Source organism: Triplophysa dalaica, chromosome 10 (genome assembly GCF_015846415.1).
Source record: "Triplophysa dalaica isolate WHDGS20190420 chromosome 10, ASM1584641v1, whole genome shotgun sequence".
NCBI lineage: Eukaryota > Metazoa > Chordata > Actinopteri > Cypriniformes > Nemacheilidae > Triplophysa > Triplophysa dalaica.
The window spans coordinates 6,254,824-6,399,002 of NC_079551.1; the positions used below are offsets into that span (position 1 = coordinate 6,254,824).

The 144,179-nt window shown below is 38.3% G+C and overlaps 6 protein-coding genes across 7 annotated transcripts in view; all 6 read right to left on the reverse strand.

The window, feature by feature from the left end:
- Nucleotides 1-7,982, reverse strand: part of nab1a (NGFI-A binding protein 1a (EGR1 binding protein 1)) — an 8,892-nt gene extending 910 nt beyond the window's left edge. Inside the window, exons 1-7 of the mRNA XM_056758972.1 lie at nucleotides 6,487-7,982; nucleotides 4,487-5,271; nucleotides 4,244-4,377; nucleotides 3,903-3,954; nucleotides 2,438-2,557; nucleotides 940-1,099; nucleotides 708-848 (exon numbers count right to left, since the gene is read on the reverse strand). Of these exons, the coding sequence (XP_056614950.1) occupies nucleotides 708-848; nucleotides 940-1,099; nucleotides 2,438-2,557; nucleotides 3,903-3,954; nucleotides 4,244-4,377; nucleotides 4,487-5,271; nucleotides 6,487-6,793 (1,699 nt within the window). The 5' untranslated portion in view covers nucleotides 6,794-7,982. The remainder of the gene's footprint in view (nucleotides 1-707; nucleotides 849-939; nucleotides 1,100-2,437; nucleotides 2,558-3,902; nucleotides 3,955-4,243; nucleotides 4,378-4,486; nucleotides 5,272-6,486) is intronic.
- Nucleotides 7,983-13,038: 5,056 nt separating this feature from the next.
- mfsd6a (major facilitator superfamily domain containing 6a) lies at nucleotides 13,039-20,374 on the reverse strand. Its single transcript, XM_056759882.1, has 8 exons — nucleotides 20,153-20,374; nucleotides 18,471-19,456; nucleotides 17,295-17,905; nucleotides 16,245-16,342; nucleotides 14,993-15,154; nucleotides 14,704-14,802; nucleotides 13,798-14,081; nucleotides 13,039-13,428 (listed from the first exon to the last, which is right to left on the reverse strand). Exons 2-8 carry the CDS (start codon nucleotides 19,431-19,433, stop codon nucleotides 13,324-13,326), a joined length of 2,322 nt encoding a protein of 773 aa, XP_056615860.1. The 5' UTR covers nucleotides 19,434-19,456; nucleotides 20,153-20,374; the 3' UTR covers nucleotides 13,039-13,323.
- Nucleotides 20,375-20,856: 482 nt separating this feature from the next.
- LOC130430052 (inositol polyphosphate 1-phosphatase-like) lies at nucleotides 20,857-24,090 on the reverse strand. Of its 2 annotated transcripts, none has more exons than XM_056758961.1 (5): nucleotides 23,751-24,090; nucleotides 23,578-23,633; nucleotides 23,253-23,447; nucleotides 22,373-22,547; nucleotides 20,857-22,232 (listed from the first exon to the last, which is right to left on the reverse strand). In XM_056758961.1, exons 1-5 carry the CDS (start codon nucleotides 23,825-23,827, stop codon nucleotides 21,716-21,718), a joined length of 1,020 nt encoding a protein of 339 aa, XP_056614939.1. In that variant the 5' UTR covers nucleotides 23,828-24,090; the 3' UTR covers nucleotides 20,857-21,715. The 2 variants fall into 2 exon arrangements, with proteins under 2 accessions (XP_056614939.1, XP_056614938.1); XM_056758960.1 differs by having other exon boundaries at nucleotides 20,859-22,232; nucleotides 23,573-23,633.
- Nucleotides 24,091-25,110: 1,020 nt separating this feature from the next.
- On the reverse strand, nucleotides 25,111-31,032 carry LOC130430547 (leucine-rich repeat-containing protein 15). Its single transcript, XM_056759681.1, has 4 exons — nucleotides 30,939-31,032; nucleotides 30,749-30,784; nucleotides 28,272-28,375; nucleotides 25,111-26,293 (listed from the first exon to the last, which is right to left on the reverse strand). Exon 4 carries the CDS (start codon nucleotides 26,269-26,271, stop codon nucleotides 25,222-25,224), a length of 1,050 nt encoding a protein of 349 aa, XP_056615659.1. The 5' UTR covers nucleotides 26,272-26,293; nucleotides 28,272-28,375; nucleotides 30,749-30,784; nucleotides 30,939-31,032; the 3' UTR covers nucleotides 25,111-25,221.
- A 10,333-nt stretch (nucleotides 31,033-41,365) lies between these two features.
- On the reverse strand, nucleotides 41,366-66,143 carry ahr1b (aryl hydrocarbon receptor 1b). Its single transcript, XM_056759314.1, has 11 exons — nucleotides 65,479-66,143; nucleotides 64,081-64,268; nucleotides 52,638-52,747; nucleotides 48,558-48,647; nucleotides 48,190-48,316; nucleotides 47,930-48,060; nucleotides 46,831-47,033; nucleotides 46,480-46,589; nucleotides 46,009-46,150; nucleotides 44,406-45,888; nucleotides 41,366-43,148 (listed from the first exon to the last, which is right to left on the reverse strand). The coding sequence occupies exons 1-11, from the start codon at nucleotides 65,517-65,519 to the stop codon at nucleotides 42,987-42,989; spliced, it is 2,787 nt and encodes a 928-aa protein (XP_056615292.1). The 5' UTR covers nucleotides 65,520-66,143; the 3' UTR covers nucleotides 41,366-42,986.
- A 1,703-nt stretch (nucleotides 66,144-67,846) lies between these two features.
- On the reverse strand, nucleotides 67,847-113,659 carry ahr2 (aryl hydrocarbon receptor 2). The gene is made up of 11 exons (XM_056757992.1): nucleotides 113,057-113,659; nucleotides 106,379-106,566; nucleotides 80,253-80,347; nucleotides 78,684-78,773; nucleotides 75,457-75,562; nucleotides 75,030-75,169; nucleotides 74,657-74,859; nucleotides 74,169-74,278; nucleotides 73,892-74,033; nucleotides 71,980-73,801; nucleotides 67,847-71,243 (listed from the first exon to the last, which is right to left on the reverse strand). Exons 1-11 carry the CDS (start codon nucleotides 113,113-113,115, stop codon nucleotides 71,136-71,138), a joined length of 3,063 nt encoding a protein of 1,020 aa, XP_056613970.1. The 5' UTR covers nucleotides 113,116-113,659; the 3' UTR covers nucleotides 67,847-71,135.
- Nucleotides 113,660-144,179: the final 30,520 nt, after the last annotated feature.

The window sequence follows — 144,179 nt, forward strand, 5'->3', positions numbered from 1 at the left end:
TTTTAGATTTGGACCAATTTTCAGAATTTTGAGAATACGTTGTCTGTGAATACCTCTCTTCATGCAAAAAAAAGTTTGTGCTAGAAATAATTCCTAAATCCAGAATGTTTTAATTTACTTCATGTGTATTATATCAAATGTTAACATAAGTGAACATCGAAAGTTATTCTGAAATACTTTTAAATGTGTTGGAATTTGCAACATTCAATGCATTTCCAGTAAGCAAACTGTTACTGTAAACGTTTAAATTAAATAGGGGGTACTTTTTAGTGTCACCAGGAATTTGGATGCTTTAACGTATATTTCAGCTATTTAAATCAGTGGCGTTCAAAAGACGATCAGTAAATTACACCGACTGACATCAGGTTCTGCCCACAGTGTGGTGAAAGAAAAAACCCAGTACGTCAAAAAGACAAATAAAATCCTCACATACTAATGCAGTGTGTACAGACAGGTAGGAGTTTCAGAGAGAAAACCCTACAGTACCTTCACAGATAACATTTGCATGACACGTTGCATACATTACACAAAAGTTCTCAGATTTCTAGCCGATATGTGAGTTGCTCTCACGCATGGAGGACGATTCTCAGATAAACATGCTTAGGACGTGCATATCCAAAGGTCCAAAAAGTACATGACGACATTAAGGTCTTGTTGTTTAAGGCCGTCATATCAGAAGAGTGGTTTTTGGGTTGTTGAGCACTAACCTGTGGTCGCTGTTTTTCTCTCGTCTGAGGTCTGTTGGTTGTGTCTTTCCTCCGTGATCTGTTTGTGATGCCGCTTCAGCTCATTGGCCAACTGCCTGCCCAGCGGAACGTCAGTCAAACGGAGGTTTAAGGGTCTTTCGCCTGCATTTAAACACGTTGTATTAACACATTGGACATATGCTAGAGTCATAGAAGGCGACTGCGGATGGAAAGAAAGGTAGAGAAAACATACCAGAGACTTGCGAGAGTCCATTGTTGCAGTGTTGAGGTGTGGGAGTGAGGTATTTCAGAGCCGCCGTCGGAATCCGCCAGTCCAAAGATTTCAGTCTCTCCTGGATGGCGGCGTCCCGCAATAGCTCCACCTGCTTGGCCAACAGAGAATCAAGCTGAACCTGCAAACAGTTACGCTGAATGTGAATTGAACGTATAAAAAGGTTGAAACAAATAATTTTAAAGAATATTGAAACAAAGTTGGACTGGTGTGTCTGTAGGATGTCTACTAAAGATCTGGAGATCTAAAAACATCTGCTGTGTGAAAACTTCTGTTATACATCTTCTAGATGAGTAATATGTTCTGTCAGACATCTGACAGTAGTCGTCTCAGAGACATTTTATAAAATTAGCAAAGAATATAAAAAATACATCTTGCAGATGTGAATGCAGACATCAAATAGACACTGTCAGATGCCATATAGAAGTAAGTAAAATCTAGTCTGTGAGATGTTTCTGATTCAGAATGTATTTAAAGCTGTGCTTTTTAAGACGTTTATTTGATGTTTTTACTCCGATGTTTTCAGAACTTTACACGACATCTTACAGACGTACCTGTGCTTATCTGGGAATATACTACAAAAACAAAATTAACAAAAAATATTGAACAAAACATCTTTTTTAAAGGATGATTCGCCGGAAATACGTGTTTTCCTTTGTCTTTGGTGTGTCATAAATTGCGCATGCATGTATTAGACACGTAAAATTGCAAAAATGTAAGTGTCGGAACAAAAGATGTATATTATCTATTAGCGAATGTTCGTACAGACCTGCCTGAAACGCCTCGTGTAACCACACCCCGGCGAATCTACGTCAGTTCGTAACACGATTTGACTAAGACCGCCCAAATCTAAACGCAAGTAGGGTGGACGGTCTTGTTAAACTCATTGTTCCGTCGCCGGTGCAGCCTGATGTTCCGAATATGGTAAGAGGTGTTAAATTTCCGTGCAGTATTTGACCAATCACTACGCATTTGTGAACTGGCCAATCATAGCACACCTCGCTTTTCAGAACGATGATATTTGTAAAGAGAGGCGGAGCAAAGAGGAGATACAAACATGCAAGGTATGTAAAAAATACAGCGTTTTTTAACCTTAAATCGTGTATACACATTGTATTACATCTAAACCAAACAATAATATTCATTTTAGCAGCGTCAAATGACCCCTTTAAACAATGCAAATACTTTGAAGCAAGAATTGTAAATATTCAAACAAACAACACCTTGTCTAATTTTTTTAATGATAATGGGTTCTAATTCGTTCTATTGTCTCTTGTCGCATCGTGCCGCGCCACATACGGTTTAGACACGTTTTTTTTTTTACAAAAACAACATTCAATATTCAAACCCCTTTAAAAAAAAACAACTCCTCAAACACCCTTATTTTCAAAGAAACGTGTTCACAACCTTAATCACACAGACTTTTAATTTACAATAGACCTAGAGTTAAACTACGTACCTGCAGACTGTGTCGGATCGATTCCTCCCCTTTAGATTTGGCCATCGCGAGCTGCTCTCTCACCGTCTCCTGTCGCGTGTGAAGAACATGCAGGGCCTCCTGCAGATCGTAGATGCCATCCTAACAGAAAGAAATGAGATCACGGAAAACCTGATTAACGTGAAAAACTGAAGCTGAAATGACAGAGTTTAATATCTCTATGATGGCTTCATTTCTTTGCATCTCTGGTGCGACGTGACATTTGCATCATTTGGGAAAGCTGTTGGTACAAAGTGATTCATCGCTGTAGGGCCCTGAGTGGCTGTGGAGGTAAATCAGAGCTGGATTGAAGCTCATATCGCTGCTAGGGAGATGAATTATCTAAATAATAAAGGGATGCCAAGACAGACAAATCGGAGATGAGATCTCTTTAATATTTCAAATATTTCTCCTAGACACCAATGAGATTAAATGGAGAGCGAATAGAAACCTTTGCTTATGTCTCCGGTGTTTAAGACATTTCTCATGAGAAAAAGAGAAATCTCACAGATTAGAGTTTGGGAAGACATCTCAACAATGTCTCGGATTTGTCAAGTCCGCATTCAAAGTTAATATTAATGAAGATCTCAATATGAACTCAAACATTTATTTTCAAATGAACCCAAACCAGATTAAATACCTTACATTCATTTTACACCTCCATGTTTAAAAAAATGTCTTATTTATCTATTTAATTTCTCTCAAGCAAATTTAGGAGAAAATGTCCACAAAGTGTCAACAATTCCTTGTCACGGTAGCAGTTTTCAGTCGTTTTCAGTGTTTTTTCTGTTGTCACTGTAGCAGATCAGACTTCGTCACCTCTAAACGAATTGCCACCTTGTGTTCGCCCATTAACAGCCTCCAGATTTTCCTCTGAGGTCACTACTTGTGTGTGTGTGCGTGTGTGTGTCCACGTATGACGTTAGACGCAGGCAGAGACAGCCACAGCGACGCGTGGGTAATTCTGCACACACCCACGGGGTGATTAAAAAAATTATGTTCGAGTCCACCGTGTACTTCTCCTCCTGTGCGCTTGTGTGTTTTCTTTATCCTTTTATAGAAAAGCTTTTAAATGCTCAAATTTCAACACGCAGAGCCGCGATTCAACTTGAGACTTCAATATGTTGACTCACAGCTCCATAGAGATAGGAGAATCATTTACTTTAACATGTTCACCTTGAGGCACAGAGCTCTGCTCATGGGAGAAGCCGCGTGAAAGCAACATTTCTGAATGAATCATGACGTTAATTACACCCCTGAGATTATTAACAGGGCGACACATTCTCATTTAGACGCGACGGAAAAGGGCAATAAACATCACAACAAGACCGGGAAAGTAATAAAGAGCTCCAGAGAAACCACCCGGAGCTCAAAATGATTGGAAAGATGAGGTGTGGCCGTCGCACCGGAGGAGATTATAAATGTGAACTGAATTTAAAGAACTTACTTCGGATTTGATTCTCTTGGAAGACGGTTCCTCTTCTTCGCCACAGTTAGACCTAAAAGACAGATGGATGGTTATGTGTCATTTGCGTTGTGTCAAATGCGTTTCATTTAAGTAAAACAAATATATTGAATTCAAATGTTTTTATTAATTCTAGTCCATTACTAATCATTATTAGGGTTAACATAATAGTTATAATTAAAACATTTAGTTGGTAGTTTATTGATTTCTTACAGTCATAGAATTTAATTATTTAATATTATAACAAAATCTAATAAATCTTTAGATTAAACGTCCCAGTTATTTTTTTGTAAAAAAAGTAAAAAACAAAGTTTCTGTCTTACCTGTTGCTCCTGCGGGTGTATTTGTAGGTGACCTCGCGTGAAATCTGCCTAGCTAGTGAGAAAAGTTCGTCCCTTCGGGTCAGGAGGGACAGATCCTTCATGCATAGCTGAGCAGACGCCTCGTTTACAGTAAGCTAGACATAAAAGCAAGTAGACAATTAAAAATGAATATAAGGTAAACGTCATTCCACGTGAAATGTCAACTACAGGAACATGTCAAATCTTTGTGCTTTCATGACAAACCTCGTGCATCGTAAGCTGTCGCCCGTCCCTTCTCTTAGAATCGAAGCGCCCGTAGATGGCGCTGTACTTCCGAATCTCCGCTCCCTTCTGGGGGTCATCTTCGCTCATCTCACAAATGTGGCCTATCATCTTGCTTAGCTTCTTGTTGGCCCGGACTTGCTCTCTGATCTCACTGGGGTCATTTTTGGGCAACGTTTGGGCTAGTCTCTCCACGCACTCTGTCACGCACTGGACGGCGGCTGCATCGAGGATATCAAGAGCGTCGTGAGGAGAACACGGTGAACACGCTCCGGACGGAGATAGGCTGTGTTCACTCTCGCTCCCCCAGAAACGACTCTCGCTTGCACCTTGTAGCGGAGAGCACCCTGGAGTACCGTCCCTGCTGATGTCAAGTCTTCCTGGACTTGGGCTTGTGGATAACAACGCTCTCGGTACCGTCAGCTGGTTCTGCTGGCCGTTGCTCTGCACCCCAGGTGAGCTTTCGGGGAGTTTATAAACCGGTATACTGCAAACGGGAAGGGATGTTAAGGGTTGGTTGAAGAGGGAAGGGTTGGTCACCCAGTCACGTAGAGCTTTTTGGAGTCGTCGGACGTGGAGGGGTTTGGTCGCCATACCGACGAGGGCCATGATCTCGAGGAATTCGTCCTCGCCGGCCTCACAGAGTTGCTGGACATCGTCGCCGCCCTGCTGGATGAACGCTTCGTAGTAGCACAGCAGGTTGGCCTTCTGAAGGATCCGGTACAGTTGTAGCTCACCCAAAGAACGTGGCAACAGTACCGACATGGCTACACAAATGCAAAAAAAACAACGTGATAGTAAGAACAAAATAACGTAAAAGCATTACTTCCAAAATGTCTTTTCACCCAAATAGGGGCGGTTTGTTATTTTTGTTATCGAATGAGCAAACGGAAAGTCTCACACCAGACCACCCCACATGTTTGCCACGGAGCAACAATTCAATGTGTTTGCATAGAATTGACAAAAATAAGCACTTAGGAACCTCTCAGCGAGACAAAAGTGGCATGGGAAGGGAAAACCTTCAAGACTCCGACCGTGTTTACTTGACTTAAATCAACATTCGACTTAATGTCTGACAACTAACAACATTTTAAATATTATCTATAACATTAAGAAAACCACTGTTTTAAGTCCTTTAGATGGAAATATCTGTTACATAAAAATATGCAGAATTTTACAAGGACAATGGCATGACCGGGTTCAATCTAAAAACTGGGTCTGGTGTATAAAAGTTTTCCAAGCACATATCCAGAAATATACAAATTAAATTGTTGTGCATACAGTACACTACTGACTGTGAGTTTCCACACTTTAAGGAAGCAATCTTAAGTTTATAAATGAGGATTCACATAGGCCTATGAAAGATGTACACAACCGAGTCTCAATCGTTTACATTTGGTCTTCAACAAAATATCTTCAATGTCTGGTTAAACATTGCCTTGGATGTCAACACCCTACCATCAAACTGCAACTTCTGATAGATCAACCTATTGAATGAAATATCTCCTTACATGTATGAACAGGTACCAACCTGCACACTTACCTGATCTAGCACTTGCATGCACCTGGCAGTTTCTGCTAGACCATTGCTTGCACACAATGCGTATTTAGAACCTAAACTCTAACAGCTTTAACTTGAACTATTGTCTACCGTCCCCTAAATACTGTTGTACAAATTTCCATTAGTAAAATAAATTCATTTAACCATCTCATGTTTACGGTTAAAACCATTACTAAATTCCTCTATGCACTGTTTAGTTTGGGTCTTATTCCAGAAGGACTCATTGATGGTTCCTCTCCACCACATACAGTAACATCCCACCAAAAGAACCCAAGATCACCAACAGAGGCACATGAGACCAATGCTTTCCAAAATACCATTGCAATCCCCAATCATTAGCAAACCCATTTAAAGTTCTCTTTTTATTGTTTTTCAGCGAGGTTTACATGCAATGTTTAAATTACAGCTCCGCGTTACGTACCTCTCTTCCGCAGCTGGTGCGCGCGACTGCTCCCGGTGCTCGCTGTTGTGTCCGGGCTGCGCTCAGCCTCTCGCGCTGGAGAGAAAGTCCGTCGAACGTTCATCGTTGCAGTCTCTCTCTCTCTCTCTCTCTCGTCTGATGGGATATTCCGATGTAAGCTGCATTGCTCTCTGAATCCCACGCACCGGTTTGACGCAAATCCTCGCGTGGGCGCATTGAGCGTGGGACGGAATACCGAGTGCGCGAGAGCGCGCGCGCGCGGGCGGTGATGCTGCTCGGGGAGACCTGAACCGATACGCACATCCATGACATATTGAGAAATATTAATTGGTTGTTCGCTGCCTTTTTATAAACAAACCGCACAACCTTCGTTTTTTTTTCACTGAAAATGTTTATTCGCTCTCCAAACGCTTCGACTAACTTTCTTCAGGGGTAACAAAAGGTGTTTTGTGGCTAACTGTGCCAAGCTCCACAAAACGTTTAGTGGCGTTTTTTATTTCGGTATGCATGCATGAAATACAGCGAAAAAGTCACGTGCAAGTATGCCTTTCAAGTCTTTTTAGATAGTGTTGACTATGCATTGCATCACAATGACACTACGTCAATGCCTCAGGCTTTCACTCACGCACCCACCCTCACTAGGTGACAAAATCCCCCCAAAGCCCACTCAAGACACTGCATCAGACTGACATCCACGTTGGACAGCAAAATCATTTTCGAGCATCATCTCTCATCCTTTCAGCACTCGCAATGCAAAAAAGGTTCTTGCCTTTCAGTAAAATCTTAAAACCCCCAAACTAACAATCTATTTGTAGCCTTTAGATAGCACTAAAAATGTGCATAGCACCACTGTAAGAAAACCTTCAAAACGAAGTGTAATCAAAACTGGATGTTTAGATAAGAGGGCCACATCAACAACCTCCCATCTGTCTCACTTTTTGAGCTATTTTGGGTAGGAGGCTGGGCATAGCCGTACAGCTCCTGGGAGGATGTGCGTGGTGGGTGCCGTCATTTTCTCTTTCATGTTGCTCTCTCCCTCAAAACAAAAGCATTTTCAAGTTAGTTTCCGTTTTGTGCGATGAAAACGATGAGGGGTGGCAGCGAATCTTCGAGTTTCATAAGGGATCCTCGAATGCCAAGGGGATCATTGTCAGTGTTGGGCTGTCAATCACATATGCATACAGTATACATACAGTATGCATGTACGTACCTGTAACTATGCAAACAGTCATGCTTGGATAACATGGATAATAGGTTTTGCACAAACTTGGAGCCCATGCCAGCTGGAATGCTTCTCTATTTATATGTTCGCCGCACCGTGTTTGAGCTTGTTCCTTTGACCTCTATCATAAATAAGAACTGAGAATTGAGACAAAGATACACACAAGTAAGAGTCCTTTAATTTGCTGAGACTATGCAAGTCTTCTTACTCAAACATGCCCACAAACACTTGGTCACCCACGTATACACACACTCACATATTTGGAGGAATTTGTGACGTGCAAACACATCTTGTTTGTGTGTGTGTGTGTAGGGGCCCCTGCTCAGAGTGGGTGTTGCCATCACAGGGTAGGGCTGTTGACAGGGTATGCGTGGGCTTGCGGTCTTTAATGGTTAAGCTGACAGTTACTCAGAAAATCCTCTTTCTTCCTTCATTAGCATTAAACTTTACACTCACATACCACATTTGGTTATTAAAAATGAGCTTGAACACTTAAGGCAGATCTGGTTATAATACTTTGGTAAACATGTCAAGTGAGGTTTATACGTTTCTACAAAAAACCTTAATATAGCAAAAAAGTATTTCTTAACTATTTAACTTTTAAACTATTCACATGAAAGTGGGGAAAGTGAGAAGAGTGCACACTGTAAAAATATCCCGTGAAAAACAAAAATGTACAAGCAGCTGGGGTGCCATGAATGTAACGTAAAATAACAGTATTTCCTGTAAAATTACACTTTTACCATTTTTTTTTAGTAAATTTGCCATAATTTTAATGTAATTTGAGCCATAGTTTTAACTGTAATTTGACGTTATTTGACCGCATTTCAAAAGAAGACTGTAGAAAAAGTTTTTAAAACGTTATCCATCATGACGCAGAGGCACCAGCAATTTACAGTAAAATAAAAAAATAACCGTAAAATACATGGCTTACCTGTTTTCTTGTAAATAATTTTTTTTCTGTGATTTGACGGTTTTGACTGCATTGAATAATTACGTGGAAAATCTGTAAAAAAAGTATATTCCAGTTTTTGGACGTTTACATAATATTATACGTGACCATTCTCGAAAGCATTTACAGTAAAATTATGTAAAATTATGTTTTTCTACAGAGTGGTGAACAGGATTATATAGGTGTTTGCTAGGAAATTGCAAAGATTACATCTCTAAGTCTCCATAAATATGACTCAGGCTTTTCCTTTTCGGCGTTTCTGATCTATAGTCCCAGTCAAAAGTGATGTCCAACTTCAGAATTTGACATCCTCGATGCATTAAAAAATATATACATAACAAAATAAGAAACTGTTATATTAGTAATGAAATAAACATTTACAGTAAAATAGCAAAATTTCGCTTATATCTGTAAACAAACTTTACAATTTACAACCAAAATGGTCTTTGATTTGTACTGTGTGTTGACCTGGCATGGCCTTCTACAAAGATGAATTGAACATCAATTTCTACAGAACAAAACAAAGCACACAAACATAAATGCACCCTGACTGACGTGTCTACGATTACCACAGCGATGTTTAGCCGTGCGTATCCTTAACACCGTATCTTTATTTGGCAGGATTAGGTTGCATGATTTAGGATTTTGGATGCCACAAAATAACCCGAGGTGTGAAATGGATTACTGGTTGTGGCTTTAACTACAGATTAGGTGACAGGAATTAACACACATACGCCCCGCCGCGCGCTCGTGATTATTAGCCCCCTATGTCTGACAAAATGCGAGACCACCTCCAGTGACCTTCACTGCCCGCTAACAACCAATCGGGGGAGAGCGTGTGGGCGAGAGACAGACAGAGAGAGAGCGCTCATACTTTACCCTTCGAACTGTCAAAGCCACAACAATGCCCGCCCACTGCTGTGTGTATTGCCCGACTGTTCTCATCTTCTCCATTATTAGGGGTGTTAACAGTACTTTTGCTATCGCTCATATTTACAGGTTTTGAAACTTGGATCTCGACCCCTGGCCTTAGTGCAACATAAACCCTGTGGGATGGACGAGCATAATTGTACTTCTATTAGGATTTTTTTTTTATTAAAATGATGACAAAAGTAGACAAATATACAGAGATCATGAAATACAAAAGACTTGGTGACCCTATAACTACCAAAACAAGAGCCATGTAAATTTATTAAAAATACGCACCTGATAGGGCTTTCTTCAAGTAGCTTTTGTACATTTACATAAAATGTTTAAAGTACTTACCCATAAAACACCTCTAATATTCGTCCAGAACAAAGTACCGTAACATTTTTATGTACAGTGAAGAATATGTTATTTCACAACCAATTTTTCACACAATATTTTTACAACAACAATGCTTGTTTTTTTTGCTTATTTTTAGAAAATGATCACTTATAAGTATCGGTTTAAATATATCCAAGTTTTAATCTTGACATGAAAGCTTTTGTGCGTGCCAGACAATGTGACATTTCCTCATGAATAAATCTGCGAAGCAACAATGGAAAATCTGAGATCACCAAGACAAAGGACTCATTACCCAACAGCTCCATGATTGAAGATAATAAACTCAATCGCGTCTTTGAAATGCGGTAAACATTCGTGTGCGATAATTATCATTAGGACTCTTTGATGTTTGGCCCTTCAGAAACGAGGCCCATGAGAAATGGCTCCACCCACATTCCCGCCCACCGCACGGTAAACTCCCGGGCCGATTAATCAGGGCGAAATATCAGAAAAATAAACAGCACGCTTGACGTGATTCACTACAGGACCATAGAGATGAACTGAAAGATTATTTTGCGCAGGAAGCATCTCCGCAGAGACTCAACGTCAGCCCACAACAGCTGTGAAGTATTAAAAACATCTAATCCAGACAGCTACCAATTTCAAAAGAACATCATGTTAAAAAAAGGCTTGATCTCCACTGACTGAAATGTTCCTCAACAATTATTCAAACAATATCTCAAGTCAATACGGCAGCAGATCTGTGCGGTTATAATGCATCGCTGAGGATGACTCGCATTTAGTGTTTACAATAAATTCTTATGAACAACAAAGTCACATTTTTATACGTCCTTGTGTTTGTACAGTAATCAGTGCATGTTTAGACAGACGTATGATGTTTCACTTGGAATATCACTTATCTTTTAGTTGAGGTAAAGAAGAGAACAACAGAACACAAAAGAAGATATTTTGAGAAATGTCTTAGTGGTTTTGTGTTCATGCAAAGGAAGTCTATGTTGTTTGATCTACCTCCTTCTTCAAATTATCTTCTTTCGTGTTCTGCAGAAGAAACAAAGTCGTTCAGCTTTGAAACAACATGAATGATGAAAGATTTTCATTTTTGGCTGAGCTACCACTTTAAATGTGTTTCCACATATTGCTGCCGTTGAGAAATATCCAACTTCACCCCCTACATTTCCTCTGTCTTGTCGAAACCTGCTTTTGTTTCTGAAGGATCCCCGTCCTTTGGCTGGATCTCTGGTTTAGGAATTACAAAATGGGCGTTAACTGCCCACACGCGGCCTGTCGTGTGGGTTTCACGGTCAAAGACGAAGAATTTTTCACACAGAACGTCACACTTTTCTTTGGATCACTAAAGTATGCATTTAGAAATCCTATTGAAGAAAAGATAACCCAACAAACCTTAAAAAGTCCTGCTTCTGTTTTTATCCCAGAGGCAGAACACAAATATTTTGAAAAAAGCTAATCAAACAACATTGGCCCTCATTGACTACCATATAGGCACAAAACCACTGATGCATTTCTCAAAATATCTTCTTTTCCATTCAGATGAATACATGATGTAGACTTTATTCTTGGATGAACTCCAAGAATTTACTGTTTACCACAACGCACAACACAGATAACAACCCAATGCTCCCCAAAACAAACTTTCACTGTGATCTTATTTGTTTGTGTTGTGGTTAGGGTTTATTTGTTTCGTTTTCTAATGCTAACATAGTCAAAGCAATACTTTCAACAAGAGCTTTCGTCTTTATGACAAAACTAAACTAAACAAATCACAAACCACAACACAAACCAAAACATATGATCACTTTTGCTTATAAGCAAGTTTTGATTTGAATTGTTATATAGTTGTGATATATTCAGTTGCTTTGTATTGAATTCAACAAAGCATTGTTGCGGGGCATTTTGCGTTTGTGACAGCTAGTCTCACCGGAGATGAAATCTGTGCTGCGAGTGGGTGTGTGCTGTAAATAAGGTGTTTGATTCCAAATGAAGAAATTAATTCCGGGAATGAGGAAATTGGTTTCTACCAGAGCTAATATAAGTCCCAATTCACAATCTAGTCAAATATTACCAAGAAGTCGCCCGTGTACCAGCTACGCATTTTGGTCTGGTTTCCATAGGAACGAGAGATGTCTGACCTCTTATGTTGACTGAATATCAACCAGGTCAGGTGGATCAAATGACGAATTAGAGTTGATTTAAGATGGTGGATGATATGCTCTTTGAAGCAAATAAATATAATAAAATAAAGGAGTCTCTTACATTCGTATATTAAATTGTGCTGCTTGTTAGGAAAAGATGTGCTGTAAGCATTCAAACTCACAATTTATACCTAAAATCTCATACATACATCTAAAAAGAATGTAAAAAGAGGGTCATGTCTAGGGACTTGAATATAATAGAGATATATAAGGGGGTAGGGGGCGGGGTTTCTTTTGAGCCAAGCAACAACCTAGCAACGAGCTAAAAGGGCAAAACACCTTGGGAACTCCATTGCAGCGCCTGTAGCAGTGCTAGTTGTTTTTAGTTAATTAAAAAATGTTTATATTTTTTATAATATTTCTTATTAGGTGAGACGTTAATAATTGTAAATGTATTATAAATATTTTTATACCAATTATTATTTATATTTAATACTTATTTATTATTAAATCGGAAATCATTAATAGTAAATGTGTCACAAATATCTTATATGAATTATTTATTTTATTACTTATTTACAAACCGGATTTATGGTTTATTTATCATTATTAAATGTAAAGTAAATAACAGTAAATATTTTTCTATTTCCCTATTTATATTCAATATTTGTTGTTTGTTATTTTTATTAATTTATTATTCATTCAAATAATTATTAATTTATCATGTACAATTTTTTTACTTTGGTTTATCACTAGAACTATATACAGGAGACCAATTTAAATAAACAATAAATGTAGTTTATTGTTTTTTGATAAATGTACATATTTACACAATCATTACAATTCTAAATTGTATACAGACAGGCTGGCCAGACACTGCTTCCCTCTACAGGCCGAAGAAGGTACACACACACACACACACACGCACACACACACACATACACACGCGCACACACACACAGGTTTAAACCGACAGGCTTTATTCAAAGCTTGTGCAACACTTCCGTATTAAATAAGTTAAAATTGAATACATAGTCCACTTGCACCACAAAAGATAGTCGTTGGCTTATTTATGTCCATGTAGTTTCATTAAAAAGTAAAACTAAAATACAAAAAGTTATTAAACTTCGGTATAAAGTTCAGTTTGTGAGTTAATGATGGTGGTTTTAAGTCGGTTTACTGTAATACAGGCTTACGTGTGCCCTGTTGTGAATTCCAGTGGCCTCTAGGGACCTGGGCTCTTCCTATGTTGGGGGTCCACTGAGATTTCTGTCCTGCTGGGTGGTGCCGTCAAAGACTGTAGGTAATTGGTCCTCTCTAGGGGATTCTGGAGAGAGCTCATCTGATTCCTGTAAGTCGACAGACATTGAGTTCAGTTAAATTCTTACAACTAATTCAACAAATCCAAAGTTTAATCATGAAGAACTTTCATAAGATTTAATGATCCATATTTTCTTTTCCTTGTATAAATTCTTGAACTGTTGCTTTAAGATAAGTTTTGGTGCCTTGTTTTAAAATATATCATACAAATAATCAAACTATTTGTTTTAATATTTATTCTATTCATCAAGCCAAGTATGTTCTCTTACCTTTCTGCAATAGAATGCATAAAAAAAGTAAAAACAAACACTCAAAATGCAATCATACAAAAACATTGATGTCCATATTCATATAATGAATCATCAACCCCCAGCCACCACATTTTTGCTACTGGCTACCTGAAGGGGATGGACCTCAACAGGTGGGTATATCGTTGCCATGACGACCTTCTCTCTGAGCTGGTAAAAGACGAGCGCAACGGTAACCCATGGCGACCCGGAGGGGACCCAGGCAGGCTTGCACAGGTCCTCCTGCTCCTCCTGGTGGCGCACTTTCCGGGCAGGAAGTCTGGGCTCGGGTCGAGGGGGCGTTGCCGCGTCTGCTGTGTTCTGAACCAGGTCAATGGTCGCTATGGGAACCGGGCTGGAGGGAACTGGAATGTTCTCCGCTAGCATCTTGTGCTCTAGATGAAGAAAGACAATAAACTTATAAATAGATAAAATACAACCCAATAGGAGAGATTTTAAAGGTTTAAAGTCTACAATTATTACTAAATGTATTAAATTGTGCTATTATTGCATTCCATTTAAAATAATTCAAAGTGATCTTGAAATATTTTGCACAGTCCTAAATATTTTTAATAGACTTTGGCGGCATCTACTGGAGAGGTTGCAAATTGTAACCAATTGTTCGATCCACCTCTCCCTTTCGAAGCACTACGGTGGCTGACACAGGACAAAACATGTCGTCAGGTTTTCGCTTTTTTTGCTGAAAGAGATAACGTATTTACGAAACAAGCTCTATAATGAAACATGTTGAATTCCATGCAAGGGGACCCGCAGTGTGTGTAGATAGAAATAGCTCATTCTAAGATAATAAAAACATAACGATTCATTGTGTAAAATCTTTATACACCTCTGAAGACATAGTTATGTATATTTTATTGCATTTCTGTCAATAGATCCTCACCAAAAAGTTACACATTGGACCGTTGAGTATTTTTTGTCTTAAAATACTTCCGTTTTAGTCTTTATGACTCTGTTTGGATAAGACCGTATAAAGATTGACATGATTTCAATGCTTACCCTTCCTCTCATCCGGATCGGTGATGCAGATTATAAAAGAAAAGATGAGTAAAACGACAAGAGAGGTCATTCCTATTCCACGGAATGTCTCGGCAACACCTGAAAAGCAAGACAACCCCTGTTAAAACATATCAACATTCGCATTCAATGCCATATATTTACATTATTGGCAGATGTTTTTTTTCTGAAGTGGTATATATATTATCAGTCTGTGTGTTGCCATGTGAATCAAAGTGTCAACTTTAGGCTATAGGATCATCAGTAAGCAAAGCAATTGTCATTTTCATACCGAAGTAGTTGACAAAAATGCCTCCGACCATGGCTCCGCAGCCTCTGCCCAGCCCGAGGTGAAGCCCCTGGAGAATGCCCTGAGCAGACGTACGTTGTGACGGAGGTACGGCAGCGCTCAAGTACGAGATACATGCCGCCCAGACAGAGGCGTGTGTCAAACCTGCACAGGTGCACAGACACAACAAATTTTTTGAGAAAAAAAAACATATTAAATTCCAAAAAACATTTCAACAAATACATTAAGGCAAGATATTTTGAAGAATGTGTGCATCCAAACAATATTGCCCCCCATTGACTTCCCTTGTATGGACACAAAAAACACTCCACAAACAAGACTCATACAGGTTTTGAACCACACGTAGGTGAACAAAACAAAATGACCCACACAGACTGTCAATTTCAGCCTTAACGAATAGAAATACATTTCATTATCTTCATGCACGTGTGGCATCACATGGACAAACAGACCACTTCTTAAAACTATACAAGTAAATATACAACAAGTGTACCGTGCAAACTATGACAAGCTCTTCCACTGCAGACAGCTTTGCTTAGTATAATGAAAGGGGTTTACTCAGAGCGTGATACAGGGTTTTGGTCGCATTGTCTGCAAGAATTTCTTTAACAGAACTGGCGTGAGCAGCGACGTGTTTTCAAACAGATAAAAGCAGACAAGTCTGTGTTGAATGTAGACTGACTTGATGGAGGACTTCATTCCTCTGTACACAAACACACCCAAAGGAACATCAACGATCAGCTTATTGTACTGTCGTGTCTACTTTGTATTTGCATGAAGTTTGCTCACAGTATCAGGACAGTGCGATGACATTATTGTTGTTTTTGAAGAATTTGATTTTGAATAAAAATTTGAGGTTTTAATTAATAGACTATTCCTAGACTTCTTTGTAAACAAAAGGAGACACGTAAGATTACTCTTGGCACAATAACTTAAGAAAATCCATTTGCTCTATATTAAATCTCATTGTAAGACATTTACACATGCTCCAGAAGTAATGCATCTGCGACCACGTTTTTATATTTGACTGTGTTATCACAGGAAAGGGTGGTTGAACTGAGTTCCTGTTCTATAATGAACTCTGTGGCCTCTCTTCCCAACAGCCCCCTTCTACCCGTCCTCTTCTATCTTAGCCAATCAGAGAACAGAGAATATTTGCCATTGTATTTTTAACATAAGTATACTTGTAAAAGTAATTTCCTTAGGATTTCCAAACTTGATGCCTGTCCGTTACCTTGTAGTATTTCCATGGGTAGCACAGTCCAGGCGTTCTTCAGGTACGAGATGAATAGGTAACGTGCCGTGTTACATGCCAGTCCAATGTACAGAACCCTGACAGGGAAATAAAAGAGATTTTAATTTTTTTTTACATTTTTTTCATACAAAAAAAATTCTTCAGACGGCTCTTTTTAAAGGTCCAGCTTAAAAAATTTAGTTGCATCTAGCGGTGAGCATGCAAAATGCACCCAACCGCTCATTCCACTGCTGACATTTGAAGCACGACGGCGGCTGACAAAGGACTGAAATGTCATAAAAAAATCTTCATTGCTGAAGGAGATAACGTATCGATGAAACGTGCTCTGTAGAACAGTTTGTCCCTTTAGGGCTACTGTAGAAACAACATGGCGAATTCCATGTAAGGGGACCCGCGTTGTATGCAGATAACATCTTTGCATTTACATTTATGTAAATCATGTTTTTATAGTTAGGAATGAAAAACCCAACAGGAAATTTTTATTGCCTCTTGCGGGAACCTGTCACTAATTCACCAAGCCTAATCTAAGTTCATTCAACTTTCAGTGAGAACTTTTACCGGGTTTATGAATAACTTGAAATGAAAGAGACTGTTATGCTCTCTGTAAACTGAGACACAGTGAGTGGACAGTATAGCTGCTGCAATGCATTCTGGACTTGCACCACCACTGAGAGAAAAAGTCTTTGTGCTATTGAACTGGACTAAACAATTTACGGATCCGTGTGCAGACCTTCAGAGCAAAATTTCCGTATTCTATTTCAAGATTACTGACATGTCAAAGTATTACAAGTCAACTAAAATGGAATAAAACTGCAACTAGTGAAGCTACGATTACTACTAGTCGACACCCTTTTTTTGCAAGCCAATTACTTTGTTATTCATTCCCCTTCAGACTTACAACTTGGTAGACAGGTTACTTTCAAACACGGCAACATAACACACTGCATGAAATGTAATTTTCATGATCTAATGTTACTTACTCTTTAAGCAATCTGAAGTGTAATGTGATCGGAGCGATAGCAATCTCACCTGATGTGTCCCACCAGTTCTATAAATTTGTGGCTGGTGAAATAGGCGGCGAGCTCCGACATGTGACTTAGAGCAGAACAAACACCAAACAACGTTGTTGTCCCGGTCAAGTCCTCCAAATGCCAGTAAAGGAAGGTAAAAACAAAGCCATATCCAAAGCCCATGAACCAAGCTACGAACAACACGGTACTGTACCGTACCCCACACAACAACTGCATCAAGTCCCAAAAGTGGAACTCCTCGACATGACCGTTCGTCTGAATCTCTGAGTTTTCCGCTCTGCTGGATGGAGAACCTCCAGGTTGGGCATCTTGTTGGCCACCAACTTCTCGTCCATCATTATTTGCTTTAATTTGATGCTGAACATCAAACTTGAATTGGGTGGCGACAATAAGAGTCAATCCCATTAAAACTCCAAACACTATAAAGGCGATACTGTAGTTCTTGTAATTGCGCATGAAGCATCCCTTTCCATCCTCGATGAAAAGCTCTGTATTGGTGTGGTCGATCCAGATGCCAACGCAAAGCATGGCGATAGCCCAGCCGAGAGATCCCCACATTCGCTGGAGGCCGTAGCGGTCACGGTGCGAACCGAGATATTGAAGAGTCACCTAGAAAAAGAAAAATCAACAAGTGTTATTTTTTTATAAAATTCAATTTTGTGTTTAAATACTATGAAAAAATGATCCAATCCAAATGAGGCTTGTCAAACAAAGATACTGGTCACATTGCTATGTGGTCCACCAACATTGATGAGAACAAAAAAATAAAACATCACAACCGTTGCAATAGTTAAACAAAGGAACAATCAAACGTTAATCAAACGTAAAAAAAACGTTGCCTATACGTCTGTGTGGTTTTTCTAATAAGCTTTAACACAAACTATGTACAATTACTTAAAACTCTCCAAATTTCACCTTCCAGACAGAATCTCAGTTTGAAACCGTTCCAGTTCTCTACGCCGTAAGTTTGTCGTAACTGATTGCATCACACAGTTGGCCGAGTGTTATTTAATGGAGAGGGGACTAACTTGCATATTACGGTGTTGTAATATGTCATTTTGATAATCAAAGATGAGTTTTTTATGGCTACAAAGCGATTTAAAAAACACCATATAGGTCAATACAAACAACAAGGTTAACAATGTACTTCGTTTTCCGAAGCTGAGTACCGTACCGTGTCTACAATTGTAATTGCAGGAGCACTGAAAAACTCGCCAACGATGATGACCAGCAGAATGAGCAGGAAAATCCCATGAACCTGGTCCGCATTATATTCCGCGTTGTAATTTGGCTTTGAAGTGGTGGTTGTGAGACTTGTAGTGCTTGCAATCGTTGTGTTTGTACGGTTGGGGGCTAACGTTGAGATGGACGTCGTTTCTGTGGGTGGTACAGTGGAGGTGTGTTTGGATTGTGTTGTGTCAGTTGGCACATTGGGTGCCAAGGTGTAACTCATGTTAGATTCCCGCTTAAACCTGTCTTTGGAGCTATAGGCTGCAAACAGATCTGAGGAAAGTAAAGAGTAGCGTCCAATAGGATTCCTTCGTCGTCTCATGCGATTGGTTGTCGGGATGGAACTAGTGTTAAGATAGAATGACTCATTGGATGCGGTAGGGTGCATGGTGGGTACCATAGCCGTGGTCATCTGAAGGTTCTCTTCTTTACAGCTGATGTCTGCCGGCTGCACAATGCCTATTCCAGTATTAAAAATGAGCCAGCAAAACACAGAGAACAATAACACTACTTTGCCTTTTTTGAAACGATCCGCCACGACTCCCCAAAAGGGGGCGCTACAGAATTCTATAAAATATCGGATGCCAACTAGGAGACCACTTTGGGTAGGGTTCATTCCCAGCTGCTTGTAGTAAAGAGCAAGGAGGGGGTGAAGGGAACCGTAGGCAGAGTAGAAAAAAAAATAAAACACTTTCGAGACCAGAAGGTGAGGGTTGACCCGGAGAAACAAACGTTCGCAGCAGCCCATGTCATGTTGAGGGGCTGTTTCGTCTGGGACATTGGCCTCTGAAGATGGGGTGGGCTGTTCTGCCTGAATCTCGAGCGACAGGCGGTCGAAGCGCTCGAGATTTCGACTCTTCAGCTCCTCTTCATCATCTGTTAAAATGGCTACACGGTCGTCCGCCATCGTTGTTGGGGTGGTTGATATTTCTGAGAGATACAAGCATACAAAAGCTAGTTCAGTAAAACATATATTAAAAACTTGTTCACATCAAGGATGTTATTACAGTCGTTGGTGTGGACACTATATAGTTATCAGTCCATTTCATTTTTTTAAAAATTGTATGTAATTTTGAGTTATTTCTTTTATGTTTATTTTCAAAGAATACATCAAACACAGAAAATAAGACATGCACAAAAGCTTTTGTCAAAACATATATAATATTTATATACTATAATATAAAATATTATATTGATAACTTTGCCAATTTAGCGATTAAAAACTGTTGTGGCACAAATTATGGTAAATGATAAAAAAAATATACGTATTGCACACATCAACAATAGTTTTTGAGGGGGAAATTCATAGTACTGTTGCCTGAAGTTTCTTCATGACGTCAGCTATACATGCGTGTCCCACTCTCACGGAAGTATCTGCTCTTTCTTTATAATGCGGCTTTTTTATTGACCCCAACTGATGTCCTTTGTTCACTTTAGTCTTTTTTTATATTTTATACATTTCGGTTTGTCGTGAAAACCACAACAACTCAAACATCAGAGATTGTTCAACTCAAAAACTGTATTATACAACTAAGTAATAGAGAAAGTCTGTCAAACCCACATCATGTGCTTTTCTCTATGAATTACACACATACGTCTAGCCGTATAGGTTCACTAAGCGCTTACCTGTCTCTGAGTTGGTGTATTATTTGTTTATCCCGGAAGAGGTAAGTTTCGATTAAAAGCTAGATTTTCTCCTTCCATTTCCAGCGATCTGCCCTTGTGAGACGCTTCTCGGGTTTGTGTTCATGTTTTCCCGTCAGTCTAAATAAATGAGTCCTCACTTGTTTTATGTTTCTAAAGACATGTTTACTGCTTCCGGCGACGATCCGGCGTTCACCTGCACAAAAGCGGATGTTGGACTTATGAATATTAATTAGAAGCGATGACGTTACTCGCTCGTGGTCTGTCAAAGGCGGGGCTTATGAATAATACATAAGTGTTGGCGACGTTGCAACGGTGTCCTTATTTAGTCAAAAAACTAATTTCAGTAGAAGAAATACCCCAAAATACATTATGAATACTCAAATAAAAATACAATACAGTATTATAAATTATAACATGGATTATACAAACAGTATTACGAAGAACATATTTTATTAGGCGTTGAGGAATTTAAATGTTAAAATCAACAGCATTCATTGCTTAAATGGCCGATTGATCTTCTCATATAATAAATATAATATGGAAATGATGTTTATTCGTAAAAACCATGAAGATGCATCTTCACAAAGATACTAAGACTTGACAAAAATTAAGCAGATATAAACGAACAAAAGGCTAGAAATAAATCTATGATCAAATCTTTTCTGCTTTCTATTATGTGTTTATTGGGCGTATCAGTTGTTTTATTCAAACAAAAGCAACCCGTTCCTCAGCTTCTCAGAGTATGAAAGTTTCACTTTGAGCCATACAAAAGGGTTTGTGCATCTTCCTGGAAAGGGTATTTTATCAAAATCCTGGCGTTAGAATTTGCAATTTAGAGCAAAATCTCCAGTCTAACTCATTGCCTTCTTAAGTGAGCCTTCTGTCTGTAACATCTGCTCAACATATCGCTTTGAAATGTAAATCAAACTGTAAGTGATGCTGTGTGACAGGCCGCAGTTTATTCACACCTGTCTAAATAAAGAACCAGATACTTTAATGCATGTCAATGTGCTTTAATGGCAGTATATATTGAAATAATGTGACCATAAAGCATTTGTTCATTCCTGAGGGAACGTGCTGACTGGGATAAAAGCAATACACTTTCACACCTAGAATTGTTTCCATAACAATGAATAAGAACACATTAGAGCACTAGAAAGTGCTGGCATGCAGCTGATGGATTTTCAAACCTGTAAGATAAAATGTTGAATTTAAACAAATCAACATGTTTTGCCAATAAAAACATCAATACACATTTTCTAATTCTCCTTTTGCCATTACGTTTCCCTTGTGTCAGTTTTGCATAATGTAACCCTGATGTACTTCATAACATGTACTTCGAATAGCAGCAAATAATGTGAAGCAATTCAAATTAATTTTTCTAAGATTAAGGCTTGCTATGTGGTTGCTAGGGTGATCTGGGTAGTTGCTAGGGCAAGGCATGTGTTCTAAGTGATGATAACCGACCTGGCAAACAATACTCAATAAATAAAAAGTGAACAATAAAATTTAAAGTTGAACTGCACATTCAATATTGCACATTTATAAGTTAATCGTTGACAGCAGAGAAAGAACCCTTTCCAGGTCAGATTTAGATCTGTATGCCACAAGTCCACCTTTGTTCGCCCATTTCTCTGGTCCTGAAACACCTTCCACAGGAGTGTTGTACACCAACTCCACCCATTCCTTCATTGTCCCAGCACGCTTAGATTTTAGGCACTCTCTCAGATTGGCTATACCACCCCCTAGTGACAGCAGGATGGCGTGCGGTGCACAACAGTCCCACCTGTAAGTGGCGTCCTGGCTGAACACGTACACATCAGAAAGGCCCAATATCACACACAGGCACTTGTAACCAGCCCCTGCTGCGAAACTGACTCGTCCCTCGCAACCCTGTTGAAGGAGAGTCCGGACGCGCTCAGAATCGCTCGTGCTCAAAACGGCAGAGAAGCCGGACTCCCGTGACGGAGCAGCCACTTTCTGCTTCCCTCCTGCTGGGGTCACAGAACTGAGGTTGATGGAGCCTGACGAAATGCCCCAGAAATACTGACCCGTCCATCTGGAAGTAATACAAAAACAAAATGAATTTAGTGAAATATAAACTTCTCAGACTCTTAATAAAGGCGCAGCTGTGTTTTGACGCTAAAATGTGATATTGTGGCATAAAAATACAATGTCTCCAAAAAGAAAAAAACTGACCTGTTAGTCATTGGATCCAGAGTGACAAAGGGTTGATTCATAACGCCCATGACAGGAAGTCCAGTCTGTAAGTCATACACACCAATCAGCACCGTCACACATTGCAATCCGTGACTGTACAATCCGCCAACAGGAAGTGCATCACTGATGCCTTTGATGTACTGGTATGTTGAATCTGAAATGTACAACAGAGAAGAAACAACAAACCCTAATAGATGTGGAAAATTACAATAATGGATCTAAACTACATGACAAGCTAAAGAAATAAAATTAGTTCAGAGAATTATATATGTCAACCAAAATTAAATATTTAAAGGGGTCATATGACACGGATAATACAAATGTTATCGTTTTTCCCAAATGTAATGCAATGTGTATACACAATTTAAGCTTCAAAACCACTGTATTTACCAAATACCTTGCATGTTTGTATCTCCTTTTTCTTAAGCTACTAAGCTCATCGCTCCGAAAAGCCATAACAATGCTATGATTGGCCAGTTAACCAGTGAGTAGCGATTGGTCGAATACTGCAACCGTGTGATGGAAATGTAACGCTTCCTACCATATTTGGAACATCAGGTTCCAGCGCAATTGTACTGACAGGTACCCCCACCTTACTTGCATATGTATTTGGGCGGTCTAAGTCAAATCATACCACGAACTGACGTAGATTTGTGGGGGTGTGGTTACACGAGGCGTTTCAGGCAGCATCCGCATCCGCTTTTAGATAGAATGCATCTTATGTTGCGACACTTTAATATTTGCAATCTTACGTGTCTAATACATACATGCGCAACTTAAAACACACAGAAAAACACATATTCGCGCCTTATCACCCCTTTAAAACACTGATATTATAGAGCACCGAAATTAGACTTACCAATGGGATCCACCCAAAGCCCAAGGCCCTGTATAGGGATGTCTAAGGGGTCGGTTTGCAGGTCTGTGATGGGCACGTCCTGATGCGCAGCTACGGCCAGAACTTCTGCTACCCGCATGTTGCCACCCAAAACTTTACTGAGCAGCCTGGCTGTGTCCTCAACATCTTCGAACATCCTCACCTGTATCTTCTCACCTGAGATGGACAGTGAGAACAAGAAAGATATTTAGAAATACATTTTATGCGTGCATATCCATGTTATTTGAATAATACTGATGTGATTTTTGGTTGTGAAACAGAAAGCCCGTGGAAGGTTTTACCTAACTCGTTCTTAAACTCGTTGGTTTCTTCCCCGTAAATATGATCTTTAAGGTCCGAGAACTGCAAAGGAGGAATGACAGATCAAGGGGTGTTCTTTGCAGTCATGCTCCTATGCATCTATAAATGACTAAAGTACTTTGTATCTTCTTTTATTTTGGCAAATAGTAAGATCTCCACCTGCTTCCCAATGTCATGTTTGATGACCTCCTGTACCAGCACATCTGCCAGGGTCTTAAAGTCCGCCACAAAGGCATTGTTCCTCTCCACGTCTTGCTTCTTTTGGATCAGCTGGCTGAAGAGGGTCTCCTCCTGTCGACAGGCTCGAGCGATGTTCGCTGCCTTCTCGGAGACCCGAACCAGCGCCAGCAGCAGATCCGACATACTCATCATATTATATTAAAACAAATATGCATTAAATAACAAAATTAATAAATGATCTCTGTCGGCCAAGTTGACTGAAGGCAAGCATGTACCTCCTTCAGTTCTTTCATCATTTCTGTGCGACAGATTGAGTGAATGCGCCGCCGTCGGCTGCTGATGACGTCCAAGAACGACGTGCCTTTGTCACGTGACAGGACAGTTTCGTATTTTTATTTACATTACATTTGTGTTTAAAGAATGTTGTTTTTCTCTTCAGCCTGTGCATATGTTTTCGTATGCGTTTATTTACTTATCTTGTGCATTGTATAGTCAATAAGTGTCGCATTTGTACACTTGTAATTGAAGGTGAAGAAACGAATCACACATGCTGTTTGTAATTTCACAAATTTTTCAAATTAAAAGAAAAAATATATATATATATATTTACAAGTTATTGATAGATAAAACATAGATAAAACATAGCAAATACATTTGTTATAACTAGACAATTTTATAACGATGTTAGTAAGGAATTATACAACAATATATATCAACGAGCTTACATAATAAATAACAAATTATTAATTGTTGTAAGTTAAGAGTCCGTTGTGAGAATACGTAAACTACAGTAATATGAGATGTAACTGTACAATATATTAGGCAACTTTTTCCAGGTATTTTTAATCATAGAAAATCTGCATACTGCTGCTGCCCCCTATTGGACTGTCATGTACCTGCACTAGCAACCACCATTATTGCATTGCAACAGCCTTTGAAAATGTACTGATAATATTATATCAACTGAAGATGATCAGTAAAATCTCAGAGTTTCTTACATAAAGAAAAAATAAACACAGTAGAAAAATCACAGAAAGTGTAATGGATGTGAGCACCGTTGAATCCCTACTGGAATTATCACACAGCATACAATAATTTTGTAATGGTTTTAAAGACAGCTAATGGCTCATAATGATGCTTTTAATAGAAACCATTAGAATTTGTTGTGTTTTTTTACCCAGCAATTGGTAAGGCATGCAAACTTAATTTTAGCTTGGAAAGTTTTGATTAAAAATAGTGTAACTGATTATTAGTACAGTTCAATAAATATATAAAATATAAATAAACAAGAAAATAAATAAAAACAAATGTGTGTGATTTCTGCCAGTTATGTTTCATATTTTCTTTCGACATTTGAACAGCTCATAACCAAACTTTAAGAAGTGCTGATGAACGTCTTCACACCACTGTATGTTTTCCAAATAACGATTATATTAGTTCATAAATGCGATCAGTCCTGCGACGTGCATGACATATCGCTGACCTCAGTCCAATGTTTTTCTTCAACCTTCTTTTTCTTCTTTTTCTCTGCCATCACGAGGGCGCCCACGACGGTAATAAACACAATGAGGGTGATAACAAGTACAGTCACCATCTCGGCAACACAGAGCTCTGTGTCGAACCCCATGGAGTATCCGTGTATCTCATCCAAATCGGAGCAGCTGAGGTCTTCATAGTCATCTAAAAACAACCTCTTGACACTACAAAGCTTTCGAAACACTCTCTGCAAATCACAATCACACTTCCACGGGTTTCCTCGAAGAATGATGTGTGTGCTGTACGTATTTAGACTCAAGAAGGTCTTGAACTGAATGGACGAGAGATTGTTGTTGGTCAGGTCCAGAAAGGCGAGACTGGTCAGCGGTGAAAGAGCCCCATCGTCCAAAGAGTGAATCTGGTTATGTTGTAAATTCAGCACCTCGAGATTGGGCAGCATCGAGAAGATCCCATTTGTGAGAACCGAGATGTTATTCCAGTCCAGACATATCTGGCGTAGGGTACTCGTGGATCCGAAAGCTCTCATCTTGATGGTCTTGATGCCGTTGTGGCTCAGGTTGAGTTTCTGTAATGAGCCCAAATGGACGAAACGATTGCTGTCCAACACCGTCAACTTGTTTTCTGCCAACGACAGCTCACGGAGAGACCCGAGACCCAACGAAAAGCCTTCGCTCAAGGAGGAGATTAGGTTTCTGCTCAGGTCCAGTTTCAGCAGATCTTCCAGAAGGAAGAAGGCCCCATTGGCCAGTACCCGAATCACATTGTCGTTTAGAAAAAGTATGCGAAGTCTTCGCGCGGTCTGGAAAAAACGGGGCGTGATGTCACTCAGGTGGTTGTGGGACAGGTCCAGGTGTTCAGTAGAGGGTGGAAGGGAGGCGGGCAGGTGCTTGAAACTCCTGCCGGTACAGTTGGCGGTTTTGAGTTCCACATTACAGTCGCAGCTGATGTTGTGGACTGTCGACTGGATTTCTAGAACAAAGGGAAGAACCAACAGCAGATGCATTCTGGAGCTTCAGTGGAGAATGCTGTAAAAGAGAAATCAGATATTTCTTTAAAAAATGTTCATGTATTTTTGAATCACAGTTTAAAAAAAATTGAAAGACTGCAAATTTACAAGCCAAACAGAGAGAACATGTAATTTTACCGGGAAAAATTTGCTAATTTGCTGTTTCTTTCTGGCGCTCCCAGCTTTCAGAAAATTTCAGTTTTTAATGGGAGTTTTTTTATATTTTATTTTTTAAATATTGTTAAGAGCTGTAAAATTACAAAAACGACAACACATTTTCAAGAAAATGAGGGGAAACTATTTATTATATACTTTCATGGTATATTTCTGTCGCTCCAGATAAGACATATGACGTCATCTTCAATATTATATGGGATACAACAAAAATAACTTTTTTTTGTTTTCAAAAAATGTTTAATTTGTTTTTGTTATGTAAAAACGTAATTAATTCAACTATGATGTATAAGTTAATAAATATAAAATATTGATATTATTACGCACTACTGGTAAGTGTCACAGAAACCAAATGTGACCCTGGACGACAAAACCAGTCTTAAAGGTCAATTTTTCGAAATTTGGATTTTTACATCAACTGAAAGCTGAAGAAATAAGCTTCCTTTTGATATTTGGTTTGTAAGGATAGGACACTATCTGGCGGAACAACAATTGTTTACAAAGATGGAATCTGAGGGTGCAAAAAAGCAAAATATTGAGAAAGTAACCTTTGAAGTTTAATCTGAGGCATTGTAGCAGGCCACACACTCACAAAGTTTATACGGTAGGAATTTATTAAATATCTTCATGGAACACGATCTTTACTTAATATCCTAATGATTTTTGGAAAAAGAATAATCGGTCATTTTTACCCCAACAATGTATTTTTGGCGATAACTAAAAATGTTCCTGTGCTACTTAAGACTGGTTCTGTTGTCCAGAGTCACATATTTTGTCTCTATTAGTATTATCCATAATGTGGTGGGTTAGATCATTATCATACCAAGCTGTATATCCTTGAAGGGTTTATCTGCACATTCACTGTTTTGTACAAAAAAAAAATTTTGATCTTTTAAGTACTTGAGTAATGCCCTGCAAAGGTTTTACACATATAGACTGTTTCAGCAGCAACAACTTTAACAAATGTTAACCTTCGCTAGCCCCTCACAAAGAATCAATAACTGTTGAGTAGTCTTAATTAAAATTAATTCATTTAATAAACAACAAAACAGTAATACAAATAAAGAAAAAATATTTTAAAATATTATCAAATACAGACCGGAAGTTAACTTCGGGCCAGCATGTCCCTAAACAACTTTTAAGATTATATAGATATCAGTCAAGGATTGCTTTAAAGGTACAGTCGAAAATTGTGTTGTCATTTACTCACCCGCTTGACATTTTAAACCTACATGACTTTCTTCTTTTCTTTTCTGGACAACCAAAAATAAAACTTTAAATCAAATAAACAACAGCAGTACCCATTGAATTGCATTGGTTTTGTGTCCGTACCATTGTTTCTCAAAATTTCCTTTTGTTTGTGTTCTGCAGAAAGTCATACAAGTACAAAAGGGCAATAGGATGAGTAAACAACGACAGAAGTATCATTTTTGGTCGAACTATTACTTTAACACATGTGTGAATTAGCAACAAAACCCGAAACTTTTCCACAATTTTTTTTTATTTAAAAATGTATAGTTGCATAAAGTGTGGACCTTACATCAACCTTTCAGGTTAAAAAGAATACCAGGGAAAGAATATTGTATTGGGAAATCAGTATTTAAATATTTGTGCACTTGTAAATATATATTTTAAGTAAATGTATGTACAGACACATTTACCCATTAAGCAGCAGAAAGACCTGTTTTCATAGAAAATTTTGCAGAAACATTTAGCAAGGTCATACAGTTTATCCAGTCCCAGTTGACACTTTTTAAGAATGTACTGAAAAGACATATTCTCATTTGTTTAAAACCAGAGAGTAAAGTAAACTTGACCCTTACCTGTGTTAGTGTGAGCAGGTCTGCTGTGTTTCTGTCATTTGCAGAGCATGCACAGGTGCCGAATGTGTCTCTGTGTTGACATGGGAGGGTGTTTGTGTATGCAGCTGTTGGCAGAGAGGACAAAAGATAAAGAGGAAAGTGATAAATATTTCACGGCCTTAGCAAAGACCTTGCAGACAGTATGGATGGGTTGGTGCTGCTTCAGAACTGGAGATTATAATAATGAACTTTAAATTACATAATATTCAAAGAGCCTTGAAAATAATAGTGACTTTTGCCTTTCTGACATAATACAGGACATATTGAAAATTCTCCATTGAACTTACATTATAAAAACAAATCTGAGAACTCCATCTCAGCTGCATACATTACTGCGGTCTATACATGAAGAGCAAAGGTTAAAACCAGCTTATTTCTTCACGACTGGGATATTGCAGGAGGGATAAACCGTGAAGATCATGTTGGTCTTTCTTACTCTACTCATCTTCAGATAGAAAGGGGCAAAAACAGAGTGAGATTAGGTCTAAAGCTCTCCAAATCATCAATTTGACCTGCTTTATTTCAGACCTCTCAGACTAGAAACATACAAATGTTTTACTATGTTTTTAATAGACTGTTTTCAAAAATAGACATTATTCAATTACGATTTGCAACAGTAAGGCATAACAAACATTCCCCTTTTTATCTTTTACTTAAAGGGGTCTTCCGATTGTATGGTTCGTTGGAGATCAAAATGTACACAGTATTAAAGTGTTTTTTTATAATGGTTTGTGGGTCTTTAATCTTTATTATTGAGTGAAATCGATTCGAAACTTCAGGCAGTCTTGTCTTGATGAATTGACCTCATTTGCCTTTCCCATTTCATAAGCTGGTAAATACATACACCAGGTGGGCCGTCTGTCTAATAACCGAAGTCCCTCAGATCATATAACTGTGTAGCTATCAGCTACAGGAGGCTTGAATTTCATTAAGGAGCTCTGATATAAACTTTAGCTCTGACCTACATTGAACTTCAGCTATTCCTGGAAATTGTCATTGGTTCTTTTAACAGTAAGATACATAATTTTGTCTATAAAGGTAATCATTTATTTATTTATTCACAAATTTTAAATAAATACACTTTCATTTATTTAGTTAGTTGTGTATTGGTAGTTGACAGACTTAGATGCAAATTTGTCCAATGGTGTAACAATGAAGATACATTTCTCTGTTGCCGTTTTATGTGATAAATATCAATATTAATAATACAAAACAATTTCATATTAACAATTTGTTTTCAAAATTGTCACACCATAGGTCACAATCATGTACAATTTATTTGTCAAACACCCTTATAGATTTTTATTTAAATACTCAAAACTAATTGAAGTGACAGTCTATTGAATATAATGATAACACTTTAAAATAAGGTTGATTTTATGCATTTTTTGCTAAAAGATTAAAACCTTTAGACTATCAGAAAGAAAGAAAGAAAGTAAGAAAGAAGACAAAAGAAAAAGGAATGAAAGAAAGAAAGAAAGACAGCAGGAAAGAAAGAAAGAAAGAAAGAAAGCAGGAAAGAAAGAAAAAAGGACGGAAAGAAAGCAAGAAGGAAGGAAAGCATGAAAGAAGGAAAAAAGAAAGAGTTGAAGAAAGAAGGAAAGAAAGAAGGAAATAAAAAAGGAAGAAAGAACGAATGGAAGAAAGAAAGAAAAAAGAAAGAAGACACAAGAAAAAGGTAAGAAAGAAAGGAAAAAGGAAAGAAAGAAAGCAGGAAAAAAAAGAAAGAAAGAAAGGAAGAAAGGAAGAAAGAAGGAAAAAAGAAAGAAAGAATGGAAAAAAGAAAGTAAGAAAAAAGACACAAGAAAAAGGAAAGATAGAAAGAAAGAAAAAAGGAAAGAATGAAAGCAGAAAGAAGGAAAAAAGAAAGAATTGAAGAAAGAAGGAAAGAAAGAAGGAAAAAAATAGAAAGAAAGAAATAATGGAAGAAAGAAAGAAAAAAGAAAGAAACACAAGAAAAGGGAAAGAAAGAAAAAAAGGAAAGAAAGAAAGCAGGAAAGAAAGAAAAAAAGAAAGAAAGCAAGAAGGAAAGAAAGAAAGCAAGAAAGAAGGAAAGAAGGAAAAAAGAAAGAAAGGAAGAAAGGAAGAAAGGAAGAAAGAAGGAAGAAAAGAAAGAAAGAAAGAAGGAAAAAAGAAAGAAAGGAAGAAAGAAGGAAGGAAGGGAAGAAAGAAGGAAGAAAAGAAAGAAAGAAAGAATGGAAAAAAGAAAGTAAGAAAGAAGACACAAGAAAAGGAATGAAAGAAAGAAAAAAGGAATGAAAGAAAGCAGGAAAGAAAGAAAGAAAAAAGGAAAGAAAGAAAGAAAGAAAGAAAGAATGGAAAAAAGAAAGTAAGAAAGAAAGAAAGAAAGCAGGAAAGAAAGAAAAAAAGAAAAAAAGAAAGAAGGAAATAAAGAAAGAAAGACAGACAGAATGGAAGAAGGAAAGAAAAGTACTTACACTTGTTGTAGTGCAGAATCTTTCGTCAGTAGCCTCCTGTAAAAGTTTCTATATTAAGCTACAATTGAATCAGGTGTATATGCAATGCTTGTAATGCTGGCATGAGTGATTTGGTATGTTGGATTATGACACGCAACATATGAGTGAAACATGATGTGTATGATGCGTGAAAGACGTGCAAATCCCTGACCTGAATTCACAGTATCACATCATCCAGCGCGTCATTCAGTTCATCCTGCTGACCTGTTGCCCCAGAGCAGGTCTTCTTTAACGTACACTATGACACTATGGGTCCCTCTGGGTAATTTTGGAAGTGTTGTTGGTTGGCGCACAATGTGCAGTTCATATTCTGACCAGCAGAGGGAGACAATGCTCAACATTTCAAAAGCGCATCACTGCAATGCAAAGCCAGTTAAAGTTCAGACAGTGTAGCATAAAAATTCTCCGAAACATTTGATTATCATATATATGTATCTATTTAGAAAGAAGTAAGGTGTGAACTCTTTTGGTTTAAATAATTAAAACTAAATAATAACTAAATTTAATCAAACATTAATCTGAAACATGAAAGTCATGACATAAAGTGTTTGATATAATGAACAACTCTTTCTCTATCACACACACCTTCCCTCTATACTGCTTCCTCAAGTTCCCCCTTTCATGAACACATCTGGGTTTTTATTCACACCCCACAGAAGTCCATCGAGCTCAGAGTAAATGAGTGACAGACTGTGAGTTAGAAATGTATAACTATAAGAAAATAGGATATTTAACATAGTTCAGGAAACCTGTTTGATGTCACAAAATTTGTGGCAGGGAAATGATATGCATCAGCTTTGCAAGAAAAAACCTAAAAACAAAAGATGGAAATGTATAAACAACAGATTAACATAATGGGCAAGAAAGGTCACGGAAAAGACCAAATGAATCACGAGCAAATGTTTATATTTCCTCCTCTCCCTCGCATCTGCCTTCATCGCAGTGACATCACGAAGCGATGAGTCTAACTCAGCCCATCTGTTTGGTTGGAGGCTAAAACAGAAACTACGGTATTTTCTGTCTGTGTTTACTTCACAGGATAGAGCTTGTTTTTCTGGCCTCTGCACTATTTCAGTGATTCATTTGTTTAGATCGGCAGCTCATATTGAGATGTCACAGTACGTCATGATGTTGTCATTCGTTTTCATCAGGAACTCAACATTTCTGTGGTTTAAGATGTCCTGAAATGGCCCCAGCAAACAATGCTTCTGTGTGTGAGAACTGAGGGCCATCGGTAGTTCCACCTGACTGCCATATAAACACACTGCCTACAAGTGAAAAAGAGAGATGGATTATTAGGAAAAAAACACAATGATGTATCTATACTTTTCTCTGTACTTTCTGTATTCTTAAAGGCATGAAATGCCCGTGCAAAAAATAAAAATAAATACTTTTGTAAAAAATAAATAAAATTAAAGTAATATAATAAATAAATATATAGACATAAACAAACTAACAATATATAAATAAAATCATAAAACATTTATAAATATAATTAAAGATATATATATACTGAAAAATAGTATATATATATTTTTATAAAATAAAATCTTCAGTTTGGTTAAATGTTTTAAACAGAGCTGTGAATAAGCATTTGATACTTTCCACGTATGTCATATTAATTGAAAAATGAAAGGCAGAATTTTTTTTAAATGCAGTTGTTTTTATCATTTTACCAAAAGCCTTTGACACTGAATTTATCACTGAAAATGATACGTTTGTCGTCTTTACTGAAAATTTCTAAGCAAATTATTTTAATTTTGGTGCTTTCCCTTTATTGCTGGTGTATTGTTTGTCTTCTATATAAACTTGGCTCTATGCTGAGAAGTTACGATAAAGATCACATTTCTCCTAGTCAACACAAAAGTAAGCTCAGAGAACAAAGGAAAAGAGACATTAATCATGACTTTCATAGGAATTAAACTCTTATGTGCAGGGAATTTGTCGGGGGGCTGATACACGGGCCTCTATTCGTGCTTATGGGAACTGCTGGATCGATTAAAGAGATTCCGTACCAAAAGTGTTTTTTTAGAAAGTTTCCCCATGAGAATCCAGCCCAGATGACTAAGAGAGAAATCGAGCTCATTTTAAATAAATAGACCCTGGTTAGTTCAGCGCAGGGTGTGGCTGTAACAAAACACAGAAATGTCAGGATGAATGAGTCTCGACAAAAGTATTTGAACAAATAACATAGATATGCTGAAAAGACATGATTTGTAAGGAAACCTGTACTACTTTCTTTCTTCTGCAGAACATACAAGCAGATAATAAGCAAACAACATTGGACCCCATTGAATTACATTGTGTGGACACAAAACCACTGAGACATTTCTCAAAATATCTCATTTTGTGTTGCACAGTACGAAAGTCATATAGAGGTTTTAAACCACATGAGATTAAATAAATGATGACAGAATTTTCTTTTTTGGGTTGACTATCCCTATACCTTTAATTGATACTTTGCAGATATTGATTTTAAATGTGTGTTTCAATATTCATGTGTGTTCAATATGTTATTATCCATACAAATGCAAACTACTTCTGCATCACAGTATAATCTTAGTGTTATTTTTGGCTTCTCATGGCAGCCTGTCAATGTCATGCATGTCATTGGATGACATTGTATGCTATTGTGTGACACATGGGCTGAAAATCACACACATGATTATTATATGTTTTGACATATTTGTCAGAAAATCATGAAGGCCGCTTTATAACAAGCACAAAGATATCGGTCAACAACAGAAAGACAGAAATTAACAATAGGCCTAAATATATTTTTTAATAGATGTTATTTTCAATATTTATTTTATTTGATTTTGTATGTAAGGGATAATTTACAGCCTGTGCATCCTCCCACTTATTACACGGCTACTTGCCACATGAGAAAAAAATCTGAATTATTTTATCAGCTCATTTTTACCGAATGCAGACATTCCATAAGGAAACGCTGTTTACTGTTTTACTTACTAATTTTAAGGTAAGAAACGACGTTAAGTCAATTTGGTTTAATTATTTGTAAACACAATGTCAAATATGTTATTTAAAGACATGTTTATATATATGTTATTTGCGTAATATCAAAATGTACCTGTCAAAATGATTTGCAGCATCCGGTAACTGATTGTTATTCGCTTTGAGCGTTTTTTATGTACGAATCTGCGAATGTTGTGACTGGCCAATCAGAATCAAGCATTCCAATGAGCCGTGTAATAATTTGTTCGATTTGTAAAGTTATTAAGGTAAAGTTAAGTTAGGTGAAAGGAGTAGGTCACCTCAAAATTTGTCCCCATTGACTTTCCATAATAGGAATAAAAGAAACTATGGAAAGTCAATGGGGACCAATTTTGAAGTGAACTACTCCTTTAAGTAATATAAAGTTAAATGACTCATTAATCTATATGATTTTGAAAGGTGTAAATAATCACTGTAAATATTATCTTGTAAAGAGGTGTATCTTTATAGAGGGCTATTCTTGCTCATGTAAAGGGCACAAGGGCACCCATCCACACGCACAGAGGAGTCCCCGGGACACAGCTGACGAATGCGTGCAGTCGAGTGTTAACATCCAGAAGCTCTATCAAAATATTATGAGTGAGTTCTTCGCATATCTTCCCTTGTCTGTTGCCTTCCGGCACTCGAGGAATAATGACTCTTCACTCGTCTGGTGAGTCTAGGTCACTCCATTAAGAAAGTAAACACAGAGTAAATAAAATCATGTCAATAATTTTCCACCTGTTTGTTTTGTATGCAGCTGTGTGTATCAGTTAAGAAACTCAAATAAGAGAAAATCATGTTTTACTTTTCCTGAACAAGTGTAGGTTGAATTCATTGATAGGGCGTTTCCAGGTGGTTGCCAGGGTGTTGCTAAGCTGTTTGTAAGGTGTTCTGAATAGTTGCTAGGGCATTACTACACAACAGGAAATGCATTCAGAACATTCTCTCAACGTTATCAAAAACATTCTTGCAGTAACCTCATAAAAATTGTGTCAATGTTATATTTGTCATCGCTATCGTTCTGAATCTTTTTAAACATTGGTTTAAAAATGCTATTAAATGCTATGCTATTGTCTGTGACATGTTTTTTTTTTTTTTACGTATTTTGTTAACTGGTCATTAGGAGCCCATCCAGAAGGTTAATAACTTGGGGGGGTCTTCGAATCCTTCACTTTTAGCAAACACCACTAAAAAGGACATAGCCTTAACAGCATCATTGTTATATATTTTTTGACATTTTGTGCGTGGCACACTCATTACAGCTAAACTGAAGGAACAATCCCATTAAATGCAATTAGGAATCTGCAGTGAAGTCAAAACGGATACCACCGAATTGAAATGGCAAAGCAAGTCCGGTTGGATCAGACAGAGGAACCACACAAGGTCTGAGTTTATCTTAAAAAACGAACATATAAGATCAAGTTTTCTTCCATTTTTTTTCAACGGTTCCAAAAATGGTGATCAGATTAAAACAAATGAATACTGTACGTACACTCCCTTCTCACATCGATCTGGAACCATCCCTTTCTTCCTAAAAGCAAACCTAATCTTCTAGATGAATTGGAGTGAAACTGCTTTCAGGTCAGTGGGAGTGGCATGTCCTCTGGGCCGTAGGGGGATTAATATTTGATATGAGTTTCCACCGTGTCCTGTGAAACGTGGCGGACCGTGATTCTGACGGGAACCGTTGTGGCACGGGGACGAGCTGGAAGCCAATGGTCACCTGATGTACGTCAAAACATCATCTCAGGAGTGCTTAGAAGTCAATGTATACCCAAAGCATGACCTTTAAACGTACAGTAGGGAGAGACTAGGTTAACTGTTAAAGCATGCTCGATTAACTGTAAGCGTCAAGACTGTAGAAATTGATAACGTAATAACCCCAAAAACAAATTTTGCACTTCATTTTAATAATGATTGATTTTGGTCACAAATGAGAACGTTAAAATATGAGATTTTGTTTTTTAAATTCGTATACCTCCAAACATGGTAGAGGCAAATTATGAGCAGAATGTCCTGGCACGCCCTTGAGATCTGCCCTGTGCGCACACACTATGCTGTCATGCCCCATGCTGTGAAAGTGAGGCCCTAATGTACAATACTAGACAAGCCTTCAACGAGAGAGAAAGAGAGAGAGACGGAGAGAGAGAGAGAGAGAGAGAGAGAAAGATTTACACACACTTGCTTTACACTTTTCACGCACCTAAAATTCTCATATTGATCTTCCACCTTCATTCTCCAAACACCACACATCTCTCTCTCTCTGTCCCCAGGCATCAGTTTTTTCCAGGCTTGGTTTGATTTGCACGTCAAAGCATGGAGACTTCCATTGATCGCAGGTTATTTTCAGCTTCTGGACTCTTCTGGTTGGCACAGACGTGTAGATCTATGTGCGTGTTTGTTTGTGCTGAGCTCCTGCTAAGAAGATGACTTATTCGTTGACAAATTCTAACCGGCAGGTTGTTACAAACTCAAAAACATTAGCATTAAAAATTTCAATAATGGTTGTTAATTGAATCTCATGCAAACGTGTGTAACCTCTGCTTAAGCACATGCAGGAACCTTAAACAGACAGTTCCCCCAACAAGAAAAATTCTGACATCCTTTATTCTCTCTCACGTCAATTCAAACCTGTATGACTTTCAATCTTTTGCAAAACACATAAGAAGTTATTTTAAAGAACGCTGCAATGCCTTTGCCTCGCATTGTATGGACACCAAACCATCTAAACATTTCTCAAAATATCTTCTGCTGTGTCTGTTCGTTGAGTCATATACAGGTTTTGATCAAATCAATTTTAGGTGAACTTTCCCTTTAAATTCAGTCAGGGTTGATGTAATTTGTTTTCTGCGCCAGTTTCCTGCTTCACGCCATCTCGAGATACACAATAAAGTCCCTCTGGAGACTTGGGGAAGTGGGGTTGCACATACTGTAGTTAACAGACCACTTGTTATAAGGTTCAAATCTGCAACCTTTTGCTCGACTCAAGCCTGAAAACAAAATGATACCAACCAAACTTCTTTCTGCTTACAGTGTAAGTGTTTACAAACATTAGGTCACTGTCTGCTGCAGTAAACGATGACTTAATCTTTAGCAACAGTTGTGTCTAGTATCTCCTCTGGGTTTCTTAATGGAGAATGGTTTACCTGTGAGACCTTCACACGAGAACAAACATCCACAACACGTCCGTTCCAGAATAACATTCCGTGATGTTTGTTTGGATAGACTGAAGGTCTAATTCATTATGACCTATGATAGCCTATATATAACTCACAAAGAAAGGACTCTTAAGAAAACCTGATTTGTGATGTAGGCTACTGATATCGGTATCAAGAAGGGTTTTCCAAAGAGAATCGAAGTCGATCGTCAATTCTTTTCAGAACGAAACTAAATCTCTGCCTGGGAAACTGGTTTGTGGTGTGCGCATTTATGGGGCAACAAAACTATAAATAGCTGTGTAAGATCGTTAACACGTTGTGAAGTGATGCCAGGCCTGGGAAAGCAAAAGCTCAGTAGAAACATCACTTTCCATCCCTGTAAATGAACCGCAGGGCGACATTAAACAGTGGCAATCTCTCCTGCTTCTCTCGGTTTTGGGGTGTGCAGGGAGGCTACGTGACAGACAGCCTTGCGTGAGAGTCCAGCGGACAGTAACCAGGAGCCCGCGGGTTCCCGGAGAGGAGATGACTGAACTGATCCACACTTCCAAACATGAGCGGACACCTCAGTCTGGGGTCATAGAGAGAGAGAGAGAGAGAGAGAGAGAGAAAGAGAGAGGGGAGAGAGAGAGAGAGAGAGAGAGAATACAGCACCATGTTGCAGTTTAATTCCATTTATTTGTTAACATTTTACAAAACATTGATATAAAATATGGACAGAAGGAAGGAAAAAACACAAAGATGTACGAAAAGTTTAGTCTAAAACCTTAAGACAAACCAAAAATCATTTAGGGAAGCTTTGGGTTTTGTCTTAACTCATTTTTTTTCATCTATGATGGTGCAGACATAAACATTTACAAATTTAAATGTACACTCTTACTTTGGAGAAACAGAACAGGTAAATACTTTATCCAATTAAATCAGTATTTTTCAATCGTGGTCAAAAAAGATGACTTAAAATAATTAAAATAACCCCAAAAAATTAAAAACGCAATATTTTTTTGTTTGTTATTTTCTATAATGAATAAATGACTTTGTACCTACCATATTCATACATAGTGATGCTTTTTACGGCACATAGAGGTGTTTACACATACTATAGTATTATCATCGTATATATAAAAGAAAACACTATAAAATGACTAAAATTCCATTGTGTTCTAGTTTTGGAAGTGTTTAAGCAAAGATCAAAGACTTTTCCAAAATATGATTTTAATCACAACAATCTCTTAAAATCTCTTCACGAGCACATGAGAAAGCTGTTTGTTGCATCTGAAAATAGTCTGAATGTTTTATGAGACAGAAGGCCGTTTGTCTGATATTTATTAGAAAAAAATGATGACTGGAAAAATCCTGAATTTAATTAGGTTTACATGCTGGTTTTATTTGGTCCAAGCTGCTCATAGATATGAAACTTGTTTGCATTTCACAGAAGAACGAATGTGAGTACATTATAAAATTGCATATGTAAGGAATAATTGACGACGGGGCGTTTGATTATCGAAAGTTAATGCACACCCCGAGGTGGAAATTGTGGTTACAACATCACAAGTAATGGTTCAGGTGTTTTATTTCAAGAGATTTGTTATGTTTGCCGCGCTTATAATGCTACTGTCAGGGTTCTGCCTCATCTTGTCGAATGTTTCTAAGTCTTGTGGCAGAACCAGGACGGGATCCCATGTTTCATGTAGGGAGAGGTTTTTGGGTCTTGTAGAATGCCATACACTCTCTCTAAGTCTCTTCGGTGTTTCATGCCCTTTCGTCTTGTTATTGCTTGTTAATTTGTTCATGACCCGCACCTATCCCCTCTTGATTTTTATCCAATATATTGACCTTGTGTCTCTTGTCTTGGGCTGGTCCATTGTTTGTGTCATCCTCGGTGAGTTCCTGTGTCTTGTAGAGTCTAGTTAATTGTAGTTTAATGTCAAGTGTGAGTGTAATCTAGTCTAGTCTAGTCTAATTAGTCCTTGTTCCTGTTTCCATGTTCTGTTATGTTACCCCCTCGTGGGTGTTTGTTTTGTATTTATAGTTTATTAAAGTCCGCTGTCTGCACCTGGGTCCTCTTTCTGTGTCCTCGCCACCTTCGTTCCTCACAGCTACTGTGAGTGGGGGACTATTTTCTCATCCGAAACTGCCGGTTGTTAAAAGCCCCTCTCTTTTTACCTCTTCAGCAGACAAAATTTTTGTTTTAAGCCAATCGTTGAACACATTTACTGCCCAAGTCGTTGTATTTTGTTTTTTTTCTCATGTTTTTTACCTTCAATCTTGGCTAGTTGTTCTTCAGTGACCGTGTTATGACGTTTGCTAATACTGGCTGCCTTTGATTTTCGCTTTCTTTTTTTTCATCTTCTGGACTGTCAAGTACAGCTTTCGCCCAATTGATGAAATTTTCTCACTTTCCATAAATATTAAAAGTTATTTCTCAAAATTTTAATCGTCTTCAATGTTGTTTGTGGTAGACTGTACAGTAGGCTTTAAAGCAGTTATAACGATTAAACTGCAGTGACATCGAACCGTAATTCGATCGACAGATCTGGAACTTCATAGGTGTGCGTTTGACTGAAAAATAATGCACACCTGTAGAACCTAGGGCTGTAGTCAAGTCCACTGTTGTCGAGTCCAAGACCAGGACTAGTCGAGACCGAGTCAATACCGGAAAAGAGGTTTGAGTCCAAGTCCAGAGAGGGTTGAGGCCAAGTCAAGACCGAGTCCAATTGAGACAGTCAAGACAGAGAGAGAAAAAAATCATGACAAGACCACATACTTAACTCTTGATCATTTATGTGATGCAAGAGAAAGCATATCTTCTATTATAAGATAACCATTTTCATTATTCTTTGCTATGATCAAAAAGCAGATAAAATAATGTCATTTTATTTAGTTTACGTAGAGCACTTAAGTCACAAAGCCGAAGTGTCAATCTTATCTTTAAGCACTACTTTCTAAACTTATAAAAATACTCAAACCGCAAAGCTTACTCTAAAACATGGCATTAACTTACCTCTGGGATGCCTTTGCAGGTGTCTTATGAAACTGGATGTTGTCCCACAGGTTTCGGGGAAAGTTTTGTTGCAAAACGTTTCCTTCTAAGCACACTTTCGATAAATTATTTTATGGTTTGTAAAACCAAATTGTATTTTGCCGCTGCTCGCTGACATCGTGGCCTGATAGTTGATTGATGTTCTCTAGTTTGCGTGGCCGACGAATCGTTCAGTTGAACCGATTCTTTAAGTGAACCGGTCGAACAAATTCAGCTGAATCGTTTGAGTCCGGACTCGACTCGAGTACTACAGCACTCAGCCAATCAGAATAAAGCTTTCCACAGCCCGTGGTATAAAGTAAAATATTACTGTCTTTAAAAAAAAAAGCGGATTCCACTTTGAAAATCAGTGATTCAGTCAGTGAGCACATTACTAATATATGACATTAGTGAAATGTCTGGATGCTCTGCCGTCTTGATGAATATTGAAAGAGATTTCGCCCACATAGACAGACGTGAGTGAACTCTTGACTCTGATTGGTTGTCTTGTGCACATAATGTATAGTAAAAGCTTACACATCTGCAGTGCATGCTGGGAGAAATTTTGTGTTTGTTTGGAAATTTCAGTTAACTTCAACAACATTTTCTGCTCATACTGCACGTACAGTATGTAAAGCCGTATGTTATCCCAGGACACTATCTCATGTTGGGTATATTCTCACCTGTCTGGCTCTGTCTACAGGGATCTTTCTCTCTCTCCATCTCTGTTTGGTCTGCCTCTGTTGCTATGGGGTAACCGAGGAGAGATGTAGTGTTCCTCTCGTGTGACTGATCACATCACAAGTGGGCAAAAACAACAAAGAGACACAGGAAGAGTATGAGGGATGAGAGAGTTGTTGTATTATTTAGATTCTCTAGCCTGCGCAACATGGCCCACATGAAAACAAATACAGAATATATATATATAATACAGAATATATTCATGAAAAAAATGTGGTTGTTGCCTGTCTGTGAATGGTTGCCAGGGTGCTGCTATGCAGTTGCTAAAGCGCTTACTGGTTAACTCCTCAAAATAACAATCCACCAATTATATATACAAAAATATTCAGTTAACCAGATTTGATCATTAAAAATGTTATAAAATTATTTTTTTTGTTTTATTACCCATCGTCTGGTCTCAGGTGGAGATCTAGGCCAGCCGTTAATGTTTGTTTGCCCTCTGTAGGATGTTTTTTACACTATGGCAGGTGTTAAAAGGAGCCATTCGGCCGGTCCACTGCTCAATCAATACTGTGGTGAAAAAAGTGCAAAGAAGGGATGTTTGGATGCAGGTTAGTCGCGTTTGAGTGAGACAAATGCATTCACACCAAAATGAGAAAGGTCTCAACAGGAAATACATCAGCAAAGGAATAAAAAAGCATCGCTTGTTGTGATTGCACAAATTCTTTAATGAAAGGATCAAATTGTACATTTCAATGAGGACAGAACGGCCCTCTCCACTACTTTCAGTGTATGTTAGAATATTGAAATAAATCCAAATGTGATTTGCTTTAAAAAAACAACATACATACAGGACACAAAACCCCCGAAATACTCCAAACACCCCTCTTGTCTCCAGTGCCAGACATAAAGTAAAACCTGGTTAGGTCACAGTGCTCTTTAAAATAGTGCTCACCACAATATGAAATAAACAGCTTTCACTATTTACAAACTGGTACGTAAACATTTTTTTTAAGTAAATGTAAATATGGTAATATAGTTTTGTCATGTACGTGTTAAAGACATTTTCAAGAGACAGTTTCCAGAGTTACAACGTGTGCGGTTGTTACAGTACATTTTATAGAAATGTCTATAAATACAGTATATTTATGAAAAACAAAAAACAGAGGCAGATTTTGAAATTAATATCTCTGTGACCTCACAATACTATAACAAAGAACAATATTATTAAGAAAACACCTTGCAGCAACCCGATGAAATGTTTTTTTATCTTTTTTCAACTGCTTCACAATTCACTCAACACATTCAGAACAAAACCTGCTTTTCAACTAGGTTTTGAAATGCATTGCTGGTACGTTGGGTAAAAACCTTCAGGTAAATCATTCAGGTATGAATCTTACCATTTTTACACATTGTGATTTTTACTCGCATTGAGACAAATTAACGGGCCAAATAAATATACTCTTAAAATCAACGACAAATTGGTTAAATTGAATGAATTACTTTGACCTGAAACTGGGTTGGTTTGGGAATCACACATAATCGTTTAGTTTAATGAGCCAACCTCATAAAATGTAATAGATCGAATAGCTCGACCGGTACTGTGTAGCGCAAGCAAGGTCATGGGTTTGAATACTGGTGAGAACATACAGTCTGTTTAGGATTAAAGCAAAAGTAATATTTTCTGCTCTGTTATATTCTTATCATTTTTCCTTAAATCGTCATTTATGATGTCAAATAAACATAACTCTCGTTTCATGAATAAATATACACATCGGTTTTATTTACTGCGGTTCGGAACAATCCGTTTCATAAGTGTTATATACTGCACACGCTCATGACGTGAAGTACAGACAATGAGTCTCATTCATCAAACAAGAGCAGAACAATTTAAGTTTTTCTTATACTGTTTTGTTCTTACAAAAATTCTTGCAATGCATGTTTTGCGTTGGTTTCACAAACGCTTTACACACAAAAATAGTTCTTCTTATGGTTTTTTGAATAAGTCGATAAATGGTGATCAACATTACGCACATGCGCACAAACATACACTTCTTAAAGAATGACCATCTTGAATCATGTTTAACTGCATTTGTCAACCCGAGACACTTTGCTACTCTTACAAAGCATCAGTAATCTATAACATTAATAAAATAATCCAAACATAGCCATCGAGTGCTGTCCCATTATCTTGGGTGAGTTTTATCTGGTTTGATATTTCAGTGATGGATCTGGCTTATTGAACATAAATATGATTGAAGAAATAAAACTAAAATGATTGTATCTGTACTTTTCTTTTTTGTCGCACAGGTTTATCGTGATGGACAGCATCTGTTCGGACGGATCATAGGTAGGAACCAGCGGTCTGAGGGTCCGGTGTAGGTGGGAGGGGCTCAGAAAGTGAGCACGGACCGGTGTCGGATGTGGCCGTTGCGTTGCCGTTGGGAATCAGACAGCTTTCTGTGTATGCTACACCAGTGGAGTTGAGTATGAAGCTGGTCTCCACCTGGAAACAGAACAAAACAAACAAACATTATATAGTTGTAGGGAAAATAAATGAAAATTTTACACAATCACACGTAGAAATGGAAAAATTATTGTCATCTTGTTAAAAAAACACAGGATTTCTTCCACTTGATTATAGAACAGAAAAATAATCAGAAATGTTTCATATTTAGTTTGAATGTGGCCTGTTTTTTGTACCGAATTATAAAGCATGTACATGGCTAGTCATATCACATCCTATAGTTCCAATTTGAAAGTATATGTGTGCACTAATGTTCGAGTACATGAGGTAATGTGGAGGCTGAATTGTAGGTCATGGCTGCTCATGCCTGGATGGGCAGCAAATCTCTATTCATCATTCAGCTGTGAGCAATGACCCTGAAAACACACACACACTCAATGCCAAGAATGTTGTGCTTGACATAAAGGACAAATTCTCTGCATTGTCAATCCGATGCTCATTTACTTCTCTTTTACATTCTCAAGATGTATGCTAGGGTATTCTGGATCAAGTTTAATAATTAGGGGTTTATTTAAATGAGCAATACTTGTCCTTGCGAGGACCCAACAATATACAACAAATACGATCTCAACCAAATCTGACACCAGCATGGTGCCCTACATGTGGGAAGGGAGGACCGTCCAGATAAACGAGTGCAGACAGGGTCCCATGGTCTCTGACTATTGCATGAGCGGTCCCTTTGTGGGGGCTTCAATCCCTCTCTCTTTCAGATCCCCAGGCATCCATGTAACAATGGAATAAATGCTGTAGTGGCTGCAGTCGCAATATAGAAAATGGCGAAAAAAGCCCACCTGCTGCTCTTGGCTTGACCTGGAAGCTTACAGGAAGATTACGATCTTAACTGCAGTCACCATAATAATGACAGGCAAAGCAAACATCAACCTGTGTCGGCCCCACGGCGAGCACCGGGGGCCTGGCAAGACTGTAGGGTCTGTCACTGTGCATTATGCAATCTCTGCACATTAGTGGTGAGCTGTTAGGTTGGTCTCTTATTCAGAGTGCAATTAGATCAGAGTGAACATTTAGGCCAAGGGAAAAGAAAGAGAGAGAAATATGGTGGCAGTTGGGTGAGGCTTATCATCGGGTCTGGAATACCCAATTACTTAGAATGATGTCCATCAGTGTACCAAATGTCACAATTTTCTTTTAACCATACAGTTACCATGAAGGTATTTAACCTTGTATGTTGTTCCTTGAATTAATGAATAGATGAACAGAGAGATAGGATAGTCTTACCTTACTGTGAGTGGTCCCATGAGTCAGAATAGGTCCGTAATTTGTCAAAGAAGGAACGTTTTGAGGTGCGGTTAATCCCAGAATATGCTCCAGCGAGGAGTTCTGTTTGGTAAAGGAGGTGTAATATGTATTTGGGATCTTTGGCTGCTGCTCTTTATTACAATCCCTCTGATAGGCCGAAGAAGACTCCATGACTCCCTGAAACTGCCCGATGTCTCCATCTGAATTGCTGTTTAGGATAAACTCCACCCCTGATCCATTGGCCATATCGTAGGCCATATGATTTCCCATTGCGTTGTTTATATGTTGGGTCTGGCCATTGGGAAAACTAGGTCTGTTTGTGCTAAGGTCCACTTGGTCTGTGTAGTTGTATCTGTGACATTGGGGGTCACCGTAGATCCTGTTTGTGGACGCATGTCCACCCTCAACAGTCTTCTGTTTATAGTGAAATAGGTTTTGTCCTGTTATTTTGCAGTCAAGTGTAGACAACTTGTTTAAATTGGTTTGTGTGTTTTCAGGGACCCAGTGACCGTTGTGGACACCCAACAAGGCGTTTTCCTGGGTAAGAAAGGCCGTAGGTGTTTCAGTTTCAGAGACCAGAGGCATCGGAGCAGGGATCCAGTTGTCGGTTTTGTGATAAACAGACTGTCCATTGAGGTGTTTTTGCATCTGCTGTGAGAGCTGAACTATGGGTGCTGAAAGTTTCGGTGGCCAGAAAGGTGTGTACGGAGCGGACATGGAGGGAGTAACTTCAGGAGCCGACATAGAAGGAGAACACGGCTTGGAGGGTTTAGGAAAATCAACTGCAGGGGCAGGTATTGAAACATCACTGCCACCACCTGCCCTGTTATCAATACGATTCTCCAGTGAATCGTGGACGTAAGAAAGGATTTCATTGTTGGTGAGAATATCATCAAGTGATGGGATGTAATCCGGTTCCATGTCCACTTGGATCATCCTCTCATCCAGAAGTAGTAACTCTAGATCCTCTGCGTTGAGTCCGAGGTTTTCCAAGGCGTTAAACAGCTCTGTGTTGGAGCAGCTCTCTTCATTCTCCAGGGACAGAGAGTCTAACGTGGCCAGAAGAGGATCAAAACTTGAGGGCTCTTGTTTGGAGCAGTCGACTACACCATTCTGTGTTGAACTCCAAATATCATTTCCTGCAGAAGAAGTGCTAGGGTTTCCCTGCACGCTGAGGAGGCTACTGTGGAAAGACATTCCGGTCTCCATTCCAGGGTGGCAAACGTAAACAGACTCGTCTTGTCTCATCATGGCTCCGAGCAGAGAGCTGGGATCCACGTCATCCTTCGAACTTCTGTGCCCCTTGCTCTTTTTGGTTTTGCTACTCTTTCCTTTACCCTGAAGGGTGTCAGGGAAGCCTGGCATGGGGTAGCTGGTTTGGTACAGCAGAGCCTCTCCAGTGGCAAAGGTAAAGGGAAGATGCATGGATCGCTTTCTTAGATGCTCGCCACCCTCTTCTTCCCTGAAAAAAGAAGAGCCGAAAGAAGTTTAAATACAGTATTGTCAATTATGCTAATCATTTAAATATGTTGTCTGTTCTTGCTAGCACACAAATATTACAAAACAGTCTTAATGTACTCACACAAGAGGTCTCTGAGTGGCAATGATGTAGTCAGGTTTGCCGTTCTTGTAGACCAGTCTAGCGTTAGCTTGTACCCATTTCCAACGGTTGTCCTTTGTTAGCAATCTGAAGATAGTCAGACCACTTTCCCCAGTTTTGATCACTTTGATAACACAATTGCACAGTTTATTTTACTGTTAACGGTGCAAAACATTTATCAGTTATACTTGACCTCAGAGCCCAAAATGAACACTCGGCAATGCTAAATGAGTACAAATTTGCTTTGTGGAGTATATAAAAGTGAGATATTGTTGTAGCTTATTATGATCTGCAACATGAGGTAATATGTTTTATCTTCCAAAGTAAAAAAAAATGCTTTGAGCTAATCTCGTTTGGTGACACTAGAGTTTATTTCAGAAACAAAATTATTTGACAACCATGTCATCAAGCATCAGCAAACAAAGTTAAACATTGATTTCAAAATTTCCTTACTTCTGACATGGTTCTCGGCACAGTAGAGCATATCGGCAGCATGGATAAACTGGTACCCAGTACCACGAACCCTCAACTCCGCCTCTGTGTAGCCAAGAACGATTTTACCCCTGAAACACAGTCAAACCAACATCTTTGATTTTATGGGAAATATATATATTGTTTTAGGTATTTTCATTCAGAAACCTTTTGTAAAATATGTTTAAATGTAGCACACTAGTTACGACCTGCATCTGAAATTCCCTTTGAAGGTTCAATGGAATTATTTTAGGCTATTAGCCAAGTATATCTAAATCAACAGTTTCTATTAGCCATTGCTGGATTAAACATTGGATTTGATGGCTTCATTACTTTGCATCACAGGCCAATGGGGTGAAGTCCAGCTTGTGTTTGGTTCTGAAGATCATATTTTTGGTTCTGATCTCCATTATGGAGGGAGTCTGTAGGGGCGTTGCTATGGCGAACAAGGCGAGCTGGGGGGGCATCTGTCCTCCGTCATCCATGTGTCTGTTTTGTCCATGTAGAAATTTCAGACGTCCTTGGAGATTTAGAGCCTTTAAACACAAACACTGGAAATCACCCCAAAAAATCTATTCAACAAATGAACATACAAATCTGTTGTGATGATAAGTATAGAAATGGTCTTAAAAGTTTTTTTTGTATAAATTAAAATAGTTAATTAATAAAAAAGAAATGTTTCAAAAAATAGTTTAACTGATTTATGAACTACAGGTTGAGTTGTGTTTTTGTTGCATGTTCTGGGCAAGCTACATCACCTGACTAATTGTAAAGAAGCAAAACCAGGATTATATTATCTAGATTTTCTAGAACATTAAGGTACAATTGGAGTTTTAACAAACAATAATATAAGCTATAAGGTATAAACCTTTCAAATCAAAACTACTTTAAACACAGTCTGTTAAGCAAGACCACTTTTAAGTGGTGTGTGGTTTATGTAATCTAAGGCTCGACTTCCTTGTTGTCTTCATTCCAAGTTAACCTAAACCCGCTTAGCTCTTCTGATTTAGCATGTTCCCTTGGTATTTTCTGTCTCGCCCTATTTCTCCAAGGACAGATTAAACCCGTTTCCCCATGACCCTGCCGCTCCTTTGAGAGGGATTACAAGAAATGTACTGAATCTTCTGATCCCGCTGTGAACAGTGTAAGAACGGTATGAAACCGTTAGCCATGCTAACCTCAATGCTAAAATCAACTATAACTTTTGTAGCTTTACATTGTTGATAATCTGGCCAGATATCTTTTCTATATTTTCGACTCATTTTAAACTACACAAATGTTTGACCAATCATTATCTGTCTAGGAAATGACCCCCCAATACAACCTAGTAAGTAGATTCATGGCTATTACTTAACTCAAACCCTTTGGCTATTGCAATGTATTGCTGTTTTGTGTTGTTTATAAAGATCTCAGGTGATGTTTCAAAACCTACCAGGAATCCTGAGGAGTTGTCTAGAAGGCAACGGAATCGACACACAAAGATTCTCTCGAGGAAAGAAGAGTTTTCAGGGGGAAGTTCTTCAGGGGTGCATATCAGAGACATACTTGGGGCAGGTTCTCCATCTTTAAGAAACCGTTACCGAATACAACAAAAATACATATTATAGTACCATAGGATGCATCCTAAAAACCTTTTCAATTCCTTCAAACTTCTAAAGTTGTTTTATATAATTTCCATACTGCTTGACTGACCTTGCAAGCTGTCCTCGGTCTGGGTGTTGACCGGCGGAGGGTTCAGGGCCCAGTGAAGGTTACGTCTGAAGGACTGCTGGTCCTCAGTATGGATGAGTTCAATAACATTCTGATGCATCACATCAGTCTGTTGCATTGGTGGAAATTAGATATGTGCCAGTATTCAATCATACAATATATTATAGAATATAAACTTTGGAAGTAACTTTTTCATCAAAGTATACTATAATAAACCTGTTTGTGCACCAATTAATTTGTACTAAGAAAACAGGGTCAATATTGTAGCTCATGGTGACTTTGAGATATCCTTCAAAGATACAGGCTGCAAATCAACAGTATATGTTATATTAAAGTTGGAGATGAGTTACCTGGTGAAAGCCTAAATAATCCTGGATGGTGTGAGAACAGTAGAATATGATTCCTTCAGAGGTGACCACCAACACAAAGCCATTAAGAGCCTATCAAACAAACAAATAAGTGGAGCGAACAGATACAGAATGTTGTTTATCATTAACAGACAGTTTGTGTACTTTAAAATCCCATGAAATGTTTGGCAAATGGGGTTTCTCTTATCTTCTTCATGTACAGTTGTGTTCAAAATTATTCAACCCCCACTGAAATTGATTGTTTTGGTCGGTTTGACATTGATTATGATCATTCAGTCATCCTGCTTACAATTAAATCAAAGAGGCAAGTGTAGGTCAGACAAATATAACATAACATTTATAATGAAATAACCACAAATGTCTTTTCTGAGCTCACATCATTATCAGTTTTATTCAACCCCCAAGTGACATTCAATCTTAGTACTTAGTACAACATCCTTTTACAGTTATAACAGCTTTTAAACGTGAAGCATAGCTTGACACAAGTGTCTTGCAGCGATCTACGGGTATCTTCGCCCATTCATCATGGGCAAAAGCCTCCAGTTCAGTCACATTCTTAGGCTTGCGCACTGCAACTGCTTTCTTTGAGTCCCACCAGAGGTTCTCAATCGGATTTAAGTCTGGTTACTGCGATGGCCACTTCAAAATGTTCCAGCCTTTAATCTGCAACCATGCTCTAGTGGACTTGGAGGTATACTTGGGATCATTGTCCTGTTGAAAGGTCCAACGTCTTCCAAGCCTCAGGTTTGTGACGGACTGCATCACATTGTCATCCAATATCTCCTGGTACTGAAGAGAATTCATGGTACCTTGCACACGCTGAAGCTTCCCAGTACCTGCAGAAGCAAAATAGCCCCAAAGCATGATTGACCCCCCGCCATGCTTCACAGTAGGCAAGGTGTTCTTGCCTTGTTCTTCCTCCTCCAAACATAGCGTTGATCCATGGGCCCAAACAGTTCTAATTTTGTTTCATCAGTCCACAGAACACTATCCCAAAACTTCTGTGGTTTGTCCACATGACTTTTGGCATACTGCAGTCGACTCTTCTTATTCTTTGGGGACAGCAAGGGGGTGCGCCTGGGAGTTCTGGCATGGAGGCCTTCATTACGCAGGGTGCGCCGTATTGTCTGAGCAGAAACTTCAGTACCCACATCTGACAAATCTTTTCTCAGTTCCTCAGCAGTCACACGGGGACTTTTCTCCACTCTACGCTTCAGGTAGCGCACAGCAGTCGAAGTCAGCATCTTCTTTCTGCCACGACCAGGTAGCGTTTCAACAGTGCCCTTTGCCTTGAATTTGCGAATGATGCTTTCTATGGTGTCTCTTGGTATGTTTAACATCTTTGCAATCTTCTTATAGCCATTGCCCTTCCTGTGAAGAGTAATCACCTGTTCTCTTGTCTTCCTGGACCATTCTCTTGACCTCACCATGTTTGTAACCACATCAGTAAATGTCTAGAAGGAGCTGAGTATCACAGTCATTTTAAAGCTGCCTAATTGGTGCTTATTAGGCTTTATTGCTGCTCCCTGATATCCACAGGTGTTTTCCATACCTGATTGAAAACACTTCATTGAACCTCTGTTCTTCAGAGTGGTAGTCTTTAAGGGGTTGAATAATTATGTCAATGAAGAATTCACAAAAGAAACATTTACTACTGTATTACAAAACTAATTGATGTCATTTTAGTTGCATATGGTTCTTTAAGAAGTCCTTGTAGGATTTCATTCTGAATACAATTTCAAATGTACACTAAATTCCCTAAAACCATTTACAGCATTGGGGGTTGAATAATTTTGAACACAACTGTACTTCTTATGGAAACAGGAAGTAAGGGCGGGTCATATTAAAAGGCAATTTTTAAAGGGCCAATGGGATTTGTTTCACAGCAAGTCTGTGTCATGCCATTTGGAGAAGATATGTCTGCATTTTGGAGATCAGAAATGTTGATGCTTGTGCAAAATCATGGAGGCCAACATATGAGGAAACATGAGGATATTTAAAAAAATAAAAGATCACAAAAATACGCTTTTAGAATATCACGATTTGATTAAATGAATAGTAATTTATTTCCTAAAAAAGCATTTTAACAATGAACAGATTCTTTGATAAAAGCAATTAATAATTTAATAGCGAACAATTGTTTAAATCCTTGCAATCATTTTTTTGAAGAAATGTCTTTACGATGTTCAGCCCTGTAAAATTTCTGAAGGCCAAAATACATCTAAGGTATAAAAACATGATTCAAAATGCATGAATTTAATCTTGTAAACATCACATCATATTCAGTGCTTTACAGAATGTTTAAGACCCTTTAACAATACATAAATGTATTTAAGTATTACACAAAAGTAAGGCATTGCTCTATAGAATTAAGATATTAAGAGGTTAATAGTGTCAATTTCATGATGTGCATAAACATTTTGCGTGTGTGCAAACCTGTGTTGTGTGTGGTTCTATGTGAGGGGATTTTACAACCCATCACCATCTGCTGGTCTGTGAGCTGTGATTACAGTAATCTCGCGCATGCACGCACACACACACACACATACGCAAAACTTTTTGCATTTTTAGATCTTCAAAATTACCATTCTGTACAATTTATAAGCTTTTGTGCCCGTGAGTCCCTAAATTTTGGTCCCCACAGTGAAACGGGTCCCCATAAGTCTGTGTGCATTCAGCTTTAGGTCCCGACTAACATAAAAATATCAAAGTAGATATCAGTTTCTAAGTCCTTTAAAAAAACAAAATATAGAAATGTAGAATACTACACCCGGCCTTTAATATATCAAGTGCTTTAATGAACTGCTTGGTAAAAAACTCAAATTAAATATTCGTCCCCATCTAAACTTATACAGCCGTCTATAGGAATACATTTACATTTGCTCGCCTTGACATCCTGACTGTATGCAAACAGAGACGTGCATACACTCACACATACGCACACAAGTGGTCTAAACACACTCAGAAAACATAGTCAAGCGGCAGCGCTCAATATAAATATTTCGCCTTGTTTGTCGGCAGAACATCCCGCGCGGTGCTCTCAAGGGCCAGGGGAGTGCAGTCAGAAAACATTAATGTCAAATATGTACCACTGCATATTTCACACTCCAACACACACAGAGATGGAGAGAGAGAGAGAGAGAGAGAGGGAGAGAGGGAGAGAGAGAGAGAGAGAGAGAGAGAGGGAGAGAGAGAGAGAGAGAGAGAGAGAGAGAGAGAGAGATGCGATAGATAGATAGATAGATAGATAGATAGATAGATAGATAGATAGATAGATAGATAGATAGATAGATAGATAGAAAGGTAGGTAGGTAGGTAGGTAGATAATAGATAGATAGATAGATAGATAGATAGATAGATAGATAGATAGATAGATAGATAGATAGATAGATAGATAGATAGATAGATAGATAGATAGATAGATAGATAGATAGATAGATAGAAAGAAAGGTAGGTAGGTAGGTAGGTAGGTAGGTAGATAGATAGATAGAAAGGTAGGTAGGTAGGTAGGTAGGTAGATAATAGATAGATAGATAGATAGATAGATAGATAGATAGATAGATAGATAGATAGATAGATAGATAGATAGATAGATAGATAGATAGATAGATAGAAAGGTAGGTAGGTAGGTAGGTAGGTAGGTAGATAGATAGATAGATAGATAGATAGATAGATAGATAGATAGATAGATAGATAGAAAGGTAGGTAGGTAGGTAGGTAGGTAGGTAGGTAGATAGATAGATAGATAGATAGATAGATAGATACATAGAAAGGTAGGTAGGTAGGTAGGTATATAGATAGTCAGTGGACAGGATTGACGGTGCAAAACTTTTCACATAAAACAGGACAAAATATACTTTTCACCTCTTGTTTTATCCTTCTTTTATAATAGATGAGATTTCTATCTGTGCATTATTCATGTCTAAGTGTCTGAAACGAGAACAAGGGTGGTCAGAAATAGCCTCTCCTTTCCTCCATCATCACCTCTACGTTTCTATCTTTACCCTCCCTTCTTGCTACGAAAGGTTTTGGCACCAGAATGGTGTAGTTTTCATTACTGACCTGTAGTAGGAGCTCTCCCTCGGGCAGCCATGCTTCTTTTTTGGCCTTGTTGTTGTCGTGGTTACTGTTGTTGGCCGATTCATCTTTGCCGTTGTGGTTTTTCAGTGCAACTGTTGAAAAAACAGAAAGAAAGAGTAGAGTTTTTGTACAGTAGTTTGCTGTAGTTTTGCAGCAGATTTGCCAGTAACTTACTATAGATTTCATCCTCTCTCCTATTAGGACTGTTTTTATTTGAGTTCAACTGTAATCAAAATTCAAACACTTTGACACTACTGTTTCTTTCATTTTTTTGATAGATTCTCCATGTAAAATGTGAAAACATCTATTTTTATACAAAATTACAGAAAAAGATTCAAATTTAGAATAAAAACAGGGGGGCATGTAATTTTACTGGGAAAACAAGATATTTTACAGTTTATGTCTGGCGCCCCTGCTGCGGCCAGCTGCCAGAAAAATTTCAATTTCTTACTACTGTCCAAAACTATAAAACAACAGAACAAGACAACGAATTTACAACAATTTTTTCTTGTAGTATACATTTACATTTAGGCATTTGGCAGACGCTTTTATCCAAATACATTTGCTTTACCCTATACATTTTACATAGGGATCGAACCTACAACCTAGCGTTGTTAACGCAATGCTCTTACCACTGAGCTACAGTAAAGCTTCTACAGGAAACATTTAAAAGAAAAGTGACCTTATATATGTAGTCTTGTTTCATGAAAGAAAATAAAAGAACTATGTAAGTTTGTGTTTCCAAATGGTTTTTTATTAAAACTACAGTACGTTGCTGGCAAGTTTTAGAGTATACAGTAACACTATTTTAACAAAGGTTTTGTAAGTGCGTACTATAGGTCATACATGTATAGTAATATTCAAATTTTGACTTAAGTGTCTTGATAGCTATGAGAACATTTTGAGACATTGGTAAGGTTTGTTTTGGATCCTGGGAAGAGACACAAATGTAGTTATTTGGTTAATCTGAACAATAGATTTGTGTACTTTCCTGTTTACATCATTAATAATTTTTTTAACAATATTTTTTTTAATTCTCATATTTTTATAAATATATTTATATATTTTTTGAAGAGTTGCAAAGAAACTTAGCATTAAATATGGTTCTCTCATTTTAAATATATACAGTTTGTGCTGCTTTTGTCTTTCGACAGTAATGGATTTGGTCTGTGTGTCCCTGCCGAACAAGACAAGCTCTTTTGAGCTTTAGACTGACCTACAAACAGCAGGGGAGATGGAGAGAGACAAACCAGGACAACAGCGAGACAGAAAATGAGAGAGAGAGAGAGAGATAGAGACAGGAAAAAGGACCAACATTTCACTTGTGTGAACATGCGCGAAAAAAGCATAGGGGCACGGTGACAGAAAGGTCACTTCTCTTATAACTTCCTTCCTATATAAGCAAATATAACGTAAATTGGTACCATTATGCAGCGTATATATCAAAACTGTCAGTCGCTCGGGACTGTCGACTGCTTCATCGTTCAAAGTATATCAATCATATCCCTGCACGTTAACCAACCGAAAACCTGCTCAAGCGAATATGTCTAGATTTAGCACAGCTGTCTTACATTTACGCTCATTTGACGATTAAACGTTAAGATGTTCCCCCCTGCAACCTCTGACATTTTTATTGTCTCAGGGCGTCACCCATAGTGACCCTTGACCCTTATGACCAGTGGTGCCATGATGCGATGAAGTTAACGTTATTCTCAACGACAGTTTAAATGCATGAACACTAAGTAAAATGAGAACAATTTGCGTCGGTTTTTAGGAAAGTGTAGGTCCAATCAACTTTTATCATTAACAAAATATAAATAAATGTAGTTGATATTTCACATGTAAAGTAGAAAACTCATTACAACTTTAAATTATTGTTGTGACAAGAAAATAAATAAAAACTGCTTTATCTTTTATCATCTTCAGTTTCTAGACTGTAAAAAAAACTGTAATGAAAGAGTTCAATCTCTTCTGTGTTCTTATTGTCTGTTTATTCATTATTCAGTCCAAGTCATGCATTTCACTTTTCACATGTTTGTTTTGTAATGAAAGAAACAAATATGTGACGAGTATATTTTGTCTACAAAAAGGATTAGAAACATTTCATTCAACTGACCCTAAACTTTTAAATACTAGTGTACCTTCACATTTCTGTATTTGCTCTTTTCAGCTAATAGCACTTATCCGTCTTTCAGTGGAGTACATCAGAAGCTCATTCAGCTGGTAATGGTGATTTAAGTTCACTCTCAGAATGGAGGATTAGGTTTTGTTATGACTGTAAAGAGAATGTGAATAGTGAGAGTCGGTGTGAATGTTGACAACAGGGAGCTTTAAGAATGTTTCGGCGGTCCTGACAATCCTTCTTATACGCTTCAAAGACCGACGGGATGTTTAAGGCCCTTTTCCCATGATCTTTAGCTTTAGTCCCACAGCGCTGGAGAGAAAAAGTAAGAAGGGCTACGGACGAGCTGAGAGACCCACACGCAAGTTCACACGGATATAAATGTGCCCTAATTTATTAAATATAACGGGGAACAAATTAGAGAAGAAATTCAAAGCACTATTTATTTAAAAATACAATTATAACAAAGGTGGAAAATATTAACATATATATATATATATGTATCATTCATATTTTGTATTTGTATACATTTTATATGTTATTAGTAGTTATATGTAAATTAATATATATTATATTATAATATATATATTTTATATTATTTAGCATATGGTCTTTACATTTTTTTGTAATTTACACATTTCTATACATTTTTGATAAATTATATTTTTGTATATTTTTCATTGATATGTAACAATTAGTTTCATTATTAAATGATTTTATTTATATTATTTTATATTATTTATAATATGCTCTATTAATTAATTATATATATTTTGTAACTTAAATATTGACACAAAGTATATTTTATTTATTAATATTAGTTTTTTATATATTAGGCCAGTTTATATATGATATGTTATTTTATATTATTAAGCATAAGTTCTCATAATAATTATTATCTATTTTTTAATGGTATTATTCCCAATGGTGATTCTAACTATGTTTATAATAATATTCAAATCAATAAATGGAAGTGAGAAAACGAGAATATGGGTAGACAGTAAGTGCACATTGTCTATGAAATGTTAACATGTATTTTATGAACCATATGTAGCACTTTACGGGTTGATGACATTAGAATAGCAGATGTGGGTGGCTGAGAGTGGCCCGAGGCAGAAGACAGATCAGGGATGAGTCTGTAGGGCCTGACTGAACAGGGAGATTTAAGAGCTGGTGTGGTAGGGACAGCCAACAAACGATAAAAATATCAAAACAGGCACATCTGTCCATACACATCGATGATCTCCTTACAAACCGCCACAGTTCTCTCTCTCTCTTTCCCGGTCTGTTCTGTTCTTCTGTCTTGGCAACATCTTACTCATTCATGGCTTAAAGGTTTGCAAGCCAAACATACAGATGCCTGCTTAATGCAAATGTGCTAGACTCTTTCTGGTTTCACACAAAACGAAACAATGAACACAGACACACATGGCATGGTGTGTGTAAAATGCATTATAAGGGATGCTAATAAAAATCAGAAGCCATGTGAAATGACTGCTAGTGAAGTTATATCACAAACACCACAGTGTGTGCGATTGTGTGTACGCAAAGACTGAAATTAAACCACAAGCAACTAACTTCATCAAACTAATCACACTTAAAATGTGGTGCGTTCAGGAGGATGGATTTGACTGGTTCGAATTTGGGATTGGGTTGTAAAGTTACTTTACTCTTAAATCGGGAAACAATTTCCAGAAAAGCCCTGTGATGGGCAGAAAATTGGCTTAGTTCAGTGTGAAACATCCTTCGATTCTCTCTACTGCCCTCTGTCTCACACCCTCATTTATTCATGCTTAATTCAAACATTAAAAATATGAATGGATTGTTTAACGTATGTGTATCATAAATAAATATATTTTTAAGGATTTTATATATTTTTGTCTATTTAGAATTTCTTTCTAAAAAAGGTCACACAATCAAATGCAGGATGCACAGTTGAGCCTAATTGATATTTAAATGTTACATTTTACACATCACCCATTTGTGTCGATTGTATTCCTACAAAAAACTCTGAACTGCTCTCAAATTAATTTTAGACAGAAGACATATAACTGAAATTCAAGGACATTTTATCCTACTTTTGTTTACTTCATAAGCCCTTTGGTGTTTTTTGTCTCTCCCTGCACAGTATTGTTGTAGTTTCTGTTTCTTTTTTTTAAACTCAATTATATTTATATATTATTTTACATTGTGCAAAAAAAAAACTAATAAGACCTTGTGATATTTTGTCCTGAAATATTACAAGCTGTTTGAAGGACGGTGCATGTCCCCACCATCCTTTAAACAGGGTCAGCGTGCATGAGCGCTCGGATGATCATATTTAGAGCAGAATCATAATTGTGTTCATGTTTATGTGTGACAGCTGTACGACCCTGGACACCAGTGAACAACGCATGAGTTCTCCATAAAAAAACTGCAATGAAACCAGCTGTAGCCACACACACACAAGCTTATTATAGAAATATAGTGTGAATGCATACACACAGCATGTGTCCGTCAATCAGAAGTGTGTCTCTTTGACATTCTTCTCTATTGTACTGTAACAGCAGGATGGGTATGATATTCCTATAATAAGCTTCACTCCTGACTACAAAATAAAACAAGGGATTGCATTCAAGAATCGATATAAATTAAACAAATCAAGTTTATTTGCTAAACTTAGTTTATCAAATATGTTAAAAAACATGTTTTTATTGTGTTTTATTATGTTAGATAGCTATATGCTTAAGAATTATTATTACTTAATCAAAACAACCCGACGGAAGGTTGACCTATAATATTCGGGATGCACAATAAATAATGTGATCTATGAATCTTTTAAAAAACTATATTACCTGTTTTACAAAAATGTGAAGATTTTTTTGCCAGATGCACTCACTTGCACAGAACTGAAGGGGTTGTTGTTAAATTGTAAAAAATCTTCAAAATTGAACAATTAAATAATGTTAATATGCTACAGTAAAAACTTGTTAAATGAGAACTGTAAATTATGATCACATATCGCTGCGGTCCTTCTGAAACAATGTATCTCCATATTTCATGATTTAAAATAATCATCATTCTTAGTCACCCTTTATGTTTGTAACTGGGTTTTTGCAAATATCTAACTAATATAAAGTTTTCAAAAGTGCTTGTCTACTTTGACAACACAGGATTTAAGCATTTAAAATGTACAGTGTTTTCTCCATTTCCCAAAAAACAGCAAATTTGGACTAATGAGGTTTTGAAAAGGACAGCGACGATATACAAAATAAAACTTTAAAATATTTAAAAAAAAGTAAAATATTTGTTTTTAAGTATGAATTATCATATATTTTACGTTATGCAATCTGTATAATATTCAACAAGATAATGTGTATTTGATGAGTAAAAAGCTACTTTAAATTTTACGGTGTGCGTCTTTTCACATTTGATGATGTTTCATTCCAATACTCATGATTCTCCTCACATTTACTCTGGACTGTTGTATTTTATGCAACTGACACATGGTGTGAAGCGGAATTGGACTGACTGATACCGTTCTTATAGTCATTAAATACTTTGGCAGATCAGAGGATAAAACTAATCCAAAAGAATTGCTTCCCCAATTGAAACTGTCTGAACATCTTTGAGTTGAAGTTGAGTGGTGGATTTGATATGTCGCAGATGTTGAAATACAGCAATAACAAGGTGCAAAAACGTTCATCTGTCTTAAGCGTGTGTTTCTTGTTCCATTAATCCAATGTGCCTGGATTGTAAATTCGTATTTGTTGACATTACCATGGTAGCTGATCTATAAACAGACCAAAGTTAAAATCTTTTCACTGGCCATCACTAAATAAAGTCTGGCTCACTTCAAATAGATACTTAACCCGTCTGTCAGAAAGGAAAATATTAGGTTCAGATGTGAATTGCTTCCAGAAGGGATTTCAATAACGTTGGAGTTCGATCCAGTGAATTCTATAGCATCATCTTTTCTACTAAACTTGAAAAGATTGAACAAACCCATGCACAAACATAACATTGGGATAGCAAGTACGGGATAGCAAGTATGTCAGCTTTTACCAGTCCTAACATGATAAATATCTAGAAAATAAATTGCATGACGCGGAATTATGCATCAAAACGTTCTGATTGGTTTCTGTCATGTTAGCCCCGCCCATCGTGAAATCTCATTTGTCTAAAATCGGCAAAATAAACTATAAATCTTCTGATGGTTCTTTTAGCAATATATATACAAAACATAATCACAAAAAAGCATTAATAACAAATCACAGCATATGTGGGTATGAGCCAAAAACACAAAAAACTCAGATCCACTAATGTCTATTTCACATATACGACTGGGCTCGGGTTTTAATATATATTCAGCTGTGCCAAACCAGCTAAAATGACCATGAGATCACACTATGATCATCACACAAAAGCAACCCAGTAAAATGAAATAAATGTTAAGACAATCCAGCCAAAGTACAGTTTGAGTTTTACAGTTTCTCAAGTGTAAACATGTGGAACAAATTTGTGGAACAATTCAACCTCAGGTTTTTATTTATTGGCTGGGAAAGTTTATAAAGACCAGAGAACAGACACATTATATAGAAAGAGCAAATAAAATGTATGCATTAAAAGAAAATGCATTGGAATTGGAAAGAAATTAAATAAAAACATGTGCAACAAGGTGCAAAATCGAGTATAAAAATGGTTCGGCTATTATTACGGGAATCACATATGCTCGCACACAGCGATGTAAGACAATGATCTGGTTATGTCTCTGTACACCACTACAATCCAACTGTCTGGTACAAATATTTGAAAACTTGTGTTCAGTTGATAAACACAAATCGTCTAATGTGAAACAGTTGCTTTTGACGATTGCTTATTTAAACAGACCACCACTGAGAGCTCGATTGCTTCGGTGAAGAAAGACACTGTGTGTGTGTGTTTTGGAAAGGCTTTCTCGTGGTTGAGATGTCCTTAAAAAAACTTACCAAAAACCAACAGCCCACAGTAATAAATGCCTTTGAGCTGCTCATTGAACCCCACCCGGCCAAATTCTACAAGCTCATTTTTGCTCTGACGCAAAGCGACATCGCCTCGTTAGGCCATGGGTTCGAAAGTTCACGGCTGCCAGTCTGTTTGTGCTGGGCACTCTTTCGTTTCTGTTATCCTCCTCTGTTCCCTTGCTTTTCTGATCTCGGCTTGAATATAAGTGGATTAGCTCTGGAGTTTTTCGACCAAAGCACTTTCATCTGGCTCTCGTTGAGACATGGATGGCAGACCGTTGACCGAAGGAGAGAGAGCTGCTGACAGATACAGCAGATAGATAGATAGATAGATAGATAGATAGATAGATAGATAGATAGATAGATAGATAGATAGATAGATAGATAGATAGATAGATAGATAGATAGAAAGGTAGGTAGGTAGGTAGATAGACGGACCGACTAAATCAATGGACAGACATAAAATAGATCAGATGTAGTTTTTTATAGACAGATGGACAGACGGATACAGCAGATAGACAAACAGATAAGATACGGTAGATAGACAGGCTGACAGACTAAATCAATAGACGGACATAAAATAGATAGACATATAAAATAGACAGATGCAGTTTTTACAGACAGATAAATACAGTAGACAGACAAACAGATAAGATACTTTAGAAAGACAGAAAGATAAAGCAGACAGAAAGACAAAGCAGACAGGTTTGGTAGATAGACAGACAGATGAAGCAGACAGACAGAAAGATACAGTTGATAGACAGACAATTAAAGTAGACAGACAGATAGACAGACAGACACACAGAGACCGGCCTCTTTTTTAAGAAAGAACAGCCACACTTTCTTCAGCTCAAGAGGGTCACCATTATTTGTCTTTCAGTACGGAGAAAAGTCTTTCTATTATAAAATGGGGGCGCATAGCAACGGACAGACCTCCAACGGGTGGGATATAAAAAGGAAAGTGTGCCAGTTCAGTCAACTCACAAGAGTGGCTTAAGAGCTTATAAATAACACATCATGACAACATCATTTCCATAGACCCTCCACGAACTAAACAGCATGACAAGACCACATGAGAAATCTGCCGGGGTAATGTAAAATGAAAACATTTGTTTTTATATTGCCTGCACAAAATGAAATTAGGGATATCTGATTTTCCATCCGGAAAAATCAGATTGACATGGCACGGCGTCTTAAAATGTCAGTTTTCATAAATGAACATGTGCCTCACATGTTGTATGGATGGGTTATGTATTTTTATATTATATGCTGTTATAGTCAAGTGTTTGTATTTCCTGAGTATAGGAAACGAGTGATAATCTTTTGTAAAGCAGGAGGAACCTGCAAAGATATTTCGTAGAAAATGCGATCAGAGGTTTTGCGTATGGCAGGGTGACTGACGATTAAAACACAGACATCTTAAAGCAGGACGCTAAATGTGCGTCTACAGGAGAGATTGCGCTTAGATGGGATTTTGGGCTTACTTTAAATCATCCTTTTCCTTTCCACCAGAATTAATGTTGACTAAACGCCAGTCACAAACTTGACAAGTCACAAACATTTATTTAGCATAAAATTTATATTGTAGAAAAAAAACATTTGACCGAAAATAATTTACTTTTAAGGCAAGACATTTTAAAGATAAAGAGTTCACTTTTACGAAAACAAAATAATAATGGCTTCTTTTTAACATATCACTGCTGTCCTTCTGACACCTTGTATCTCCATATTTTGTAATTTTTGTTGTTGTTGCAATAAATGCTTATTATAAGTTATAAGTCACTTTATGTTTGTCACTGGGTTTTGCAAATTTCGAACCAATAAAAAGTATTAAAAAGTGCTTGATAACTTTGACCACACAGTATGCAATCTTTGAAAAAGCTTAGAATTAAAAAGGGTTTACACACAGCCAAAGCATTCTGCTCTATGGCTCAATTCTCAAAAGCATTTACTTTAAGGTTGAATCTAATATGCACACGTCAGATTGAATTTGCTCTGTTTACACAACAAATTATGCCGTATTTACTCACAAAAAATTATCTTGTATTTCTAAGAGGGAAAGAAAGGGAGGAACAGCCAGTGCCATGTCCCGAAGAAATAAACTGATATATCGATTTATATTGCTATTTTTTACTTCATCTCTAGGTCATGGCTCAGAGAGAAAGATAAACAGTAAGTTTAATTGGGGTCTTGTTTAAGTTGCTGTCTCTTGGATAAAACGGGAAGCTTCCTGAGGCATTTTAAGTGCTAAGAAACACTGACCTACATTGAGTCCTAAAACGCCCTTTCATCCCTGAGGAGAGCATCGGAAGCTGTTTAACGTTGATCATGAGTCAGTCTAATAAAAACCTATTTTGGCTGGCGTATTCGCCAAAAAATGCCAGAATATAATTTCAAATCAGTCAATGTACTAAAAAGGCAGTTTACCAAAAACTTAAAATTATTTTACGATTAATTCATCCTCATGTTATTCCAAACCTATATGACTTTCATTCCTCTGCAGAACACTAAAGAAGATATTTAAAAAAAATGTTGGTAACCGAATAACATGGACCCCCATTTACTACCATTGCATAGACACAATAACCGCAGAGGCATTTCTCAAAATATCTTCTTTTGTGTTCCACACATAAAAAAAATCATATACAGGTTTTGAACTACATGATGGTGAATAAATGACGACATCTTTTAAATGTTTAGTGGGTAAATGTACATTTCTGATCTTTTTATGAAAAATGATTCAGTTCCATTTAATATCACCTGAATAATATTCAATATCCTAAATAGTAAATGAGCAGTAAATTTAATTTCAGGTTAACTTCAGGTATTTCAAAATCTAGCAAAAAACAACTGAACATTAAAATCTTACACATTTCAAGCTTCGAGGAAAGTAAACATCGGCTTGATATCTGTTGCTTGTTAATTTGCTTTGACATTAGCGTTTAAAGAATACATTTTCTCAGTTTATCCTGAGAAATCAAGCCAGTGTCGGATAGCAATAATTGTTCTGTCTTAAAGTAAATTGAACGATCATTAATAATAATCATCAACACAACATTCACTGTTGTTGCAATTGTCTGTGACGACAATTAGTCATTGTTATAAAACAACAACACACGCACAAGCGCACACGCACACATACAAACACGTTATCTCGACCTGTCTCAAACATTCACCTTAACAGCCATTTTACACTCTTCTCCTTTAAATAAACACAGCTCCATAAATTCTTTAAGCCGTTGTGTTGAATTATTCATGCCTCGAAAGAAACGTATTCCCGCAGTGCACCACGTCCACGCTCCATTCGGCGCTCAACAAGCGCGTCACGACGAAAGTGACATATTTATCCGATCGTATCTCACTTTCAGACGCATTTGCTTGGAATTTGTTTGTCTTTGGTTGTCTGAATCAAAACAGAGGATTCATACATGTGGTAGGCTACAGAACTGTTTGGCCACACACAAAAGCTGGAGATGTGTTGTTGGGGTATTTCTCAGTGAGTTCAAAGGTTAAGATGTGTTAGGAATGGAAGTGTTTTGATAATTGGAATGAAAGTGTTTCGGTAATGTGAATGAAAGTGCTTTGGTAACGGGAATAAAGTGTTTTGGTAATGGCGAGGACAGCTGAGACCACACCGTGAGGACAGCTTCGGCCAAACACTTTCAGAGCAGATAATACAGAACATGAACAATGTGCTGACCTTGGCGTTCTAGCAAAGCCGAAAACAAACAAATTAGCAGAAAATCTCAAACTTCGTGGAGCGAGAACGTCACAGAAAGGGGGCCAACAAACCAGATCATTTAAAACAAATCGAATCATCTTGGGTATGTAAATCTGGGAACAGAAACACGTAGACTATTTCTAAAAAGAAAAGAAAACAAGCAAATAAAAAATTCCTGGAAAAATCTAATTTGTAAATATATCTGTAGCTTTCTTTTAAAACAACTTTTTGAGATATTTCAAAACAATAAACCATTGTTAAAAGTTTTTTTGTAGTAAAGTAACCAAATTTACCATTTTGTCACTAGTAAACATAGTTTAACCATGGTGTTTGTGGTAAAACAAGTGCTAATCGATTCTCCCAAAACCATGGATACAAAACTTCTAGTAAAATATATATTTTTTTACTTTTCAATAGTTTATATTTGGTTAAACAGGAAAAAGGCCTTGTGTCCCAGGATCTATACACAGCAACACTGGCTGTCCTATTTTTCATGACGCTCTGAATTTAAGCACGACTCCTTGGCAAGTCTCAAAGACACAAAGAAAAATACACGTGACGTCCAAACTAACACACATCAAGCTCTAAATGCACTCTGACCTGAGAAGAAGTTCTTAGCACGTAGGTAACTGACGCTCAGACGCAGAATGGAGAGTTTGTCCAAACTGCCGGTGACCTCCTCGGGAAACGGAAGGAGGCTGGCCAAGCGATCCAGCTCTGAGTTCAGACGATCTCTGTGACGTTTGGATGGGTTTGACTTGGTCCCTTCAGATGGGGGTTGTTTCAGCCTGAAAACAGAGACATATTCATTGTAAAGGTATTGACATCGCAATGACATATCCACATGTATGAAAAACTGTTATTGTTATTAAAGACAAGGGGCTTCGTTTCATTCAGTCAGCCCAGCCAGTCAACATAACCAAATGTGACCCTGGACAACAAAACTAGTCTTATCGGTCAATTTTTTGAAATTGAGATTTTTTTGCGTTATATGAGCGCTGAATAAATAAGCTTTCTATTGATGTATGAGTTGTTAGAATAGGACAATATCTGACTGAGATACAACCGTTTAAAACTCAGGAATCTGAGGGTGCAGAAAAATCTAAATATTGAGAAAATTGCCTTTGAAGTTGTTAATAAGAGGCACTGTGGCAGGCCATCCACTCACAAAAGTAAGGTTTTGATATATTTAAGGTAGGAAATGTACTAAATATCTTCATGGAACATGATATTTACTTAATATCCTAATGATTTTTGACATAAAAGAAAAAGCGATAATTTTGACCCATACAATGTATTTTTGTCTTTTACATAAAATGTTCCTGTGCCACTTAAGACTGGTTTTGTGATCCAGGGTCACTCAAAAGATACAAATGAAATACAAAAGGGAAAAATTGACATGGAATTGTTTGGTGCCTATTGCCTTTGATGGATAAATACATACAAATATCAATATCAAAAGCTTATAACAATGACGGGTTATAAAATATAAATACATAATTGGTATTACTAATAGTAACATGTATAATATTACTTGGCATTAAAGATTATAGGCTGAATCTGCAAAAATTATGTTGATAATGTTTTTTAAAACAAATTATCAATCGAGTCACAAACTGACTCGCATAAATAAATAAAATAAATGAATAGGCCCACATTTTAATCCGATTGTATTTTACGTGCCTTATTTTTCGCCTGTAAATGAAACGAAGCGCAAAAACACCTTAGTTCTACTTCTGAAGCAAATATTCGTTAAATGTTTTACCTAATACGACCTCGAAATGTATTAAATACATTATTGTATATGCTGTAGTAGACATATTTACATTCACGTTGTACGAATTAAATATAGTTAGCCTACAGTGTTTTAGACGGAAGGGCCCGTAAGAGAGATTACATTCAATGTGTGTCATGCATGCAGTTCTCTGGGTCAGACATAAATAGACTCTTATTGGCGTCGACTTTTAATGTTATATGCAGGCAAAACGTGTCACTTACGTTCTTTGCACTGGTTTTCTTCGTTTGCGTCCCGCATACATGTTTAAGGCTCGGACAGAGCCCTCTTCAGATCCAAAATTCAGTCCACAACAGATCCAACACTAACTCCCTTTTCTAATAGCTACTTATACAAAGAATACGCAAACAATACAATTCTTGTAAATGGCATGGGTTTTAATATCTAAAGTCGAAGTTCAATATATAAAAAACCCAATTCTTGTTGCAATTGCTTTGTGTAATAAAACGACCAAAGTAAGCCAAACTGCACGAAATAGTCTTATAATCTTTAAAGATCTTTAAAAAGTGTAATTCAAGGGTGATATAAGTTCGCAATTCCAGCAGTCATATAAACTGACAGCAGGTGCGCGTTCGCCTTTCCATCACTTTCTTCATCGTTTTTGCCGTCGTGTATAAATAAACTTCCTTCTAAACTTCACGCATCGATAAAATAATGAATTACAATCTAATTATGTTCAGATTACGCCAAATAAGCCAAATCCAAAGTCATTATTTGTCCCCGTTTCGTGTCCAACTCGTTTTTTGCCCCGACTGCTCCGCTAAGTCCCCAACTGCGCGCCCCCGACATCAGGTTAGACGCGCGCGCGTTTGGTTGACCAGGCAACCGGCACAGATTTGCTCGGGACGGCGCGCAGAGCATCAGAGGCAAAGGGGAAAAATCTCCTAGGTAACATGACGTCAGACTTTACATGCTCGCCGCCCTGTGATTGGTCAACGAAATTCGGAATGAGGGTACGGCTGGTGAATAATATATATATGACGTCACGCTGGCTCAAGTTTGATTTGCTGCGGGGCTTACGTCAGTACGTGGGTGCAACGAATCCTTCTACGAGGAAGAACTGATTAATGAATATTAATTAGATTACGTGACGGAAGGTACGTGATGGTTTCCGGCGTGATCCAGGTAATATTCATTCAATTTCTGATGATTGAAAGCAACCATAAAAACGTTATTTTTTGTTATTTAACGTAAATCACGTTATATCTTGTAATTAACAATAAATACAGAGGACAACATAACAGATTTCCCTTCATTTGTTCAACAAATAATTCACCTTTAATTCACATTTGTATATGTTAACGTTAAACCCAAATCTGTCAGTTAAATTGAGTGTATAAGACTAAATCGGGAAAAACATATTTCCAAGTAATGTGTAACAAACCATGTTTATTATTTTGTATTATTATTATTGTTGTTATAATTGTTAGACTAAGTTTTTAATGTAGGCTACATTGTGGTCTAGTCTGAAAGTATCTTCTTTAAAGGTGGCTAATGAAAGAGTTATTAATTAATCCATAAAAATGTAATTGTATTATGCTAATATGACAAGTTTTTATATCAGCGATGTCATAACAGCATCATGGCAGCCATGAAATTGCTATTCCAGCTTGACACAATAACGTTGAGACCTGCTAGCAATGCCTTTTAGAAGCTATGAAAACTCTAATTTAAATTATATAAATGTATCATGGTTCACACAAACAGTTTAGACAGTAAGAGAAAAAATCTGAGCAGTAAAAAAAAACTTAAATCTGGAAATTTGGTTTGGCTAGAAGGAATGTTCACATATATCAGATGTTTTTCCAGACGTGTGAACGGGCGAGCTTGGCATATGCAGTATGAGCATCATTACTCTAACTCATTCCTGACCAGAGGAATAAGCCATGTTGCAACCATCCCCAGTCTCCCCTTTAGTCCGGCTTATTAATAATGCGACAAAGAAAAAACGTTCAAGCAACTTTGTGTACTTTGCTATAAAAAAAGGAAAGCGTTTAAAAGGTGACATTAAAACATTTAAAAACCTGATCAAACTTTGTTGTGACTCATCACATTTTCAGAAGCGTTTATAAGGCTGTTTAAGATGATGAACAGCAATCATTGACTATAATGATATCATTATATAAAAGACTCTTTTTGTGTGTATGTAAGCTACAGACTCGTAAAACATCAAAGTCTCTTCAAGTTTTTTATGTTGCAGCCTATAAACTGTAGTCTGCCACATAGTCCACGCCAGCATGCTACATGAAATTTATGCAAATGAACACATCACAGTGTTAACGTAGCCTACCAAACATGTACTAACTGTCCTTACCTTACCCTGAACATTTCCTAAACTATCATTACAAACTAGTTTATTGACACATATTGTAAATATGTACGTTAGGACCCTCACGTGGTGAACCCATGGCCAGTACATCTGTGATACAAATAGAGGTCAACCAAGGTTACATCTAAGATAAATGTTTGCGATTATACAAATTAATTAGGAAAAATTTGATGCTTAAAGCTGTCGCATTTAAAATGATCTGTGGGCATTTGTGCACGTTCACATAATAAAAGAGTCATGAAAACGTTTGAGTCATTGACCCCATTTTAATGTTATAAAGATATCAATATTGAGAGGAACAACAAAATTTATCATTTTGATAATACAAATACAAAACAAACAGAAGCAATAGTTTATATATTTATATGTTTATAATATAGACGTGTGTGTATAGCCTGTATTTGTGGGATATCCATTTGCGTATACAGATTTTACAGGTGTGCGGAACAATGTACAAAATAAGATATACAATACATGTGAACGCATTTACAATGCTGGGTGAAAAACAAAAGAAAAACAAGAAACAAACGATACAACAAATAAACAAAGATATTGCATTTAAAGAGACCTCACAAACATTTGGGAAACAGGCGATATAAGTGCTATTGTTTTTTTCTCTTGTATAGTTTAGTGGTGAAGAGCAGGGCATCCTAACTAATTTTTACCAAATTCTTGACACGGGTGCGATCAATGCTGTTCGTGAGGTCAATGAAATTGTGTGTTTTATGTATTTTTAATCTGTTGTAATGGCACTTCGAGGAAACAGGATACGAAAGCAACATTAGCTGAATTGCTACATCTTGACTAGTCGTAAAGTACTAAAATTAAGGCCACGATTTTGAAGTTATTTCAAAATAAAAGGAACGTAAAAAGATAGATGAAATAAAAGGGTAAACAACTGCGTTACCCGTGTCTTAACCTGGTGCGAGACGACAAGTTTATGTACATTATCATACATTAATATTGTTTAATAAGTAGAGCGGACCAATGAGGTTCCATTGTGGGCGGGGCAGGGGGTCGCACAGTGTTATGATGCGGTACAATAAAAATGAATGCGTAAAAACCACGTCAGCGCAATTCCATCGCTGTTGCTTGTGCGTAATCTCACGTATCAGCATTAAAAATAAATTTAGCGATCAGTTGATGGATTTATCCGCAAACCAGCCAACAATCGACAATTCAAACTAACATCCACTCAAAGCCACCAGACATCTGTCAATCCAACAGAGAACGCACTTATTTACACCTCATTAACTCCTTTAGCGTTCACAACGAACAAGAAACCCAAAGGGAATCGTTGCTAATCTCTGAAATGAATGTAGATTTTAGAGCACATGTACAAATAAAGGCAAAGAGGAAAAATGATGTGTCCTGTAAACTAAACTGTGAGGCTATGTACAATACTTAGCATACTAGCATCAACTAGCCTAAGCGATTCCGTCCATGCTAACAACAACCAGTTGTTAAATACATTGCTTCTCAGATTCTATTATAGCTGCCATTTCAAATCCTTTCCTCCTTCTGCAAGCCACAGTCATATCATGTAAAGGCAGAGAAAAATGGAGGAAATAAATGAAACATCATTGGGGAGAAAGAAATTAAAGCACAGTTCCTATTTTAGATGATGAATGGAAAAGAGCCCTGGGTGCATGACCGGGTTCTTCACATTTGCTGTTATTATCACACCATGCGTTATGTCCTCGCCAATTTGAGAAAGTACAAACTCCAGAATCAACCACAGTCCAAAACACTACAAGTTTCTACCAGCAAAAAAGTTGAGACGGAGGGCTTGTCTACAAGAAAATACAAAACTGGAGCCTTTTCAAAAAGAAGGCGATTAATCTCTTACAAAACAACCATTTTCGTAGCTATAAGAAATGTGTCGTAGAAATATTTGGTACTTTTACAGATTTACAATGCTATAAAATCTTATCAAATGACTTTATGCTAACATAAGGCACAAGGGGCCTACAAACTTTAGATCTGGTTCACGAACCAAGAGCGGAAAAAAATGCGTAGAGTTCAGCTAGAAATCAGCAAGATTCACTGTGGTCACAATATTAGGAAAATGTAATTCAAATGTCTTTCGACAATTACTGATGCAGATATTATTCTTTCCTCAGAGGCTTTACCACACAAATCTTTTGGGTCTCCACATTTCTCCCTTTCCGCTCAACTACGTTACAAGTCTACGTCTGGAGGCAGGATCAGCTGAATGGTGTGATTGTCATGGCACGTAACATGATTTAAGAATTTCTAGAATTCTTTTATAAGCATTAAAGCAAAAGCATTAAGGAAAGCAAGGGCGTATATATATATATATATATCTATATATATCAGAAACTTAAGTCAACAAAAACGGCTCAATGGCTTTTTCATAATTTTGATTAAATGCATAAAAAAAGTACAAAAAACATTTTTCAACGACAAAACTGAACCAATAAATGATAAGCTGTATCATAACATTCTGTTATTTTTGTAATACACAAGAAACATACGGTTAACAGCCATAGAAGGGTGGCAAGAGAAGATGCATCCAGAAAAGTCTTTACGCTTCGGTTTTTACTCAATAAAGAAATAATATTCTGCAGTTTCTAAAGAAAAGAACAAAAGCAGCCACAGTTTCTGTTGAAAGGGTGACACATCTCCATATCTCTCGGGGATATCCAATACGGCGGTTTTGCCTATTTCTCACATCCAACAAATTTTATGGATTCATCCATAAGATGGAACTCCGTACACACCTTTGGACAAAACACAGTCCATCGCTGTCGTCCGTAAAGTCTGAGTAGGCAGAGCTCCGTGAAAATTCTGCTGTCAACAAATCTCAATTTGTTCCAACAGTCCAATAATAGAGTATTGATTTCAATATTATACTATGAAACACACTCACTGGATTATTAGAAGTAAGGGACTGTACATTGCTAACACTAGGGTTTAAGGTCTACAGGTGGGACCTCTTAAGTGCATTGATAGCAAAAATAAAGGGCCTGGCTTAGGCTGCATCCCTCACGAGATCGCCGTTCCCTTTTTGAGCCGAATCTTACCCCAATAAATAGCATCTTGTGTGCATCTTAAATCTCGTCGCCACGATTAAAAGTTTCCACCTTTCCTTCTGCATACTTCATAATTTAACTCTAGGCTCTCTCCCCAATCACTCAAACATATATCCATGGGAATGGACAAACTTGCTTGCACACCTCACTCTCTTAATGTTGAAGTGGTGATAAAAACAAGTAAATGAAGCTAAATCTATACGGGATGATGGACATGCTTCAAACAAAAGATAAATGCTTATTGCCACCGCTTATTTGTTATGAGATTTCAAAAGTGAGTGTGATACAAAGTGTTGTCGTCGAGTGTGCTTAAAAGGCTCTCGAAGTTCTCTAACATCTTAAAGGTTTTCAGCCAAGAGTTTTATCAGAAGCGGAGGAGTCTCTTTCGAGGGACAAACAATCGTGCGCACTTTAAGACAGGCACCGCTTGTCAGACCGTTGATGTGCAAGTCACTGCGATGGGCGAGAGCTCTGTCTAATAGTCACAGCAATTGCTTTGGTTATTCTCGGAAAAGTAGGTGATTCCGTTGGCCAGAGAGGAAAGGTGAAATGGTCCGTCCACTTCCAGCGGGCAGTTTGCGATCTGCGAAGGGACAAAATTTAAACCATTAGAGGAATGCTTTTCCAATTCTGTGGCAATCCTGCCATGATGTGTGTTAAATTGAGAAGTTTGAAAATTATTTAAAGCGGGACTGAGCAGTTTTTGTATTTCTTGTGTGTTTGTATACTAACAAGCAGTGTGTACTTTTTACAGAAAACATAAAAAATTTAAGTTTTAACATACACAAAACATTCAGATTTCGCCAATCCAATAATCACAATAGGCAAAAAATTATAGTTGCAATCTAAACACTACGTGTTTTTTAACATGCCTATTGGTTTTATATTTGTATGTATAGACCACATGTAAATGCCTTATTCTACATTACTTTATTGTACATCTCTTAATCTTACCCAATACTTAAACATAAAAACTACCCTATAAACAGTAATAAGAAGTTTAGCGAGACAAAAGTCGTAGTTAATAGTTAATTAATAGTAAGAATTGCTCCCTTTTTTTAAAGTGTGACCCATTTGTCAAATATCAAAGTCTGAAAAACATTTGTCAACAACTGCACCTATACAGCATCCCACACGAGTTGAAAGAACATGCATAAGTGCTGACACATTTAGCCTGGGGTGAGATCAGGGCAGTTCAATTACTTTTTATAGATTAAAACATCTAAAAATAGGAAGTCGATACACACCTGGTGATTTGATGTTTGAGCATGGTAGTGTCAAATCATAAATACATAATTAATTAGATCAGCTGCATTTACCTGTGTATGGCCGTTGCAGGAGAGGTACTGCTGAGCAATCATGTTCTCCGGAGTCAACCCAAGCGAGACCTGGCAGGCCATGGGGCTGATGTTGGTGTCCTCTTGTGGGATGACCGACGTACCAACAATCAATTCGCCAGGGCCTCTTTGGTAGTAGCAAGATACTGGAGTCGGACTCTGGGTCACGAGACTCTTAGCCCTCTGGCAGGTCGACATGGATGTTGGATCTGTAGAAACATACTGAATCCCGTTGTCTGCGGGTTGCGGGGCACTTTGGAACATGCAGCTGTTGGCGGTCTTGTGAGGGCCGTTATTAACCATGCCGCCTTGCTGAGGATAGCCATTATTATGAGTCGTCTGGGCCACAAAGCCAGAGCCAAATCCTTGTGTGTTTGTCTGTGGCATTAACTGTACGAGGGGGTCTCTTTGGATTTGTCCGTATAGACCGGTCAGATTTTGATGTCTGCCGGACAATGATTGAGGGAGCTGTTGGGAAGGGGACTGGGACCAGGCAGGCAGGCCCGGATTAGCAGAGTTTTGGGTATGAAGAGAAAACTGTCCTTGTAGGCTTGTGATAGGGGCAGAGTGCAGCCCGGCATCTTGTCTTAGTGAAACATTACGGATGCAAGTGTCCATCCGGTTATCCACGATATTGTTGCTGTCAGACAAAGATGGTACCCACTGAGGGTTCTGATTAACCGACTGTTGCTGGGGATGCAAATTATGATTGGCAAAAGCCATTGGTTGGGTGGGGGCACCCTGTAATAGAGAGTTTTGAAGAGGGAGAGTCATTGTGTTAGGAAGGGACTGGTTTCCAATATGAATCTGGCCACATGGTACGAGTCCATTTTCTTGCACTGCACCATGCAGACCAAGCCTGACTTGGGCCTGTTGCTGGGTACAAGGCACTCCAAGAGAAGAATTAAACATTGCGTGACTGTTGACGGGGGCATTTTTGGGCATTTGATCCAGTCCGAATGACTGCACAAATTTGTTGTCAGGTAGCGTTTGCTGTACAATTGGTAACTGTGGCCCAATGTGGGTCAGTTTCGCAATCCCTCTTCCTGGGCTACCGGCATCCATGGCCTCTTGGACATTCATTCCGATAAACCCACCCTGACCAGGTGATCCGGTTAGCATCCCCGGCTGGCCATTGAATCCCTGGTTAGCAGATAAGGCATTCTGTAATTCCATCTCCGGAAGGCACTCTGGAACTTCAACAAATGGTCCCTGCCCCTTCAGGTGTCCGGGTAGCTGAATACCATTTTCCTTAAAAAGTGCATCCTCGACATAGGAGAGGATGTCATTGGTGATGGTCTCATTAAGTTCCATGTCACTGCTTATCTTGAGCAGAGTGCTCTCCCATTCCTTCAGCTCCGAACTGTCAACGTCTAGTTCCTGCAAGCTGTTACAAAGAGTGCTGTCCCCCATAATCTGCTGTAAGGTATCCATCATGTCCTTGACGACGCTCTCCTCCTTTACCCCTGCCAGTGTGTTTGGGGTTGATGGCTGCCAGGTGTTTCCAGGAAAGGTGAGCAGGGCGTGGCTATCCCTAAAGGCCTTGTCCAGGTCAAACTGGGAATTAGGGTCACTGTTTTCATTGTAGTCCTGCTTTAGCAAATGGTCCTGCTTTTGCATGCATCCAAGTATAGAATTGGGGTCCAAGGATGCAGGTTTGCGCATCTTTTCACTTTGGTTCTGATTTTGAATGTCTGCGATGTCCAACGAGGGGCCGACCTCGTACAGTACACCCTCACCACTGGCGCAATTGAAAGGTAGCTGCAACTTCCTTTGACGGAGGTGTTCCTCGCCTTCCTCGTTGCTAAAATGTAAAGACATTGTTGTCACTAAAAATACAAGGGGATCAAACCAACGAGAACATCACAAGAATACAGGTCTGGGTTTAACGTACGTTAACGCTCTCTGTCGAGCAATGATGAAATCAGGCCGTCCTTGTTTATACACAAGCCTGGCATTTGATTGCACCCAGATCCAAATGCCTCCTTTTGAGAGCAGTCTAAAGACTGTTAAACCACTCTCTCCAGTCTTTATCACTGTAATGTGTAAGAAATGGAAACTTTAAAACATCTGTTTTGGAAAAATACTGCTTGTCTATGTGAAGCAAGTTCATAGTTATACATGACTTTGATTTGAAGCTGAATACTTTGTCAAGGTCTGACATAACTTACTTCTAATGTGGTTGTCTGCACAGTACATCATGTCGGCGACGTGAATGAACTGATAACCAGATCCTCTCACGCACAGCTCAATTTCAGTGTAGCCAAGAACCACTTTCCCTCTGCAAGACAAAAAAGGTAGGAACAGATTTACAGCATATTTACATCCAATTTGGTCATTTTATTTGCAAATTAAGATTTGCCATCAAGGCAGTGACCTCTATCACTGTTTCCGAAATAACAGAATGTCTATTTTCATTGAAAGAGACACAAAATAGAATTGTAAATGGGATTATTAAGGAATGAATGAGTCACATGAACTTTCAAATATGCATCTGGAATTTTTGGTAGTTTGTGCACATCTTCTTCCAAATTCAAAGTATATGCTACATCTCAAATTATTTCAGCTATTGTTTTGTACTACATATGAAACTTCTGGAAAAATGGTTTCTCCCATCCCTGATGTTGTCATTAGGTTTGAAAAGAACAATCAACACTACCTTGTGTCGATACCCATAGGTGTGAAATCCAACTTGTGTTTGGTTTGGAACAGAAGAGTCTTGCTTCGGATTTCCATTATAGAGGGTTGCTGAAGGGGTGTGGCTATGACAAAAAGACCCAGCTGAGGGTGGGTCATGGTTCCGTCTTCCGCCATCTTGGTCTGGCCGTGGAGATATTTAAGCCTCCCCTGGAAGTTCAGGGCCTTGGGGGAAAAGGAAAGTTATTTCGGGGTCACGAGGATCAAACATTAAACGTCAAAATCTACAGCAGATTTTTTTATCCCAGATTGTTTTACTGTATCATTTTATTACAAAAAAAATCAAGCATCACTGAATGTAGAGCAAAAGTCCTCCAAAACATATTGACATTTACCAGGAAGCCTGAAGAGTTGTCAAGCAAGCAACGAAATCGACAGCAGAAGCTTCGTTCCAGGAAGGAGGAGTTTTCTGGAGGGATGTGTTGAGGGTTGTAGTTGACCATGTCTCTGGTGATATCACTGCTGTTCTGCATTCCTGGAAACCAATTGGTTGAGCCAAACAAAAGAAACATAATCTTAAAGTAACCTGCTGTGACTCACCCTCATGCAAGGTTTATACAATGCTCCATTAAAAAAAATTGAACACAGCTCCAAATCCTGCCTTGTTTCCCATACACATACTTTTATAATTCAGTGATGACAAGAAAAGGGTTCTACTCATGCATAAAACATTCAGGACTGGCACCAACAAGAAAATCTATGACACCTCTTGGGGAAATCATGGGCACGGATTGGAAGTCAGGTGATAAGGTAACTACTAACCATCAGCGCCATCGTCGGGGTTAAGAGCAAAGTGTAGTTGCCTTCGAAACATTGCACGGTCGTCTGTATGGATGAGTTCGAATACACTTTGGTGGACCACATCTGACTGTAACAGAGTGAGAGAAAGTATTAAAAACTTCATGATTTCTCATAGTTCCTAATAGCGTTTTAGAATTTATATGATAATTGGTCATTTGTTTTCTACTACCCTGAATCTTTTACCAAATTCTCCAACTTTGCCCCAAGTTTGAAAATACCTTCCTTGCAGTTTTAATATTTTTATTGCATCATAGCAACACGCTTATGGTAACAGAAATCCTACCTCAAGAGAAAAAAGATTTAAGTTACCTTTTAATCATAAAATAAATCTACTTTTATCTACAATTATGGTCTTAAGATCAACTGCCTCCTATTTGAAGATGAAATCTTTATAGAAAAAAGCCACAAATTACCAAAGACTCAAATTCCCTAATCGAAAATTTAGGTGTGCATGTGTAACCTCACTAACAGGCCCTGAGGCTATTAAGAAAATACTACATAAAGACTTTAATGTTTACAATGCTTCTCCTATAAGCAGATTAAATGGAGATCAAATAAAATCTCTTGATTTGTCGTGTCACAAAAAAACCTTCATATATGTCACATAAGTCTCCATTAGAGTTTCAAAGAGATCCCAAAGTCTGGATAAAAGACTTCAACATGACCTAAAAGATTTCTCTGCGAAATACTCCAGGACCAAATTATTTGAGATAAACCATCCACACTTTCTCATTTGTTTCCACTTTTGCTTTCCCTGCAAAATTTAAGAGTCATCGCAAACAACACTGAAGTTTACATTAAACATATGAAACCGCATTACATCTCCCAGGCTACAAAAAGTGCCTCTAAGCAATAATATTCTCCTTTGAAGCTTCGATATGTACATTATGATTATCTCCATGCTAGGTTGTATTTGCAGTATAAAAACAGCATATTGCCCCCTCTGGGGGTTCAGCATAATAACTGCATCTTGTATTTATTTTCTATCGAGTTTGGTCAGCCCCCCTCTCCCACTCTCTCTCTCTCTCTGGCCCCGGAGAGAACCAGATCCTCAGCAGGCCAATGAAAACAGAGCTTCTGTTGAGCGCTTGGTGTCTGTGTGCACTATTACTGGAGGCTGTCAGGGTGTGGGATGAGAAGCAGAACACAAAACCAGACAGGGTCTAGAAAACATCATGACTACTTGCACAAACACACGTACATTTAAAAGTTAATGAGGGCACGCTGGGATGGGCGTAGAAAGAGGAGATATATATTTGAGTTGCTCAAAAATATGTATACACCTCGGTTCTATATTTAAACAGACATCTCTGTAAAACTGTGCAGATATATAGTAAGTATACACACACATTTGCACTACAGAATGGTGTGCACAACAATTCATGTCACACGTGTGAGGTGAAAACCTATATATTTTTTAGGCGCATTAAACAGATTTGCAGGCATGCACAGACATACAACCACACTATATTCATGTATGAACACACAAAGCACGCTTCTTATTCATATACCACATATCTAAATACCCAGTAAATCTGTAAATATACACACCTTTATGTACATATTGTATGTTATGTACTTAGAACTGAACTTTTGTGTGTTTGGAGTGAGAATGTGTAATTGATTACAGTCTAAATGCTGTTATTGTGAAACGCAGGTGATGGAATTAGTATTGTGGATTCGATCTATAGCGTACATCAAATCTTTACATTCAAACTCAAAGACCACCCTGGAGAAACACATGTATACAAACATGCATACTCTCTTAGTATTAGCTGCGGTTTGTGGACACTTCTACACACACGGAGAAGCAGGTTTTTCAGGTTTTTTAATGAAGCATCCAAACATTCAATTTGCCTCTCTTTGATGTTCTTTTTCTATGCTTCACCTCTTCTATAAACAAAACCTAACTTCCGTCAGATAGGATCTCACATCGGTAGCTGACGGGGAAAATTAAAAAAGCACTTTATCGCCAGGCATTTGCAAATATTAGATTACATAAATTTGAATAAGCCTTTGAAATAGGACGAGAAAGAAAACCGTCTGTGTTGCGAGCTTGTTAATAATTAAAAGACTAAATCATCACCCAGAGGACATTTTTATTGTTCAGTAGTTGCTCTTTTAAAGCTTCCGAGACTTACTGCAGGTCTCAGTATGTTTCATTCAAGCATCAACTATAATACAATTATTTCCACTTACACGAAAACAGAAAATAAAAATACTAAATATAGACAATAGTGATTACGTACATACTAATTAGAAAAAATACAGACAGAATAGGTTCAATAATCTGGTTTGAAAGGCATTTGATTCGAAGTATAAATAAGTTAATATATTAAAAAAACTTTGTTTTCGATGTTAAGTTACACATTAGAAGCACGAGATCTCCAGCTGTTCTCTATGTAGTCTCACTGCTGTCTAGGAAAACAATCGAGAGATTACATCTCTTATTTTATGCTTTGTTATTGGCGCCGACGCCAAGGTGGAACCGTAACCAAACACCTTCGAAAATAAGTAATTGAAGTTATGAGAAAGTGCTAGTGCCATAGATTCTTTTTAAACTTTGGTTACAAAACTGTCCCAACAATATTGGGGCCCACAAAATTATACCAACGATGGGAGACATGAATAACTGCACACAGCGTTTCTTTGCGTTCAAAGTTTGAAAACTTTCAGGATCCTTTCAGGATGACGAAATTCACAAGCACGTCCAGTACTTCAATCGACATTAAGAATTACACAAATGTTCTCAGAATGATGCCTTATCTTAAGAATTGACGACTATGATGAAATTCAATTGCTGATCACATGAAAGGCAGTAAAATTGCTTGGTGGCATTTTAACGTTGGGCAGGTAATGAAAACAAAATGAAAACAATTGCACACATATAAACATAAGCCAAGTGACCACCTGGTGTTACCTTCATTCTACAACCTAATCATAAAATCTGCCTGCCCTGTTTATATAAATCAGCCGGCCCAGACGTTTTTTTTCAGTTTTTGCACTGATTTGATGGAATATCTGAAGAATAGAGTTATATACAGTAATGAAGGCTGAATAGAGAGAAAATATTTAGTAATCTAAATGCAAGAGGTGGGAAAAGAGTTCACTATATTTCCTATTTTTGATCAATAAAAGCCATTAAATAAAAGGGGAACTGCAAATGAAAAGAATTGAAGACAACTCACCTGATGAAAGCCCAAGTAGTCCTGTATAGTCGGAGAGGTGTAGAAGGCGTAACCCTCTGCAGTGACCACCAGAACAAAGCCGTTGAGAGCCTGAGAATGAAGAAAGTACATTAGTCAAATTTGTGAAATTTTTATAAAAATTGTGACTCAAAATACAAAATGTAATTTTTGCTTAAAGCCCATTGGACAATGTGGATGTGTAACAGTTCTTATTTTATTAAAAGATGGGGAGTTGGATCACTGAAAATAGCGAATAACTTTTGGCTGGTAATGTGATATCGACATGGTGGTCATAAGGAGGCGAACCATTCTATGCAAAAAACACACACACAAAAACATTTAAGACGATGGGATTTATGTATTATTCATTTCTTTAGGGGCACAAACTGAGAATGTGTAATGGTTGTGTGGTTGGAATATTCAATAAACAACCACAATTAACAGTAGCTTCAGTTTGTTTTAGGCAAAGCCCGGTGGATTAGATAGTGTTCAAGACGAGTGGAGGTGGGAGTTGAAGGGACCATTTTATCCCTTTTTTCTCGGTAAACATCCCATGTAATTAGCAAGGCTTTTGTTAAAGTGTTGAACATGACAACAGACGGGGGAGAATATCGCCTCTAGTCACGCACAGGAACCGACAGCGCTCAAACAATAGAGAGAGAGCGATAAAGAGAGCAACGTGAATAAAAATGAAACTTGCAGCATTTGTAGGTGCAACGCAACATGTGATATGGTTTACAGTAATATATAACATTGCTCAACTCTGGAGAATCTGGATTGCTCTAACTTCATTCCACTTCACCAAGCATGAAAACAGCTAAAATAGACTAAATCTCTACCAAAGGTTTTTTCCTCTTTAAATAACTTACAAACGTGTTTCACTTGACTGTGCAGAAACAGTTTTTATGGCTGATTTCGATTATTTATTAGCTACGCCTGCTAAATTATTACTGATCATAAAACGTATTTTTCAGCTTTGGACGTGCATAAAACCTTATGTGCACCTTTTTTATGGAAACTTGTGTTTCCTGTCTGCAACATTTGCATGCGTATGAATATGAAGTCAATGGAACAAAAAGTCTAGTGTAACCACGGAAGACTTTCGACAAATAAGGCAAGACCAAAACACTGGTGTAACCTAAGTCTATTTAAACCACAATAAGATGATTTGCCCGTCTTTGGCAGCCGTAGCTGGTCCTTCATCCTGACCTGCTAAAAAGTGTCCGAACCCCTCTAAAACCAGCCAATAGGCCAGTCAAACTGGTGAACCATCTTAGACCATCAGACTTGCTTAGACTTGTTCGAGCTGTTTATTCAGCAGCGTGACATGGCAAAGACAAACACACTGGAACGGCTTGCTAGTAGACGATTTTTATCTCGCACATGCACAGACACACAAAGAACTGGGCCGCTTTGAGTGGGAAATGAGGTGTAGGATGTTTATAGAAGGCATTAAAGTTGAGACAGGTGGGGTGTGTGTAAACAAGTGGGTAGTTCTATATAACTGCAAGGATGATATGTAAATTGTGGTGGAATTAAGGGTTGTATGGAGTACATTGTGTGCGTTACCTGCAACAGCAGATCCCCTTCTGAGAAACTGACTCCGTCTAGACTGGTCACCGAACGATCGCCAAGCCATCCACCTGCTGTCTCTCTGATTGTGGCTGTAGAAGAAAAAAGAGAAAGAAAGAATGAGTCCATATGCAGGTCCAATAACCCACTGGATACACAACCAATATATTTTTCTTTCTTTTGGGCAACCAGTGAGCCACTGTGAATGTGAGTCTTGCCACATTGGTTCCATTTAACATTATTTCTACCGATGTCAAACACTCTTCACTTCCCCTTTCTCAAAATGTACCAAGCAAGAATGCGTTTGAACATTACAGTCAAATTTATAAGGTGCTAGCCAGTGAAACAATGTGTTCACATTAGCTCAGGCTTCCAACTATCAAAAGTATATTGGGGCTTAACAGTGTTGTTTGGATACATGCAGCGCTTTTACTGGACATAAATACAGCACATTTGACACATAGCTAAGCTATGACACAACTTTCAATCTAAGGTCAACACTGACATTAAGCTTAAATTTTAGGTAAACTCCAACGCTGAGCTCAAATCTAATGTAAACTCTGATGTGATATTTGAATTAAACATTCACACTGAGGAAAAAACTCAGTGCTCGCCTGACTGGGAAAAAGGAGACTTGTGGAAGAGTCTTCTCATTCCTGAGAGAGAGAGAGAAAGCAATTCCACCACTTTCACACCACACACATTTGCTGTCCAACTAAAACCGTACGTCTAAACATGCACACACACAAACACATCAACGCTCAACTTCACACATAGCAATTTTCCAGCTTTGCCACATTGTCTGTTTATTGTGTGAGAAAAAAAAATGACGAAGTTGTCTACTAGGGCCTAGCTTTACCTCACTACTGTACAAATGAAGCTCAGCTGACATCATTGACAAACATCGCTAAACGATTTCCAGTAATAGCTCCAACTTCTTGATCGCTTTGGCTGCGCTTTATTCCATTCAAGTGACGTGGACATGTACATTTTCTAAACACTAAAGCAGCAATTAACTAACTGATAATTCACTCCACTCATGTTTTCCACCAAGTCATGTGTTCAGTTATAGTTCGGTTGGATTTTTTTTGGCTAGCTCCAGGCTAACGTTGAGTTTTACTTTTAAGCCAGTGGGTGCGGCTCGCAAAGCCATTTCCTTTCTGACCAGCGCAGATGCTGTGCTATTTCTAGACCTTATCAAATGGCGTCTATCTCAACCCTCCTAGGGAAAAAAAAGAGTGGAGAGAACAACGTTTTGCTGCTAGGGACCAAAAATATCTCCCCACAGGACGCAGATGTTGAGAGATTACTTAGCGGGGGGAAACGCAGAGACACACCAAACCACTTTAAATGGACTTGCTCATCATACTGCCAGTTTAAATTTTAGACGAACGAAAAAAGAACAAAAAAGGGAGAAAGACGGCGACAGAATGTTCGGTTGATCACCGCAGATCCTGACAGAGAAGAAAATGGCGGTGTAATACAAACTCTGACCACAAGAAATAACTTCAGTATAAAAATCATAAGGCAGAGACAGGGAACAAGATATTTGATGAGAAAAACAGACAAAACACATAGGCTAAATTACCAATAGCAATAGCATTGTCATCGCTAGAGTCATGATTCTAAAAAGAAAAAGAGAGGGTGCCAATGCAAAACAAGGCAGCTGGTAAGGAGCCCCTTAGTCTACCAGCATACACAAAACTCCACAAAAAACACAAACTTATCGAAATTTGTGTGTTGGTTTAGCTTGAGCTGAAGACTATTCAGTGGTCTGGATGTTTCCTGGCACGTAGGTCCGTTGAGCGCTGGCAGCCCGTTGGCCGCCTCTGTATTTAAAACGCCAGCCTTTCATAAGAATATCTGGGCTGTTATTAAAGATGGAGCATGTGGAACATCCATGTAATCACGATCCACCTCTTCCTCATGGATCACGCCGTCCTCCCTGACCCTTGTATGACGGAAATGAGGTCCGGGCAGAGCAGTCGCAATCGGGAAAACACGAAACACAACACACATGCTATTACACGTACAAAGGCAAAATCTGAACCGCCAATCAATTACTGTCTGTTCATCTGCCATTGCTGTAATTCAACACACATGGCCTCTCAAAGAAACCACTTTCACCATTTCTTTTTTACGTTTGTGGCGAATTGGGGATCTCGACCGCAACATCCAAACCCTTTTCCTTACCACTTCTGTATGCCACTGAAGAAAACAGGAGACATGGTGTGGATGGTGATCAGGTACAGGGTGAACTTTTCTAATAGGGGTCATGGAACTGCCTGAAATGTTTGATGTGAGGGCCATTGACTCCCACACGATGAGCTCGGATTTGATCTGTATCTTTTATCTTTTCTGTTCTGTTCAGTTGTTATGATTTACTGAACTCTCACTGAAACTGTATTCGCAACTCATTTAGTTCTTAGATCATGATATTATTTATTCAGCCTCATGTAGTTCAAAACCATTGTAGTTCAGTGGAACACAAAAGAAGATGTCAATCAATCAATGGTGTCCAATGTTGTTTGCTTACCGACATTCTTCAAAATATCTTCTTTTTGTGTTCTAAAGAAGAAAGTGGGTGAATAAATGATAAGTATCTCCATTTTTAAATGAACCGTCCCTTTAAAGGAACACAAACAGCATTGAACAGTGTTACTATTGGCAAGACAGTAGCCTAAAACAATAACATTCGCCCGAACCACAAACGTTCTGGAAATAGTTTCAAAAAAATGTGCTATGAGTAAACACTCGGTGACCTTAAAAGTTTTGTTTACTCAGAAGAAGATAAAGGGAAGTTCAAAGTTTCCTGTCACCCTTTATCAGAAACATCTCCACCGACTCGTGCTTAAATGTGAATGTTGCTAAAGTTTCATTTCGCCTTGAGCAATCGGTAATATTTACATACTTACGAAGACATTTAAAGATACCACACATAACCAAATCAGTAAAACAATCGACATTTGTTTACTTTTGTAAACAGTAAGGAATGATTCGTTTTTGTTGTCCACCAAAGTGAAGGGAGGCTGTGTTTCTCAGAGTTTAAAAGAGTGAGAAATTAAGAGAGAGCGAGAAAGACACGCAGAGAGATAGAGGAAAACCCACTGGGCTCTCGGTTGGCTTGTGGTTTAATAACCTCGCGTGCCGAGCATGACAGAATCTTTGACAGCACCTGAACCCTATTAGCTAACAAACTGGACCACTTCCCAGGCATTTTCTTACAAAACCTTTTTTTCACTCCCTTGACGCTATAAATGTTGGTCTGTAACAGCTATAATCGCTCTCTCTTTCCCTCACTTAATGAAAATACTAGATTTAAAAAATGTTTTTTTTTTAAATGTGAAACGTAATACACACGTTGCTGACAATATAAAAGCATACTCAACGACGAATGCCACCTTATTCTTCGCAGGGAAAATAAGCTTAACGTTATTTATTTTAAACGAACATTCTTCATGCATGTACTAACACATAGCTAACATTAACATGGTCCTGTCAGGTATCAAGATTGCTTGATCTGTGTTTTAACACCGTACCGCATGCTTCATGTAAATTTTCTGGAATTTTTGGAAACGCTGCCAGGTTAGTTTTGTTCGCACCTTGTACTTCATTATACATGATTTCCTAGCATTGCATAGCTTTTGAGTGACATTTTTTACACGTTTTTTCAAAATGATGACAAAAAGATGAGCACACACAAAGACATAACCCACCCAGGGGGATATTAAACTCCCTTGTTGAATTGAGCCATTGTTTCCTTTTTTTTTTACATTGTCAAGGAACTTTGATTTTCAACATACTCTCTTCTCTCTGTGGTGGAGGGCAGGTTAAGACTTGAAGAAACGAGGAGAAGATGTAGAATGGTGGTATCAGTGTTTGTGTTATCTATCTCTATCTCTCTCCCTCTCTCCCACACACACACACGCGAGCGGTGCTATACGAAAAGCTGCACCGTGATACATTTCAAGGTATGTGTGCCCGAAACTCACCTATGATAATAACGTATGTTTCCCTGAAAGAATTATCAAAGGTCAGGATCTGTGTATATACTGTATGTCTTTACGTGACCCTGATGTCCTCTTGAAACAATCCTGACCTGACATCTTAGCCGACTCTCATTACGAAAAGATACCTTTATAATCTAACAGTGAAAATGTTTACGTTTTTGGATGAGCACCCTTTTCAAATTGATGTGCATGCTGCGTTTTTGCTTGTCATAAATATGCTCATATGTCTTTCGTTATGGCATTAAAAGTGTTTTTATTGAATATTATTCTAATTATTGCTATCTGATCATAGTATAGTACAGTATAGCACAGTATTCCACACTAAACTAAGGACACTAAAATATAAGGAAAGTATGAGTATTATTCAGCACAGCACAGCATAGTTCAGAACAGTGCAGATTATAGTATAAACATATATACATATATTCTCACATAACATCATTTCTGAAAAAAAGATGAGTTGATAAAGTACTTAAAATAGAGGTAAAACTTAATTAAGTTTATGTTTTATTCCACTTGCAGATTCTTTTAACCATAAACATTTTCAAGTAAATACATTTTTATTAAAGTTTTTTTTATATTAGTACAGGAAAACCGGAAAAAATACTATTAAAAAGTAACAAAAATCAATGTAGTGTAGTATACTATGTTACAGGACAGTATGGCATATGTATAGTCTAAGAAAAGTATAGTATTAGTATAGTACAGTACAGTACAGTTCAGAACAGCATAACTCCGTTATGTATTATATTGTCGGTAATAATAGTTGTCAATGCAATAGTGTTGTTTCAATAAATGTATAGTATATTTATTGTGTAAACTTTGTATGGTACAAGCATAGGGCAGCACAGTACCGTACAATATGGTATATTTCTACTATTGTTGTATGTACAAAACTGTTCTTTCAGCACTCAATGAGCAATAAACAAATGTTCTTCGATATCTCACACTTTTGTTGCAGTATTGTAATCTTTCACACAGACAGATCAACAGTGAGCGAGTCAAGAGAGTGTGTAAGAGCAGAGGAGGACCATGCAAATGAGAGCAAGAAAAAAAGAGCCGCTGGGGGATGGGGGGATCATGAGACTTGTTGTACAACTGCTTCACTGTTTACTTAGTCTGCTTCCTGTCAGGCAAAAGCATTTAACTTGAACCGGCCCTATTTGTCGGAGAGTGGACTGGACCTGAGGTATAAGAGTCCACAGATCCTGGGTCATACTTGGATTACAGCTCATTAAAATATCTCCAAACAGCCTTAAACCTCCACAATAATCTGTCTCTCACTCCATCAACCGTGACCTCCGCTCACATCCCCGCAAACAGATTTGACCTTGACCCCCTGAGAGGAGCGAGGTCCAGCGGAGACGTCGCACAGTTTACATTCTGTCGTTGTGTGTTTGTGCATGCGTGGGAGGTTTCGGTTTAAAATGCTTAACTCGCTGTATCCTCGCTGTAACAAAGTGCAGGCCGGGCGTAAACTGACCTGGAGAACGAACAGCGGCTGACCTGAATGATACAGCACACACGGCCATTACTCAAGGCCGTACGTAAACACTGAGCTGTTCGCAGCTAACATCATTAGCATTGTGTGCCTGGACAACCTGATTATTACTGAGCTGACATATCTCATTTTAAGCGGAGGCACTAAAATTATTAACTGAACATAAACTAAACAAAAAAAATTATTTTCTTTTTTACTTACACAGCAGTATAAAAATGAAACCAGCAAACAATAAAATGACGAAAACGCGAAACCAAATAAAAATCTAATAACTAAAACTAAAAACAATACAACAGTAGTTCTGATGTCTAAAACTTAAAATGTGTTTCAGTGGTCACATAATTTAGCGAAGTTCTTACAACAGTAGCAACAGTTACAGACAAACCCGCCCATAAGCATCACACACAAACACAACGAACAATGGCTGGTTGTTTGAATGCTGGTCAGATGGTGTCTTCCTGTCTAAATGGGTGTGGTGCTCAAAGAGCTACAACGCAGACACGATTATATGCAGACGCCACACTAGAGAAGTGAAAGATGTGGTGTTAAATGACTAGAAAAAGCAGAAGCTTTTGAGAACAAAATGTGCACAAGTCAGCCAGGTCATCAACCTCCTTGACCCAGACGAGATGATCATACCCAGACCTTCGACGCAAACTCACACAGTTTTACTGAGGTACTGACTTGTTTGTCCTGAGGTCAGGTAGGGATATCTCAAGGCAATCTGTTAAGAATTTCAACAGAGTTTGTCTGTAATAAAGGTCGACAGAGTTCACCCAGTGGATTGATGTACCAAAAAACGTGTTTGTTTGCATTCGTGTGAGAGAATGGTCAGAGGGCAGTCGAAACGCCGCCAAAACAGAGTCGAGGAGGAAACGTGTTTGTGTGTAAAATGGAAAGGGGCGACGTTCTTTCATCCAAAGGTTTTAGGGTGACTCAACAACAAACCACATCCTGAGATTTGTTTGCAGCTATTACATAGATAAAGAGAAAGCAGACTGGACAATGACAGAAGACATGGAAACCAAAAATAATTATTTTATTTCGGTTTCTTGAAAAGATTCGACCAAACTACTGATCAAAAAGTTTAAGGTTTTAACTTGAGGTTTTATCATTTCTGCACCAAAAAGGGAAACGCTAAAGTATGTTTTTAATAAAAATCATGGGAAGAATGGAAGTCCGATTTTTTTTGACAATCTAGCCAAATCAACATCTGTATTTCTCATTTACTTTAAAATGCGTTACATTACGGAAGTAAAATTTGCTGTGAATGCCGTTTAACATCGACTATAAAGAACTTGCAAGACGACCAGGTGGAAATTCCTTCAAGTACAAATCCAAAGTGATGTCAAAAAACACGCCCTCATCGAAACCATCTGTTTATATAATCCAAGCTATAAAGTTTTTCTAGCGATACACGTCTGTTACGTCGGCCTAATTATGTCTTGGGTGTGTGCACGTGTGTTGTGGACAGGCATTGCTGCAGGTAAGTTTACATTTCAGGATCGTAATGAACGGCCACATTACATTAAAAAGTCGAAGCCAAAGCCAACTTCAAACTAACACAACGGGCGAGAGAACACAACAGGACAAGCATCGGCCTGTATCTGCGAGTCTGGAGAGAGAGAAAGAGAGTGAGATGGACAGATATTTCATTGGGAAGATGCCAGCCGCTCTGGTAAGCTGTCGTGCATCGATCCTATTTTTTTGGAAATTCAACACTACAGTCATTCCCATCTCCCCCATTTCCCTCTCATTTCCAACGAAAAATTTGACACCGGTGAGGCTGGTCTTGTTTTTGGCTCAGACTTCAACAATAAGGACGACTGGAGTTTTGCGTCCAAAGTGATACAGTACTTGGCCCCATCTTTTTTTTGCTCATGTTTCATATCTCAAACGTTTTGTTTTATGTGATAAAAAAAGTTTTAAAAAAACGCAGCTAAAAATATTTTGTGTGAGGCAGATCAAAATATTCACAGGGCAAGTAAAAGTCGGACCTTCCGGACCAACTAGACCAGCAGAACACATTCTCATCTAACTCTTGCTTTCTCGCAAATTTTTTCATGCCGTCCGATAAGCCGTCGCATTTTTCACTGTGAACGTTTCACTGGCAGGAGTTGAATCAACCGGACCCACTATTTTCTACTGTAAATCACCTCGTGGCACGAAAGACGGAGAGATAAAGAGAGAGAGCGCGGGATTCCAGCCAGAAACCTTCCCTAGCTCTCCAAATCCGCTTGACCACACGCTGAAATGGAAAATGCAGCTGAAATGCAAGCACCCCCTTTTTCTTGGCAGTTTTGCTCCCCGCTTGTTTCCCTGCTGCTCTTAATTACCGAACTCCATATCCTTGTGTAACTGAACCCTTCTCTCCCAGACCCCCTTCCTCCCGCTCCTCCTCTTCCTCCCTTAATCTGCTCTCCTCGTTCGCTCGACACTGTCTGGCCCAAAAACTTCCAGGGTTGAAAGTTCGCACGCTTGCTGTACACGCAAGGCCTGGGCTCCGGTGAGTTATCACTAAGCACTTTTATACACACATATTGCACGGCTCCATTCTCAAAAAGAAGTAAATTCCAGCCTGCAGAAACAATCCCATTCAACGCACACACGCATCATGTTAAGCACGACTGCAACACTGCAGCTGCCCGCCAGGTCAACACAAACATGCACAAAGCAGCTCATTGTTGCAAACGCTGGCCTCAACCTGTGTAATGTAGAAAAAGGAAGGACAAAAACGACATCATTCCATCCTTCACCTAGATGTCTGTCAACTCCCCCCTTTCTGTTTTTAAACACTGAATAGGTCAACCACCTCTTCATTATCTTTGGCAGTCCATTTTATAACAGGCACATCCTGTTGCTTAATAGGTATGGCGTAAGCAACACAAATGTCATGGGTTTGATCCCAGGGATACACACATACTGACGCTTATATGAATGTATAGTAAATATTAGTAACTTTGGATAAAATGATCTGCCAAGTGAAAAGATACAACAGACAAAACTACACATCTGTTTTACTATGATTTATCTGTGCATTGATTTGCGAAAATCCGGATTATTTTGTAAAGCAAGTAAGTTTAAGACGTTGCGATTCATTTGAAATACCCTCCCCCTTTCCTTGGTGTTTCCCAACCGTTTTCCGGCCAAGCGTGTGACTTCGCCAGTCAAATTCGCCCACGGTTCCTTTAAAAATGAAACAATAACTTTAAACAAACTTCATCTCGGATAAACAAGGAAAAGGGATTGTACAATGCATGAAAGGAACATTTGGATTCAGTTGGTTCATTCGGAAGGCATTCTTTCGATTACATTGATGTTAGATGCTTAAAAACTAAATGACTTCCATCCATAAAAAGGGACAAGAAATTCCACTGACAGGTGCCAAAAACCATGTTGAGATCGTCAGAGTGCCCCAAAGACACGTCAATGTTTCCCTTCATTTAGGAATCAATCCACCCATCTTTTAAAACCAAAACACACGCCATTCTCCAAAAGTAACCTCTCTCTCAACTGCTCTCGTTTCCTCCCCTGACCTCCCCGTCTAAATAAACTCTTAACACGCAACGCTACTGGCAGTAAAGCCCCCGCTCAGGGGCATCTGCCAAGCGCTGTCGCTCATCAGAGCAAATGGAGAGAGAAAGATACACACAAAACTTTTGAGATGATAGCGGCGCACAATCAAATCCCATGCTGTTTGGGTCTTTTTAGACAATTTACGTTTCACACACGCACATTCCCACAAACCGACTTGATGTTTTCTACACGGCTCTCCCGTGTAACAGATACTTGAGAACATGTGTATTTTGTGTATGTGTGGGTGTGGTTTGGTGGGCCTAGGGCTGTTGAAAGCTACCATGGTAAGGACATTTCGCTAACCTCAAAGTTGCAAAGCAGCTTGGATCCTGAAGTCTGGCGCACAGTCACACACCCAGAGTTCCTTGGAATAAATCAAAAAGCTGTGGCAACGCCTCTGGGAAGTTTCTGGAGATCAACGGTGGCGCACCGAGCCTGGACGTGGTTGGCATACCAAAGCGTCTTGGATTATTACACATAAACCCAAGCGATGCAAAACAGGTCGCTTTTTAAATATACGGTGTATTTTTGCCGTATTCCACAAGTAACTTACTTCCTTTCACAACCACGAACACAAATCAGAAGAGGCAAATAAGGTGACAACAAAAATACATACTACATTTTTCAGGGTCATCTCACTTTATGTTGATTTCAGAAACAAGAGACTAAAACAGAAAATGAAAAAATAAGAAATACAAGTAAATAGCATTATTTATGATTTAATTGTATTTATTACAAATAAAAAAAATTATGTATCTATTTTATGTATAGAAATAATAAATAATCATACATAAATAAATAATATACAGATAAAATATGAATAAAGCAACATAATAATATTAATAACTAAACTAAATATTATATTATATTTTTATTAGGGCTGTTAAAAGATTAATCGCAATTAATCGCATCCAGTATAAAAGTTTCTGTTTACATAATAAATATCTGTGTGCTGTGCATAATAAATTTTGTATTTATTAATACATACACATCCATGCATATATTTAAGAAAAATCAACATTTATATATAATTTCAATTGTTGGTGAACATAAATAAATACATGTAAATATTTCCAAATATGTATGCGTTTATATTTATAAAAATTTAATTAATTTAATAAATTTAACTTTTTTTCTGGATGCGATTAATCGCGATTAATCTTTTGACAGACCTAATTTTTATATAATATCATTTAATAATGTAAAATAAATATTTTTAGTGCAAAAACTAAAATATAAAAATGCATATTAACTATAAAATTGGTTAAAGTTTTTTCTTTTTTCTTAGGACCCCGCACAGTCATAACTCCTACATGATCACACGACACAAAAATACCACGGTCGATGACATCATAATCTTACTGTCCCATTGCGAGCTGTATTTTCCCACTGTAATGGTTGCCATGTAACCCGTGAGGGTTTGTTGCTAGGTTACCAGCGATACAGATGTCACTGATCGTCAGTTAGATACAGGCCACCTTCAGCGGCAGATGGGAAACTCGAGTGTGACGTCAGGATTTCGCTGCACAGCAGAGAGGAGTTCCTAGAAACAAGGTCTCGTGTGTGGGCTGGGGTTAAGGGTTCGCGTTTGATGTGTGCGGCTTTAGATGTAACTAGGAACGTGTGTGTGTGTCACTATGAAACCATCGGCGAGGTTGGCGAGGTTGTGCTGATGAGACCAAATCGGGCAATGGTTTTGTGCGCGTGTGTCTGCACAACGATACCATTAGAGGAAGTGGCATTCAGTGGAAGTAAAAGTGCCAGTGTGGGGCGAGACAGGAGCCACGTGACTCGGGTACCACCACTGAAAGTAAGCGCGCAGACCGCAAACGGAGCCAGGGGTTTCCCCTTGTGTGGAACTGTGCAGTTGCAAATGACGCAGATAAAACATAAACAGACAAACTTGCTAAATCTGTACGTAAAAGTAACAAATACATTCAAACGTGCGCGCTTGATCAAAACACATGCTGCTTACAACAGTGGCATAATAACTGTCCCTTTAAACTCCACTGAGTGATGCAACTAAGCATAAGAAGTTCTCTATGGCAACCGGCCTTAGCAACACTGCACGTTAACATGTTAATACAAACCTCTGGGCGCCTTTACTTGCGCACACACATGCACATACAGAATTGCACACACACCTGCTCAATGTACAACACAAGGTCAAGTATTTACAGTCATTCACCGGCTCTAATTTGAATAAACCAGTTACGTTGCTAACAAATGGCTTTTGAACATTGTAATCACCAAAGTATTTACCCCTTAAAAAGGCAATTTCAATACGATTCAAATATGTTACAACATTAAAAAATGCATGTACTACGCCGCATGTAAATGCATTTTACAGTAATTTCCAAAATTATAATAATACAAAACAAGCTACCAAATATGTAAGCTATGCACTATGCAGTAATTAAAAGCATTTATAGTAATTTACATAAACATAATACTAATAATAAATACAAAATATGTTACGACACATAAAAACGCTACGTACCATACAGTATTTAAATGTGTTTTACATTAATTCACAGTACTATTAATTGGATTTAAAAAATAAAAAGTTGTGCATAATGCAGAATTTAAATTTATTTTACAAAAATTCAAAATAAATAATAACGACAACAATATACTACGCTAATATAAACACAAAACAAACAATGCTTGTGCTAATTCTAGGGGTATAATGATACACTTAATTCCCGATTCAATATGAAGCACGATACTAGATTTACAGTTACGATATTGGTAAATAAAGGTAAAAATATGAAATTGACAATCAGATGATTTTTTCCGCAAAACATTAACAGTTTTAAGTAACAATTGTTACTTTGTTAAAGAATAGATAACATTCAAAGTTTAATTCAACCACTTACATGTTAACTAAATGGATCCATTTCATAGTCCAATGAAGGCAAAAATGCCTCTACATATATCTATATAAAAAAATGTTATATACTATGATAATATAAAGTGAAATGATTTTGCAACACATTTTTTAAGTGAAAAATACTCTAATATGATTATACACTTAAGCTCCAGACATTTAAAAATCTGTCAAAATGAAGATTGTAAACGTGTCCAAACTCATAATGCTTACATCTGTAGTGCTAGCTTTATATTTCTTTCTTGGTTTCCTTACTGTACCAAATACAGCTGTAAACAGCATTCGTCTGCCACAAGTCGAATGATTCAGCAGCATCTGTTCGTCTGTAAAGCAACAACCGCCACAGGCGCGTTCACGAGCTCGCATAGGGAAAGGGAAATTGTATTTGCGTGCACGCGCAATGAATTTTGTAAAATTACAGGGTGCAGGCACTGCAGGCCGAGAGTAAAATGCAGCCCTATGACATTCTACTGTGGTAAACTGCGGAATGGTGTGTGAACTTCTCACAAATCAGCAAAACAAGACCTGCCCCTCCCTCAACTCAACCCTCCACATTCCTGACCTGCGTGAAGGTGTGTGCACTTCCACAAATCATTATGAAACACTACATGAAGTGGGTGTAACAATGTTTACATAAAGAAGAGCGACTGGAAATGACACGGCTAGAAAGCGTCTGTTCTTTAAGAGGAATGAGGCCTTATTGTTCTAATGCATCAGCTAAGTTTAGTTTATTACATATCAGTTCACCATGAAGTTGTTTTATTGTGATCAATGGGCTGATGGGACATGTCGGATATAGGGCGCTGTCCCTTTAAGATGGTTTTTCGGTCTGTGTAATCTCACGAAGCGTTATCGAGTGTGGCACTCTACTGCTCAGACATTCAAATTTGCTCTTCTGTGGCTTTAAATAACCATACCCATGTAAATATTTGTCTGAAAGAGTGGTTGAAACTCAGAAAGGCCCTACAGTAACCCTTCTCTTAAAGAGCCACTGCACATATAAACAAGGGCTGGGACGAAATATTGCCATTCAAACTCATTATACCTGTCTAGGGCGATACTGAAATTGTAAAGGCTTCGATTCTGTTTTATGGACAGCTATTTCGTGAACTAAGGCTTTCTGATCAGTAGGAAGCACTGCTTGATCTAAAATCACTACCAGATCGTTTATAACATGCGTTAAAATAAGCCAACAATGGGTCGGTGCTAGAGAATCCCAGCATTGGGTTACTTCTTGGGTCATTTTTAACCCAACTGTTTTTAGGCAATAAAGGTTTAGAATGACAGAAAGGGTGAGTAATTCCCCTCACCCTCACTATTCTGTATCAATGCACAGCTGTTTTCCATTACAAGTTACAAGGTGGATATTTTAAGGGTCCTTTAGAAGGCAACAATAATGAGTCCAATCTAAGGCAAAAGTACCAAAATGCACCTGTTCGTCATAAAGAAAAAGGCTAAAAAACATTGAAATGAAAAAAGTACGTTTCACTTCCAGAAAGTATGCTAAGCACGGCAGGCAAATTAATAGAACAAAACATTCGACTGGCTTTCATTTTTCTTCAATGGTGTCCTCTTAAAGCAAACAGTGCAAAACTGCAAAGTTTGCATGATGAATTAAAAAAGATAAATGTAGAAGTAACATTTTAACACAGCTGTGGATACTATGCAGCTAAACTACTTGGTTTGTCATAAATATTTTGGTTTCTGCTTAGCATATTACACTATAAAATTGTCCAGGTCATATTTCTCTGTAAAAGTCACAGGACAAGAAATAAGAGGAGTTGTTTAGTGGACAAAAATACATTAAAACACTTTACTTCTTACAAAAATATTGTTACTGCATATTTTTTAAATATACAAATTCCCACTGAAAAACAATTTGTGAAAACACAAGTTCAACAGCTTTCCTATAGTATGTAAAAACATTTTTGTAATAAATATACAAAAAATAAATATATTTAAAAACTAAATTAAAATATAAATAGATTTCTCCCAGTTTAAAAGTTATGAAGAGTTAATTAAAGTTTTGAAGTAAAAATAACAAATTCACTTCCATATAGTAAAATTACCCCCTTTTCATTTAAGAAATTACTTCATAATGAAAAAAATGTAATGTAAAAATTTAACGAACAACCATTGCAAAACTTAAAACAAACACAGATGACACTGTCATAGCCTTGCGTAGTCATTCACAAAGAGAGAAAGAAAGAGAGATTAAAACACACCAACTATGCAGAGGGAATATTATCTTAATCTGAAAACATTTAGTTCCAGTAGATGTTGCCTTAAGATTTCCCCTCTCACGAAGGGGCTCTGGAAAGCCCTGTATGTACCGTCACTTTAATTATCACAGCCAATGGGTTGAGAGTACAATCTATTTTTTGTTGTCCCTCCATCCCTAAGATCTTAATAAGCAAACCAAAAAAGAAAAGCGAGAGACAGAGTAAGAGAGATCTTCCATTACTTTTTCAAGAAACAACCTCACAACCCTGCTACCCGCCCAAGCCTGGCTGATCTCTATCTACAAGCGCCATTGTGTCTGCGCTTGTTTTGCTTTGCGCGTACGGAGGCACTCCAGGGTCCCTTCATGAGCAACACGGCTTTGACTTTACTCCAAGCAAAGCTTGGTTTGTTTTCTGTAAATGTACAGTATGAAGTTTGTAAAACGCAACATGTGCCCTCAAAGGGCGAGCATAGCCCGTTTTAAGCTACGGGGCTTTATTTCGGGCAGAGAGAACGTGACACATATTTCACAGAGTGGCTGTCTGCTTTCAGTTAGGCAACAATAATTGCAGCTTCCAAAAATAAAACGTGTGGCCATATATTTCGACTGCTGTTTATATCTGCTCAACAGCTGGACATTTATTGTTTCACAAACTGCCTCAGCTGTTGCCCGAACCGTTAAGGGTGAATAGAGAGAAGTGGACAGGGATAATTAAAAGCAGCCAATAACGATCCAGAAATCGTTGACGGTGAAGAAAAACAATAGGCCAAAACACGGAAAGACAAACCGTAACGACAACAAAAGAAACTGTTGTGAACTTGAAGCTTGGTTTTCAGTAAGACACTAAACATCAGGGCAATTCTTTCTCTCTACCGTTTTTTGTCGTTAAGTTTACCGTGATGCCTTCCCTTTCTTTCCTCTGTGTGCGGCTCAGGGTATCCTGTTTACATACCTCAGGCCAGCACATGAAAGCGGGCAGCTGCAGGAGCCCCCGACCAGACTTGTTGGAAAACTGCTCGTACAGGCTTGCCGTGCCCTCGGACCAAAAACAGCACCACAATGTGAGGCTTGTGTAATCGCGACACAATCGCTAGCAGAGCTTTTTGCCCCTCGCTGGATTTAAGGTGTCACTGGGGGTTGGGAAGGGGGTAGATGGCCACCAAGTGCACCTGCTTCGGAGAGCGATGGGTAAAGCGTATTACCGCGGAACCAATGGGATTTGGGAAGAAAGCCAAAACGGAAAAGGATAGGAGGCCCGAACAGGAAGGTGGATGGCCTGTAAAAGATTAACTGAGTGTAAAGATGGGAATAGTATGGAATCTAACCTTTTCTGGTTTCAATTGTTCTTAAAGTGGTTTATAATTTAAAGAGGCATCATCTTAAAATCTAAAACCAGTTGTCGATTCGTAACCCTGTCTGCTCTATTGACAAAACTTTAGTTTGAGTACTTAAATTAGGTCAAGTGACATTTTCGGGGAAGACCCAGTGTGCACACCGTTGTAGGCGCAACTGTAAACAAAACACCATTTAGCCATGCTTAGTACTCATTCACACCATGTTGCGTAAGCATAACCTGCGTGCATGTAGCCGCTTGGCTTGGGGTTTGAAGTCAACCAATTGGCTTGAGGTGTAGGAGAAGGCTTTTGGTTTGGGGTTACTGGTTAAAATATTGGTTTCTTTTTCTTCCCCAGCATTAAAAGAATGACGATATGTTAATTCTGCCTTTCTGTTCTGCGACAATAACAACTTCACACAGACCAACCCAGTTTTCACTGATTAAGTCAAGATAGGTTTGTGAAGTGTCTTCGACACAAAGAATGTTAGATAACAAAGACATAAGGCGAATGCCTCATCCGTTCCCTTCATGATGGAGACGAATTCTTGATTGTCAGTTACTGTCACCACGACTTTGGTGAGAGCTTGACGTGCCGAGAACAGGAGGTAATTTATGTGCCTGCAAACGCAAGAACTGTGAGAAAGGACGAAAGAGAACAAAAATTTCTAACAAAAACATGTAAATTATAAACGTATTGACACGGCTGTTCATGAACTGTCGGGTTGGATTGAGGTCAGAGGCCTTTTTGATAGTTCTGGGTTTCAACCTTGTTTCATGGTTTTATCAAAGCACTAGTTTTTCTGAAAAGTGAAACTTCATTATCTTTAATGCGATGGTGCAAGAACACACATGGCCTAAAAAATGTCTATAAAGTGGGGGGCCCCTATCACATAACACTGAAAAAAACAAGTTGTCATATCAATAATTATTCATTCTTGAGGTACCATCGTTGTTGCTCATTTGATAAAAAGCCATGTCTTCCAATATTATAGAAACTTGAGGTTTTGATCTTGACCAACCACCGCACAAGCACAGAAATACTCTATCAAGACACCTTAGAAAATCACATGGCATCACCCTAGCAACCACCCAAAACCCTTATTACAATTTCTTCACAAAATGTAAAAATCAAGTTTTGAAACTAAAGATTTTACCACATTATACACATACTGTGCACACCTCTTGGCTCAATTGTTTATGACCTTATTGACTGGTTCTGCATTACACCAAAGAGCAGGAAATGATCAGATTACTAAACTATCCTACAGAGGAACTGTTGGATGATGAATGAGTCAGTCAGTCGGTGAGTCAGTGACTTGGCCACGGCATTGTTTGGCAGGACTAATACAAAAGAGCTTTTATGACTTTACACCATCGGATCAAAGCCTTCGAATGCTGCCATGCAAAACATGTTTGGCCATTCGACGTGAAATAAACTGTCACATTCATCCCCAAATAATAAATAAAGGGAAGGAAACACAGAAAAGAGTAATTTGTTGTACTTATCTAATTTACCTACAGGTCCAATCTAATGGGAATGGGCATTCTGAATAATAATCAAAATAATACATTGATTAAATATATATATATATATATATATATATATATATATATATATATATAATAAATAAAATATCTTTAAACTGTAAAATGTCCATACACAATTACTAATGTGAATTTGGAATATGGGGGATGTACTCAAATGGTACAATTATTATATAATTAAATTAATGTTATATCTTTATTTATTAATATAAATAAATCTTGTGCCCCTAAATAGAACCACAGTTTTTTTTTCAGTTTCCTGAACGTGCTTCCTCATTTTCCAATGGTCAGGGAAAACTGACATACAAACTTTAAGGAAAATATAATTTCTTGCTTTTTCTATTGTTTGTGGAGATCCAGACATGTTTTCATTAGATTGAAGCATCCTGGATGTGTGTGTGGAGTCCTAAGAAAACGGGAAGTTTGGACAATCCTGCTGTGAGAGTGAGAACAGAAAACGGCAAGGAAACACACACACTTATTCTCATGCCTACATACGGACAGCAATCTTTACAAACAAAATGATCCAAAATGATCAAATTCATTTTATTACTTATTAAAAGCTATGTATAATTATGTAAAATGCCAAATTGTCAAAAGCACTACAGAATTTTGAACAGAATAAAATATTGGCTTTCATATTGGCATGCATTTTTTCAGAGAAATAGATAAAAAATATATTACAATGCAAAATATAATGCGCTAGACCCTTCAAAATATTTTAATTCACCCGTCATCAGCAGGTGTGATCATTTCGGACCCTGCAAACACACATTTCACACTGATCTCTAAAGAGAAGGCAAACCGAGCTCCATGCTTTGAAACGGTCCGCAATCCCTCGCCTTCCGCAGCCCCCCCTCCATAAACACGGGACATTTACACACATACATGATCGGCAGCTCCATGCTGACAGACGGGACTGGCTTAACCCTGCCTCCCTCCCTTTGGGGGGGAACAATCAGAGCTCGCCGCAGACACACACACATAGACTCCGCCAGACCTTGAGCAGCTCTTTTCTCACTGACAGATCTGCAGCAGTGCTCTCACGCAAGCCCTGCCTCCCCTGAGACGCTTTACTGCCAACAGAAAACACACACACACACCAGACGTCCTGAGAGCGCTTGCGCAGTCACACACCCATAGTTTCCTGTTCACATACACAACTAACGCAAGTCACATAATCAACACACACAGGTCTAAACGTTCACCTTAAAACACACTTTTCACCACCAGATATGAACTGACACACTAACTTGGTGTACCAACCTTACAAAACGCACACAATTTGTCGCCGTCTGTAAACAGGAAATCAAGCCTATCTCTTCCTGTGTGCTTTGCAGCAAGGCCAAAATGTGAAATGATACAACGCTCATTAGACGGCGAAAACAAGGCGAAGGGTGAGAAAGGCAGAGGAAAGAACGGAAAAGAGCCTTGAGAGGAAGACTGCAGTGTGACGGGCGTCCAGTGACCTCTCGAGTCTGCGCGGACGGGAAACGGTGTCGGGGTCCAAAGAAAACTGCTCGCGCCCGCAGGGCTTTCTTTATCGGTCTTGTCTTACAATGCTGATATTGTTCTCGCACTTGGCTTTTTCCCCCCTTCTTTCTTCCTTCTTGTTAACACTCCTCACGCTAAGGTGCTCTTTTTTTGTTTGTTGTTGAGAGCCGAGTGTCATTTTTCAATGACATACAGGAATGAATCTATTTCATCTTTCGCCGCTTAAACAAAAAGCTGGCTATGATTACAAGATGGAGAGGATTGTGATCTTAAAAAATATTATAAGCAAATCTTTAAACTTAAAGGTTTAAATTTTTCATAGTTTACCCAAGTGTACACTAAAAATCATTTAGTGTTTAAGTGCAAGTTTCAAGTTCAAGTTTCCAAACAGCTTTAGAGATAATGTTATAATCAGTAACCCAAGTAATCAGGTGCTTTTCACCGAATGATAAGCAAACAAGTAGGCAAAAAAAAACCTGTTGCTCAATGGAAGCGGTATCCTTGTAAGGTAACCACCAAGAAAATATTAGCTTCTCTATTGCACTGAAATAGTTTTGTTTCTGCAACTCAAGAATCACTTCCTCAATTTTTGCGAGTTACTATAGAACAGTAATGAAAGAGAACTAGCGAACTTATGAAATGTCTCGATCGTACTTCAAGCCAAAGTGGAAGAGCGTCAAGGAAACAGCTTTTTCCTTCTCTGAACTCTAGATAATGCTGATCATAAACCTCCAACAAAAGACTGCCTCTTCCTTTCTCACCTTTCTCAACCACTCATATATCTGCCTCTATTTCTGTCTCTTTCCCCTTCACTGTCAACATCAACATTTATGCATCATCTTAACGTGAGGTGGGTTACTTTAGTCACTGATAAAAACCTCTCAGTCTTCCATAAACCCTTTAAATGCTATTTACCATAAAACTCGCAAAAATAATGGTATCAGATACTAATACACTTTGATGCATGTCCTTTATAGACTTTATAATGGGCACAGGTGGATTGTCATCCAACAAAATATGGTATAATAAAAATACCATGGAAATGTTTTGTAGGTGTACTAACCCTAAAGACAACACATATCTTTTGGATATAGATCACAGCTGGATGAGTGTGAAGGTAGTTTACAGGTGAGAAAAAGGATAAGTTGTGGATTGACGAGTGCAGATGTATGGCAAACCGCCTCAGAAACCGACATTTCCCTTCAGGCAGTTCTTCCCTTGAGGAGAACAGAACGGTCGGGAAACAAATATTGAACTTGGACTGGTATGCAGTATCTGTTGCCATAATCCTGCTAATCAAAAAACCTCCACGGTACTACTGCAGTATCTTGTAAATATATAATACCACGATTTCTGGAGACAGTATGGCATTCATGGAAGTACCTGTAAGTATCTTGCAAACACAGTTTCAGTCCCATGGTATAAATCAAAATACATTATGAAACAATTACTGTACCATGAAACCACTAAGGCTACAAAGGATATAAAGACCATGTATATTTTTCTGCGATAGAATTTTAGATGAGTTTCTAAAAAAACTCTTTCTCTTGCACTCTTCCCTTCTCTCATTCTGAACACAGAGTACTTCCTGTGTACACAGAGGAAATTAAGTAACACGTTTAACAGGTTTCACTTGGTTAAGACGCCAAGAGATCCAACAAAACATGTTCCAACACATGTGTAAGAACATCAAAGTTCAGGATTAAGATAAATAAAACCTGTCATTGGCTCTTTTTCTGAATCCGCCATCACTGCCCGAGGCGATCACGACACTTCGAAAAAAACCCTAACTTTTAAACCAGTCTCAATGTGGACAAACACGTTCATATGTAACATTTTATGTTTTTAAATTTGGTACAAATATGTTTACTACTTGAAGTTTTTTCTTAGAATTTCAGTTCTTCTATTTTCAGTAATTTTTTTATAAATACATCCAGAAGGTTTATTTAAACTTGTTTAACGTTAATTTAGATTAAAATACCATTATCACATATTGCATCAAATAGCAAGCCAATTGAATCAATACACCCCTATAAAAAGAACAACCGACTTAGTTTTTGCCGTTTCCTATTCGTGTTAGCATTTCATTTATCATGAATGACTAACAGACAGGAGATGACTCGTGATTTATTTCCCAGCGCTTTCAAGGTCCCAGTCACTTCCACTCTAACTTTGGTTCCCTTATACTGAAACCTTTCCAATCCTGCTGTGCACAAGCGCGTTTCAGCGGGAAATAACACAAACTAAAAATCTGAATGAGGCAAGTAGCAGCCGCAAGCCAGCGAGCGTTCACCCTCAACATCTGCTTGAGGATCTAACCTGACCGAGTGATTCATAGTTTCATGCACACTACGAAGAAAACAAACCGTTTGGTGACATGCACATCCCGCACGAGTAAAATGAGGGAGTGCGTCTGCATGATGTAGTCTGTTTGAAGAACGCTACAACCTGGAATTAGGAGATTGCTCATAGCCGCTAAAACATGGATGACTCAAAGATGTCACGGAAGAGCTTTTGTATTTCTTTGCTCACCACAATACAAGTATGTGGTGCCAGGTGAATGACTTACAAGCTTTGTTCATTTCAAATGTATACCAGGGTTAGGTTTCTCTCAAACCTTCTCGCAAAAGTGGGAATGAAGTTATGCTGGCTCTTTATCGTTCTCGGGCCTGTCTCCACTTGAGTTGCCAGTTTCTGTGTTGTGACTGCGAGGATCTTAAAAGCTTGGTCTCTGGTTGCTGATTTGCACGATTGTTGATGCTATCGCCGCCCGAAGTGTGGGGCGACACTGCTGTGGTTGTTGTTTTTAACATTGCGAGAGCCCCTCTGGATTAGTTTCACATACCTACTGGTTCTCTTTCTCCAGCAGACATACAAAAACAGTTTTAACCACGTGTGGTTGTGCTAGACAAGCTAATAACGGTTGCCATAGTTGGCTGCGTTTCAGACTTTCGAAAGATGTTTATCTAAACCATGAGTCAAAAAAGTGAAGTGGTGGATTTGAATGATGAAAAAGCAGGTTTCACATTAGTGGGCGACCTGGTTTGCATAGGAGCACAACTGGGTGATAGAGGTTTTGTGTGCCAGGCTATAAATAGAGTCAGAATCATCTGTATGAGAAATTTCCTCGGGCGAAGCCTTATTATAAAGTTATTTCAAGTGAGTGTCTCAGCAATCTGGATGTAGAAAAAAGCTCAATCTATCTGAATACAGCCCTGTATGCAACATGTTATGTTTCAATAGACATCTCATTACTGGTCCCTTAATAATGTGGTTTGCAAGATAAACTTCAAAGAAGAATATGCTAGTTGAGTTGAATCGTGCCTGTAAAAACAAGATAAATGCATTTGTCTCCTAAACTAATACATCAAAGTAACCAGGCGTCATGTAAACCTGCGCACGCACAAGCTCGGACCCCTGCTGGGTTTTGTTGTTTAGCAGCGAGACTGATGAATAAACGACACATCAAAGGTTTAAAAAAAAGCATTCAGAGACGTGGCGGGTCGGGTCATCCGTCGGTGAGGGTAGCAGAAAACGGCACATCCTTACTTTCTCTGTTCTTACTTTCCAAAGCCTCTGGTGTCGGCCTCCATTGATTCACGCCAACACAAATATTGACGTTCCGAGTACATCGGTCTTGTCCCGTCAACAAAGGAAAGGGCAAGCGAACTCTTATGACCGAGGACAATAGGAGACAGAAAAAAATCCAAACAAAAACAAATAAGGGCAGGGAAAGTAAAACCTCAAGGAGGACAATGGTGGATGTTGCTTTCATGGCCTCAAAAGTGTAATTGAGCGTTTTAGCGCTGGAGGTCCGACTTGAATATTTAGGTGCAGAGAAGCGCTTCTTTTCGTTTTCAGAATCAGCTCTGAAGCAAGGTTATCGAAACAAATTGAAAAAAAAAAATTATTTATAAAAAAGTTAAAGCACTACAACCAGTTTTTGCTTAACGTTATGGTGAAAAGGTTTTTTTTGTCCTGGATTAGTGCAAACAAGACAACTTTCATTGACAGAAATGTCTACATGACCATTTTGCCAGCTCTTACCTTTTTAAAAGAAAATTAAACAAAAGTACATTTTCAATCTTCCTTTCAATCCCCCACCTGCAGCGCCGCCATGGCGTGCCTTAATGCCTCAGGGCTCAGAATGCTTCCCTCAGCCCTGCAACCCTCACCCTGCCATCCATTTACCGTCAGGAACGTGGTGATCCCTCCCTAGATAAGATGCAGAAAAAACCTGAAGCTCACACAATCAACAAATAACCATATTTTTTTCCGTTTCGTGGCGTAGCATTCCTTTTGAATCCAACCAAATCTTCCCTAAGGTCAAATATGACCCAGACTAGTGACACACCACGTTACATTTCAGACAATGACGGTTCTGTGCGGTTTCTCCTCCAGACCTGACCCTCATCAACACCCCATGCTGTCCCGGCCCAAGTGAACGCTGGGAGCGAAGCTCAGACAATGCCACGTTTGTGCACCCCGGCGTGGGACCCAATCCTGCGGTTTTTCTCATCGCAACCGTCCAAATCTTTCAGTCTGTACAACGAGATGATGCCAACAACAGAATCCATTCTCTGGTGGGGTGTATGACCTGCCAGAAGTCAGACGGAGAAGAATTCGTATCCCTGGGCACGCCTCTCTCTCCGTGACGAAAATAGCCCTGCTGATAAAAGAGATACAGTACCCACGTCTACTCAGTACCCAAGTTAATACTGTTGAAGAAGAACTGAAAATAGCTTGGTATGGGCCAACTGTGAGCACCCCAAAAAGAGTGACATGCTCTTTCCTGATATTACTGTAATTACTTACAGAAAGCAAATGAAATGATCCAATGCAGTCCAATGTAAAGACTAATGTAAAACTACACTTCAAATCCAATAAGAAGTTGAAAACAAAGAGCAACGCATGAATGCGACACAAAAGGAAATAAGACATTTGGCGAGACCGTCTGTGTCTGTACATCGTGTCTAAAAAATGTTTCCAATGTATACCACCTCTCTCTTACCACAATGCTTTGCGTTTCCTGTTTTATTATATACATCTATTTGTGTCGCCCAGACGTTGGTCTACAGTCTCATCCCATACGTCGCGCGTCTAGACTTCACACTTTTGGTAACTAGGCAAGTTCTTCACACAAATAAATACCCAAAGACATTTTACAAGATTTTCTTTCACGCCAGTCTTTCAAAAGCGACAAGTGCTAAACGCAGCTGTGAATCTTGAGAGTAGGTCGAAAATAACCACGTCTATCTTTCTCATGCCGTTTCTTTTCTCTTGTACTCTTCCAAAAGTGCGTGATTGTAATTACTGCTATTTTAGACAAACAATAAAAGGAAGCTTAGCTGGGGGGCAGTAGGCTGGCACGTTTGAGTCTCTGCCGAGCCTTTGGTGGGCTGTTTATTTGAATCAGAAGTGAAATGTAAAAGGTGGAGGAAAAGACATGATGATGTCCACACAATGCACAGCTAGTTCCCCAAAGGAAAGGGAAGTTTGAGTCAGTGAAACTATTACAGGAGACCTTTGATATGACACCAGGTAACGCTTTTGTCCCGCACACACATAGTCTTTTATAAACAGCGATTCGAGAGAAGAGGGAATTACCCCAATTTGGATTAAGCAGGCTGTGTTTGAATGTGTTCAAACGGTCTTAGCATGACTGAACACAACGGGGGCTCCGGGATGGTGCCAGGAACTCCGTGTCGACTGATTCAGCACTTTTCACGCCAAACCGTGCCTGCTTGTCCTCCCTGCCCTCTGATGGTGCCATGATGACTTGAAACACCCTATCTCTTTTGACAATGGAATTCTATGCATAGATTTCATAGCTGCCATGCTTAGTCGGCAAACTGTTCGAGACACATGCTTGCTGCCATTATCAGGTGCAAAAATGAGATAAGGGAACCAAAGATAAAACGCCCTGACCTGACAACGGGTTCGTGACGAAAGGTCAGCGTGGACACGTCTTGAAGAAAGATGTTAAAGATTTTAAGGTAAACAAATTAGAACCAAGGGCTGTCTACGCCTGACAATGTTCACTGGTAAAAATCAAAGTCTATAGACAGATATTGTATGTTAATAACTAACTCAAAGGTTATATGACAGGGAAAACCAAATCCTGAAAAGCAATACGTCTCCTTTTGATTTGTAATCGTCAAGGAGCGATAGCAGAGGACGCCAACACACGTCCTTTGGCCCACTTTCCCTCTCTGTACGTGTGTTACGCGGTTTAGCTGAATTTGAAAATGTCAAAGCAATATCGGAGCGGCTCAAAATTTGCCACAGCCATTACCAATAAAACTACTTTGAAGCTCTTGAAATCGGACAAGATTTGCAAAACAAACACATTTACACTTTCTGCAATACAAACAGCTTTGCTCTGAGAATTACTTCCATCGAGAAGTTTCCCCTTCATATTATTCTAAGTAACCATCTGGTTCCACCAGTCCACGAGGTCATCGTGAGATGTTTTGGCGAGGCTATTTTCTCAAGACACGTAAATAAACAAGTATCTTCTGGCTGAAGATCTAAAGTCAGAATGTATCATTTGGAAAGAAGAACTTAGGAACAGGAAGAGCGAAGTCTTATCGCTCAGCGCACGGCCCTTATCGCTGAGAACCTGGTCCTGATTCCTTTCATGTATGTCTGTGAGAATCCTTTATGAAACCTTTTAGCCCGAGAAAAAAGGCGAAATGAAAGCGAAACAAGCACCAAGTAAGTTAAGGACTTGAAACCAAAGGGGACTCGACATGTGATCGTTCAGCTCCCTAGAAACGTTTCACACAAACAACGTTCGCTAAGGTCACAAGTTTACAGTCACATCTTGCATGTGATATGAATCTTTCTTCATGCAAACAAAGTCAGCAGAACTACTCAAGATGCGTAAAATACGGGGGAAATATCAAGCCATCAAACTGAGACTGAATCATAATTCTGTGAAGCGGTTTCGCACATTCGGTTTCCGGAAAACCATCAAGGGAGATAAAGGGAATCACTTATTCGGTACTATATGCCTCTAATGTGGTAAAAGGACCTCAACCAACCCTGCGTTGCAACATTAACCTTATTATGAAGCTATGTATTTAAGAGCAACTGTTAATCATCTGATGTACTAATGACACGGAAGTCTCGGTTGTGGGCGAGCGGTTACAGCACACGATCTGACATTCGGCACATGCACCCGGCTAAATCCCAGTTTACATCACTTCCTGTTTGCTACCTGTATGCTAAAAATTGCCTGAAGCAACACGTCAGTTTAAAATCTGAAAAGAACAACATTTACCACATTTTACTTTAGCGATGACACACAATTCTGAGTGAAGTTTGATTTTTACAGGAAAAAATAAAAGCATCAATCAAAAAATAAAAAAAGTAGGGCAGATGTTGAAACACCTTTTCAGGCCTCGGTGACATCAGCTGAAAAGTAAAGTGGCTTAAGGAGTCCAGTAAGGTTTTGAAGATAAAGAAAAAAACAAACACTTGTGGTTACAGTAAGACACAAAACAACTATAAAGGAAATAAAGTTTATATAAAGCTGATCTTACCGTTAAATAAGCTTTTAACCTTCAGGTATCCAACGCTGAGTCGGAGCACTGACAGTTTGTCTAGCCGGGCACGGACGTCTTCAGAGAAGGGCAGCAGGTTTGTGAGCTTGTCCAATTCGCCGTTTAAGCGGTCCCTGTGTCGTTTGGAAGGGTTGGATTTTACTCCATCGGGTGGAGGAGGCTTGGGGCTGTGAGGAGAGCGAAATATATGAAAACTTGGGTTAGATCTCGAATTATGAATTCTGTGTCACTTTTGTCCGAAGCTAGGTAACAAAAAATGTAGAGCAAACAAGCTAATTGTTTCTTTCATAGCTTAGAAACAAATGAATACTTCGAAACTTGTGGGGCCTTGTTAGCACATTATAAACTTGCCAGTTGCATATATTCAGGATCGCAGGTGACCTTATGGTTTGGAAAGAGTCCATAAGACAAGCTCATAAAGAAACAGAGTTTAAAGAGCTGGTATTTGTTTATGCAACACGGATGATAAGAGAAATTCGGAACTGACAAATCCTTTTTTGGTACAAACAGAGCTAAGGGCCAAGACTGGAAAATTATTTTTTAAACTTTGCGACCGTGATATGTCAACATTTCTTTAGATGTTCGACCTGATCTCATGAGTACATCTTCGACGCTACCATACGTCGTCTTATCCAACATTCTTATCACAACCCATTGCATTATGGGAATGAGGTGAGAGATTAAAATGGCAAACGCATCCATGCGACAACAAATTAAGACCCAAAGGTCTATTAGCCTAAAAGAAAAAATAACTCCCATCATCAGAATCTGGAAGCTAATGAGAGCAAAACAATATTTATACAAAGTCTGAAGACTTTCCATTGACTCTTTGACTAAAATGCAGGAACCAGACCAGCGCCAGGCATGAAGTGGCAGCCATCTCCAATCTTTCTAATTGAATATAACAGATGTCCTCAAAAGGTCCTTTCTCAAAATTCAATTTTGTGCCTTGTTCTACCAGACGCATTTCAATAGCTCCAGGATACAACTAATGTTTTACATTTAGTCATTTATCCATTTATTGTGAATGTTGTAAACACAGAGACAGACCAAATAATAACTTGGTTTCAGGGTATGTATGTAATGCTTGGAAACATTGAGATGTAGTCAATATTTATACGCTTAAAACTGCATTACGAAACACTTTAGAGGGCTTTTCTCCTGCATACTTGAAGCATTACACGCGTCTAATAGGTCTTTGCTTATCATCGCTTGATTCATGAGTGATGTGGGTTGGTATGCAAAGACCCAAAGTTACAGTTTCCATAATAAACTTGATTTCCATAATAAAGATGATTCATCAACATTTTTTTTATTTGGCGTGGGGTTTATTTTTTGTCGACTTTTGAAAGTGCACTAGACCAAACATGGTTTTGAAAGTAGATGAACTAATGTCTTTTAGAAAAGTTGGTGTATTTTAGAAAAGGCAACATCCAAGACCTGTTACATGAAAAACTCAAACGACACCACATTTTAAAACAATGACGTAAGAGACAAATCATTTTATTTAGCGCTCGAGTCCAGTCCAGCCCTCGATATAAAACCTGTTATATAAGCATGAGCTGTCTTACTGGAATTATAGTCTCCAAAACTATGTCTGTAACTCAACCTTCTTCGGCCTTTTCATTGCCTGCCAGTCGAAGCGGTAACTCTAGCCACCCGAGCCGGACGCTAATTATGTTTTCCCAGAAAGAAAGTAAAACTAACCTCAGAAAAAAGGCCTGCGGGGACAAAAGACCGCGTTCAGCCCCTTCCTTGCCTTTGGAATGGTGGTGTTCATCATTTGTTAGCCTTGCACTGGCTCACCTACTGTACTGTTAGATTTCTCATCAGATTTGTATATACGGCATCTGATCGTCTTAGTGAGAGAGTAAGAGTTATCCCTTTTTCCGAATACCCTCAACAACTGTTTAAGCTTTTATAGCAATTAACACAGAAATCTCAAAGTGCCTTCCAAATGCCTTGAAATATATAGTTTAAATATTGTAATGCAAAAGTAATGCAATGCATGAAAACATCAACTAAGAATAGAGGGCTCTCTGATGGATAATAGTGACAAATAGTGATGGATAACAATGTGACGCATATCTTCATCACATATGAGGTGTTGTTTTTTCTTCATAGGAGCTTCTATGGCACAAAGTAAACAGTCTTCATTCAATTACAAGCTCCGCCTCCATCAACAAAGGCCAAATAATGCATCAACACAGTTCAACCAGCAGTACTAACAAACCAACTAAGCATCACCCCCTACCGAACATAATGAATTGTTTTCAGCACTATGATGTTTGCAATTACCAATATGCTGGCTTTGTTCTACTGGTCTTTGTTTTGTTGCTCTTGCTGGAAATACAACCCGAGAGCTAAACCCTTAAACATTCCTCCTCACATTCCGAGCGAATAACATCTGCTCGGTAGGAGCGGGGTAAATATGCAAGTTTCTGCCCTCGGAACCGATTGTGCAGACCTCCCACCATTTACTGTGGTCGCGGAGGTTGGCTAGTTTTTTTATTAAGAACATCACCCGTGAGGGAACATCTAAAATCTCGCTCTCTCTTTTGCCCTGCTCTCGTGCACAAGCGTCCCTGGCCAACCACATGAGGTGTGACATCACAAATGTTTTCCTTCTGCAGGTCCCAACATGCAACACGGCTTCTCATCTCGCCTGCAATACACAAAGGACCATCTCAAGACTACACTCTTTGTTCTTCTTTTCTCTCCCTGCATTCTGTCATGCTTTCTCTCCCTTCGTTTTCTCTTCCTTCGTTTCTCAAATGTACCTTTGTTTATTTTCTCACTTTAGTTTTACACTTTGCAATCAGCCTTAAAACACCCAACTGGAAAGACCGTTTTAAAGCGTTCGTTGTTGCTCAACTGCTTTTTTCATCTGCATTGCGCTGTTCAGAAGGTTAACGGAGGACAACGAGAAGGAACAATCTGAATGCTTTTTTCTCAAAGTTTTTATACAAGTTTTACTACACGTCTCATGGTGCATTACTACAAAGCCGTTTGATTTTTTCACACTGTCAGAACTGGTCACTTGGAAAGCTGTATGCAGGTATTTACATCAAATTCAAGCCATCCCCCTCCCAACCAAAGCCCCAACGTTGCCTCTTACATGAAAACAGATCTAAGATCAGATGGAAAAAAAAGTGAATTCAGCCAAACGCAGTTGTTTTCCACCCGATAAACTCAGCTGAAGCTCAACCACATCTGGTTTGGATAAAAAAAAAACTTGTTGGGGGGAAGTAGAATTAAAATTGGCTCTCATGGAGCGCATACAAAGAATCCCACAGCAACGTTGTTGTGACCGAGAGGGTCTGCCGGGGATGGCTGATATTTAGAAAATTCACAAGACAAGATTACACCACCATTATATAGAAACATCCTTATTTCTGAGAACACTACGGCTGTCCCAATATTCGATTTTCACACCCAGCCCAAAAGTCACCAGGTTCATACTGTCATCATCCTTAGTAAAATTTCCCAAGCTGACCGCGGAAACACATGACCGTCATTCTAAAGCGTCTGCTTTCCTCACACCTTCCTCAAGCCAAGATGTGTGGGTATCTGAACCGACTAAGAGGCTGAAACTCTAATCCGTAAGGGAGGGGTTGGTGCTGACCCAAATTGCTTTCAGCGCACATCAAAGCCCAGTTTAAGCGTACTGGCTCTGTCCTCAGCCAAAAATAATCATCTCGAAGGCACACTGCAGTAAACATGCCTCTTCTAAGCCGCTTTGACGGGGCGAATGCGACTGGCTTACATCATGGTAGGGACCTTGTCAAGTAAGCTGTTTCTCTGACTTCTTCAATAAACAGACCACCGAACAACAACGTTTCATGAGTCAGTCATGAATGTCCTAGCCATCTGACTATTGTTTACTCAGTGGACTTTTATGAGAAAATCTGGTTTCAAATTAGTATTTATTTTGCGCTCAGTTCAAATTGCAGCCTACAACTAAAGAGTTTCAGGTCAAATCTGTTTGTGCTCAGGGTTTGGTATAAGTCAATTGTGCAAGCTTGTGAATAAAACTAGCCCGTTAAGGTGACAGCGACGTGAAGGATGCCCTGAATGGCCGTGACAAGATTGTGCCATGTAAGAAAAAAAATGCTCAAAATCTGTCATCAGAATTGCACAAGATTTCAAATCTTCTAAAGAATGTTGGCTTTTTCCATACAATGAAAGTGAATGGGGACTGAGGCTGTCATTAACTAACAATTTGCCCAACCTTTCTTTTTGAGTCTTCTGCAGGGGCAAGAAAGTCCTGAGGGTTTCACTGCGATCTTCAATGACTTGCGACTATGAAAAACAACGAGGGCAAGTAAATGATGAGAGAATTTTTATCTTTAGGTGAACTGTCCCTTTAAGACCGTTCCCCTTGTTCACACAATCTACTCAAAATGAGCAATTCTTTGATATTACATGTGTCACTGAACTGTGCACAGCGAGACCGGGAACGTGTATTGTAAACAGGGACAACTTTCATTTTGCACAGACATTAAATACAACCCGCCCGGTCGAAGCTCCAGCTGCAATTGAGGTTTTCAGCAGAAGGTGAGCTGGTTCATTTCTCGTGCCTGTGTTTTTGCACAGATTAGGAGTGAGGAAATCTTGACAAGGTTCTTTGGGGGGGGGAGAGAAAGAGAGAGAGAGGTTCTACTGTTCTACAACATTCCAACTTCCAGCAGTCGCGGTGTGAAGCCAGGAGTCCGGTTACACAGCCTCTCAATACCCTCTTTGTGTCAGAAGCAGACGTTTGGCTCTACCAGTACTTCACCACCCTACCGGATAGCAGCTATTCTGAAGTGCGGACATACCGGCAAAGGTCGCCCTTCTTCTGCGCCAAGGACAGGCGTAATATACACACAACCCAGTGGGTGGGCTCGACGCCGCTGTCAACAGGTACAAACTCTATGCCACAGTGCTCTTATGAAGAGCGTTTGCAAGGTGTATATTTGTTTTACACAAACCACGTCTGCCCAGCATATGTGAGATAAACCATAAAAGCGCTAACATGTTAATAAAGAACTACAATATTACCAAGAAAACTACACTAGTCAAAGGGAATGTGCACATATTCAAGTTTACTTTAATAAATCCTGATTTGTGCATTTATACATTAGGCCCCAGCTGCTTACACATCCTATATAGAATTCAAATATTGTGACAATAAAGAGCTATGTTACCTAACATGACACTTAGAAATGACTTTGATAATCTAAATAGTCAGCTTGATTAAATCAATTATATCTCCATTACACCAGACAATACAATACATTTCTACAATGCACCGAGTAATGCAATTACACGAATCCCCATTGATGCATGATTAAAGGAAGAAAGGATTAACACAACCTTCATCTTTTTTTCCATAACAAAATGATGGCAACTTTTTGCCAATCTTATTTAAAGTGAAAAGCAGTGGATATCCCAGAGGTGAATCACCACTTTTGTTTGGCATGTCGAATTTGTGTCGTCATATAAAAACAAAGCGAAGCAAAGATGACAGTCACGCATAATTGTGGGTAACTGTCAAAGATAATCATTGAAGTTTGTATGCAAGCCTGAATGCTAAAAATTGTCAATTGGGGATGTCATGCATCCGAGGGTTAAATGCACATATCTTCAATTGCTGCTTGTAATTGTAATTCATACATCTATGTAAATCGCACATTTATGTAATGCAGGAAACCGAAGATCTGACTGCACAATAGGACTTCGAAATCGGACAAACACATTAAGCATGAATCTAGCATGTAATAAACTTTTAACTCTAACATTTTCTGCCTGCTAAACCGTACGAACATCCATAAAAACAGCACCCACACGCTCCTCAAGCAGCGCTCCACAACAGTTGCGTAAGAGTTTGCGTGACTTAAAAATATGTTAATTTGAGGAGGGGGGAGAGAGCGGAAAAAAAAGTCAAAAGCAAAAAAAAACTCTGTTCTCATGATGTGAAAAAGGCCTATATCAGATTACAATAACATACTCCCCCCGGCTCACCCCTCCCTCGTGTAAGCATCGCGTGAGAGCGCCGCCAACTCTCGACTTGATTATGATTAATACAAGAGTACTGTTTCCATGCCAGACCCAAAACCATACACACCAAGCCTGAATCTTAAGGTGTCCCGGCGAAGTCTGGGAGCCCCCGGTACGAGAACTGGGTCAGATTCGCTTTTGTTTGCGATGCAAACAATGAAACTGCTCTTAGAATCGTCAGAAAGTCCCAAAGCACCTCAGGGATATCTAAGGAAAATCATTTGGCAGCCAACGACCACGAGTGTGCGGGAGTAATGTCCAGCATGACAAAAATAAACATTGATACTGTACGTCCAGCTGGTATATTTCACATATATTGTATAAACTAACTGCAAGAACCGTGTACTTCGCTTTTACGACAGCGTTCTCTGTACAAACCACACACGAATACGACTTAAACCGAGTTTTACGACGTAGTACGCACATATTTCACCACGGAAATGTAAATGACACATTGTATTATTTTAATTGTTCAAATGTATGAGAATCGACACATTGTGATATGAACGTTTAATACGCGTTCTCTCGAAGTTTCTATTACACGGACTATATAACCTTGATGCACGAGACAGGCGCGCTTTGAACTTGAACGCGAGACTTCCCACAAATACTCACATTTTCTGAACGGGCTTCTTCCGCTTTTTGACCGCATATGTGCCGATACCACCCGACATGGTTGTCTGGTCTCTGTGAGGCGAGTCTTTAAAATATGACTAGCGTATAATTCCCCTCCGTTTCCTTTAAAATGTCGATGAAAGTGTGCGTCGTGCAGCTCCGTCCGACTAGTAAATCCTCTCACACTGACAGAATCATTGGCGAGTATTTTTAAGTCGGGTGTAAGTCGTGTCCTCGGTACTACTGTACACCGAAAGCGGCTTAAAACGAGTGCGAAAAGTTTCCGAAAGTTTTCATCCTCTACGGCGGATGGCAATGGCGTGAGTTGAACAAATTTTCCTTCTTCCTTTTTTATTTTTTTCGAGCTGTCATTCTCTAGTGGCTCCAAACAAGCAGTGCGAGCAGCTGATTCGCTAGAGTTTCCACTTGCCGACCAATCGGAAGCGTCGGTTTGGTCTAGAGCGCTAGGCAGGTGAGCTTGTCGCTGCGTGATTGGTTGGAAATGTTTTCAGGAAATCATGAAGTCGGAGGAGCGCTGTTAAGGTGGACCGGAGAAAAACACGAGCGGCAGCGCAGGTCTCTCTCACCCATGCTGTTTGATACGGTTAAAGATTGGATCGCTGCCTAGTTAAAAGGTTGTAATTAAAGTTTATTTTTATACACGCATATGAAAGCTTGCGTTATGGAAAACAACAAAATGCGGAGCGAAAACAAAACCACGACACGTTTCAGACTCTAAAAAGTGCGATTAACACAATAAGTGGTCGTTTACTGTAATTACTGTAAGTGTCTTTATTTATGTATTATTTTGCATATTAAACATAGTTCAACCTTTTCTCTTTCATTTTTTTAAACAAAAACTGGTGCATCCCTCAACGTATATTTGTACATCTAAACCACGCCCACAAATTGTTTGTGGGCCACATAAACGTCACTATCAAACATAATGTAGTCAATTAACAGTCCAGTTACTAACCACCTAAAGAAATTAAATCATGCGTTTAATTGTACAAATATAAGTATACATATCATATGGTTCTGTTGTATAGCATAATAAAATGTTTATTAAATGCATAAATCATATGGTTATATATAAAGGGAAGGAACATGATAAAATTTTACTTCTTACAGTCACGGCTGTAAAAGCACAATGCATGCAGCGTTAAGAGCAATCTGTCAGTGTAGGTTGCCTAAGCAGATAGGATGTGCCTCGGGCCTGTTTTGCCTGCATAAGATTTCTCTGCTTTTTTAATAGCTTGCTCATTGTGCGTGTGTGGGTGAGTGTGTGCTTTGCGGACGTGCCTGTTATGGTGTCTGCAATCACTTGCTCTACAAGTCAGGTTTCTGTGTCTTCACTCTAGGTATTGTCTTTTCATACACTGTTTATACAACTCAACCCGGAAATACACACACGCACACATAAAATGGACAGACGGAGAGGGACGGAGGGTGGGGGATGAGTTTAAAAACTGGAACGTTTTCAACAATCCAATAGGAATACAATGCCCTGTTGTTCTTTAAACCGCTGTAAGGAGTGGCTGCTTTGTGAAATCTTTGGAATCAAGGCCCGATACTTTTTGAACACGCACCAGGAATGTAAAGAGATGTGCAAGGTGTAAACAAATATAGTTTTATCTTTCTCATACTGGCAAGTGGCCAATGTTATTAGATCCACAGATTTACGAATCGTATGCTGCCATTGTTGTGTGTTTATCAGTAATGTTAATCGGTGACTTTTTGCCTGGTGGACAAACATTGTGTAAAAAATAATAATTAAAACGTACATTTTAGAAGGATACGAAATACGAATATCAAGGACTGTTCTTTGTTTTTATCCCTTTTTGTTTTACTTTATTTTTTTGTGTAGGTTGTATCGTATAATATAAAAAATGGCAAAAAAAGAATCAAAGGCTTTTTGTTCACTCCAGCAACAAACAAAAATACATTTTATCAACCGTATAGCAATGTCCGGGCAACCGTGTAAAAACAGTACTTCATCAGTGGCGAGTGTTAGTTTGGTCTCCGTTTGTTCGACCAATGGAAGATGAAAAATGTGCTAACGTTTCCATTTGACATAGTGGTGCAGAAATAACACACATTTTGTCAATGTTCATGTAACCCGAAGCCTAGCATTCCACTTTAATTATAAGAATAATTTAACTCACTTCCAATGTTTAATTTCCTTAAGACTACAGTGGAACAGTCGCCCGCGCCAGCATGTGTGGGAGGTTTCCAGTCACCGCTCATTAGGTCTGTGAGGTCTGTGTATGACAAAGGGATTTTCTTTTCCATAAAAAAGCAGTATCGGTCTTCCGTACACAGTTTACACTGCGGTGATTTGTCAGCCTCGTGTTTGAAAGTCCGGTCGTGGAGCTAGGGGTAAAAACAGATGCAGAATGGACGCTGTTTGAGACGGCGATTTTCAGTCATGATGTAGGTCTATTTAAATGTTCAGAAGGAGGCCCAACCTTGAGAAAGACATTTTGAATGCAGCCAAGTTAAAAAACGAGTCATTTAGTAAATGGGTCATTTAATAGGCGAATAATGAGAGTCTTCAGGGTGTACTTGAAAATAAAAGAGTAATTAAAAGAATGTCAAAATTTACCATAGTAACCTGAGCTTTTAACAGATGGTACAGTGCATGCTATGACATGCATCACTTTTTATGAATGCTCACTCTTAAGGGTTAAATTACCAGAATTTGAAGAAAAAATTATATTGTATTGAATTTTGGCGGTGGATTCCCTTGACATGCACATGAGGACACCAAGCAACCACTTAGCAAAACCTTAGTATTGTCCTGTATGGTCAAAATCTTATTTTTAGGAAAATGAATAACTAGCTTCAACAAAAATGTGAAATTTGACACTTTTTTCATTAGTAAATAAAAAAATAAACAATTTTCAGATTCTGAAAGCTCACTGTGATAAAACCACAAACCACTAATTTATTATGTAGGCCTAAAATTCTGACACTGTTAAGTGAAGAGTAAAAAAGTGAAAAGTTTAAAGAGATGCCTGAATTCATAACCCTCAATTGAGTTTGCACAAAGGTTATGGGTATGATTTCCAAGGAACACACATGATTATGACATAATTGTTTCTTAATTGAACCTTTTTCAATATTACAGTATGTACAGTCCGTTGCCCTTTTGCTTCAATGGCGGCGTTCACTTGAGATGGCACACACATTTTATCCACAGGTTTGAACAAAACCCTGAAAGTCCGTCTAGACCCGGCATGATTTGAGCACTTGCAAAATACATCTTGTGTGTTCCATGATAGCAAGAAAAATTGACTTCATTGTCACAAATCTGCTTAATTGATTAGCCATCTAGAAATAGCTTTCTAAATATTTCTACTGCATTTTACGTAATGATTTTTCTTTGTTTTCAATTGTATAAAAACCTTAAAACGCTTTGTTTATTTGCAGGTTAAAATGAGATTTGGAGTCGTGGCCTCTGAAGTTGCCACCCCACTGTCTCTGAATTATAATATTCAGTATACACGACTGCTTTGTCTTCACCCTTAACTGATATCATCTCATGTGCTTTTAATGTGATGTTGACATTTGTTCTCTTTTAAAAGATGTTTCTCCTTCCAAGGTCTAGCGCTGACATAAGGCCGTGATTTGGTTACTCTGCAGGTCCAACGCAAACACACACTCACACACACGCACACATACAAATGCAAGGACCCACGAGCAATCTCATAAATACACAAACGCACACCCTTGGACAACATCACAAAAGTATTGGTCCCACTCCAGTGAGTCACCTTTAAATAAAACAGTCAGGCCAAGGAATCCAACCCTGAGAAGAGATGTGTGGTCTATTTACCCCAGCGATAGCATGAGAATATAAACACAAAATCACCATTAGAACATGTAAACACGGTTAAATGTTAAGTGAACTCCACATCCCGTTTTAAACCAATACGTCACGTATTTCACCTCAGATACAGTCACACTCTCCAGTTTCCTTCAAACTGAATAAGGAGTGTGACTGAAGTGGATTGGCAAAGAGAGCGAGACCCGATCAAGCTGGACCCAGATACCTGGAAAAATACAAAGCTTTGTTTATGCCAATGATGGGGATCTGGCGTAAATGAATCGATAAGCTCCGCCCATCATATTTCCCGAAGGCCCTCTGAGGTAAACATAGATCTTGAAAGGAGCTCAAGTGGATTAGCATATAAAAAACGAAAAAAACATTCTAAATAATTTGGGGCTTTGTAATGTGTTGAGATAAAATATACTGAACACACAAAATACAGAAGAAGGCATTAGCCGAAACGTTTGTGTCTTTTTCCCCCATGATGGAATAAAACAAAATACATTTCTATCTCTGTGAGTGCAAATCATTTTGTTTGAAGAAGATAAATGATATAAAAATAAAGCTTGAATTCCAGATCGCTGTCAAAAAAAACATGCTGGTTAGGTATGTTTGAAGGCTGCTAGCTGGTTTGTGCTGGTTTAAGCTTCATGGTCATGAGCTTGTGCTAAAATGGTCATGTGATAATCTGTTCCTGAGCTGGTTTAGGACCAGTTTAAACCAGCACATGACAAGCTTAAACCAGCACATGACCAATTTAAACCAGCACAAACTAGCATGCTTCTAAACCTACCTAACCAGTATATAGTGTGTTTTTTCCACAAGGAGCTGAAACTACTTTAAAATTGATGATTAATAATGGGACAATCATTTGTTTTTGTTTTTAGTTACCCTCAGTTGGAGTTTACCCAAAACTTTACATTCTGTCTTTTACTCACTCTCATGATGCTCCAAAACATCTTTCTTCCTTGGAACACAAATGGTTCATTTTAACTTTTTCGTTATTTTTCTGCTGTAAACAAAATATAAAACATCCAAGTAAAAAAGTTGAAGCTCAATAAAACGCATTCCACATTTAATACAAACCTTACATTTATTCATTTGGCAGACGCTTTTTTCCAAAGCGACTTACAAGTAAACTACGCTTAACAGTACTCTTAGTTTGCAAGGCCATGCTACTAGGAGGATTGATGTTATTGGTTAGTCAAATAAATGCGGAACAGATTTGTTTTTAAGCAGTTTTTTGAAAGATGCAAAGGATTGAGTGTTCGGGGGGAGGCTGGCCATTCATTCCACCGCAGGTGAACCCAACGAGTAAAGGTTTTTCCAGGTGGTGTTCAATTGATGGGTGGGCCGGTATAACCAGGAGTTCTGTCTCGGAGAAGTTGAGTTGTAGGTGACCTCCGGCTCAGGAAAGTCATAGATCTTTAAAATCCTTAAGCAGGCATACATGCAAAAAAGCTACAAATCTTTAGGTTTTAAACAAAACTGCCTTTAAACTTGTAACCGGTACGCCTCAGGGTCCCAGTGTGGGAGTAAAAGTAATAGGTACTATTAAATTTACAGAAACTTTAAGTAGTGCACACCGCTCGCTTTTATTGCATGATGTCAAATGTTTCTTTGCAATTACAGGAGTTTTCAATTATAATCCGATCTGCTGCCCGGTGCATTTATAAAGTTGGAAAACTGTGACTAATAACGACACCTTGTTTAATTGCGAGCTAAAACAAACCTTTGGGCCTTTCCGTTTCGCCTGGTTAATCTGGCAAGGTGCCATTGGATTCGTCTACCAGGAAACGTTTGGCTCGCCACGAAAATACAACATCGGCTCCGAGCGAACAACTGTTGGCCAACGCGGGGAAAATATTTGCAGTTTGCGAAAGGAAATGTAGTCTCGAGTTACCATAGAAGCACTTTTGTTTAATTACAAACAAAACCAGCGACCAGTAAATTGCGGTTTATGATGTGCTACCCTCCTGATTTTACTCAAATTGCCTTTTTGGGGGAAAAAGAAATGGAGTTAAAATAATCGTTGCCATTAGGCCGAGCAGATCTGGCAACGAGGTCTGGCATGTGCTTTAGTGGACTGAAGTGAGTTTGTGATCGTGGCGGTGAGTCTGGTTCCATGGGTCTCAGTAAATGGGGCCATTTAAGGTCCTCACCGTCGTGTCATTCCAAACTTACATTCGACTCATGCCCAAAAACTACGAAGCCATAATGAAAAATAGCTACACATGCCTGCCATTACCATAAAACTGCACGTGCACATTTTTTATGTAATGTGAAGACACTGTGCACCATGTTTAACCTTTATAATGGTTATGTGTCTGCCAAATGCATGGTTCTCATGTGTCAGATTGAAAATGAACAACATCACAACACAACAAAACAAAAACTATTAAGGTTTAAGAAGACTTTACTTGTATATTTAGACAAGTCGTATAGTGCTAGTACCTTTTTTGAATCCTGGTCACTATTGATGTTGTGCTCCATGGAAGAAAATAAGTCATACAAAAATTTGAGAGAGTATGGAGGGTAAGTAAACTGAATTTAGATTTTTGGGTGAACGCAAGGAACTGTAGCAGACATTTGGGAAAAGCTTTGGAAGGAGAGAGAGAACCAAATGAGAAAAAGTGAGGGACAGACAGTATGAGGTCAAGAGAGGTAAGATTAGGTAAAGGAGATTTTTCTGCTGTCGTGTGATGCCGTATTCCAGAATCAAAATTTCCAGACGGCACAGACACACACCAAGCCAAGATTCCTCTACAGTGGAAGAGTGATACTGAATATATGAATATTTATTCAAATAAACAAATAATATTTGTAAATTGAAAGGAAGGAGAAGTAGTGGTCACCAATCCATGAATATTTCTTTGTTAATTGTACACCAATAGGACAGTTCTGCCTAATTTGTTTTCTGCCAGGTGAAAAATCCTGAGTAAAACATTTATGAGCAACTTTTCACAAAAAGGAAAAATTGGGGTATCAATACATCTGGTTATGAATCATGTATCAATACCAAAGACATCTTTTTCCCTCTAACATATTGTAGGCCTACTTATTTTATTTCACAAATCATTCAAACTGTCAAGATTTTTTTTTTCACATGCTCCTGCATTAAAGTTTGTCCAATTGCAACCTTTTAAAAAAGACAGACATGTAAAAATGTGTTACGCTTTCACTTTAAAACCGCAGATTGTCCCAAGAATTTGCACAAAACATGCCGAGATGATTTACACTCACTGTAAACTGTTTACAAATGGAGATGTGCTACAAACAGATTGACAACAAACAATATCCACTTGAGCTATTGTTTGTTTAAGAGCTGAACTCCTCAACTGAAAAGCCGTAGAATTACGCTACATAACTCAAAAAATAAAGACCCATTCAGAGGGTCCAAGAGTCATTTTTAATACTCAAAGTCACAAAGCGTAGTATACATATGACCTTTCCTAAGCAAAGTGCACATTTGTGCTATGGATCACCCTTTAAGCCTGGAAACCGCATTTCAGTGATTTATGTCCCCTCAAAAGCCAAGGGCCCACATTAATAAAGCACCCCTTTGCCGTAAATGCAAGGACAAACAAAGAGTTTATCCAGGGCTAAAATAAAACTCCATTGGTGACGTTTGGGTAGTATTCTGCTAGATCTAAACTCCTGTCAGGTAAACCTTACATAAGATGAAAACTTGACCCTCGACCAGTTTGTAAGCAACTGTCAATCAAAAAAACAAGCGCACGATTTTTCTACCTTGTTTAAATGCGATCAAAAAAGTTTAGATAACAGCCGCATTCATTTCTCCCAGCTGTAGGATGTCATAAGAATAAACTTGTGTAATTGCATTGACACACGTTGCACACACCAGTTTGAGCGTGCAGCGTCATGCATGCATGAACACCGAGCAAGTAGGGTGATATTACGTCAGATCAAGATGTGCAATAAATCTTCCTTACATAAACACACAATGTCTTCTGTTTCACACTTAAGCAGAAAGGTGGAGAATGGAGATAATTGACCGTTTGGAGCTTAGCAATTTAAGTTCATAAATTATCAAAGCTGGTATGATTGTGAATCACTTTTTTTGCATAAAATATGCAGGATAGAGAAATCGAGAATCTTGGAAGAGCATGCGAAGTACACTTCGATTGTTTGTTTTTATGAGGTCTAGCAAAAGAGCTCTGTGATAAGACTCTTATCAAAACAAGGACCGAGTGGAACAGCGCCTTCTAGTGGCCAAACAAAGAACAAAACAAGTGCGTGTATGTTATTATAGAATTGTTTTTAGTTTCTCTCTTTCTCATTTTATTTTTGTGAATGCATGTGTGAGTCTCTCTCTCTCTCTCTCCCTCCCTCCCTCTCTCTCTCTCTCTCTCTCTCCCTCTCTCTCTCTCTCTCTCTCTGGGTGTTTATGTAACCAATCAAACACTGTTTTATCTTCTGTCTGACTCAATACAATTATTGCATTTACATTAAACAAACTTTATTTTTCGGCAGCTTTGAAAGAAAGCTACAGATTACTGCATTGCCGGTCATGTGACTAAAGTAAGAAAGATGATTCTGCAGTTACTAATACTGAAAATAAATAAGCCGTTCTTGCCTTAGGTGCAAAGGGTGTTGTAGGTGGTTTCCGAGGCATTTATAAACACTTTTATGTGGTTTCCATGAAGATCGGAGTGCATTGCTACAGTGTTATTCTTAAAAATGAATCATGGTTTCACAATAGTATTTGTGGTGGTGATACAAGTAGTCATCGGTCTGACAAAAAATATGATGCTGTACACTTTTACTATAGTAAAACTATGGTTAATGGTAGGTTTGCTCGGCTTGGAAACCAGCAGAGACCACCAACCAGTACAGGCTGGTTTAATCCTGGATTGACAGACCAAAGGGTCCGCTGCTGGCCGCTTGTATTTATCTGATTCTTCCCTTCGATAAAACAACAACAACAAATGTACCAAATCTAAACAGATCGACGTTACTTTAATCTGGAAACATTACCAAAGCATTTTTTCAGAAGTACCTGCAATTCTTCTCCAAGGGTCAGATCTGGAAAATCTTTAAAGGTTTCTGAAAGAAAAGCGGCCTTCTTCATAAATGAGCCAGACGGAGCCTGTGAAACGCTGCTGAGCGTCTATGTTAAGTATTGAGTTGCAGGGCGGCTTATGAGGTTTCAAGTTGGGAAAACACAGCTGCAAAATGGACGTTCCTCATACTTTAGATTTGGTAGCACACTCTTAAAAGTTCCAAAAACAGGACACATTTCCATTTTATCATTAACATGTGGGGGCGAATATTGAATTAGAGCGAATGAGAAGACGCACCGCACACACACTCACGCTGACCTATAACAGCTGTCTCGAGTGTTTTGACTTCACAAAGCTGGTCAGTTTGTTTCGCTAATAAGTAGCAGATGCATGGGGTTAATGTCACTGATCCCTGACTCTATTTCTCTCTACTCTGAGTGTGTGTGTCTATGTGAAAAATAACTCAGCAATGGTCTCAACTTTATTCTAAACAAGTTCAGTCACTACTATTGCTTGTGTGATAATATTAACTCTTAACCCAAACGCAAAGTATAACATTCCCTGTTGGGCAAAATGAACAAACAAAGGAGGGAGATGTCAGCTAGTAACCCAGGTTTTGACCCACAACCCACTCAAAACACCTTACAACCAACATAGCAATTATCTAAAACCACTAAAACACTTAAGCAACCACCTACCTAAGTGTTAAATAACCCCAACTCACTCAGCAACTGCTAAGCAACACCCCAGCAACCCAAAACACCTTCCCAACTACACAGTAAGGATCTAAAACCAGTCACAACATCTGCGCAACCACCCGTCTGGTTGCAAATGCTCAAAGCAACTTACAGAACCCATTAGTAACCATTTAGCAATGCCCTAGCAGCTACATCAGCAATGCGCCAGGTACCTCCCAATACACCATACTAACTACATATCAATGGTCTTAAACCTGTTAACTGTCGGAGCCCTTTTCGAGCCCACACATGAAAACACATGTTGGAACTAAAATGGCGGTAACTCACGAATTCTTTGGAAGACTTACGGTTGGTCTCGTTTGAAAAAAGAAAAGTAGCTTATTATTGCTTAAAAAAATCACACATACACACAACAAATTAAAGGTATGTTGTTAGGTTTATTGTAAAAAAATAGTAAAAACTTTTATGTTTTTCTTCGATTAAAACATACATAAAAAAATACGGGTCGCAAAAGGATAACAAAAAATCTAAGAACAATCTTTATAAAGAAGAATTACTCTCCCTACATAAATTATTTAAAAAAACACAAAAGAAATCTGTATTCTAGAGTCTTAGACCTTTCCAATGTAATATAGTTTGTCAGTATTCGATTAGAAATACATGCACAATATTGACGCAAACTTAGGTGTCCCGTATACGGAACGGGTGACCGTAAACGGGCTACACCAGTCAGAACACCTGAACAGCCACTTGGGTCTCACATTTCAAAATGCTAAGAAAACAACTCTGGACAAAGGCAAGCCACTGCAGAAATGCTAAAAATCAACTCACAACATGTTAGCAGCCTCTTAGCAACACCCTAGAAACTACACAGCATTGGTTTAAAAAAGACAGAATAATGTACCAACTTCCCAGCAAACACTATTTGTTCTGGCGACATCGCCAGTTCGTCTTAATTTGGTCACCGTCACATTGCGACCAAGTTCTGAGGACGTATTGGCAACATTCCATTTCTTTTAATTTTTTGATAATGTTTGAAATACCACATCCTCAAAAAACGTCGTGAATTAACCCATGGAGAACGTTGTAGCCACCTGGTATACTGGTCTTCAGATAATCTGGACACAGGTCAATTGATTAATGCATTTGGTCATTTCTATTTATTATGCTTTTATTCAAAATTTATGATTACTGATTACATTATTACGTTGCTGGTGGGCATTATGAGACAAAACAATCCCAGTGATATGTCACTGCAAGTAGTTTTCAATTAAGACAGCTCTAACATTTAAGTTAGTCTAGGACTAGCCTTAAACCCAGTCCGGGAAACCGCCCCATGTTTGTAAATCTCTGTCAATAAATATCTGCTTTAAATCCTTTGTTATGTTGAAGTCTTTGGTTATTTATGTCATTTACTTCTGTTCCAAATTATAAATGTCTGATGCTGATGTCCAGTGCTATGTTAAGGTTATTAATTATTTTTCTTTGTATAATACCTATTTAGCATGGAAATTATTCAAATTATGCATAAAATTTAATATTTAATGCACAGATTAAATAAAAAATGAATTTATTCCTCCATGTGTGGGAGGATGTGTTTAAATAAAATGATGGTCTGTTCCAGGTATGTTGTCACAATGTAACTGTGTTAGCTGAGTACATACCTTAACATTTTCTTAAAAACACATTACAACATGCTAAGAAAGTACTAAGAACAAATTGCAAATGTTTAGCAACACCTTAGCAACTGCACAACAAGGCTTTAAAAACCATCCTGAACACCTTGTCAATAACATGAGCTTGATTCACTCAGAACACCTGCGGAACCGCCTAGCAGCGGCCCTAGAAATCACATCCATAAAACACTCGAAAAACATTAGCATCCAACCAACTACACAGCAAATTAACTTTCTTCACGAACTGTATTAAAATGTTTCTCTCTCGCTCTCTTGCTATCGCTCTCACTGATAAATCATATGTGCCGGTTGCTCATTACTCTCGTGGCGTGAAATGAACCTTTCAAAAACAAATCCGTTCCAATCCACTCCTCATCGTTTAAACAAGGGATTATAACTATCCCTGTTCTGGAGACATCAGAAATTATGACTGCTGTCAGGGGGGGGGGGGGGGGTGGGAGGGGGGAAGGCTTACGTCTTGTCCTTACACCTTACACCATGATTTCAATCATCTTACAAAATGTGTTTTTCCCTTCTCTAAAGTCCATTCCTCAACATCAACCTTCTCAGACCGCCAACATCATACTGCTAGATGTCTTAACACCTCCATGTTTACATTGGGAAGAGTTTGGACAACGTGTGGATGGTGTTATATATCTTTGTTGGTTTTATTATAACGGGGTCAGGTGCTTTGTCAAGTGTGTATTTAAAGCGTGGGCTGCTTCTGTTGTGTGCTTAAGGTGGGATTGACAAGTACATTGTGTGGCCGGGTTGACGTCACCCTTGGGTGTTTTGTTTTTGAGGCCATGGGGTCATAACAGCAGAAATCCTGTAGAGGTATAAGACAAAGTAGAAGGAGAGATAAAAATCCTTGGACTTGCACTGTAAAATCTAATTGTTGTCCTTACTTACAAATTATTTGTTAGCTTTACTCAGTTGTCAAAATGTATACACTTTACTAGTTTTTATTAAGTTACGAGTACTTACAGGGGAAATAAAACAACTTACTTTTAGCCTTTAGTATATTTTACTTAAATCAAGCAAGTAGCGGCGAGCGAAGCAATTACTTTACTACACCAGCGAGAGGCAGTGAAGAGAGGCATGTACGCAGAAAAGATTCCCAGCATGCTTTGCGCCAGACTGCATTAGGAGGGTACATTTTTAAAAATATGATTACTTTATATGTTTTTAGTAAAGTTAAAGACTTGATAGTGTTTAATGTTTACTTCTCTTAGATATTTAGAAGAGTTTGACATATTTTTCAGTTTTGTGGTTCCCACTGTTTAGAAGATAGGTGCATGTGCTTAGGGTCTGCGAAGCTCATGTGTTTTTTTACCAATGAGCATAGTCTGTGCATACAGTTCTGAGATCAGTCTCCTCTTGCTCATTTTGTGTTGCACAAGTCAAGGTGTTTGATTTATGCAATTTTAGAATAATATTCATGTGAACTGTAGTAAGATTTAATTTAGCTATACAGTATTCAAAATTTAGTATTGCAAACTTGTCCGGGTTAACAGTGCAATAAATTCAATGGAAATTCATAAATTGGTAATAATAGTTCATTCTGAGTACTCCACACTAAGCCAAGAGTACATCTGAACAAATTTTTTTAGTTACTTGAACTCAACAATACCATTTCACTTTACTTAGTTTTTTTAAGGCAATCGGTTTGCATGCTTTTTTAAGTAAGATCAACTAATTAGATTTTACAATGTGCATGTTAAAGCCTCTTATATATCATATCATATTTTTTAAATCTTCTACTCACCTTCATGTCACTTTAAACTCTTATACATTTTTTTCTGCAACACCAGAAACTGATTATAGTAAGTAAAAAGTTTATCGAAACAGGCTGTTATTTTCTACATAATGGATGTAAATGGAGACTGGCATGACTCGCAAATGACAAATAAAGGCAACAACAGCATCATACCTGTTGTCCATATATGATTTGCAATTATGTTTATCAAAGTCAGATAACAGTTTGTGTTTCAAAAGATATTTGAAAATCTTTTTATTTGTTAATATTGGTAAATGTTTGTTAAACATGGTAAACACTGACACCCCAAGTGCCCATTCACTTATATTGAAACTGAAAAAATGAAGCTAACCTTACCTGCATTTTCTTTTTCATGTCAGTTCATAATTTTGTAAGGCTTTCATTTTCTTTAACGTTCTGTGATCTCCGAGCCAAACATGTTAAAACAGATTATTAAATCAACACTTGCTAACAGAAAGTCCCTTGTTTGATTTACTGTTTTGGAAGAAATGCACCGAGGGGCACCGTTTCAGATTAAAGATAAGAAGGGGGATTTTGATCTGATTTGCATATGCTACACGAGCCTAAATTGGTTTACATGTGTGATATTCAAATTCTCCTAACAGTTCGGGAATGTGAAGCAAGACAAATCTTTTAATGGTGTTTACTAGCTAAAATTAGAGAGAAGAACCCTTAATAGCATTGTCACTATATATATATATATATATATATATGAACATTACGATCTCTGCTTTTTATTTTTTATGTGTTATTATTTTTATTTAGCTGTAACTCACTGTTTGCGTGTCAGATAAATACAGCATTTAATTTTATAGAAAAATTAACCTCTACTATATTTTTCCTCAGAATCCTCATAATTAACATAATCCAAAGGATGTTATCATCTCGTATAAATATGCAGTGGTTTCCTTCTCTTCTGACATCTTTTCCGCACTCTCCCACCAGCGATCCGATCTACTCTGTGTTTAACTTGTTTCCACAACTTGCTATTTTCCCTCTCTGTATTTTAGCTCAGGTCGAGTTAATGCATTCTAGTGCCAGCTGCATTCAGAGCCAAACTTTAACAGAGCATCTGTGCAGAGTTCCCACAAGCTTAGCTTTGGCAAAATTGCACAATGAAGATCCTCCATGGAGGGAATTCACAAAAATTGAACTGCGCATGCCGATGGTTCGTTTAGCATTAGCGCTCCATTCACTAAAGGAATTATGCAAATTTGCTAAAAGCACAAACAATCTTAAATGTGCACAGCTTTCCCAAAGCAATTTCCAAGTCTAGTTTTCAACAGGATCTCTGTGAATCAGTTTTCCACACCTGGAAAAAAATGACTACACGTCTAGACACATGGCCACCTGTAATGCTCTTCTCTATCATCTGATAAATATCTGAAAAACGTGCCATAACTAATAAAAAAATCTATCTTTAAGTTCCACTTTTCTTCTGTCATTTATGAGAAAACTTCTCCACCATTGACGTAATTTTCACTTTTATACAATAGGGGCGCTATTACCCATCTTCTAAGAGAGTACAGAATCAAAACAGTAAATCTATTGTAAATACTGTTACAGTCAAAGACTTTGTTAACAGAGGTGATTCAGAACGATAATATTCTTTTTATTGCTTGTCGCATTTTTACATTCATTCAATACAGACTCATTCATAGAATCCATCCATTTTCTACCGCTTATCCGAACTACCTCGGGTCACGGGGAGCCTGCGCCTATCTCAGGAGTCTTCGGGCATCAAGGCAGGATACACCCTGGATGAAGTGTCATTCATAGAATCAAATATTCCATTTCAAAGATCAAGAAACGCCGACACTGACTGGCAGCTTTTTTGTTAAAAGATTCTGGTTAAATACGTCTTGTTTGTCGTAGCAAATCGCCTAGTGGGCAGTGTTTCCGACGTATGGTGCGGTTGCGTTTTAGGGCGACCCGAGTTCGAATCCCGGCTCGTGGTAATTTCTGAACTCACCTTCCTTCTCTCTCCCACTTCACTTCCTGTCATCTCTTCACTCTACTGTCTAAATAAATGCAAAAAATGTAACCACACCCCCACAAATCTACGTCAGTTCGTGGTGTGATTTGACCAAAACCGCCCAAATGTACATGCAAGTGAGATGGGCGTCCCTGTCAATATAACTGCAATGGCATCTGATGATCCAAATATGTTAAGAGGCATAACATTTTCATCACATGCTTGCAGTATTGAACCAATCACTTGGCACTGGTTAACTGGCCAATCATAGCACACCACGCTTTTCAGAGCGGAGGCGGGGCAAAGAGGAGATTCAAACATGCACGGTATGTGGAAAATACAACGTTTTTGAACCTTAAATCGTGTATACACATTGCATTACATCCAAAACGAACGATCTTATTCGTTTTAGCCGTATCATATGACCCCTTTAAGAAACGATGCATACACTAAAACTATGACATTCCGCAGAAAACTGCCACAGTTGTTGGTGTATTCGACCCTCGGTGTCTATTCTCAATGCAAGTTCGTGGATTGATTACAATGCATCTAACACTGTAATTTTACACTGTGAATTGTCCATTCCAACCAAACTAGCTTCTCAAGTAACTTACTAGTTTTCTTTTGTGTTGCTTCCATTACTTTACTCATTAAAACAAGCTATTTTAATTAATCATGATAAGGCACGGCCACTCGGGACTGATCAAATTGTCAAATAGTAAGTAAAAGTTTTTGTCTTGGATTATGACATATAGTTTGCCAACTGGATTAATGTAGAACGTGTGCTGGCAGTAAATTTCCAGTATAGTTGAATACAAGAAACACCTACTAGCAGCCAGAAGTACGGTTACTTGGAAACATATTTTGCTGTTGTTGGGTGTAATCTGCGCAAACATCCAAATCTGCAATTTCCCTTTTTTCCTTCTGCAACATTGCCCATAATATTGGGTTTTACAGTGGTTTGTAAAATCAAGCTTACCCACAAAGCAACAACACGCCTACTGCAACCCAAACGCAAACCAAGGCACCGTTCTCTTGTCTAAGTAAAAGCTGTTTTTATTCCTCCTTTTGTTTTACACCATCTACCCCCTCCCTCTCTCTTATTGTGTTGGCGGGGAGCCCTTGCCTAAGTCTGTGGCTATGTGGTTTGGTTGGAAAGGGCTCGCTCGCTCACTCTCGCTCTCTCAGTCTGGCATAGGTGCAGCGCTGGGCCTCTGCGTCTGAAAGCAGACGCACACAAACACGAACACGCTGTTTTCTTCGCACGCGAGGCGCGGTGTGGGCCAGTGGTCTCAGACATTCTCAGGTGGTGACTTCAGGAGGGTGAGTCTACATCCACAGGGCTCCTGGGAACGCAGGCTGGCTTGAGGAGGTGCTAGCGTTCTCTCGCCTGTCTCTTTCCCGCTTTGGGTCCTTGGCTGTTTTTAGCAGCCGGTCATCTGGTGCTGATTAGAATTCTCCCTCCCTTGAGCTGAGCTTTGATAAAGTCTTTTTGTTTTATCTCCTCATCTAATTTTTCCTTTCCCGTATCGTCTTGTGCTATCTCCTCTATTTCTCTCTCCCCCCTGTAAGACTTCAAACCAACCCAGAAATCCAATCCTCTCGTTCCCAGGGACGACTCATAACTCTCTTTTTGTCTGTGGCCAGCAAGTGTGAATCACATTTTTATCTGCGGGAAACACAATTCGGGCCGAGAGTCTGCAGTCTCAGAACGCCCTTCGTGAACCTCACAAACCAACTTCAGTCGGAACAGAAGAGGACCAAAAGTTTGACAAATAGCTGTTCTTGCGTATTAAAGGATTCGACCGTTTTAAGGTCAACCAAGTCAATTTACGTAACTATAATTTAAAAAACGTGTGTTATTTTGACCATTATACGCAATTACGTGGTCGTTTCGTCTTTCCGCAGGTCCGCCAATCGTCTGTCTGTTCCAACTCTCTACTGTACATCTACTTTGCTTCTTGCTTTCTTCCTTCGCTCTGAACTTCCCAACGCTTTGCATGCCGAGCTCGGCTTTGATACTCGCCTCACGAATTGACTTGACAAGTCGTGCAAGGAAAAGAACAAATTCGTGCCTCTTGTTTCCTGCTGCTTTCCGATTCGTCAACGCCGACCGCTGGCTGCCTCCGCCTGTTTCCACAGCGACATTACCGCAAACGTTTCGGACGTGTTTTCACTGGAAAGCAGACAAACGCTGTCACATTCCCGAACCTGTGAATGAAGTCAAAACATGATAGTATGCTAATCATCCAATCACATTATAAAGGAAATAACATCGTCAATGCATAAAATCTGAATGTGGCTATTTTTTTCTAGCACTCCCCAGCTTTTTTCTTTTGCATAACATACCGCTTTAAGAGGACATGGATAGGAGCATGCACATCCGTAAACATCAAAATCAAGCGAGAAAATGATGGATTTCATTTGAAATTCTCATTGGTTGGCAGATGTTTAGGTGGTCTAGCAAAGGTTAAAGGTGAAGTGTGTCATTTCTGTGCTTCCACGCGCACAAGACAATTGCAAAAATAATGACTTTCCAGATAACTACTTAACTTACTGCTGCTAGCGTCGCCATGACAACGGCTCAGGCTGATAAGAAGATCTGGGACACCTACAGAGCCACAAATTAGAGATGATAGGATTTATCACTTATAATGTGTGAAGCAAGCCAAGCACTAACAACAGAACCTTCCCAGATCAACAAATAGTGAAAAGTCTCTTAAAATAATCTTTAAAGGGAAATAACACCCAAAATTATTTCATCAATTATTCATCCTCATATCATTTCAAACCTGTATGATTTTTTTTCTTTTGCCGAAAACAAAAGAAGATATTTTAAAGAACTTAGGTGACCAAAACACAGTGACCCCCATTGAATGGATACAAAACCACAGAGACATTTCTCCAAATATCTTATATTGTGTTCCACAGAACAAAGAGTCATATAAAGTTTTGACATGACAAAAGGGTGAATAGCGTTTCCTTCGAGCGGAAAGGTGTGGGAACGGAAAGGTGCTGCCCCAGAGATCCTGTTGCCTAAAACTCATTGATTGAAAGCAACAGGGTAGGAATTACAAACCAGTAAATCAATGTCTCCATATAAACAGGGAACTTCTTGTGCCTCCATTAAGACAAAGATCCAGCTTCGACTGAAAATACTAAAGCAAGTGACTGTTTTATGACATGTCTGGGGTTTTCTGTTCTTTCCGAAACCGTTTTGTAGCTCCTAATTTGTTTTAGAGACTTGGAGAGAATGAACAGAGACAAGATTCGGTGACAAAACAGCAGCGAAGGCAGGCGAGGGAAGATCACGTAGCTCACAAAAACAACAGTCACGATCCCTCAGAGTGTTTGACGGATTAAAGCCGACATTTATTGAATCGGTCCTTCGCTCTCCTGGTGGCCCTTGACACTAACTGACCCCCAGTTAGTTTAACGTCTCATCAGTTTTTCTGACAGTTTAAGCTACTGGAGCTTACTCTCTTGCAGGCGTCCAAGAATGAAATTGATATTATTATACACCTTAAATATTTTTGTGATATTTCAACCCAACATTATAGGTCAATAAAAATAAATAAGTGGTTATTAATGAAACCATGTTGGGTTGTTTTAACAATTGTAAAATATAAACATTTTCTGGGTTCATTTAACTCAATTTTAACACAATGCTGGCTTGAAATAACCCAACATTTTTTTCGGAGCGCATTTGCGATAAACACAGGATAGCTACAATGTTTCCCATGTGCACTGACCGAAAAACAGCATAAATTAAAGTCTACTGTCTGTGCCTTGTTGTTAAACCTCAAAATGCAATGAATCACAGTAGCTGTTTTTCAACTCTGTTTGGAAAGATTTTTCGCTTGTTAGACGTCACGCACGAGTTGTTGTTGAACTCGAACATTCGATTTTCATTAAAAATACCACCATGATTACCAAACATCTCAAACGTGGTGTTTATACTCTCAGTCTATTTTAGAACCAAATATCCCAACGGATAGCTATCTGTTTGCGCTGGTTTACTAGTTTCGGATTAGTCTGGCCTCCCAAAAAAGATTCACACCGCAAGCCAGATGTCATGCAAGATCCCTGAGGGAGAAAAGGGACACACAGGTAGACGGAGAGAAATGAATTGTTTGGAGCAAAATGAGAGGTGTGGTTGATTGAAAGAGATCCATGACACACGATGAATGCTACACCTTCACACAAGCACATGAACAATGGGAATGAACTAAAAATAGCAGCGCCGGTGTCTCTCTCAGTTGCGAGTATACAACAGATGGGTCGCTGGTTTAATTATGAAATCTGTTTCAACGTTGTGTTTGGTGACAAATGTGGCTTTTTGGAGTGAGGTGGAGATAAAATACAATATGGTGTCTGATAAAAGAGATATAAATGAAACAAACAACCTGTAGTAATAAGACTTACTGGGAGACTGTATTAAATAGATACTGTAGTTCACAAAAAGATGACAATTCTGTCATGATTTTCTCACCATCTCGTCTTTGAAAACGTGTATGTGACTCTTTCTTCTGTGGAACACAAAAGAGGATATTTTGAGAAATGTCTCAGTGGTTTTGTGTCTATACAATGGAAGTCAATGGAGGTCAGTGTTGTTTGGTTGCCAACATTCTTCAAAATTTCTTCTTTTGTCTTCTGTTTGCAATGAAATGAGGGGTGAGCAGAGAATGACAGAATTGGGTGAACTGTCCCTGGCCTCAGAATAAAAACCTTTTCATGGGCTCACTTGACATGGGTCTTTAAGTAAAACTCTCACTGGTCTAAAATGTGTTTTTTTAATGGAGGTACTCTGACATTGAACCTTCTTTTCATCATGTGATGGAAAACCACTGAGAGGAAAACAAATAGACACATACGTTGCGTCCGAAATCGCATACTTTGAAAGTACGTACTGAATTTGAAGAAGTACCTATCGGCCATTAAAACAGTATGCTCTATACAGCCTGAGGGGGTGTAGTATGAATACATTACGTTCGTACTGCTTCCACCATGTTTTATGGTCATGTGACCCGTATGCTCTTTGACCTATGTTGTATTAGCAACAACTGTACGTGAGCGTTGATGAAAAACTTAATTTAGTCACAAGAAATTCATTTATTGGAACTTACATTAAAAACGGACGTCCACCTTAAAGTTTAAAGCTATATTTATTTGATTTACTTTTGATATTTGACCGTTGCTCGGCATCCGTGGTATCATGGGATAGAGAGGTGTCCATCCGATCCACACTCACAAAATCTTGGCGAAGTAGTGGACCATCCGGGTATTTCTCGACTACTGAGGTTTTGGACATACTATTCATGACTCATACTCATTTTCGCCTACTATATAGTATGGAAGTAGGCGATCTCGGACGCACTGATTCTGTTAGCCTAATCGCTAATGCTAGTTCTATTTCCTGTTCACGCCCTGCTAATGAACTCAACATTGCTCAATTCAACTGTGGCCAGGTTGTAACATGTGTTTTGAATTTGAAGTCCGTGCTCATAGGATCACCTTTCCAAACCGAATGCCAAACAAACCCTGGCGTGCCCAGGTTGTGCCAGACGGGACATTTTGGTGAGCGCGGTACACAAACCCTCTGCAAAATTTCTCATCTGGTAAAAATCGCAGTAGGTCAAAGGTTTGACCGAGTGTTGGCAAACCATGGTGGAATCTGGACCAGGGATCCTCAGGAAAACTGGCACAAATTGTAGTTTCTCAATAAAACAGACACAAATGAGCCAATTTATGGGGTACAATGTTATAAAGTGCATGTGGATGGTATTGTACGGAGTTCATATTGAACTCTATGGAATTTGATTATTGGCTGCAAGTCTGAGAACATTGATGAGATTAATGAGATGTTTAAGGACACGACACACGCACACACACAGGTTACCATGTTTTATGGGGACATTCCATAGACTTCCATTGATTTTATATCAGGCTTATGATATTATATCCCTTAACCCTGACCCAACACATAAACCTAATAATCACACAAATCTTTCTGCATTTTAAATAAATGTCATTCTGTATGATTTATAAGCTGTTTTGTCTCATGAGGACAGAAAAAATGTCCCCACAATGTCAAAATCTACTGGTATTACCAGCTGTTACAATAATGAACACACACGCACGCATGCACAATTCAATGAATAAGAAATATTTTTTGCATGTGTAAATGTAAAACATGGGATGGCCAGCAGGGGGCAGCACTGAAACGGGGGGCAAAAACCAAATCCGCCTTTACAAGTGGTTGTGGCAGATTTTAAATGCTCTACACTGTCTTGACAATTTATTCAGTTTTTTTAATCATATCATTATTAAGATCACTTTCTATTTAATGTACACCCCTTTACTATTTGTTTGGATAACTAATTAAATATAAATACAAAACATTTGGTCTTAAAGGGACAGTTCACACAAAAATGAAAATTCTGTCAACCTAAAGTTGTTTTAAACAAGGGAAGATATTATGAAGAATGTCTGTAACCAAACAGTTCTGGGTCACTGTTGACTTCTATAGTACAGACAAAAACCATAGTAGTCAATGGTGCCCCAGAACCACGTTAACATTTACATTTATGTATTTGCCAGACGCTATCCAAAGCGACTTACATTGCGTTATCCTATACATTTATACATAATATATAATATAAATAATATACATACGTTTCCCACATTCTTCAAAATATCTTCTTTTGTGTTCAACAGAACCAAGAATTTCATACAGTTTTAAAACTACTTGAGGGTGATGACAGAACTTTCATTTTTGGGTAAACTGTTATATTAATCTGCTAAGCTATAAAGTTCACCTTTCAACTGTTTATCTAAAAGAACTGTATAACTGTTTAAAGTTCTTTTTTGTCCAAACATAAACACAAGGTCTTATATAAACGAGCAATTTAACTATCATGTGTTATATTTACACCTGTCCTCTGTCCTCACCTTTTCCAAGATCTTGTTATCTGGATGTTGATGGCCTTTTTATAAACCATCAGATGTTCGCACATCTTTAAAACTGTCAGAAAAAACATCAATCTCACAAACTGTCAGCAGATGCTTTCAATTATCACCTCCTATCAAAACGCTGATAATACACTAACTTGCTATAAAGTCGATCCTATTGGTTGAAAAAGTGCAAGTGGATAATTCACCTCGTTTTAAAGCTTCCAAGGACATCTGAAGTTACACTATGACACAAAGAATTTCTTGTACTTGTCCATTAAGATTGACACTTAAAGCCTTATATAGTACTTCATTTTTTAACTTTATCTTTTAAATCTGCAAATTTATTTTTTCATATTTCTTATGTTTATATTTATTTTATATGTTAAAAAGCTCTTTTAACTCTATAAACTTATAGACTTACGTTCATTATTCTTCTGCACCAGCAGATGGCCCACTATCAACATAAAACGCATATCTTCAAGCCGCTAGAGGGCAGCATCACACTGTTTACGTGCTCCTCTATATGTACAGAAAACAAATAAAGCCTGTCTTGTTTCTCCATTCAGCCAATACTCAGACTTTTATTGCCATATTTCCATCTCTGCCACATAAATGTTTAAAACCCCTAAGGGGAAATAAAGCTGAGTGGTTATTATAGCGGTGTCTTATAGAAAAGTTCCAACTTCGAGTGCAAATGGTTCGATAATGGACTTTATAAAAAGAATCATTTCTGTTTCATAAAGCGTCTGTTTGCAAAAGCAATGTAAATAATGGATGCTTTCCGACTGCTAACCGCCTGTCTTGTGTCAGTCGATAGAAGTCCTTAAGTGCTTGATGAATTAATGTTTGACAAAAATATAGGTTAACCTATTTGTTGTTGACTGTTAAAGAGAGACACCGACAATAACTTTGTTTTTAATTTAAGGATGCTCTACAGACCGGGGTGACATCATATTCATGGACGTTCAATAAAAACAAATCACATGTGAAACAAAAACAGCTACGAAATGCTTCATCATTATTATTACTTTAAATATATTATAGGCCTACTGGATTTCTGTACACAGTTGTCAAAGCATCTCATACTATTAAATGAGCTGCTTTTAAGTCATATTCAAATAAAAATGTTAAGAATCCTACGTTCTAAAGAGGCAATTTCACAATTTTTGATTGGTTATGATTATTTTTAAGATATTATACTTGATTTCTGTACACATTGTATATAGGGAAAGATATGGGGCAAGTTCTCACAGCATCTCAGTGTATAAAATGGGCTGTTTTTAGGTCCTATTCGAATAAAAATGTCAGGTATCCTACGTTCTAAACAAGCGATTTCACAATTTTGATTGATTTATGATTATTTTAAGATATTGTTCTTGATTTCTGTATACATTAAATATAGGGGAGGCTGTAGGGCAAGTTGTCACAGCATCTCAGCCTAATAAATGGCCTGTAAGTTTAGTTTTTCCTGGGCAGTACCAATAGAAACAGTCAACAGCTTTTTTGTAGAAAAGACATGAAGGTGCAGGCCTGTAGAAATTGACTTCCAAAAAACAAACATGAGAAATATTCATTAGAAAGTGTGTCGACTAGCCCCGGTCTCTCCACACACTTTGATTTTTATTAACTTGAGCGATCGGATGTTGTCTGTTCTTTTAAATTGCGACATGTGTTTTAATTTCTAAATAAAAATGTGAATCAAAAAGCTTCGGTACGCCAGACTCCGGGAAGTCATGCAGCAGGGACAGGTGGCATGCTGGGAAGGGGGAAGACTGGATTGATTGGGACAGCTGGATGTTGGAGACAGAATGACAGAGACAGTACAGAACCGATGTGGCGATATTGAACGTGTCATGTCGAAGGCGTTTATACCGCCAGGAAGTAGAACTTCAGGGGTTCTGAAAATAAAACAGAGAAACTGGGATATAAAAGCAGTCAGTAAGAATTGAGATGGAGTGGGTGGTTGGAAAGGGGCCGTGACTGATGGATGAACATCACCGAACTCTTTCTCTCTCTTTTTTTCTCTCAGTCTTGATAAGCGTTGGCATCAGGCGAACAGAGCAAGCTATCCTGTCAGGTCTAATTGCAGAAGAGAAGAAAGGTGAGGGGATGTCTCCAGGGGCGGGGCACGACACGGAGATATGAGATCCACAACACGCGAGGTTGTAGCCAGCCGGAGTCAGAGGTTTGATGGGGATCTGGACCTTATGTCTTAAAGGGGACAGTACACCAACATCTGCCAAAGCTCAAAAATCACATTTGTATTGTACATATTTTTATTTATTCAAACAACGGTTGTCACATCTCCTAAGCTGATCGTGACGCACAAGTGACTGACTTTTGAGAAATACTGTACTTTACAAATGGAGCATAAAATATATAAATGTTCACAAACATATTAATGCACATTTTGAGCAAACTCAGCATCTGATTTACAAAAATGTCCAAAGATAGATTTGTCTTGTCAATATGGATTCTCGCATGGTTTTGTGTGAAATATATTTTCACACAAAACCATCTTCAGCTCAAACCTGCTCAAGCTTTATATAGACGCTTAATAATAAAAAAACTAAGACAGCATAATAAATAAGACATCAAATTTCACTCTGTCTGTGGTTTCTGCTGGTCCAAACTGAGATGTGAACTTTGACCTCAGACACTCACTGTCTGTCTCTTGAGAGGTAAACTCAGACTTCATTATATTATACAAACACGTACAGAAATATGCAAGTACACAGCGATTTTTGAAAGCATCGGCATTCTATCATCTCTCTCTCTAACACACACACACACAGTAAATATATACATTAGTTGCAGAAATGCACAGTGGGCTTATTAAAAAAAGCAAGGTAATCCCACATAGGAGGGATAAAGTAAGCAGAACCAATATAAATAGAAATTAAACAATTTGAAATTATGGTTTTAGAATTTCAGAATTCACAAAGAAATAAAATTCTGTTTATTATATGTATCCAGCCCGCTTCCGACCTGTGTGTGTGGAGTTTGCATGTTCTCCCCGTGCCTTGGGGGTTTCCTCCGGGTACTCCGGTTTCCTCCCCTGGTCCAAAGACATGCATGGTAGGTTGATTGGCATATCTGGAAAAATTGTCCGTAGGGTGTGAGTGCGTGAGTGAATGAGTGAGTGTGTGTGCCCTGCGATGGGTTGGCACTCCATCCAGGGTGTATCCTGCCTTGATGCCCGATGACTCCTGAGATAGGCGCAGGCTCCCCGTGACCCGAGGTAGTTCGGATAAGCGGTAGAAAATGGATGGATGGATATGTATCCAGATTTGTGTTATGATCTTTGTGGATGTTATTTTATATCTTTGTTTTTGATCTTAAATACATTTTTGTTTATAATTGAATACAATTAATAGTTACATATAGTCTGTAATGTTTATTACTAGCATCCTAAACAGAGCATTTAATAATAATAATAATAATATCTATTTTATTATTAATATCATAAGCACCATTGATAATAATAATAGTTATTATTACAATTTTTGTGATTATTATTATATAATAATAGATTTAGAAATGCCTCTCGCTTTGTTTAAATTGCAGTTGAAGTAAAATACTAATAATTCAATAGCAACAAAATAGAAACAAACAGATACGTTGAAGTGTGTGACAAAAGCACAGGCCAGAGATGCTTGTGCTCCCCTACTTCTGTTCTTATAAATGTGTTTCCTGTTTGACACAGCTGGTGTCCAAAGATACACAACCAACAGGCAGAAGAACCTGCGTACATTCAAACCTATTTCAGTAGCTGCAGGTTTTTAATATAAAGGCCGCCGCGAGCTGTGCACCTCTATACTTCAAATGAAATTCACGAAAGGAGGTTAAAGCAGAGTGTTGTTTTGGACACAGATCAATGCTCACCCACTGTAGCGTTACAAAAGAGGGAAAAACATGACCCGAAGTATAAAGTCCTACCTCAGGAATTCTGTTCAGCCCCTTCTTGAAATAAAACTACCCGGTCTGACATTACAGTTATCGGGTTTAAATCTCTCGCTTCATCCTGACCACAGTAAGTAATCAATTAATGTCTCAATCTTTTAATTAGGCAGTAAAATATTTCAGGAAGCAAAAAATATCATCAGCATCAGCACTGGTCACACTGGTGTACCACATAGACTAGCACCAAACCAGCAAAAACCAGTATGGAAATTCAGGCTGGCTGCATTGAGTACAACATAAGAAGAAACGCAGAGAGAGAAACATCTACTGTCGTGCCATTAAAACCATCCTGAGCTAGAGTATCAGTTTGTGTTTGTCAAGGGCCATAGGACAGCAGCACAATTTTACCTCAAGAGGAACCGGTGCCTATGTATTACATCGAACAAGAGCCTAACAGAAGATACATTCCATTACTCTAGAAATGCAATCTCTTATGGAGTACTGCTGGTTTATTTGGTTTCCAGGTCCAAAGTTCTACAAAATCTTGGGAAGTTCAATGTTTGTGTAGAGGACCTGTGAGATAAGCCAAAGGGGCAATCATACATGTATGCACTCGCTCGACCTTCAGAGACCCTTATAGACCTTCCACATCTGCAGAATACAGCGCGTTCACCTCCTTACACATTTATCATGTTGACAGACCTGAAATACAGAGAAAAAAATCTGATTGAAAAGATGCATTTTTTCAAACCTTTTTCAATTCAGTTTAGTCTTCTTTATTTGTAGCCAATGGGAAATCTTTAGTATTTTAAACGAATACTACACATTGAACATACTAATATATAGATTATACAATTACATTTTGTATTAAATAAAATATGAAAATGTTAAAAAAAGGAAACGTAATGTAAATGAGTAAAGATAAAAATACTTTATTTCAATGTGGTGTGGAAATATTAGGAGAAGCCTGGTCTTTTTCAAAAATTTGGAGGTCACTTTTTCTATAAAAACACTAACATAAATAGAAAATTGAATAAAAAAGTTCAACCTAAATAAAATAATAAATATGAAAAACTGAATTACATGAAACAAATGCAGAAACATCTATTTTAAATTTTTGCTACTGCATTTTTACTGTATTTTGCTTTTTTGCACTCTCGTTCAAACTTGCGCTAATGCCTAACCTGAGAAAACAAAATAGTAAAAACTAAATCAAATAATAAATATCATAAATTGTACGTAAATTACACAAAACAAATGCAGAAACGTCCATTTTAAAAATGTGCTACTGTATTTTTACTGTATTTTGCTTTATTGCAATCTCATTCAAACTTGCGCTAATGCCTAACCTGAGAAAACAAAATAAGTAAAAACCAAATCAAATAATAAATATCATAAATTGAACGTAAATTACACAAAACAAATGCAGAAACGTCCATTTTTTGCTAATGTATTTTTACTGTATTTTGCTTTATTGGACTCTTGTACAAACTTGAGGTAATGCTGGGGATAATAAACAATAGGTAAAAATTAATCTAATAATAATCATCAAAAACAAAACATAAATGACATGCACAAACGTCTATTTTAAATAATTGCTAATGTATTTTGCATTTTTGTTCAAACTTGGACTAAAGCCAAATGTGGGAATACCAAAACATAAGTAAATATTAAATCAAATACTAAATATCAAAAACTGAACATAAATGACATGAAATAAAAGCACAAACGTCTATTTTAAATGATTGATACCGCATTTTTACTGTATGTTATTCTTCGCACTCTTGTTCAAACTTGTACTAATCCCTAACCTTAGAAAACTAAAGTACCCGCTGTCCCGTGAGCTATGGGGTGTTGATTCGTCTTGCTCAGCTGACGTTGTGCTTCTTGAAAACCAAAAAGCCAATTATTTTAGTTATTTCTCCCCTGCGTACACATCGAAAGATACAATTCCTCTCACGCCTACGCTGGAGGAATTAAACGAGAGTTCACTAAGCAAACACCTTCACCACGGGGCCCTAAATTTTAAGTGTCAGAAAGGGCCCATTGTCCCGGGTTTAGTAACTCGCAAAAAAGATCCACATCTTTCACGTACAAGTGTAAAGAGATCTGCTCACCACACTTGAACTCATAATAAGATTCTACTCTTCTATTCTACTATTCTACATAAATTAGCATATAATTACTCTGATGAGTTCAAATACTAACATATTCATGAATTAATGTATTTCACACCCTCATCCTTTCTGGTCTAAATGACAACACAATGGATATGATTGCCTAAGTATTGAAATAATGTGATTGAGATGAGTCTGCTATTTTTGTACTGGCATGCCATAAAAGGATATTGTAGTACAATTTGGTACCGAGCTCGGCCTACATTTTATTGCTTTACTCGATTTTATTTCTGTACGTGGATGGCACGCCAACACACCTCCTACAATCCTGTCCTGACGGCCTGAAACAGATTGCACATACAATTAGAAAGTGATCTCATCCAATCAGATTGCCCGAGTGATGCTTAAGTAATCTCTTGGTTCTGAAAAGTTTTCTAATCAAAATTAAGTTTGGATATTTTTACGCCTTCGTGATGTTGTAAACAGGAGAAACTTCTTGATTCAATCAGTCAACTTAAATCTGTCTGGATGCAATTAAAGCTCTCGTAAATAAACGGAAACTCAAGTAAAACCTGGTGGTTGTAAAACTGAAAAGTGAGTAAAAGCATGCACAAATATAAAAGTGCTGTGACCTTGTATGGTGCTCATTTGAATGTGACTTCAACCATCTACCGTCCAGCTTTTACAAAACTTTAAATAAGATAAAAATAAACGTTTGATTTCTCCTCCAATAACACACAATCAGCACAATTTAAGTACCAGATTTTTCCAAGATGCTGTGAAATGCGCATCCCTCGGTTTCTCGCACTCTTCCTCATCGCCGCTTGGACTTGTAATGGAATGCAAATAGGCTTTTCTGTTCCCTCCAACACAAATAATGGTTCCCTCTTAAGAACTGAGACGGAGGATGGCTTTGAAAAATGGCATTGTTATCATGAAAAGCAATTTCTAGGTGAGTAAATTGCTTTCCTTGTTCCACAACTTTTCAATTAGTCAGGGAAGCTCGTGCGGGGGAAACGCGCGGGCGCTAATAAAGCAGCCCTTAATTCACTGTATTGTGATATGTGACACAAAAGAGAAACTGAGCCAATTAAAGCCGTGGCGAGGGACACCGCTTATAATACATCCTAAACCTCTGCAGTCTTGAGAGGCCACAGCCTGCTCCGTCTCTCTCCGTCTCTCTCTTTATGTAATCCCTGACTCATGCTTTTCGTACGTTACGAAAGACAGAATCGTAATTGACATCTCTGGCTGCGCAGTTCTTCAGCAGAACATCAGGGGTAATGAGTGGAAATACATTATAACGTTTGTTTGATTTTTTTAGAGGAACAAACACAGGCACAAAATGCGAAGTGAATCAACCAGCCAATAAATGAGTTTGTTGCAACCTCTCGTGAAGACAAAACACTTCTAGGTCATGTTTTACCTCGAAAGTGAAAGCAAAAAATGACATTTTTAACACAAAGAATATGAAGTATAATATATAACATATAGTGATTTATTATACAAAAGCAATTTGTTAAATTACAAATACATATGTGATGTTGTTTTGATCGCAGATACGGTAAGAGTTCACCCCAAAATATAGTTTTTATATTTATATATATTTACAGGTGCTGGTCATATAATTAGAATATCATCAAAAAGTTGATTTATTTCACTAATTCCATTCAAAAAGGGAAACTTGTGTAATGTACACATTCATTCCACACAGACTGATATCTTTTAAGTGTTATTTCTTTTAATTTTGATGATTATAACTGACAACTCATGAAAACCTTGAAATATATCAGTATGTGTGGAATGTATATATACAAGTTTCACTTTTTGAATAAATTTGTGAAATAAATAAACTTTTTGATGATATCTTTATTATATGACCTGCACCTGTATATATATATATATATATATATATATATATATATATATATATATATGTGTATGTAATATTCTAGATATATATTTAATCTTTACTGTAAAAACTTTTTACTGTTTTCTTTACATAATGTTACGGTAGAAAATGACAGATTTTGACAAATCGGATGTAAAATAGCATGGAAATTATAACTTTACTAAAAATGTAATTTTATGGTGTCTTCTGAAACCCCTTTCTGGAATATTTCTGTATATTTTACAGTGTGAGTAAACTCGCCTCTCATTCCAAACCCGTCTTTATTATATTATATCTCTATTTATTATATTAAATCTCTATAAATATAAAAATCTCTAAGATACAAACATATAAATGATATACTTTAAAGATTAAAAATACGTATAATAATGATTGTTCTGACATTTCATTCTCATTAGATTTTGTGTCCTGTGACCCAACTTGTAGTGACCCAACTATGTAGAAAGACAGAAAGAATACTGCAATACAAGATTTTAAGATAAATTGACATTTAAATCAGTTAAAACTCTAGCAAAAATTGCAGACACTTTGCAAATTAACATCTTGGGTTATCCATCGAGGTTGGATAATAAACCATCGAGGTTATAAGAACCATTGTTTTTATATAGCAACGGCAAGAAACAAATATTTTTTACTCAAGCACATTAGTTTCTTATTATAAAACTAGATATGATTCAAGTGTGTGGTCTACCACAGCGCTTAGCACATTTCGATTAACTTACCTTTAGCACGTAAAGGTCGGTCAGGATGAAGCTAATGCTTAGCTACCGAGGTGTGATTTCCCGCCCAAATCCGCTATCAAGCAGGAAGTCTCGGGACCAGGGACGTCTCTAGTGGAATGAAAGGTGGTGACAATTCTAGGGGCCCCACTGCCCAGGGGCCTCACAAAATCCAAAAGTTATACTGTGAAGTCTCCTGTTTTGTAAAAAATACATGATTTGTATATGAGATTTGAATGAAATCCACAAAAGCATGCAAGTTGGCAATATTTTTTCTAAATAAATGTGATTCCCCCCTCCCCAAAAATGATTGATGGATTAGTCTAAAAGTCAGACACCAATCAGAGGGGGCAGGCAGCTGAGCTCAACTGAAGTATGCTTAATGAAGTTATAGAGGAGAATGAGTGATTGAAAATGTCATGCCAAAAAATGAAATGCCATAAAAAGGAGAAAGGAAGTCAAAGAATTGGTGCATCCCAGTCTATCAAAACATTCCTTAAATTGTCGTAACGGAGTCGTTTTTGCGTTATCCA

Bases quoted from the DNA above. Each gene is read 5' to 3' on its own strand.
- mfsd6a (XM_056759882.1), bottom strand. From the start codon at position 19,433: ATGGCGGACGACCGTGTAGCCATTTTAACAGATGATGAAGAGGAGCTG. The intron at 15,155-16,244 runs GTAACGGACAGG...GCACCTGTGCAG, and splicing joins ACCCATGGAAATACTACAAG to GTTTGACACACGCCTCTGTC. The intron at 14,082-14,703 runs GTAAGCATTGAA...TTCTTCATCTAG, and splicing joins CGATCCGGATGAGAGGAAGG to AGCACAAGATGCTAGCGGAG.
- LOC130430052 (XM_056758960.1), bottom strand. From the start codon at position 23,963: ATGATGAGTATGTCGGATCTGCTGCTGGCGCTGGTTCGGGTCTCCGAG. The intron at 22,548-23,252 runs GTAAGTCTAATT...TGTACATTTCAG, and splicing joins GCTTTGGGTGGATCCCATTG to ATTCAACATACCAGTACATC. The intron at 22,233-22,372 runs GTCAGTTTTTTT...TATTACTTCCAG, and splicing joins CTGGATCCAATGACTAACAG to ATGGACGGGTCAGTATTTCT.
- LOC130430547 (XM_056759681.1), bottom strand. From the start codon at position 26,271: ATGCATCTGCTGTTGGTTCTTCCCTTTGTTCTAGAAATCCAGTCGACA.
- ahr1b (XM_056759314.1), bottom strand. From the start codon at position 65,519: ATGTATGCGGGACGCAAACGAAGAAAACCAGTGCAAAGAAC. The intron at 46,590-46,830 runs GTAATGAAGCCA...ACTGTGTTTCAG, and splicing joins CCATTGGCCTGTGATGCAAA to GGGTAAAATCGTTCTTGGCT. The intron at 43,149-44,405 runs GTAAGACTATCC...TTCTGTTTCCAG, and splicing joins ATGGGACCACTCACAGTAAG to GTGGAGACCAGCTTCATACT.
- ahr2 (XM_056757992.1), bottom strand. From the start codon at position 113,115: ATGTCGGGTGGTATCGGCACATATGCGGTCAAAAAGCGGAAGAAGCCC. The intron at 75,563-78,683 runs GTGAGTTGTCTT...ACTCTGTTACAG, and splicing joins ACTACTTGGGCTTTCATCAG to TCAGATGTGGTCCACCAAAG. The intron at 74,860-75,029 runs GTAAATGTCAAT...TTTTCCCCCAAG, and splicing joins ACAACTCTTCAGGCTTCCTG to GCCCTGAACTTCCAGGGGAG.